Source organism: Cuculus canorus, chromosome 1, assembly GCF_017976375.1.
Source record: "Cuculus canorus isolate bCucCan1 chromosome 1, bCucCan1.pri, whole genome shotgun sequence".
Lineage (NCBI taxonomy): Eukaryota > Metazoa > Chordata > Aves > Cuculiformes > Cuculidae > Cuculus > Cuculus canorus.
Window position 1 is genome coordinate 13,552,030 of NC_071401.1, and position 121,896 is coordinate 13,673,925.

General features: G+C 38.9%; 3 protein-coding genes across 10 annotated transcripts; 1 reads left to right on the forward strand and 2 right to left on the reverse strand.

Moving 5' to 3' along the window:
- Nucleotides 1-20,098: 20,098 nt before the first annotated feature.
- Nucleotides 20,099-41,128, forward strand: CHORDC1 (cysteine and histidine rich domain containing 1). 2 transcript variants are annotated; one of them, XM_054082876.1, is made up of 12 exons: nucleotides 20,099-20,403; nucleotides 26,337-26,386; nucleotides 26,479-26,600; nucleotides 28,397-28,453; nucleotides 28,955-29,115; nucleotides 29,700-29,800; nucleotides 30,719-30,777; nucleotides 31,867-31,937; nucleotides 32,237-32,342; nucleotides 34,031-34,150; nucleotides 34,792-34,854; nucleotides 35,360-41,128. In XM_054082876.1, exons 3-12 carry the CDS (start codon nucleotides 26,586-26,588, stop codon nucleotides 35,501-35,503), a joined length of 897 nt encoding a protein of 298 aa, XP_053938851.1. In that variant the 5' UTR covers nucleotides 20,099-20,403; nucleotides 26,337-26,386; nucleotides 26,479-26,585; the 3' UTR covers nucleotides 35,504-41,128. The 2 variants fall into 2 exon arrangements, with proteins under 2 accessions (XP_053938851.1, XP_053938843.1); XM_054082868.1 differs by lacking the exon at nucleotides 26,479-26,600 and having other exon boundaries at nucleotides 20,100-20,403.
- Nucleotides 41,129-49,250: 8,122 nt separating this feature from the next.
- LOC104064097 (N-acetylated-alpha-linked acidic dipeptidase 2) lies at nucleotides 49,251-93,122 on the reverse strand. Of its 4 annotated transcripts, XM_009566390.2 has the most exons (19): nucleotides 84,303-84,454; nucleotides 82,681-82,792; nucleotides 78,185-78,371; nucleotides 76,774-76,875; nucleotides 75,835-75,960; nucleotides 74,991-75,177; nucleotides 73,793-73,886; nucleotides 73,413-73,511; nucleotides 71,183-71,268; nucleotides 70,507-70,626; nucleotides 70,013-70,095; nucleotides 67,224-67,287; nucleotides 64,596-64,663; nucleotides 59,982-60,073; nucleotides 58,247-58,337; nucleotides 57,350-57,614; nucleotides 52,876-52,957; nucleotides 51,856-51,948; nucleotides 49,251-50,175 (listed from the first exon to the last, which is right to left on the reverse strand). In XM_009566390.2, the coding sequence occupies exons 1-19, from the start codon at nucleotides 84,382-84,384 to the stop codon at nucleotides 49,986-49,988; spliced, it is 2,223 nt and encodes a 740-aa protein (XP_009564685.2). In that variant the 5' UTR covers nucleotides 84,385-84,454; the 3' UTR covers nucleotides 49,251-49,985. The 4 variants fall into 4 exon arrangements, with proteins under 4 accessions (XP_009564685.2, XP_053912935.1, XP_053912926.1 ...); XM_054056960.1 differs by lacking the exons at nucleotides 82,681-82,792; nucleotides 84,303-84,454 and adding an exon at nucleotides 93,005-93,122; XM_054056951.1 differs by lacking the exon at nucleotides 73,413-73,511.
- Nucleotides 93,123-93,161: 39 nt separating this feature from the next.
- LOC104064197 (Putative N-acetylated-alpha-linked acidic dipeptidase) lies at nucleotides 93,162-121,360 on the reverse strand. Of its 4 annotated transcripts, XM_054056921.1 has the most exons (20): nucleotides 121,173-121,299; nucleotides 119,506-119,573; nucleotides 118,668-118,776; nucleotides 115,771-115,957; nucleotides 114,904-115,005; nucleotides 110,738-110,863; nucleotides 108,645-108,831; nucleotides 107,089-107,182; nucleotides 105,152-105,250; nucleotides 104,543-104,628; nucleotides 103,424-103,543; nucleotides 102,182-102,264; nucleotides 101,854-101,917; nucleotides 101,249-101,316; nucleotides 99,161-99,252; nucleotides 98,247-98,337; nucleotides 97,213-97,477; nucleotides 95,950-96,031; nucleotides 94,391-94,483; nucleotides 93,162-93,352 (listed from the first exon to the last, which is right to left on the reverse strand). In XM_054056921.1, exons 2-20 carry the CDS (start codon nucleotides 119,513-119,515, stop codon nucleotides 93,163-93,165), a joined length of 2,148 nt encoding a protein of 715 aa, XP_053912896.1. In that variant the 5' UTR covers nucleotides 119,516-119,573; nucleotides 121,173-121,299; the 3' UTR covers nucleotide 93,162. The 4 variants fall into 4 exon arrangements, 3 of the variants coding, with proteins under 3 accessions (XP_053912896.1, XP_053912891.1, XP_053912906.1); XM_054056916.1 differs by lacking the exon at nucleotides 119,506-119,573 and having other exon boundaries at nucleotides 121,173-121,360; XR_008448278.1 differs by lacking the exons at nucleotides 93,162-93,352; nucleotides 119,506-119,573 and having other exon boundaries at nucleotides 97,367-97,477; nucleotides 121,173-121,360.
- Nucleotides 121,361-121,896: the final 536 nt, after the last annotated feature.

The following is a 121,896-nucleotide window of genomic DNA, read 5'->3' on the forward strand; positions in this document are numbered from 1 at the left end:
CACGCAGGTGAACTCAACAATGGGTTGGGGAGTGGGGGTGGGGGTAGGAGGTGGGTGTGTGGGTGTGAGTTCCTTTCACCAGTGTGTTGGGTCACTAGGAACACTTCCTGAAAAGAAAGCACCAAACGAAAACTAGAAATCATAGAACTATAGAATCATTTTGTTGGAAAAGACCTTTGAGATCATCAAGCCCAACCACATCTGTCCACTACTAAATCATATCCCTAAGCACTTCAACTACCCACCTTTTAAATACTTCCAGGGATGGTGACTCAACCATCCCTCTGGGCAGCCTGTTCCAGTGCCTGATAACCCTTTTGTTGAAGGAATTTTTCCTAATGTCCAATCTGAACCTCCCCTGGCAAAGCTTGAGGCTGTTCCCTCTTGTCCTATCACCTATCACTTGTGAGAAAAGACTAATACACCCACCTCTCTGAAACCTCCTTTCAGAGAGCTGTAGACAGTGATAAGGTCTCCCCTCAGCCTCCTTTTCTCCAGGCTAAACAACCCCAGCTCATGCAGCTGCTCCTCATAAGACTTGTTCTCTAGTCCCTTCACCAGCTTCATTGCCCTTCTCTGGACACACCTCAGAACCTCAGTGTCCTTCATGTAGTGAGGGGCCAAAAACTGAACACAGTACTCAAGGTGCAGCCTCACCAACGCTGAGTAGAGGGACACAATCACTTCTCTGCTCCTTCTGGCCACACCGTTTCTGATACGGGCTAAGATGCCATCGGCCTTCTTGGCCACCTGGGCACATCACTGGCTCATGTTCAGCCGGCTCTCAAACAACACCCCCAAGTCCTTCTCTGCCAGGCAGCTCTCCAGCCACTCTTCCCCAGGCCTGTAGCACTGCACAGGGTTGTTGTGTTTGGACAGACTGGATATGGTTTCCTGTACAATTGGTATTGAGGTGGCTGCAAAAGCCATGTGAAAAACTCTCACATTCATTGTTCAGAACTACAGGAGCATTATTCATGTAGCAGTCTGGGCCTCCATTCTTCCGTTATTCCTGCCTTTAATTTACATATCATTACAATTCTTTAGAAATAAAAATACATGCATTATTCTGAGTACTGTGTTCCCATGTGATACATACCAGGTTTTTTTCTTTACTTGTCAATGATTTTATGGTTCATTCCCTTTCCTTCTATATTAATACAGTAGGAACATACTGGATATTTGGGAAAGTCGTGCCTGTAGGTAATTATTCTACAGATATGTGAGATAGAGGGGAAGGAAGGAAGGAAGGAAGGAAGGAAGGAAGGAAGGAAGGAAGGAAGGAAGGAAGGAAGGAAGGAAGGAAGGAAGGAAGGAAGGAAGGAAGGAAAAGAAAAGAAAAGGAAGGAAAAGAAAAGAAAAGGAAGGAAAAGAAAAGGAAAGAAAGTTGAGAGGGAGAAGGGGAGAAGGAGAAAAGAAGGAAGGGAAACGGGAAGGTACACTGTGGCTAGAGGAATCAACACATCTGCTTGTACTGCAAAATGGAGTTGAATGAATTGTAGATCAAAGCACAAGTCAAGAGTTGGTTTCTTCAGTCAGTTCTCCTCTGTAGAAACTCTTGTGGATAACAAGCATGTATACATCTAAAATTTTTCTCTTTGATAAATCTGTGCCTTACTTCTGCTTATTTAACAATTTTTTTTCAGTGGCTTCATCCTGAATACATCAACACCCTTCACCTCATTCTACCACAGTGTAATATACTTGACCCCTCCTTCTTGATTTAAAGCACATTTAGAATTATCTCACATGAGCCTGTTCTGTGCTGTCTAGTGTCACAATCTTTTCCAACTTCATAAGCCAAGCAGCCTTGGACTAAATTTACGCTTAGATGGATGTTCTTCTGAAAAATACATCTATGCAAAAAAACCAGTAGTTCAGAACATAAGGTTATTCTCTGTGAGGAGGCAATCTCCACCTTTACAGAAAGGTGCTATAGAATTTGCTATAGGATTATAAAATGCTATACAATTTCAAAGCAGACTAGAAGATTCTTTAGTAGGTATTCTATGCCCTGTTATATTTTATGGCTCTGGCCCCTTCACAGTGATAAATCCTGACTGACTCAAACGGTCATATAAAAGGGTATTTGCTTCAGCAACTACATACAAAATATGCTACAGTTCCAAAACCAAGCTCCATTTTCAACCATAAACATCACGAATGCTTATGAACAGATGCAAATTTGGTTCTGCCATCTTGAAAATAAAACCAGCAAAATATTCCACAGTATGTATTATGGGAGCAACTGATTGATCCCAACTGTTAAAGGAATTAAAATCTGTTCTTTCATGAGGTTATACAAACCTACTACAGTAACAACTACGGAAGGAAGCTCAGTAAACACTCAGTTAGTCCTGTTGGCTATTAATGTTTTCCCATACACCACCATTTAAGTCCATAGCCATTCTTTGCATAGGATCATAGGGATATTCAGGTTGGAAGGGATGTCAGGAGGCCATCTAGTCCAAACTTCTGCCCAAAGCAGGGTCAGCTCTGAGGTCGCATCAGGTTCTGCAGGACTTTGTCCAGTCTTGTCTTGGGAACCCTCAGCCACAGAGCCTGCATAACCTCTCTGGGCAGCCTGTGAGATTCTCATTTCCACATATGCTTCTGTTGACTCATCTTCCAGTCACGCATCACTTTCTAAGTTAAGACTTTCTTTTGGTTTGTGTGTTGTCATAGCTACATTTTAATCCCTATATTGGATTTATATTGGTGCACCTTAATGCTTGTAAAAAATACTGGAGCTACTAATAAGATTATGCCCAAGTGCAAAGCTATCCCTACCGGTCCTGTTGCAGGACAGCAGACTTTGCAGACTTTCTCTGATGCAAAGGAAAACAAATATTAAGTTAATAAAAATTATTTCAGACAATTTTAACTTGTCATTTAAATAAACACATTTTTGGTATACCTCACTTGCTGGAATAAAAACAAAAAACCCAGAAAAAATCCTCCATTACATCTATAATTTAACAAAGCTGGGTATGTAAAAAGAACTGGAACAGCAGGTGATTTTTAAAACAGTCCAAGCTGACTCCTGAGGAGCTTTATATGATGCAATAATGATCTACCCAGATTTATATGAAATTTTCTATTACCTTAGCAAAACGCCATATCAGTATGCTGGCTTGTCCCACATATTTAAAAACAGAGATAGGCAAATAAATGAAAGCAAGATTGGAGACTGTGACATAAAAATAGAGAAAACAGGAGTCTAATATATACTGTCAGATAAAAGGAGCCTGAAGGGAGATGATAAAACAGTTTAAATAACCTGAAGGAAGCAATATCAAGGAATGAAGAGAATTATTCACACTATGTAGGAGAGCTAAACCAATGTGTTTTTACCAGGAACTGGAAGTTTTGAAAAGAAAATACTTGGGCAAGACAATATGAACATTTTAAGAGAACAATAACACATAACTGGAACTTCGGAAGGGAGAATGCTACTCTCCTCAAATTTCTCGAGACCTTTGCTCTCTGACTCATCAGCCAGTTGGACTCTGGCCCTTCAGCTTTCCACTTACTCAATGGAAAGGCACATCTGCTACAGTCCTTGGCCACCTATGTTGATCACCTTGGTTGGCTTCAGCTCAGTTCAGCACAGTGCAGTTCTCTCCCCGGCAATGATGGGGCTAATTAGTGTCCACTGAGGTCTTATCTATAACAGAAACATCTGTGAGAGCCAACCTGCTTCAGAGAGGGCTATTCTGAAAGCATAAAGGCTATCACGCATGTCCACAAGAAGACTAGCCCATAGCCTCACCATGGTCAGTGGTGGAACTCCATTGCATACTGCCTGCTAAGTAGTGCCTGCATTAGCAAGTAGCAGTGACCATCAGGAGTGATCATCAGACCAAAACCCCTGTCACCGAGGATGTGATGCTGGCACTATATGCATTACAGGGAGCTTCCTTCAGACTGCTTCTGGTCCAGTCATGCCCCCTGCATGCTCATCGCCAACTAAAATAGGCTAGGTGTGTTCCTGGAGTACCTCTTCCAGCCTGGTTTCACCTGAGATGGTTCCAGTTTAGGTGCTCTGAGACAGCTCTGAACCAAAGCAGAGAAACTAGGGGCAATTCAGAGATTCACTTCAGAAGTGTACATTTGATCCAAATTGAAATGCTAAAGGAGATTAATCCAATTGTCAGAACTCATATTTCAGATTTTGTAGTCAATTGTCTTCTTAGCTCTCTTCAGCTGGGTCAGAAAAATCTGGGCTTCCTTTCCTAATATGAAGAGCCTTGTTTCTGTATTTTTAAATGTGTGTTACTCACCTTTGCACTTCCAGTTTCTACAGAAAGTATTGTTTAGATTAATTATTTTCAATTTGTCCTACTTTGTAGAACCCTAATGTATTTATTTTTTTCACCGGAAAGGATGGTCTATGAATACCATATCTAAACAATAAGCTTGCCTTTCTCTGGTATCTTCTTCAAGGCCAAGGACCCCAGGGAAGTGGCCCAAAGATCTCCAGAAATACAGAGGCTCCAAGAAGGTAACTATTGCTTTACATAACCCACAGAACAAAGGACAGAAACAATAATCAGCCTACAACAGTAACGCAGTACTTACTTACAGTCGATGACCTACTTCTGGAGAGGTAATGATGCCTCTTCAAATGCTCCACTACTACTGTCTCTCTCCTATAGAGTTAGGATTAAATCAGAGTAATCATACAAAGGAAAGAAAATTCCATATATATTACAATTAGATTAAAAAAATGTCTTTTTCAAAGCTCAGCATCACAGATCATCTTTGATTATGAAGACATTTTATTAGTTACAGCGACTCCATGTAGGCTAGAATCCATTGCAATAATATGGAAGATGACAGCATAACCAAAAACCAAAAGAAAATGAAGGTAGGCATTGTCTTCATTATTCCTTTTTGCTGTAATATCTTCTGCAGGGTAAATCAAGTGGATTTTACAAGCTGTGTGTTACAGTACAGATTCATTTTTCATAGCTTTCACACACATTTTTCTGCATTAAGAAAACAACTGCCAAATAAAAGCTAAACTGTGCTTTTGGAGTCAAGCCATCCCTCAAGCAGTTTTGCATGAATCACATTGTGTTTATTGGTAGCCTCAGACAAACAAGCAGTAGCCCTGACTAATGACAACAAACGTAATAAAATAGCTATGTCTCATTGCTTCTGGAAAAGAGGACACAGGAAGCATAACCATATTCCTGCTCATTTTGATGTTACACTGATGTTTCTGTCACTGCCAGACAGGACAGACATCCTTTCCCAAATTACTGGCTAAGGAATGAGCGTCTGACCAACAGCAAGTAAATTAGATATGACCCAGGTTACTGGGACTTAAATCCTTGCCTTGATGAAGACTTCCTCATGACTCAGACAAGTTATTTTTCTGTCTCACTGTTCCCAAGCATTATGTATGGAAATAGTTACTTACTTCAGCGATTATTCAGAAAATGTTCATTTCATATTACCAGAGACTATGGTAAGAGTCAGACAGTCCAAGATCTTTTCCATGTGGGATAAATCTAATTGTTTTAAGAGATGCTATATACAAGCACAATAACATTGTTGTAATAAAAGATCCTGATTCATTATTGTAATTATCTTCCCAGGAATACATGGAAAAGATTATACCTGAGTAATATTTCATAATACTTTTCTTTAGAGCCTGAGAAATGGCTGGGATGTTGAAATACAAATGCAGACATTCCTTTCCTAAACCAAGACTGAATGAGCTGTATTTAGTGCGGCAGCACCATCTGTCGGTAAATTTCTCACCAAGTTATCTAAAGAGCAAACAGAAAATTATCAAAGCAGACCATGAAATAGAATGAAATGCTAGGACATAATCTGAAACTACATCTTCTACTGTATCGCCTTATTGCCAACATCTATATTTGAAACTAGGACCCATATCTAGGGGCACCCATTTTATCACTGCCGCAGAAATATTCTTCCATGCAAACCATTCTTTTATTATAGGCAACATTTTCTCAAGCCAGAATTTCACATATTTACTCTTGGTAATTTTGCAGCAGCAAAGGCTGCCTAATTTGCACAGGAACTCCAGATTAAAATCAGGGTGGTTCTCCAAATTGAGTATATGTAAGGAGAGTGTTCCTGGAAGAGGCAAAGCCATTGTAAATGGCAAACAGTTTATCAAGCTGTCAGCAGTGTCAGTTCTGGCTGTGAAATCTGAAAGAGCAGCAAATGTAAGGTTAACGAGTGATTATTACTTCAGGAAGGGTGGTATTCACACAACTGTGAAAACAGGGAAATCTCACAGCTCTTACTGATGAGATTGTTTTTCCAATGTGGAATAGTAGCTCAAATTACTAGAAGATTGTAAGGAAAATACACATTTCATCACCTTAAGCTCAGAAACAGGCTGCAGCGTGCAGATAAATATTTTGCTTGCTGCTACAGTTTTCTATAAGGATCTTAAACAGAGATTATGGCACACCATAATAAAGGCAAATGACACAGAAAGGACTGTGATCAACTGTAGAGATCTGAGCAACAATTGGGGGAAAAAAAAACCAGACAATTTCACCAAATAAATTCAAAATTAAGAAAATATATTGTCAATCTAATCACACGTAATGTCTTCATCTTTTGCATTGAGTGTGTCAGTCTTTCTAGACCAAGAACACATCCTCAGGCATGTGCTGTTGTGCTCAGACTATACCGCGTAGTTCACGTGCACATTGCTCAGAAGCATATCTACCACGATGTATTATATTAGTGCAGAGCACTGTTCCTGCTTAGGGCTCAGCCTACAGTGCTGAGACTACCCTAAGGCAGATCTGGCCATCATATCACTTGTTCCCCAGCTAAGCATCCACTCAGAAGAGTTCGGTGGTCTTCTACTGCCAGCACAAGTTCAGTATGCAATGCATTGGTACCCATCAGGGTCTATTTTCCAACCACAAGAACCTGAATATAAGGATGTCCAGCTTCTTTCACACAAAAAATACTGATATTTTGGTTTAGACCTCTAGTAACTGACTGCCTGCTCATACATTTATGCAGTAACTCATTGTTTTTATTAGGCTTAAACAGCTAGTCACATGACTATTTGCATCCTTCTTTGGAGAACTGCAAGTTCAGCCAGGCAGCTTAAATTACAGGTATCCTGGTTTTGCCAGTCGTACTTTTAATTACTCATGCCTGACAACACCATCGGCATCAGCAGTTTCAGTGCTCAATTTCTCATACCGGCTACATAGGATCAATTGCACAGCTTTCATCCTTAAAATTTCTCACTGGCTGACACATCCATTTATTTGTGGTTAAATAGACACAGATACAGGTTTCACTTCAGTCAATGCTACAGGATAAAGGGAAATAGGAGCAATGTGGAGGACAAGCAGCAGTTTGGTCTCCTCATTCCTTGCTTGGTCTCTCACTGCCAGCAATGTAAGACCATTTCAAAGGGTTCAGATAGGACACTCTACAGAACATCGTCTTTTCCAGTTTTTAATGCAATAGGGTATTCACTTCAGTTCTAAAAGACTGACTCTACGGAAGGTTTGTGTGCTCTAGCCTTTTAGCAAGAATAGCAGTGTTCATGGCTCTCCAGATGGAAGTATAACCTGCAAATAACTGCATTGACATTTTCTTCTTTGCCCTATTACTCTCCTCCTACAACCACATTAATAAGTCAGTAAGAGCAGGAAATATAGACCAAGATGTTTCAGATAACTAATAGAGTTCAGATACCCCAATTAATTTGGTGTCCAACATAAGGCATCTTAAAAGAACATCAATTTACCAGCAAATAGTCATTCAGCATTATAGGAAGATAAAATAACATTCAATAATCTGAAAGGAGATGCCAAGTACCAATTTAAAGCAAACAAGAACATCTTTGGGTTTCATTAGGACTTTCCACAAAAGCCTCTCTTCTTGGAGAGATATTACATATTATTTCTAAATATTCACTTGTGCCTGTCTAGAAATTATGCTTTTGTACTCTGCACATTTGAAAGTGCAGTCACTGTGCACTTCAGTACCATACCGAACTGAACTCCATATTCGCAAAGCATTTCTTAATAACGTGATCTTTTTTCATCCTATATTGCAAAGAAACAGAAAGACAATGCATGTTTAAAAGACAGGCAGATGACGTGCTCAGGAATGACATCGTTCAGTACTGGGCAAGTGTGGTTGGACTCAATGATTTCAAATGATTTTGGTCTTTTCTGACCAAATGATTCTATGAATTGCTTCCAAGTATCCTTTTGTTGAACTGGCCTGTTGAGCAGTGTCGTTAAGGTGATGTTGTGCCATGCATCTTTTTTTCAAGGTTGACCTCCAGCTGGCCCATTCTGGCTTTCCAGTCATAGAATCATAGAATCATAGAATCATAGAATCACTAGGTTGGAAAGGACCACTAGGATCATTGAGTCCAACCATTCCTATCTGCCACCAAACCATGTCCCTCAGCACCTCATCTACCCGTCTTTTAAATACCTCCAGGGATGGTGACTTGACCACCTCCCTGGTCAGCCTGTTCCAGCGCCCCATGACCTTTTCTGTGAAAATTTTTTTCCTGGTATCCAGACTGAACCTCCCCTGGCAGAGCTTGTGGCCATTCCCCATTGTCCTGTCCCCTGTCGCTTGGGAGAAGAGGCCAGCTCCCTCCTCTCTACAACTTCCTTTCAGGTGGTTGTAGAGACCAATAAGGTCTCCCCTCAGCCTCCTCTTCTCCAAGCTAAACAACCCTAGGTGCCTCAGCCGCTCCTCGTAAGACTTGTTCTCCAGCCCCTTCACCAGCTTCATCGCTCTTCTCTGGACACACTACAGAGCACAGTACTTTTTCCTTTTGATTTACTCAACTCACGATACAAGGATGGACATGGCTCTAAGCAATCATTATTACCATGAATCTGAATCTGCACAGGCTTTCAGAGCTGCCAGAGCCCCTGGGGCAGGCAGCAGGTGAGCCCCAGAGCTGGCTGTGGCCACTGTCCCCTGCTGTCCGGCGACGACACCCCTGCTCTGGCCTCGCCACCAAGGCTGAGGCCACAGGAAACCCACTGGGCAAAGGTGTCACTGCACCTTGTGTCACTGCACCATAATGAAATGATGTCCCGGGACTCAGTATGTGACGTCAGTCCCCGCCGATGATGTTTGCAACAGTACTGACAAAACACCACAGCACTCCACTAATTGCATCTTTTCCTTTGCACCATCCTTCACCAACTGTCTTTGATTTCACGTCATTGTCTTGGTTCCCCAAAACAAACATTTTTCCTCCTTTGAGATGAAACAGTTCAATACAGTCAGAGTACTGGTAAGCATTACAGTAACAATGTCTAAACATAATCTTAGGAAGTTTATTACTTATTGTATAAACATTTGTCTTTTCATTGAATAAGTTCATTTTGGGTTAACCCTCTACTACCTTCTGCCTTAACAGAAAAAACCCCACAGCTGTTGGCAAAACTTGTCTGGAGTTTTTCAAATTCCTAGGTGTTATGATGTGATCCACAGTCAATTTAACCTCTGCCATCTTTGCAACATCTAAATTTTTGCCTAAAAGACACCTTACCTGTGAATATGCTTTCCTTGTATATGTGCAAAGCAAATGTCTGAACTTCGTGATTATCTCAATATCTTGGGGTGCTTTCTATATAGGACACACACATGGGGTCTTTTTAACTACGCTTTCTACATCTGTATTCTAATATCTATATTCCATATCTGTACTGAGATATATATATCTCTGTGTGTGTATATATATATATACACCCCCCCATTGCTGGTATTTCCTGACATCTTTTGCTGTGCTCTAAATCAGCTCATGTAGTATCTTCATCACTGTAATTGTTGTGGCTCCGCTACCAATTCCATACATACTGCCTCAAACAATTTTACATTTGTACTGTGAAAAACAAGAGATGAGAACACATGAAAAAAAAGCTCTGTTGTAGTAATCTTGTGTGAATGTTTTCCTCTGTCAGAACTTCAGCAAGAGCAGGCTATGAAAGCTGCAGTCACTCTAAAGAGCTGCAATTTTGAAAAGACAGCCAGATGCAAAATTTAAGAGTCCCAGGGCTTGCTCTGGGGTTCTTCCTTTCTCTTTGCTTTCCTGTGTAGTTCCAGCAGCTCCAGCCTGCTTGCCTTATAAGACAGGCAGTGAGATTGATGCTCTCTTGAACTGCTGTTTCAGTTTACTGATAAACAGATCAAGCACAGAATGCTTTATTTTTCTAGCTTATTTCATTGTAGCGATTCTTCCTAATATCACATTGAAATTCAGCTCCCTCGATATCCAAACTGTCCACTAAGTTAAAACAAAAAAAGAAAGACACAACTATAGTTACCATAGAAACCATCTCTAAGATACAGAACAATCTCCTAAAGAAGTCTGCAGAGAGTACTGAGTATCATCACAGCCATGACACAATGGTTCAGAGGGGAATGAGGGACCGGCTGTGTGCTCCACAGCCTGAATTTCTCACAAGTTTCTCACAGTGATGAAGAGTATCTTTGCTGAAATGGGAATGGCTATTTGCACAGTGAACTGACTTATCAATGGGTCACAGGAGTATCACAAGTCCATCACAAAATAATAAAACAGAGTAACAAAACTTATCCCTTTGCATGTTCAAGTTGGTAAACTGGTTAATATTATAGTATGACTGAGATGCTGCATCAGCCCCAGCTGACAGAAAACACTCTCTGCATCCATGTTCACATCGACAGAATTCCTCTAGAGGGAAATTGTGTGTTATCTGGTCTCCCCACGGTACTGACATCTTCCAGTCTGGTGATACTATGAGCAAAACAAATCTCGTGTCATTTCAGCCCTTAAATGGCTCCCTTTGGCATTAAGAAGTCTGTAAAAAACATAATTACAATTGCAAAAAAACAGAGACGAACCCCAAGTAACAGATCGCACACGCATTCCCAACACACGACTTCTCAGGCATAAGTGCAGACACTTTTCAACTCAAAAATGCTGCCAAATGAAAAAAATGTCAATGCTATTTGTTCCTGCTCTGTTTTCCAAAATGAATTTTAAAACTCACTTTGTATTGAGAATGCTTGCTGGAACACAATTCAGAGCTGTTACAGGAGAATTCTGCTACCACCTTTTGGCTGACAGGAATACTTAGCACTTATTTAACCAGCGTACACAGAGTTCACTATGTGTTTGCCATTTTTCCAGTCTGCATTCTTTACACATTAGTACCCCATTTTCTTTAATAAAGAAATAGGAAATGCATACAAAGAAGTTACCCCTTCATTTTGCAAATCTTTCTGATAAGAAAAAAACAGAACACAAGTTGCAAAGTCTAAATATTTAATTTGCATTTTTTAAGGATTTGAAAAGAGATAGGTTTGTAATTAAGAAGACCTAAATTTATAACTGAAATTAAACCTCTTGATACAAAATTAAGCATTCTTCCCACTTCTTATCCCTCCCCAAAAGTGTCATAGTTCAATCCAATTTATTTCATTAAGCTATCAAGGAACAGAAAATGCATTGCTTCACCACTATAACAATAATTCACAAAAGTTACACTCTTGTAATGGCTTTTGCACATTTCTACTATTGTACATGTGATTTAGTCCCACTAACTTCACAGTACCAGAAAAAAAGATCAGTATGCTGGATGGCTGCTTTTACTTGAATAAAATCGCTGCAGTAAATTGAATGAAAACAGAGCATAATCCAGTTCACAGTCCTGTTAGCTGGGTTACGACCTTTTCTACCATTGCCACAATTTATTCTTTAAACTTCTGGAGTTAGGTAACAAAATCAGCACTTCTTTCCTTTGCTCTTTTGTTAAGTAACTAGCCAGGCTTCAGCTGAAGAAAAGCCTGAAGGCTTAAGATTAAACTTTCAGAAACATGATGGCAAACAAAAAGAATTTTGTATGCAAACATTTAAATTACCCTTATTTTTAAAACAACGAGGGGCAGTCACATAAGCAAAGAGTACAGGAGTAGAGTAAAGGCCATCATTATTTTCTATAACTAAGACCAGATCACTTCTACTGTTAGTCCTTCCTGTCACTAAAACAGGTGGTCAGAACACCCCCTCACCATGCACAAAACCAGGTTTAGTTATTACTTCCCTCCAGGATAACAAAAAAGGAAAAATAACAAAAAGCTGGAGATGAGGAAAACAGAAGCTCAGACATGTGCTGAAAATATCCACCAAATTAAAGTGAACATGTTACTACGCTGTAACATTTAAGTATCAAATCTATATTTAGTTTATTCTTCCCCCCCTAGTATCCACATAATCCATCAACTTTATTTTCAAATTGCTCCGGGTCATACCATTAGAGCACTATGTACCTACATGAATTATTTGAGTATTTTCACTCATCTGCGGAGCTGAATTTGTTAAAAAAGTCATCATAGCATTTATGTTTAATTATTCACAGATTCTGTTGTATTTCATCGGCTGCAGGAAGGATAAAAAAGATCATTATACTACACACATCAGTGCAAGTTATTACAAAGCATCACTCTACAGAATGGCTGTACAGATTGCATCAAATAGGTTTTACTCTCTGCAGCAAGGTCAAAGGCATAGAAAAATTTAAATGGGGAGGCATCAATGTATATTTGGACTTAACTCATACCCTATTGGACTCAATAACAAAATTTCCAGTCTCCTTAGGAAGACCTGAATGCAGACATCAGAAAACGGATTAAAAATTATGTTTTCTAGTTTTCAAAGGCCCCTTGGGAATCCAGCCATAAGTGACTAAGCATCTCTTAAAATGAAATGCAGGCACCTATGGTACTTAGATGACACCTTTGAAAATTCGGCCTTAAATGAATTCTTCCGATCACACAGCGAGCTTATGCTAAAGCCAAATACCAAAAGGCAGGTGGTGAGCCGTAACGAAGCATCTACTCAAACTCAGGCCTTGTTTTAGCAGCAAGCACTCAGGTGGATTATTAGAATTAATCTCTCTTACCTCCTGGGAAAAAATGGCTTTTGAAAAAACGTTAGCAACAGCAATCACAGGAGGGGAAGGAAAGCGTTCTCTCCTAAAAAGCCAACTATTCTGCCTCTCCATTAGATGTGATGTTTTCAGATAGTCTGTCTATCAAATCTGAGCATATCCAGTTGAACTGGACGGTTTCTTGCAAAGGCTGCAGGCTTTTGACTGTCAGCTTCTCAGGGATTTTGATTTGTATTTTAAACCTCTAGTTAAGCTTCCTAAAGAAAGTACTTGTTTAATTATTTTACATTTTTATATTTTCAGATCTGAAACAGGGCTCCTTGCCTTGACTCTCACTGAGTCCTTGGATTCCCTTTAAATTTCAAAGACTGCCTGTCTTTTCCAAGGAACCTGGGAGATCCCAAAACGTCTTTTGCCACTGAGGAGAAGCCAAAACATAGCAGCCCTAGTCTGGAGCTAGAGTTTTGCCAAACCTCCCCACCCTCAGTCATTTTTATTCAAAACTGGTTTAGTTCGAATTTTGGGTTGCAATCCTAGGATTAGCAATTCTATATGAACAACATCCTGGTTTCCAGACAGCAGGACCCAAGGCTTCTCAACAAACAAACTGGCAAGAAAATCAGCAGCTTCTGTATTTCCAAGTGAATTGAAACATGCTATTGCTTTATGCATTCAGGTTTTGTAGTGAAAACCTGCTGTTTCAAATTCTCGAAAATTTGTGACCATCTCATCTATAAATTCTATTAAGCATGGGTGAGATGAGCTGACTTTCGACTAGTACAAACTCAGGATGTTGCCTATGCAGTGAGAGCCAATAGAGGATAATATTACTACAATTATTAAAACACAACAGATTTGGTATTTTCAAGCTTAGAGCACAAGGAAAAGACATAACTTCTGCCTGCCTAAAGCTGTCTTTGACGAAGAATTGCCCTGCTATATATCTTTTGACAGAATTCAACATCCCATTCTGCTCATTTCAACTACCTGTTTGACCCAAAACAGCAAACAGAGTTAGTGGTAGAGGCTTTTGACTTGCTACATAGTACCTGGAACAGGAAAATTCCATAACAAGTCCTTGGAGTATTGAATCCCTGGTTGGTTTTAGGAACATATGAGTATATGCTAAGAATAACACAATGCACAATATTTTGTGGTAGGCGGGCGTAAAGGATGAGAAAGCTTCACATGACAGTGGTCACCTCCAAGGCATAATAAGCAAACATTTTTCATGGGTTGTAAAGGCCACAGTATGGCAACAGCTCTGCATTCTAAAAGGCAACTCACATTTCTGGTTGTACCAGTGCTACCTGTCCAGCTAACGCTCTGGAGAAAGCAAAGAGGATTTAGAAAGAAGAAAATACTGTCACAATGAATGTATTGCAGTGCCACTTCAATCTTCTGGTCCAGATTACAGCTAATTAACCCCAAATTAAGAGACATTTTCTCTAAGACAAAGAGATTGAACTCCATCATCACAAGAGAAACTAATTGACACTGTCTGATCATCTAATTTGAGCCCCTGAACAACAAGACCTGAGAATTTCCTGGAGCAATTCCTACTTCAAATATATAATCTGTGCTTGAAAGACATTTTGTTTTATACATACATATACATATGTGTGTGTGTGTGCACACATGTATACATCCATAATAAAAGCAATAGACACCATACAAAATTAACCATCCTTTTAAAGCTTCCAGTGATGGAATAATAATAATTTCATCAATCATCACTACTCTTAAGAATGTGCATATGATTTTAGGATTGCAGAGGTGTAGTTTCCCTTTGCAGCCCCTGATTTTTCCCATCCTTTTCTGTCAGCGTCAGTTACCCTGTAGAAAAAATGACGGTATTGCATGAAATTAAACAAACTATGATCAAGTCTCAAACTTCTCTAAAACTACATCAAAATTCACCTCAATCAGAACATTTCTGGCATTTGTTATGATAAACGATCAGCAAAAGCTGTGTTCTTATCATCAGTATGACTGGCACTAACATTACTTCCCACCTACTTCTTCAGTCTACCCAAACGCGTACAAACAAGTAGAGAGCAGCAGTACATTCTCTTGTGTATGCTCACAGTAGAACACGGCAGGATGGTTGGAACTAGATGATCTTTAAGGCCACTTCCAACCCTGACTATTCTATGACCCAAAATCCAGTTACCAACCATTAGACAGTTATTCCATACCGTTCTGAATCTCAGTTAAAAACAGAGGTTTCTAAACAAAGTGCACAGGAATAAGAGACTTAAAAGTCTATTATAATACACACAAGATGATATCTAAATCTTATCTAAACAAGTTATCCCCTAAATTTTCAAAATTGGGTTGAAAAATTTCTCACGCCTTCCCATCAAGCACGGAAACTGGCTTTTTGAAGTGATGCAGACTTCTGCTAGATTATGATTGTGTACTGTGAAACTGTAGTGATTTGTGCTGGCACAAAATATGAGATTTCAAAAGAATCACTTAATTACAAACGACTATTTGCTTTTACACTGTTCTGCAAAACAACAAGCTCATTCTACTTAACGCCATGTACAAAGAAGACAGATACAGCTCAGTAACCTTCACAGAATCAATTATGTGTGTGTGTTAAAATTAACAAGACATTGAGTTTACAGACTAGTAATTCTATATTCTTCCACAGAACTTTGAACTATGAAACAACTACACTCCTGACAGATTTGTTTCTGGAAGATCTAAGGGCATGTCTCCATTTCAGCGAGATAGTAATTAGGTGTGGAATAGCACCATATACTTTTTGAGGACTTAATGGATTTTAAATTTTATTTTTCTGCCCACAAGTTTTCTCTGAATGTGTTTGAACCAAACGCCGTTACTAAGGTCACAGGAATGCTACTATAATATAGTAATATAGTAGTTAATATAGTAAATACCATGCCAGTAAAATAATGATTTTTCAATTTTTATACAAATATTTTCAGAACAGAAATTGATGCTGCCTCTGCAGAAGCATAATTTCCTTGCATTGTACAAAGCCAAAAAATGTTGGCTCCCTCTAAAATGGAAGCATGCTTTCTCACTGTCTATGCAATGCAACCACAGTAACATGAATAGCACAAAACTTATTTTATGGATATAAATCAGACCTTTATTCCTATGTGGTATATTCACTGTCAGCAAATAATGCGAATCTCTAATTATGCAACATTTTGGTCAATCTTCTTATAAAACAAGGTATCCAACAAAAGAAACAACTTAAATGCTTTCTATGAAAGGGGATGCATAAAACCTAACCATAATCTTACTTCTCCCGTTTCTTCCCAAACTGTTATCACCACACATATTTATACACTAAAATGCTCCTTGGCAAATAGCAAAATAATGTTTTTTTCCGATTGAAACTAAGCAGCTTATCCTTCCAGCCTTAGGACAGGCCTCAGTGGAATCTTCAGATCAGAAGCAAGCACTCACTATTTGATGGCTCAAGCAACCAAGTTCCTTGACCAAGAATGTGTGTACCTTTATGTAAGATACACAGATAATAAAGCCACTGGAGTGCATCTTAAACCTAGAGGTTTGCAGAAGTTTAGGGCTACATTGGAAAGAGTCACCTCTTTGTCCTTTCTGCATCCCTAGACTCCTACTAAAGAAGCAGTTGTAGGATTACTTAATCTTCTCATTCTATGCATATGCCTCATGATTTATCATATGCCATATGAACATGTAGTCATTTCTGTTTTAAAAACTGTTCAGTAAATGTTTAATTAGAAGACATAAACTTGTATTTGCCTGCAGAAGTTAAATAACTTTAATTATTATATACAAAACTATCATAGTTCATGAAAGAAGTTGGCACGCTACAGAGGACACATAAACTGGTCAGCTGACAGAAACATTCAGGGAACTTCAGGGAACTGAGAGGACATTAAAAATAAACTTTTTCATAGTAATTTCTGATGTTATCATCTTTGTGTCTCTGCAAATGAGACAATCCTTTAATACATGCACAAAAGTATTTTTCAAAATAAAAATCACATTTACCACAAGCATTTAGGAGGCAAGAAAACACAGTTTTCTAATTAAGGCCTTTTTATACATTTGCGTATTTTTTGAAGTGACTTAGACTACATCCATTCCCTGCAAAAAGGTAAACACTCACCAAAGGCTGGGCATCCCCTCCACCAGTCCAGCTGAGGTGCTCACCGGCTCCTCATGGCTGCAGATCGTGGGAGAGCATGGCCAATCCAAGGTGCTTCCAGCCAGGCAGCCCATGGCCAGGCTCCCTGTGCCCCTACCTGGCCATCTGCCGGATACTAGGAAAAGTTTCTTCTCTCAGAGAGTGGTGGAGCAATGGAACAGACTCCCCAGGAAAGTGGTCATGGCACCAAGCCTAACAATATTCAGGATGCATTTAGTCAATCATAGAATCATAGAATCATAGAATGGTTTGGGTTGGAAGGGACCTGAAAGATCATCTAGTTCCAAGCCCCCTACCATTGGCATGGATACCTTGTACCAGACCAGGCTGCTCGAGGCCTTGAACACTTCCAGGGATGGGGCATTCACAACTTCCCTGGGCAGTTTCTGCCAAATGTCTCACCACCCCCATCGTGAAGAATTTCTTCCTAATGTCTAATGTAAATCTTCCCCCCTACAATTTAAAGATATTCCTCCTTGCCCTATCACTTCATGTCTTTGCAAAGAGTCCTTCCCCAGCTTTCTCGTACCCTCTCAGGTACTGGAAGGTCGCTATAAGGTCTCCTCTGAGCCTTCTCTTCTCCAGGCTGAACAAGCCCAACTCTCTCAGCCTGTCCTAGTATGGGAGGTGCTTCAGCCCTCTGATCATCTTTGTAGCCCTCATCTGGACTCATTCCAACAGCTCCATATCTTTCTTATGTGGAGGATTCCAGAACGGTATTCCAGATGAGGCCTCACAATGGAGGAACAGAAGGGCAGAATCACTTCCCTCGCCCTGCTGGCCACGTTTCTTTGGATGCAGCCCAGGATATGGTTGGCCTCTTCAGCTGCGAGTGCACATTGCCGGTTCATGTCAAGCTTCTCAACGACCAGCACCCCCAAGTCCTCTGCAGGGCTGCTCTCAATCACATCATCCCCCATCCTGTACTGAAATCAGGGATTGCTCTCACCCAAGTGTAGGACCTTTCTCTTGGCCTTGTTGAACCGCATGACATTCTCACAGCCCCACTTCTCCAGCCTGTATAGGTCCTTCTGGATGATATCCCGTCCTTCTGGTGTGGCAACTGCACCACTCAGCTTGGTGTCATCTGCAAATAAGCTGCTAATCTATTATATATTTGAATATTATGTATAGGTTTTGTGATTTTAGAACTAAAATATATGATTAGCTTGCATATTAACTTTAAGCTAGCCTGTGCCTGGATACTTATGCTTAAATAAGGAATTCTAACAAGGCTGCAGTTAGAAAGAACATGAAAGAATGCGACTGTATCTAATTAAGCCAGATAACAAGGACTAGCACAATGATAAGAGAAAGAAGAATCAGCTAGGACCAGAGGCAACCTCGAAGAGGTGCCCAAGGAGTCTAAGAGAATGTGCAAGAAGGAGAGTTGAAAAGTTCAGCTGTGAGGAAGATCTATGGCCTTTATCCCGAGACCCCAAAGAAGATCCCCGGAGGGTAGAGCGTGTGCGCCAAGGTGAAGAAACTTATGTAAATAAATTCCAGGAACTGATTATAATAGACATCCCTGTTGCGGGAAAAGTGATGAATATGTACGCTTTGACTGTATATCGCCTTTGTGAATTGTACTAGAAGTTGCATGCAGATTAGATGGAGCTATCCCCTGGATGCCCAGCATCTCGTTGAAGGATACCTTACTTAATAATCAAATTGGCATTGATTATTGAATCTGGCTTTTCATAGCATCAGTACATTGAAGCTTGACATGACCCAGCCATGCTTGCTCGTAGCCAAGAGGGCAAACAACATCCTGGGCTACATGAAAAGAAGTGTGGCCAGCAGGGCAAGGGAAGGGATTCTGCCCCTCTATTCCTCTCTTGTGAGACCTCATCTAGAACACCGTGTCCAGTTCTGGAATCCTCAACATAAGAAGGATACAGAGCTGTTGGAAAGGGTCCAGAGGAGGGCTACAAAGATGATTGGAGGGCTGGAACACCTGCCATACAAGGACGGGCTGAGAGAGCTGGGCTTGTTCAGCCTGGAGAAGGCTACAAGGAGACCTTACAGAGACCATCCAGTACCTGAAGGGGCTGCAGGAAAGTTGGGGAAGGGCTGTTTACAGAAGCTTGATAGTACTAGGGGCAATGGCTATGAACTGGAGAGGGCGGATTTACACTAGACATAAGGAAGAATGTTAGAGTGGTGAGGCACTGGCACAGGTTGCCCAGGGAAGCTGTGGATACCCCATCCCTAGAGGTGTTCAGGTAGCCCAAGGCAGCCTGATCCAGTGGGAGATGTCCCTGCCCACGGCAGGGGTTTGGAACTGGGTGATCTCTAAGGTCTCTTCCAATTCAAACCATTCTATGATTTCTTCCTTCAGCACTCAGACACACGGTGTAAATTCTGGAGTTATCCTATACAAGGAACAGGAGTTGGACTCGATGTGTCCCTCGTGGCTCCCCTCCAACTCAGTTCATTGTGTGACTCAGTGACCCTACGCCGTAGGCGGACACGCACGCGGCTCTCCCGTGGAAACCCGCGCTCCCTCCCGGCGCGCCACGCCCCCTGCGCTCAAACCACGCCCCCCACTGCTTAAGCCACACCCCTAAGCTCAAACCACGCCTCCACGTAAGCACCGCTCGCGGTGTGCAAGCCACGCCCCCTCGCACGCCACGCCCTCGTAAGTGCCACGCCCTTTAAGGACAAGCCACGCCCCTGTACACACCACGCCCCCACACAGCCACGCCCCCTGCACACACCAGGCCCTCCACGCGCACAACCACGCCCTCCATTGCACACAATAGACGCCCTTATCCTCAAGTCACGCTTCCTGCGCACAAAGCCACGCCCCCTGTAAACACGCCAGCCCCCTATTCACAACTCATGACCCCTGCGTACACACCACGCCCACTACACCCAAGCCACGCTTCTCTGAGCATAAGCTACGCCCTCTGCGCACACGCCCGCCCCTATACACAAACCACGCCCCTCTACACAAGCCACGCCCCTGTGCGCTAGCCACGCCCCCGCTCGCCTCCCGCCCTCAGCGCCACGCGTGTGTGTGCCGCAGCCGCCCGGCGCCTTCCTCTCCTCCTTCTTCCTCCTCCTCCTCTGGCACCGGCCTCGCGCCGCCTGGCGCTTGCGCAGCCTTGGCCGCCCGTTCTCCCCTTTTCCCCCCTCCCGAAGCTTCGTGAAGGTTCCGGCAGGCTCCGGGCGGCTCTTTCCGGCTTCCGGCTGGCCCCTCGCCGAGCGGTGCAGCGCTGGAGGCAGCCATGTCGTTACTTTGCTACAACCGGGGCTGCGGGCAGCGCTTCGACCCCGAAACCAACACGGAGGGTGAGCGCAGCGGGCGGGGGAAGGGGGCGCGGGGCCCTCCTTCGTTCCCTCCTCCCTCAGCTTTCGGTTTAGGGGTGCTGCGAGGGTCCGCAGGGGTACGTGGGGGACGATCTGAGGCGGGGCCGCCACCCTCGGGGCGCGCTGGAGCCGCGGTGCGGGGCTGGCACACAAGGCTCGGGGCTGTGATACCGAAAGTGCCGGCAAATAAACTCCCCAAGACTTGCTTTAGAGTTTTAGAAAGCAAGCATCCTTCGGCAGGGCTGGGTAACGGGAGGGAGTGATCTCCATCAGTCATGTGCAACGAGACAAGAGCCGATTACGGAATATATTCCCTACTTACAGGCATGCGTATAAATTTTCCCAGGAGTCTTATGCCTATTCTGTTGCTTTCCAATGCCTAATTTTGGGTTATTATGAACTTCACAACAGTCAAAACTCATGTTAATTTGGAGCTTTGGAGCCAGCTGTCTGCCTGACTTCTCATTTGAAGTGGGGAAAGACTGCAAACAGAGGTGATTAGAGAAGAAACATCTGTTCAGCACAGATCATACTTCAGACAAGACGTTATCATCTTCAAAGAATGAATAGTGTCTGAAAAATAACTCTGTCAGACAGAAAACATGCTGTCAGAGGGACACTCTGTATAACTTCCAAAAAATGCAGTTTCTTAAATGAAACTTTACTTCAGCTTAAATAAAAAATATTCCATTTATTTTAATAGGAATTACCTGTATCAGCCCGGCACTGCTGAGGGGCAGGGGCGAGTGTGTGTCCAGTACTTCTCACCTCCACTGGTCTGTCTCTGTGAGGTCCCAGGTCATTTCGTTCTGTTCCGGGAGGACTAGTGTTTTTTCCTGTGGTGCTTTCGAGGTGGGGTAAAGCCCTGCTGCAGGGTGCTCCGTGTGGGGCATGGTTACAGCCAGGCAGCGCAGCCTGCCCAGGCAGGAATCTGTCCTTCAAGGTGGAGGTGCAGGGCTGGCAGCAAGCCTGGCCCGAAGGTTCTTCTGTAATAAAACTGTTCACAGCGGGATGAGGGAAAAGGCACTCAGAACCAGTTCTAGATCTTACTGCGATATACTCTAAAAATAGGAGCTGGAGGCCTTGAGCAACAGACGTCTTTCTTTTGCTTTTGCGGGCGTTGCATACATAGCATTTATCTTAACTAGTGGGATTTTCTTGATTATAGTATATAGACCTGTAGCTGGTAATTAAATGTCTCTTATGACACATGTATGTCTATTTTGCCAAGTGGTGAAACATCTTTGAGGCACCATTATCTTAAGTTTTATAGTTTCACAGAGGCTGCAAAAGGGTAATCTGAGTTCTCAGGAGGCTTGCCCTGAACTGGTTTGTAAGGTAACTGTTGGCAGAATTTCTAGAATGCCATCATTGCATTAGCTTCATTTTTAGTGACCCACAAGATTAGAAGTAAGTTAACACGTTCTAGCATGTGCATATTCAATGATTAAGAACCATGGCATAAAATGTGTTTATTTTTCTGAGCTGTTTCCAAAGAGAGGGGCATCATCTGAAGTGAGACTCCCTAATGTTAGTAATAGCAAAAGCAGGCATGGTTGTGGAACGCTTCCACCACCAGAACCTGCAGTTCTTTGTCCCAAAAGACAAAGCAGATAGGGCTTTTTATACTAAAATTCTCACTAGGGTGCATGATTTCCACTCATTATTAAGACAACAGTTCTTCACCTTCCTGTGTTTGTGATCAAGTTGTAGTAGATTCGATCTGGTTGGCATAGGACTGCGCTAACTGTGTGGTGCTTGGATTGGGGAAAACAACGTCTTGAGATGCAGTTTGTTTTAGTGAGCGGAACACTTACTGGAATTACTGTTTTCTAGATTAAGCAGTTCTAACAGTAAATGTAGTCACAAGCCATTTCAGAAAACCATGCTTGGCCATTTTTGCAGAAGTTATTATAATTTTTGGTATCCCTAAACTTCACCAAGGTCGGTGGGATGATGTCTGGTTAGGCATCTAAATCCATATTTACCTGTATATATCTGTCAAGTTCAAATGTTTGTGTTTCAGAGCTGTGTTTGGATTTACCTCTAAAATATTGTGGGGATTAAAGCTAGTTCATTCTTTAAACAAACACTGAAATACTTATCCCTTTAATAAGGTGTTCTGCATTGACATAATCTAATAGTTAAGCTTAGGATAAATATAGTATTAGGTAGTTTTCTTAAATGAAAATAAGGCTTTCTGGCTCCAAAGCAGTTTTTAATCTTTCAGGTTTTTTTACCTGTATTTAGTCTGCAGTATAGATATTCCCATAGTGATGATTGATCTAAGAGGCCATTAATCTTCTCTTTTTGAATCTGATGGCTGAAATAATATATGCATGAATTTTCTGTAGAAACTCTCATTGTTTCCAAAAAATGAGTAAATGGCAAATGACTGACAGGAAAGACTGTATGCCTCTTAAAGAGAGTCGGAAAAAACAGCCTGAGGGAAAGCATCAAAGGTATGTCTACACAGTTGTGGCTCCAGTACATAGTTATGAATTCATCTGTAGCATGTCTGGTTGAGGTACGAACTTCACATGCATTTTGGGTATGTTAACTACTAGTTTATCCATACTGTTAAAGACTTGTACAACATCTGTTACAGAAGGTCGAACTTAACTTCAAAAGCAGTAGAAAGTTTTCATTTTTTTTTTTTTTTAACCTGTGAATAACTGCATAACCATTTCTAATCCATTTCAAGGCCAGGTCAAATTTTGCTGCTAAAAATTTGAAGTAGTGCAAACACACTTTGGTTTAAGTTGGAAAACAGTGCTGTTTAATGACAGTTGCAGTTTGCACAAACAGATGGAACGTGCGTATTTTATATGTGTGTTTTTCAGTTTATTCACTGTACTGCAACAATTTCAGTTTAGGCTATCATTTGAGTCTTTTTTAATGTGGTTTAATTTGGTCCATTGACAGAACAGAAGAACATACCTTTTTATGCTTGTTCATACCCTTTTTCCTTAGATCAAACTTGCTGATGTTGCACCTGCAGGAAAAAGATGATCAGAGACCTGAGGAAAACTTACTTTATGTATCTCTGAGGTGGAGTGGGTGAGAGATGGAGTTGCAAAAAACATAGCCTATCTTCTTGAGTCTGTGCCCAAAGTCACCTTTCTTTAGCCTTCTCTGGTCCCCACGGTTCAAACTTCATTCCTATAAAGTGCACCCTCTGATCCTATTTTCTGTTTCTGTTTTTTTGTTTATTAGGCAAAGCCGCCTTTTCTCTGTGAACTGTTTATAAGCTCTTGCCATGACATGTTTGTCCTGTTTTCTGTGGTTTTTCTACAGCACTGTGAGAAGTAGTTCAGTGGAGTTAGATTTGAAGTTAGCTTTTTTTCAGTGACCACTTGAAGGCATCAGCTTCCCAAAGCTGCTGAATGGAGGTGTGATGATCTTCTATCACTTTGGGTCTGTAAAGCATTATTTGCAAAGCATTGGAATGTTTCCACAGGATAGCAGGTTGGTTTGGAAGTTCTAATATAGACAGATGTCATTCCATCCTCAAGAATTCAACAGGATTTCATTATAAATAACTCATAAGTTTAGATAACCTGCACTATTTTCTACTTTGTCCTTTAACAAAAAGACTAATAAGGTGCTTCAATGAATAAGCATGGATATAGCAGTAAGGTGACAGCAGTGTGTGCATTGTGAGAATGGGATTGTTTTGTCTATGAAATTAGCATTAAAAAAAAAAAGAACTCGCCAAACAACCTGAAATTTTATGGGAGTTGCATCTCCAGAAATGATCCGAGGGTGAGAAAAAGTGCCTTTATTTTGAAAAACCTTGTTTCTCCTGGTGGGAGAGTGGAGAGGTGAGGGTTTTTTTGTGGGTTTTTTTGTAGTGAAAAAGGTAGAATAGCAACTAAAGTCTTGAGTTGAACTCTGACAAATCAGAAGTAGACATGCTTTTAAGTTCTCAAGTGACCATTGACGTGCGCTAAATGACTTGTTTTCCCCACCTAGACTGAGGTGTGATATTTTTATGGATGTGAACTTCAATCAGATAAGAGTTTTTTGCTCAGTATGAGTGAAAATGAGCGATGTCTTACTGTCCTCTGGTACGCAGAATGGTCAGACTGCTTATTGTATAAGTCCCACTGTCTCTTTTTGAGCTACTGCAGAACTCTTTGTCTTAGCATCTTCTGATGTGGAACGTGTATGGCCTTCATGAGGTAGCAGCAGCAGAGTGGGCTGTCATGTGCTTCATGGTGTATCTCTTACAGAGGGATTTGGGAAGCAAAGAAAAAGGATTGAACTTGGCCAGATGGACAAATAGGCACTTGTCTGTTTCCAGGTTGTGAGCTGGAGGATAGGCATCACTGAGTTAATTGATCATAAGATGGTTTTGGTCTCTAAAAATGTTGCACTGACTAACAACACCTCTCTCGTTTAAACCCACATGCTTGTGAGTGATTAGAAATATTAATTTAAGTCTTATGATTCAAAAATAATCTTTGCTGCAGAGCTTAGCTTGTCATCATAAGCATCGTGGTAGTAATACTTTAATAGTTTTGGAAAAGAATAAGCCCTATTTTTATTTGATTTAGCAGTGAAGTCTTGGGCTTTTTATACAAAATAACCACATTTTTTTTATTTTCCTGTGAGGTTTACATTTAAAAAGGCATTAGCTTCTCATCCTGAAGGAATTAGTAGAAGTTCATGGATGTGTATGTAGGTCCAGCTGAAGGACTAACGTCCCAAAACATGTGCCTTTTGAGTTAAGGTAGCAGCTTAAAGCACCACATCTGTCAGACTGTATTAGTGTCTTAGACTTAGGCACTGAATATAAAACTAAAGAAAATTCTACTGAGAAAGATTTCATAAAAATCTACATATTTATAAAAAATGAAAATAAACTAAGTTGTCTATAAGCCTGTTCGGTATCTATAAACAGATTACTAATAGCTTTTGATCAGTTTTTTCTTTAGCATCTTATATGATATTATGTGGATATTTTTCAGTCTTCTGTTTTATGGAGGCTTATAACAGTTGTTACTGTTGTCACTTTTATTTTTAGCTGTTTTGAACAACAACAAAAAATTTACTTTAAAGGCTAAAAGATAGCTAGTGTTTCCCATCACTTTAGAGTCAGGTCATTAAAATATTATCCATGCAGTATATATTAAAGAGAAGTTATATAATCTAAGCAATTCTATTACACTTGAGGAAAAAAAATCTGATTTAGTAAAAGAGGAACAGTTGCTACATAAAAAGCTGTAGTGTTGATAAACATCGGTGAATATAAACAGTTCAGTTAATGGAGGTCATGTTTCAGTTTAGCTTTTGTACAGAACCTATTAATAGTTAATAGTATTGACATGTCTGAATTGTGTATGTGGCAGATTGGCCTTTGGGTTTGAGTCCTTAAGTGACCTACGATTCCACAAACTGAAAAAAAAAAAAAACCAAAACCCAAGCTAATTATCAAGGAACTCAAGATTTGTGTTAAGTGAATTCTTTAACAGAGTGCTTCTAGATAGAAAGCCTTGATCAGGCGTATTTGATGCTGTAAAGGAGTATTTTATGGCTATTGAGTGGTCATAAAGCCACCTTTTTTACTTCTGCTAAATTACCCTTAAGGACTAATTATTTATGAAGGAAAGAGATGTTCCTTAGAAAACTTACTTGCTCCATATGAGCAAAAGTTTGTCTTTGATGCTTGCTTTCCAGTTTGTGTTGTATAGTACAGAAGAAAAAAATTTAATTATTTAGGTTTAATATGTGCACTCAGAAAGCTTGTTCTGTGAAGCTTGCATTTTCCTTCATAATTATGTGCACTTGGGGGAGGTTGGACAGCTGATGACTTACATGAATTGCAAGTGTGAATTTTTTACTGGGTTTATGATCAGATGAATAAGGATTCTTAGTGTTCTTGAATATTAATAATAGTTATTTTCTTCTAGATTCATGCACTTATCATCCAGGTGTGCCAGTCTTCCATGATGCACTCAAAGTAAGTATGCAAGTAGCTTTTTAAGTCTTCTCTTTTTTTCAGTTTATGTAAAACAGTATGCTTATTTTCCTTTCTAATTCCAAATCTTTCAGTTGTAGAAACTGATATGCGGCCTATCATGTTCGAAAAACACCATGAAATTAGAAAAGTGTGCTTACTCAGACCTCAAGAAGTAGAAAACTGTACTCATATGGTCTAAATGTCATGCAAGTCGGTATGGCACTTATTTCCTACTGATTGACTTATGTGTCTCAAGAATTTAATTAGGTCCACCAAGTAAGCCTTTGGAGGCATTGAGAGGTGTCATAGTCTTTCAGTTAATTAACCTGCTTGGAATTCAGACCAGCTGCTTGTGGTTTTATATGGCTAGAGCACTAATGTGTACGTAACATTTGCCTACTGCAAAACAGTTGTATTCTGTTAATCTGAAAGTTGCAACTGTCCAGGATTCTTAGGCTACATCTTCAGTAGTGAATTAAATATACCTGTGAGTGGTCTCCAGTGATCAGGCCAACTGCACAGCCCGTATTTATTATATCAAACTGTTTTCCTGCTTGAGGATCTGCTGGATGCATCCTAAGTGCCTACAGGGCATTATCTGAGACATAGCTGCCAAAACAGTGCTGCGTATCATTTTATCAATTTAATAGTGTATGACCGGAAATCTGATGTCCAGAAATGGAGCCTGGCACTGTTCACTGTATTAAAACAGACGTAGCCTAAATGACCTTTCTTAGGACACCAAACTGCTATTTAACCAAGCTTTGGGACAAGCATTTTTTCTTGGTATTTGGGAAGTGCTTCTACTGTTAGTGCATTTCAACCGTGTCCCACAATGTGGTGTCTTTTGGGCTCATGGAAGCTTGTGCATATGCACTGGGTAGCATATTTTCTGTGAGCTATAGCTCATACTGCAGTACATGAAGCCAGAATCAGCCACAGGATACCACTCACAAATTAGGACAGACTCTGTTAGATCAAATATGAAACAGTTAAAGTATGGCAATTTGTTTTCTGCAAAATTATAGTTGTACTCAAAACAGTACATAAAAGTTCTACCTAATTATAAAGCTGCATTAAAAATTATGCAGTTACTCCAAAAGCTTGTCTTTATTCCTTCTGTATCTTACATATGCACTGTTTTAAAACAAGCATTACTTTCCCCTGTCTCCTTATCCCATCATTTGTCCTGAATGAAAAAAAAAATCATAATTTTGGATGGGCCTTTTCCTTCTTGCTATGAATCCTAGGTAATCTAAGCAGGCAGGGTGAACTTTGTCTCCTTGACTGTGGAAATAGTTAATACTCTGAGGATATTTTAGAACCACCTACCTAAAACCTGTCGTCACATTGCCTAGGCTCTCAAAGTGGTGGTGCATTTATTAGTCGAACTGTTGTCTTTAACAAGGTTCCTTGAGTTCTAAGATACACTCAGAAAGGCAAAAAGGCAAGATAGTTTCTCAAAAATGTGTTTTCTGGTTTATATGATGAAAAGTGCTCTTGATTGTTGTAGTGGATGGGTGGCTATGTGATGCAGATATCCAGCTTTGTGGTGGGAAATAAGCATTTAAAAGACTTGGCTAGTGCTGAAGGGGAAAAAAAATCCTCATTTTAGGAAGACGGGGCCTGTAAGTTCTGCCACAAGTGAGCCTAGCCTAGTCTCAGGTACAGCACTTGTTTCTTTTGCTTATGTGTAACTTTGAGATAAAATAGCATTTCTGTTTTCTGTCACAGAGAGTTAGCACCTAACTTGTTATGGAAATATTGCCTGACATTTGGTGAACTTTCTGATTAAGCCAGCATGAGTGAATTAGAAATAGCAGTTGTGACATGTTTCTCTGGCTTTTAAAAACGCAGATGATAATGTTGTGCAAAGAAGGGAAGAAAATAATCGCTAATCATGATGTGCCTCATCTTGTATAGGAATATAATTAGTCTTTTGGTTTTTTATGAGCTGTTGCCGACTAAGGTAGTCATGCTTGTTTTGTTTTTATTCCAAAATATTTATAGGGTTGGTCATGTTGTAAGAGAAGAACAACAGATTTTTCTGACTTCCTAAGTATTGTGGTATGTACTCATGGATATTTACAGTTTTTATAGTTGTCAAATGACAGTTACAAATATTAAATGGTATGTGTGCTTATGTTTAAATTTACTTACTTTTGTTAAAACTGTCTTAAATGTAGCATGTACTATTTTTCTTGGCGTAATATTGAAGTGGAGTCTCATTTTTCGAGCTTTAGAGGTTGTAATTATTTCAAACAAAACCTATTGACACTTGTTAACAATGAAGGAAGGTCAATATTTTTTGTTACTTTGCTTGATTACAGAAAGTATGTGCTTTTCTTTAACGTTAGCCTAAATGAAGATGTTTTCTACTTTAGTTGTGGGATTTCCTTTGCAGCTGATGTTTAGAGTGAGCTAAAGGAGAAGATTGGTCTGAAGAAATACATAAAGAAAACTTGTTGCAGTGTTTGATAAGTTGTAATTGTGCACAGAGACGGCAGTGTGTGTGTGTGTGTGTGTATATATATATATATATATATGAACATATGCTTTCCACTGTAGGGTTGCACAAAGGGTCGCCATAACAGTGAGAAACCTCCTGAACCCGTTAAACCAGAAGTCAAAACCACCTCTGAACGAAAGGAGTTAGCGGAACTGAAACCCAAATTTCAAGAACACATAATTAAGGCACCAAAACCATTGGAAACAATTCAAAGGCCAAGGTACAGTATATGAAACTGTTTTGCCAAATCTGTGGTCAGTTTGCCAAGTTAAAGCTAGTTTGATTATTCAGTGTTACATATCTCGTGTAGTGTAAAAATTCCCAAGTTAGCTTTAAAAGAGTTTGTGCTTGGTAGCAGTGATAATGTTATCTAAAGCTTCAAAATGAGATAAAAGAGTTCTGGTTAGGACAAGGTAGTGTTGGGTCTCTTTGCACTTAGCTTCATGGGAAACAAAACTGCAGTGTAAAGCTGCATATAGCTTTAAATGCCACTGGCAGTTGTGTTTAGTGTGTTAAACAGTCATAAAAGGTAGTTTTGGGGCACTTGTATTTAGATTCCTTAATCTTTCTTATTTATTTTTATTGTTATATTTAGCATTTCCTGTTGAAAGCCAAGACTGTCTTCTAAATTTCTAGTCTGTTTTTCCATAAATAGCAAGAATTGGCATTTGCAAATCTAGTTTATTTATTTTGTTGTTGGAAAGGAAGAGCCTTATTAGCAAAATTGAAAGTTACTACTTTGTTGTCTTTTGTAAATTGTTTTTCACAAAGCTGACATTAATACATGGATATTTACTTTTTTAGCCCAGATGAGCCAATGACAAATCTGCAGCTGAAAGTGTCGGCTTCCTTGAAGCAAGCACTAGATAAACTGAAACTATCATCAGAAAATGAAGAGAAAAAAGGTAAGGATATAGGTTTAGTAGGTATATGATGGTAATTCTCACAGAGATAAATGAAATGCTATATTTTATTGTTGTTTTCTGAAGTAATTATTTCATGTAATTATGTTCTTGTTCTTAATAATCAGGGAAATACCTTCCAGTCTAGGCAACGATAATCAAAGTTTAAATGTGAACAATGTGGAGACTCGGACCATTATGTTCCTATTTTGTGAGATATCCTGGTTAGAGTGGACTTGATGGGAATATCCGTTTCTGAATATCTGACTGAAAGAGTCTCCCAAATGAACTCTACTGCTATGTTATTGCAAACATGGTGTCATATGAAGCCATTCATAAACAGGAGAAATTCCTCTGAAATCTAGTTAGTTGTCCCTTGTCAGTTTTTCCTCTTTTTTTTTTTTAAATTCCTACAGTTTCTTTGGAATTTAGTTCTTGAACTGCTCTGATCCTTAAAGAAACGCTTTCTGATTTCAGCCTACATTTGTGTCTATTTTATACTCTTCCTGTGCCAAAATTGTCATTTAGCTCTTCTTTCTACTTGGTATACGAATTCTTCCCTTGTGTGTATTTATAGACAGCAGTTGGAGCCTTTCACCTTCTTAGTTTTACAAAACCAAGCATAATGAATAATTGCTCTTTTCCCCCCATGATTGTGATAATCCTGTTCATAAATTTCTTTTTTCCACACTTAAGACAATGTAAAGGTATAGAATAGGTAATACAACTTTTGGAACGTTTGCATCATTTCTGTTTCTGTTGTACCTTTCTGGCAGACTTCAGTACCAGGCAGAAAATAAACAATTTGAGGGTTTTTTTCCTAACATACTCCTTAGCTTGTTTTAATTCTTAATAAAAGCAAAACATTTAGTACATAATACAACTCAATTGCTATTTTCTGTAACACGATTCTGTTTACAGAGGAAGACAGTGATGAAATCAAGATTGGGACTGCATGTAAAAACGCAGGCTGTTCAAAAGTAAGTGGTTCAATTCTACTTTAAAATCTTAAACAAATCTACTTTAAAATCTTAACAGTTAAACTGTTAAGTGTGCAGTTTGGTTTTCCTTTTGTGGGTGTTTGTTCATGTGCAGTGCATCAATTTGGAAGTGGCACAAAGTCCATCACGCTTAATAAACACACATTTGATAACGCACTCTAGTATGGATAAATGTGGGGTGCGTTGTACCGTGAATGCAGTAAGTTTTAAGATTCATTTTGCTTAAGCCTGACTTGAACTTCTAATTAGTAACCTTGCCAAACCCGTGATACTGACATGTTTCTAATTAAAATGTTAAATATGATACTTGTGAGAGGTGACTTACTGAACAGTTGAATTGCTCTTGATAATCTGTATGGATCAGAAGCATCTTCCAGTTTTGTGAGTTAATGCTTACTGCCAGAAGAATCCACAAAGATAATGTTTTAACACTTCTGGCACCAAATTAGTCTTTATATTGGATAGTAACTTAAGCTGAAAGTTTTTTATGCTGACACCCTTGCCCTGGATGGAACAGAATGGTAGATTTTTAAATATGGATTTCACTGGACATGTGAGAGACTTTGCGTTTTCTACTGAAACTCTGATTGGAGGAGAATTTATAGCAGACTGTTGCTTGCGTTGGGAAGAACTGATATGATATTCAGTGGCAGCAATGTATACTGTTTAATTTACTTCCTTTGAATATTCGATGTGTTTTATGAATGATAAATTTATTTTCCATTTGAGTACTTGTTTTCACTGAATATTCAGAGTATTTTAAAATATAGCTCTCTATGAGGACCAAAAGTGACTTACATGAACACAGATGATATCGAAATTGATGAATACCATTGAACTGATCCAAGTTATAGCTTGTTAGCAGGCGTGCCAGGGAACCTTTTATGAATGAAGGTTGAATGGCTATGTGGAAAAGCTAGGGCAAGCCATTAGGTTTACTCAAATTTATTTACTCAAAAGTTTTATAATACTTTGTTCAATGTTTCTTTTGTGGGTTGGATTGTGTTTTGTTTTCTTTTCGTCCACGTCCTGTAACAGTAATACATTTCAAATGCTTTGCTTTACTAGACATACGAAGGACCACATAGCACAGAAGAAGTATGTATATACCATTCTGGCGTACCTATATTCCATGAAGGGTTAGTATTCAGTTAACTTTAATTTGTTTTTTTTTTTAATTAGTCTATTACCTGTTCCTGCTTTCTTTGTAGGTGTTGCCTAGTTTTCATTCTGTATTTTTAACTCAGTTAAAAATAGCAGTACTTGATATATTAAATTAATGGTAACATTGCAGGGCAGTTGGGACTAGATGATCGCTCAGGTCTTTTCCAACCCAAACTACTCTATGATTCTATGACTGCATACAGGAAAGGTCTTGGGTGCTTACAGTAAATAGCATCCTAAATATTGTTTGTTAATTACTTTGCATATTTTAAAGGATGAAGTATTGGAGCTGCTGTAAAAGAAAAACATCTGACTTCAATACATTTTTAGCTCAAGAAGGCTGCACAAGAGGAACACACGTTTGGACTAAAAAGGATGCGGTAAGTAGCATTGACATTGTATTTGGTAGCTGGCCATTCTGAATTTTGAATACTGAAATGTGGTTGGTAGCTTGATTGAAGAGTTACTGTGGTCAGGCTGTTACAGATGACTAACCTTGAAATAATGTGGAGGATGTTGTGTTCAGCATGACAACAGAACAACAGTTTGAAGTTATCTGTGGTAGAAGTAAACTTGTGCAACCTTTCTTTTTAGTGACTTATATAGTATCACTGTTTTATAGTAAAAGTGGCTTTGGGAAATTTTGGGGGAAAAACAGCGGTCTTTCCTGCTTTGTTAGTTAAGAGAGTCTTGGTATTCCATACAGAATATATTCCCTTTGTCTTTAAAATAATGTTAGAAGTCTTTCTTCCCCCCAAAGACCATGAAGAGAGCAACCATACATGTTCTGTAGTAAAATAACTATTTCCAGTTTCACTCAGTAGTTGAATTGGGATGGCAGGACAAATAAGGTTGATGTTGTTCCATGGGTGGGGATGGAAGGGTTTGTTTCTGCCTAATTTGGATTCTGTTTACACTTCTGAATATTTTTCTGGTCTTAATCTAATCGATTATTTTGGTTTAGCTAACAGTATAACAAATACAGAGAGAGTATCTCTTTAGTTTGTAGGTATTTCATTGCAAAGTTGGGAACAAACTGCAAAATTACAAGGTGAAAAATATTTCTATCCAAAGTTTAAAAACATTCTTAGAGAATGTTATAGAATGTAACAATGGAACTGAACACTTACTTCAAAAACCTTAGCTGATCACATGCTGGGCGGAGGTAAACGCAGAGTTCTTGTTATGAATATACTGTCTATGGCTGAGACAAAATTAGTTTGATATTGCAAACATCCATTTCCAGAAGGAAATAAAGGTATGTACTGCAGTTCTGTTATCTCATTCTCTAATAATTTCTTTACAAGTCCTATACTTCTTTCAAGTCAAGGAGTTGCTACTGACTTTGAATAATTATGTTTGTGTTTAAACAGTATTTTCAAATACAGAAAGGAGGGATTAAAAAAATGCTGAAGTTGTGAGCCTAAAGCAGGAGAGAATTCTTGTAAAGAATTTACCCAGATACTAAGAAACTATGTGTATATAAACTGTGTCTATATTGAGATAATGGCCTTGTAGCTAGTGAGGGGCAGGGTAAGAGGGGAGGCGGGGTTGACTTCACTTTTTTGTTGTGTTTTTTGTTTTAACTGTTTTTCCTGGATCAAAAAACAGAGGATAATATGCAATATTTTTTTGCAGTAATACAGAAGTTTCTTAGTCGTGGCTTTCTTTTTCTTTGATCAATTCCCTTCATGTACCTGCTGGATAACTGCAGTCTTGGGAAGGAGGTTATTTCAACAGTTCTTCTGTTCTTTTGGTTGTTTTGGGTTTTTTTAAATTATTATTTTTTCTATCCCAATATTCTATATTCTTACTGTAGTCTCTGTCATAAGCATTGTTTTTCTCATTTCTAATGTTTGTCAGGGACTGGTAGCTGAAATATTTAGTTAAAAAAAAAAATGACGTTAGTGGAGTCTTGCATCTCGTGTGAATATGCAATGTAGTCTTTTATTAGGTCTACTTATTGGCTATGAAAATAGTCCTGGGCTTCTATCCTAATTAATGTTGTGAAAAAACAGATGCCCAAGTGTGCAATTTTAAGTCTTTTTTTTTTTTTCCCCTTTTATAGGGAAAGAAAGTAGTTCCATGCAGGCATGATTGGCACCAAACTGGAGGAGAAGTCACTATTTCTGTATATGCAAAAAACTCTGTTCCTGATCTGAGCTATGTAGAAGCAAATAGCACAATGGTGAGTATCTATATTAAGATGCAATTTTATTTTTTAATTTTTATAGCAGCTTGAAGTTAGGTAAACCTGGTTTCTGCTTTATTTGTGAGGCAGAGGTAGAATAGGATAAAAATCTTTTTTGAGTAACAGCTTGTTCTTGGCATTTGTGTTTGTTCTAATATGTATAGCATTATTTTTCTGTTTTGTTTGGACATCTATACTTTAATGGGCTTTTTTAAAAGATACCATATAATATGCCAAAAAAATCTTAAATTTTATTTCTACACTTAAAACCCAAGCATGAAGGATTTGCATCACCGTATGTGTAAATAATTATAGATTGATAATTTCATTATATTGGATTTAATGAAATTTAATATTGTTCTTCACGGTATGCACTTTCACAGCTACTATTATTAAGCAAGTGTTAAGATACTTCTCCGATTTCTTAATCACGCAGGATATATATATCTCGCCGCTGTTGACTATGATACTGTATCAGGTTGTTAGAACAGGTTTTCACTTCTATGCCTGAGGGACAGTTTGATCCCTTTGCTCATTGCAGGATCCAAGTCCTCATGTGATGTATTATGCTTAAACGTACATGAGGTGTCAAATGTTCTATTAGCCTGACAAAATTTTCTGTTGTTTTTCCACTTAAGTTAAATATCCATATCGTATTTGAAGGAGAAAAGGAATTTCATCGCAGTGTGAAATTATGGGGAGTAAGTATAAGAATAATTTTTCTGTTTTAACAAGGAAACCAAAACACAACAAAATACAAACCTTCTGTTTCCTCTCTTTTGGAAGAGTTTGGTTTTTGTTATTACTCCACTTACTGAGAGAAATTCAGTTGCTTGTCATTCAGTAACTTACATTTAAATATGAATCTAATGACCCAAGATATCAGGTATGACATCATAGTTGATTCTGATTTGAGCAGAATGTTACCTCCAGAGGTCCTTTCTGTCCCAATTTTTGCTAAGATCCCAACACCATGATAATAGTGTTGCAGTCAACCCTTGACTTTATATAATTGCATGCTTATGTATGTATTGTGTATGCACAAGCAAGCGTAGCTTTGGTATAGGAGAGGGTTGACTTTTCTAGACATCAAAGGGGACTCCATCTACTGATATTTAGTGTTAAAGTGCTCTTACGAACTTAATTCCCCAAGTTTTTAGCATTCTGTTTCTTAAACTGAAGTGTGAAATCTGTTTTCTGTTCTAGGTAATCGATGTAAAGAGGAGTTATGTAAACATGACTGCTACAAAGATTGAGCTTACTATGAGAAAAGCAGAGCCCCTGTTATGGGCAAGTCTTGAATTGCCAGTATCTGATGCACAACAAAAAAAAGAGAATTTGGATCAATAATTCCAAGAGACAAGTTATACCCATTATGAAGTGGTGACTTGCTACTGTAATCAAATATTTAACTTTTATATATAGATTTTTTTTTAATGCTTGATCACATGTTCTATCTTACAAAGAAATTTGACACACAGTAAATGGGGATGGTAATAGCTATTTCTACTCTTCGACCCATGGTATATTTATTCTAATTTGAGTGAATTCCATGGGGATTTAGAGTAAAAGAGCTATTGCCCCTTACTTGCAACCTTACCTACCACTCACTGACTTTCCAAATAGACGTGTTCTCAGTCTACTCTGTGTTTTAATTTTTTAAGTGTTCAGTTTAGACTGGATCTGCTAGGTAGCACATGTTAAATTCAGCACGGTTCATTATGCAGCATATAGTAATACAGATAGAAAAATATGAGCTTATGAAGTGAATTTCTACATCTAGAATGAAAAGGTACATGAACGTAAATATGAAAGAACACTTTGTAGACTTGCATTTTTGTCCTGTGAAACTATGGAATAAACAGTATTTTGCTAAGGATATCAGTACTTGATGACTCTTTTGCTGGTTTTCGTTCATAAAAGCAGGAGATCAGATTAAAATGAAACCAAAGTTGGCAAGAGGGTATTTTTTACTCCAATGCCTTTTGGTATTGGAATTTTTAAATATAAAAGTGAATGGACAGTGAAATGCCCAAATAACTTAGCATAGTAGCTGTGAAGAATATACAAGCAGCAGACTGTTGTAAAATTACCAAAGTGCTGTATATATTCAACAGTCTTTAGAACATATATTCTGTCCTATTCTGCAACATTCAAAATTGTGAATCTTTTTTCAAAATAGGTGGATATGTGTAGTAGGAGAGACCAGTACACACTGTAGGTGTCTGAAGAAAATTATTTTCACGTAGATGTGCATAGCTCTTGTTTCTGCAGATGGTAATCTAAGAACCAAATTTATCTACTGGAAAAATCTTGGGAGAAACAAACAACAAGCTTTAAAACGTCTGTCTCAAACCATAATTGTACCTTTGAATTAAAAAAAAAAAAATTTCTTTTGAACACCGGAAGCAAAATACTGTAATTAGAAATTAAGATGTTATTTTTTGTTCAGTTATGCATCAGTAAAGATTTGTGGCTGAAGACGAGACTTTTATCCAATCAGCAACACGTGCAGTAATGTTGCTTTCTTTTTATACTTAAAATAGGTTCTTAATTTGGGATTGCAGTTGAAAGAAAAAGCAATGTTTTTGTACATGAGTCGTGCAAAATGTACACCATAGTTTATTGTGCTGAAACTTATATATGTAAACAAGCAGTCCTGTGGACTATTGAAATATGTGGATGCTCATCTACCTACCTTTGCAGATCTTGAATAATGACAAGAGAAAGACAGAATGTAATAAAGGCATTCTGAAGTTAAATGTGGATTTCTAAGTTTCCCAACTGATATAATTTGATTTGAGTTCAGAGTTCTGTCTCTAGCAGTACTTCAAATCCTACTTCATGCATAAAGTAGTAGGAAATACATTACCAAAGAAACCATTCCGAAACATGGAGAAAGTAACACCAGTGCTATATCTGTGAAATTTGTTCTGGTGCTTTTTTACCTTCTGTTCCAGATCCCAATGCCTCACTGACTTGGATGGTTGCTGCCTCCCTTGGGCCTCTATTAAAAATTTCAGCTCAAAAGATTCTATTAACTTCTAGTAATACCTTTTTTTTAAAAAAAAGAAAAATAATTATTTCAAAATGTTACATACTGTGATGTGATAGGGGTCAAGCGTATAAAAATGTATGCCTGCAGATGGTCCTCTAAAAATTGAACAGGCGTTCCCTGATGTGTTCTGAACCAACAAGTACAGCTCTTGGTATAATTCTGGGAACAAGCACTTCAGTGGACGAGAAATACTATATAGCTGTAGCTACTAGCGTACCATCTGTGGTTTTTGTATGCAGAACTCTGAATTTGGACAGCAAAATGAGCAGTGTTTAAATGGCAGGATAAAGTTTTTAACAAGCGAGTTCAAATGTGTGTCTATTCATATAGATATATAAATACCCTAAATATCTTATTTTTTCACATTTTTGTAACATTTTCAATTTATTTGCATTCTCACATGCTGTAGGTTTATATCATATAAAATCCATTTTAAAGAATTATATAAGGTTAATAGAATTTCCCGGGAAACAGAATTTTTTAAGCAAATCTTATTCTCCCATAGTATTCTAAATGCTAAATGGGGAGAAATGTGGATGAATGTACCTTCTGTGTCTAATGCTGCAGTCTTTGGGTCCCTGTCGCTATTTGTTATATCCTTTAAAACTACATTCTGCTGGTAACTGAGTCAACTTGGCAGTAAGTAGAAGAAAGCTCCTGTAAACATGGTCCTCAGCTTTGCTTTTGCTTCTTTTTCATTTCTCCTACTCTCTTTTATTTATACTTTCAGCGCAAAATTAAAGAGACTTAAGGAATTCCTTAATGACTTTCCCCAGTTGATGGCAATAAAATCAATTTTAAAATTCACCTCTTTAAAAAAAATTTTTTTAAAAAAAAGCTAACTTTGATCAGGCAAGAAAGTATGGGGTTTGCAAATAATTGCCTAGTTTTTTATGGCCTGTGATGTAGTTCAAAATAAAAGGATAAACCTTCAGCTGGTACAGACTGCTGTAAGCATCTTGTTTAACTGCATTAACTCTTTGCATCTTTTTATAACCATATGTCTGCGTCTATCATCAAGCTGCAAAAGCTTTGTAGCTTACTGAATTTGAGTGTTTTGAGCAGTTGCTTAGAACAGGCTTCAAAACACCGATGTTGGATCTCTTAGTATTTGATGAAATTGTCTTTTCGTGGATGGTGGTAGCTGACATCTCCACAGAGTATTTGCTTGGCCTTAACTTCTGTTAGTGAATGTGGAGAGAAGATGAAAGCAAATGTAGTGTACCAACCCAGTCGCAGTACTTTTTCAAAAGCAAGATTTTAAAACTCAGCTGGGTGATTTTTGATTGCGTAAGCTTTCACTTACCGAATAATAGTGAAACTAAATTGCAAACAAGTACATGCTGGAATACTTGCTGTTCAATTTACCCTGGTTTTCATGTTTTCAGAAGTTGTGCTATATTTAACAAGTTGGTAAACTTGCTGCAGTTCAGACATATGTTTATAATGAGTCTCTAGCTGTTGTGTTTCAGTATGGGTTTATGTGCTGCACAGGTAGACAATGTATTGGATGTCTCAGAATTGACTGTCCGGGTGCATATAAAACTTTTGATGTACAAATCCTTTTTAACATGAAATATCTCATGGGTATACAAGTTTGTGACAGAAATCTTTTCTCTCATGTATAAGGTCATTTTCCTACCTACCATTACGTATTGTATCTGTAACAACATTTCTTGGAGGAGTTCGTATTTATTTTTAATGTTAATACATTGTTAAGCACTGGGCTGTTCAGCTGCTCTGGCTCTTATGTTTTACGTGGCACTGATGTTAAGTGGACATTGGATGATCTTCTGGAACGCGTACATTATCAAGTCACCATTTCAGTAGTTTAGGGATTAGTTTTACTAGGAATTTTGCCTTGAAAAAAATCTACTTATTCTGTGTAATGATGCATATTTTGCTTGCGCTCTTCAAACATGGCATGAGTACTGGTTAAATACTGCACCTGATAATCACTGGTCTTTCCCAATTGCTACTAAATTTTTTTTTATCTCCGTTCAGAATCCTTTTTGAAGTAATGAGTTATGTGTCTGGAACACTGTTTTAAGGCAGTAATAATTTTGCTGTTACAAGAGTCTTGGATTACAGCTGAAGGGGGGAGATGTCTTTTTGCATGGCGGTTAGATTCTGCACTTTTGTAAAACTCATTTGCAGAAATTAATCTCACGTCTTCATGCTCCGATTTTTTTTTTAAATGTATTCAATAAAATTGTTATTACTTGCTGGTTGCATTTGGGTTTTTTTGACTTCTTTTGTTGCGGAAAAGAACTTTCTTTTGGATTTGCACCACTGTGGCTGAAATAAAATGTAAATGGGCATTTTCCACAGATCAGCCTACATATGAGGGCAACTGTGGCAAAAGTGTTTCCCCCCATCTTGGTTTTAGAATTGCCTGTGGTTTTCTAACACAACAGCCTTGTCAAGATACATATATTTTGCAACAATTTGAGTAATGTGGCTACTCAGATGGAAGCCTGTCTCATTCACAGAAGCTGTTCTATCCAAGAATTGTGAGCCATGACAAACTTATAACCAGAATAATTGCAGCACAATATTAGAGCTGTTCTAAGAATACTGAAGGTACAGCTCTACTGATTTTTTTTTTTTTCTGTTTTCTTTTTTCTTCAAAGAAGGAGGAAGATACGTGTCAAGACCTCTGGCATTCCCACAATGGAGAGAAAAAAGATTCACAGCTTCAGTCCTGAAATTTTCTCCGTTTACTGTATTTTCTTGAAGTTTGAGTAGGTGTTTTAACCAAAGAGAACCAAGATACTGTCACAGACATAAGCTAATCCACAGTTACTGTGGCAAATGATTGTGAAATTCAGTTTCTCCGAGTTCATCTGCAAAATGAAGGGCAGGTGTTGAGGAGGTACGATGTTAGCAGTAAGGATGATGGGTGGGTAAAGGATGGTGTTTAGGCATCTCCGGAGGCAGCACAGATTTCAACTCATATTCATAAGGCCAATTTTTTCCTATTAGGTGGCCAAACATTTTGTTTTCATAGAATCATGGAATCCGTAGGTTGGAAAAGACCTTTGAGATAATAAAGCCCAACCATACCTGTTCACTACTAAATTATATCCCTAAGCACTTCATCTACCTGTCTTTTAAATTCCCCCAGGGATGGTGACTGAACCACTTCCCTGGGCAGCCTGTTCCAGTGCCTGATAACCCTTTTGTTGAAGGAATCTTTCCTAATGTCCAATCTGAACCTCCCCCGGCACAGCTAGAGGCCATTCCCTCTTATCCTATCACCTATCACTTAGGAGAAGAGACCAACACCCACCTCTACAACATTATTTCTGGAAGTTGTAGACAGTGATAAGGTCTCCCCTCAGCCTCCTTTTCGCTAGGCTAAACAAGCCCAGCTCCCTCAGCCTCTCCTCCTAAGACTTGTTTTCCAGTCCCTTCACCAGCTTTGTTGTTCTTTTTTGGATACACTCCAGCATCTCAATGTCCTTCTTGTAGCGAGGGGCCCAAAACTGAACACAGTACTTGCAGTGCTGTCTCACCAGTGCTGATTATAGGGGCAGAATCACTTCTCAAGTGCTTCTGGCCACGCTGTTTCTGATACAAGCTAAGATGCTGTTGGCTGCCTTGGCCACGTGGGCTCATGTTCAGTCAACTGTCAACCAACACCATCAAGTCCTTCTCCACCAGACAACTTTCTAGCCACTCTTCCACAAGCCTATAGTGCTACATGGGGTTGTTGCGTCCCAAGTGCCACAGTCTGTACTTGGCCTTGTTAAACCTCCCAATGTATCAGTGTGTTTTTCTGTAGCTTAACTGATCAATCTATATAATGACTTGATTCTGGTTCGAGAAAGTGTACAGGGTTTTTTTGAAGCCTGTGTTTCTGTGTAAGAAGGAAGCATCCTCTTGAATAAAGTATTTTTGTTACATACTGATAAGTGTTTGAAAAATTAGTTCTTGGTTAAATATTAACAAAAGCTGCAGTGCAGCAAAAGCCATTGAAAGCTAGCTGGAGGCTGTTACCTTACAACCATCTATGAAATATTGTTAGCTGAAAAACCTTGTTCTCCAAAATGTGTTTCAAATTTATGATAAATATTGATGCTGCAATATTACTGCCGAGTTCAATACTTGGGGAGAAAACAAGCATAATATGCTTTTAGCATAATGTGCTTAATCTAACTTGTTCTTTACCTGAAAATCAGATTCATTCATATGAGGCAGAGTTGATACTGTGCACTTCTGGACCCTAAGGAACTTAAGGGTTTTTTTGTAAGGGAATGCCTTGTAATCAAGATGTGTTATTGTTTACATAAGTGTTAACCCAAATTTTAAATGTTCTGCCTTCGTTTGTGAAAGCAGTTGACATCTGGAATGTCTACTCATGAGCAAAACCTACAACAAAAGCATTCAGTTCAGAATTATTCTTTAATTATAGCTCTGCAAATTGGAAGCCTGTCAGCACTTCTGCTAGAAAAATTTGTACTTCAATGGATGCTTATGCTGTCTGAGAAAGTTAACAGCTGCAAAGAAGGTAAAGCTTGGAAAATTAATGTAGGATATTAAAATGTAGTTGAAAATAAATTTTTGAGAAAGGTTTTCACATATTTGTAGAAAAACAAAACAGTTTGTAGAAAACATGCTAGGACTGAAGGTTCATACAAAACAACAGCTCCAGCTGTGAATGAGCCAAAGCACTGCATCTTTTTAAATCACTGTTATCATTTTTTCCCATGCCTTTATAAAGGTTGACCTTGTTGCTGTGTGAGCACAATGGCATTGTTCAGCATTTCTTCTTTCGCTATTACTCCTCAATAATAATTTACTTCAGAATTAAGACAATGAAGTCTATTGCATTTATAATTGAACCATTATTTTGATCCACACTGCCTGAAGACTGCACAACAAAACATGGCCAAAACCTTCCACGAGATTGAAGCAGCAGTATTAAAATGTTTAGCACAGAATTCTTAAGCTAAAGCATGTATCATTATAAGGAAATTTTGCATTTCACAGTTCAGTTATAAAATGCATATATATATATGTTTTAATTTCAGTAAATGTCACTATTCAAGGATACATTACAATCTGCAGTGTTGTATGTCCTCATTTTCCCTCCGTGCATGCATTGTCAATATTCTTCACTGAAATTGAAAATATAGTTGTCTGCAGAATGACCACTAGCCATGAGACAGCTGATAGATTTTTGCCAGAGCTTCTCCATATTCTGATAATTATGTTTCAGTACAAAATGGAATGTAATATTGCCTGAGAGGCAAGTGCTGAGTCCTGCAGTTACACTCTGGATCCTGTTAGAAATATCTAGTCCTCAGGCGGGTTATCATTTATCAGAATGCAAATTACAAGAATGATTGATCTTTGCAAAACCCAAGTCCAGTCAGGCTGGATTGTGTGAACTGGGATGGTTTGAAAATAAAGAAAAGCTAGTTCCATTTCAGCCATTTCTCAGATTTTCCAGAACTAGATACTAAGTATATATATGACTGTATATGATTAGTTGTTCCTAACCATTGTGCTCTCAAAAACTTGGCATCTCCCCCAAGTAACCCGAGTGCCTATCTCTGCTGACAGCTCAATAAACACAGTACTGTCATGGCTTATAGCTTAAAGCAGGGCACAAGCTTTGTTCCATCTCTACACGGTCTCAGGACTTGCCAGGTTTGCATTGTGTGAACATCTCTTCGCCTGCCTGGAGCTTTGTTTTAGCTTGTTTGGCTGTTACAAGTTTTCTCATGACCAGGTGGCTATTGTCTTATTAGGTTTACCTTTGTTTCTCCTTTTATAGTTGTATGGTATAACCATACTTATAATACAGACACTAGGAACAAGCAGTTATTTGTGTAAAACATATGATTCTAGTATCATGTTGCAGAGGAATATAAGCCTGATATCATAGCAGGGACCTTGAAAGCTGGGGCACAAGATGTGATGTAGAGGACCATGGGCATGGGATGATACTGAAGACCCCAGGAAAATAGACAGCTCATAACCATTTTAACTGCTTTGTTATTGACAAGTTTGTCTGTAATAGCATTTTTTTTTTTCCTGTAATAAATAGGTCGAGACTAAAAATTCATTGTTCAGACTGCTAAGATTTCAAGTATACTGACAATGAATTTGTCTTCGTTTATAAAGTATGTTTGTTCCTGCCCACAATAAGACAGAAAGATTCCTTGTGTTTCATTCCTCTGCTGTGGCAATAGGTGACCCTACACGGGTGCCTACACTTCAGCCAGGCTAGTTGCCAAGGTAATTCCATTTGAGCTGTGAGCTGAAGATGGTGTTTGGGCAGAGGCAGGAGGTGCCAGGGCATGCAGACTCTGATGGAAAGAGTGTGGAAACATGGCTTGGGAGACACAGAGAGCTGAGGAAGCAAAAGCAGTGCTTCAAGAGGAAGGGGTGTTGGTTCCAGGAAAATCAGAAGGGATGACTGATCTCAGAGGGAGCTAAATCTTTTAGCACTCGGTGTTTGGCAGCTGGCTGTGCTACTCCAGCCTGACGTCCTGCTGCTTATGGGTTACATAAGGGGGTGTTGTCACAACAATCACTGTGTCCAGCAACTGTGGCTTGAGTTTCCTTCTAAAAATACAGCCAAGTTTGGAGGTAATGTGGATGGTAGTGTCAGGAATGTGTCAGCAGTTTACTGTCAGCAAGCTAGCAAAGCACATCTGGGGAAGGTGCCATGTAGACATAGCAAGTCTATTCTTATCTGATACTGTCCTGTGAAATGCTTTTCCCATTATTGCTTCTCAATTTTTTTTACCATTGTGGAAGGTTATAACATGTTTGCAGTTTGCTTGAACAAAGTACAGTCCCTTCTGCGTGAGGTGCCCAACAAACCAGCTCTCCTTCTCCTCCACCACCATTCTTTGAGCTTCCCAAGCTCGTCCAGAGAATGTCTGTGCCTTACAGATTGGGTTGCAGAATAGCTTGTAGATTTTCTTGGATAAGGAAGAAAATGTTTAAAGGCGTAGGATCCATCAGGAAAAAGCCACTGCTGATGCTGACAGGAGCTGCCTCGACTTCATGGATTATAACTGGCACAAGCAAGTAGAGTAATTCATGAGACAGACAGCTCCTGAACCATTTAGGCTTTCCAAGTTCCTCCTACTGAAAATGATCAACAGAAGTAACTGCTGAACTTGACTTAGAGCTCAACTCTAATACACCATAGACTTGCAAGCAAGCTACAGGGTTAAATGGCAGCATCTTTTGCTTGTCTGGAGTTGCTTTCAGTCCCAGTGGTGGAATGGAAACGGTCTTTTCCTTTAAAAAGGACTATTCACTAAATTCAACTCCTACCCTAAGCTACAGGGTTAAATGGCAGCATCTTTTGCTTGACTGGAGTTGCTTTCAGTCCCAGTGGTGGAATGGAAACAGTCTTTTGCTTTAAAAAGGGCTGTTTACTGAATTCAACTCCTACTGGTTTCTCCAGGGGCAATTTCTGTGTACAGGTGCTGCTTAGTGAGGAACACAGCGCTTTGGTTCAGCCAGGGAAAGGACAGCATAACACAAGCAAAAATTTCTGTATTTCATTCAGCTAGTGTTGTATTTTCTTCTTGGCTGTAGATAAGTCCATGATGTTCACCATCATTCAGCTCTCTTAATGGCACATTTAACTGTATGCTAAAATCCTATGAATGAAAATAGAGGAATTTAGAGTAGGAGAGAGAAAAAATGGGCCATGCTGAATTAATCCTGTTCCTATCAGCTGCAGAGAAGGTCCCCAGTGGCTTTTGATGCTGTGTCACATGGAGATTCCAGCTCTGCCTCCTTGAGGGTCTTTACAGCGTTTCCTGGCATGTGCAGAAAGTCCTCAGTGACTTGCAGACCTGCTCAGCATCTTCCTACTCATATTTTCCTTAGGAATATGTGTGGTCACTGCAGTAGCTCTTCTCTAAGAGACAGCACAGCGCCTCTTATTTTCGAATGACACCACTGGAGGATAAACTATTTCTGCTTTCCAATAGTTTTATGGGTTATTTTAAAAATACCTCATTGACAATATTGATCATTATCTTAGTTTAAAGAGAAGAACAAGCAACCCTTTAAAGATACATTTACTAGTTTTCATGGGTCTCAATCAAACGTACACAAACAGAAAACTGCCAGCAGCACTTAAGGGGTTGTCTGTTCAGTGGAAAGCACTACAACAGAGTGCAGAGTACCCTCTTTCCTTGTAATCTCTCCATGACAAAAGCTTAAAGCAAAGAATAAAGCAGGTGTGGTTTAATCCCTTCATACATACATATGCTTTAATTCCTCAGTGCTTTAGGGCCTTCTGAATGAAAGGTTACATCTGGATCATTAGGCATGAGCTCCCCTCGCATGCGTCTGATCATTTTTTAATACATTTCATCTTTCACTGTTTCCTGTAGCAATGAGTCTCACCATATAATCACATGTAGTGTGAGTAATCCTTTCTTTTAAACCTGCTGCCTGGTGTTTGATCGGACAGGAACAGCAATAGTTCCTCCACACAAGAGAAGGGTTTCAGGCCACTGAGGGCTGCTGCCCAGGTGTCCAGGTCCTCAGTTCTGGGCCCCTCACCACAAGAAGAATGTTGAGGCTCTGGTGCGTGTCCAGAGAAGAGCAACGAAGCTGGTGAGGGGGCTGGAGAACAAATCTTATGAGGAGCGTCTGAGAGAGCTGGGGGTGTTTAGCCTGGAGAAGAGGCTGAGGGGAGACCTTATTGCTCCCTACAATTACCTGAAAGGAGACTGTGGAGAGGAGGGAATGGGACTCTTCTCCCAAGTGACTGAGGACAGGACAATGGGGAATGGCCTGAAGCTCCGCCAGGGGAGGTTCAGACTGGACATCAGAAAAAAATTCTTCACAGAAAGAGTCATTGGGCACTGGCAGAGGCTGCCCAGGGAGGTTGTTGAGTCACCTTCCATGGAGGTGTTTAAGGGACGGGTGGATGAAGCGCTTAGGGACATGGTTTAAGGGAGTGTTAGGAATGATTGGACTCGATGATCCAGTGGGTCCTTTCCAACCTGGTGATTCTATGATTCTAAGAATTAAAGCATTATGCGGACTGTAGAGTTCACATTCTCTTGACCCTTATGACTGTGCAGGAGTGATTTTATAGGTTATCAACAGAAGAAAGCCAGAATAATAAAAATCATGTCTGAGGAAAAGTCAGCACACAGCACTAGTACCAATTGCGATCATCTGCTTAATGGGCTGATTGACTGCTTTAGGACTTTCCTTTTGCAATGTCTTTTCCTTAATACACAGAGTTACACAATGTGCTTTATTTTTATCACTGTTGTAAAATAATGCAATTTTAGATCAGCTGAAGCAATTTAGAAGTTTGACATGGACTTGACAAATTGCTTCGTCTGAACCAAAAGAACAGACAAATCCAAATGTCTTGTTCTAGCACCTGAACCGTACAGCTGCTGAGAACATTTATGAAACTTCTTCAGCTGGTGTGCTTGTACTTCAGACATCAGGACACTGGGATAGGGACATTTTCATTTCGTTGCTCCAGAATGACAGTCTCTTGATGCACGAGTTATCTTCGGTAAAGGTTGCTAACTTACAGGGTATTTAGAGAAGCACTAGCATCACTTAATCCCAAACACTTAATCTTTAAAGGTTTTGAATTAGGCTTGAGATTTATTAAGTTTAGGATCTGCAGAGCTTTTTTTTTTAGGTGGTTCTATTTCTACTTATCGATTGGTTGAAAAACACAGCAGGCTATTTTAAATTACTACCGTTTTTTGGTGCAAATGAATGTTTTAACTGGATAGTGTTTGTCAGCTCGTGAAGAACAGAACATGTAGATTATACCCACTTTCCAGCCATCACTAAGTTCACCTCGTGTTATGGCTTCTTTTCTAAAGGCAAATCAAAGGTATTTCAACCATAAAAGAATCTGAAATAAACTTTCTGGCACTGTCCTTTTGAAACTGATTTTCTAAACAGATGATTATCAAGCCAAATATCCAAGCAATGTGCAGCCCCAGTCCAGGCTGAAGGGTCTGTCTCTCCCAGCTGTATGATTCACATAATGCTTCAGGCAGGTTGAGTGAATGAAGCGTGCAAAAGGAATTAGGGCAAGACAGAGTAAGCGATCTAGTATTATCCGTTTGCAAGGAAAGCTTGAAAAATCCCCCCACTCTTTGAAATTATGGGCAGGCAGAGCTACAAAGATACAGCAGCCTTTGGGCTGGGAGACAGCAGCTGTTGCTTGGTTGCCTATGTACAGAAAAGGAGATATTACTGACTGAAGCAAGGAAGGAAATCTTAGCTCTGAGTAACTGATCCTTTCAGTACCAAGAATATGGGACTTCACGGAAATCAATTGGTATAAGCCATTTATAAATGGTTTGATTTCCTCATTTATAAGGGTTTGGATATTCCTCAGCAGAACTTTATAGAGAGGAATGGAAATAGATTTAAGTTATTTTGTATACTTGTCAGGATGCACTGGGTCATGGTGAATCATACATTCAGGCAGAGTTATCAATTAAGTTGAGAAGAGGAACAAAGTAATCAATGCCAGCTGTTCACACAGCCTGACATGAGCTGTAATTCATTCTTACAGCTTCAAACTGCACACAGAAACAAGAAGAGATGATGCGTTCTTTTATACCAGCAGCGTAATGGCACAGAATTCAAGGGCAAGCTACCACTGAGAAATTATGTTTACTGGTGAAAAAATTGCTCACTGTTTTATACCATTAAAGAGATTTTTGTAAATGAAGAAGAAAGCATGCTTTGTCAGATATACTCCTTTTATGTGGAAATCCCCTTTTTTGCCTTATCCTCTGATAATCCTACAGCAGTGACCACTGACAGTTCCAAAGCCGGCTGCTGTTCACAAGGAAGAGGCACTAGTGGCTTTTTTCCACCATCCAGATATCCTAACCCTTCCTTGGGGGCATATTCAGTTATTGCCCATTACAGTTCACATAAAGCTAGGATGGAGCAGGACGAATGGGCAATTCAGGAAAAGGGAAGAAAAAAGAGTACTGTTATGTGCCAGTCACCATTCACAGGGTGTCACATCCTTCAGCAACACCTTAAGCTAAAGATGTGAACAGCAGAACTTAAAAATTGTAAATGGCCCCAGTTAGGTAGGAGTAAGGAGAACAACAAAAATGTTCTCACTATTCTGGTGTCTTCAGCATTGTCTACTAATGTCTCTTATGTGCGTGCTGACAAGGTCAGTTAAACGCTACTTCTTCCAAAAGAACAGGTAAGGCGTGGACTGTGGAAGTGTAATTTCCATGCCTAAGGCTTGATTTGTGAAAAAACATTTTGCAGTCAGTTATGAGCACAATATCCATAGGTACACAGTCCTTTGCCTTTCAGAAAGGCTTAGCATAAGTGATGTTAACGAAAACATCTCTTCTGGGAGGCATGAGCCACCAAGACAACTTCCTAAAGGACTGAACTATAGTAATCGCTATTTCCCTTGTTTGAATTCAAAGCATTTGAGATGAGAACAACTCATTCTGTAGCTGAGTAATTGTCCTTCTTCTCCAATTCTGTCTTTTTTAGTACCACATCTGTTTTATTCCCAATAAAACAAAAAAGGATTTTATTCCCACAACCTGGTGCAATTTATGGTTGTGAGAAAAACTGTAGTATATTTTACATAAGAGAAGAAATTGGTTATTATCAGCTCCCACAAACTGGAACGTGATTTAATAAGATTCTAGCAATTTTATTAGTTGTAAAGCAAGTAGATGAGAAGTACATTTAAAGGGCAAATGAAGCAAGAATAATTTTTTTTTTTACAAATTAAACAGTTTTGTACAATTACTCTTCTCATACATTTCATTTTCTCTTTGAATGCGAAAGCAGCTCCTGATGGGAGGCTTTCTTCAGGTCTTATTTGAAGACAGAATAACCTCAAGCCCCATGCCAACAGTGACAAAGTCTTCCAGCTCCCTCAGCTGGAAGAACACATCAGCAATAAAGAGATCTCCTGGGAAAAAATAGGAACAAAAGCTACTGTGGGTTTGGGACTAGTGAAAGAGTCAAAAGGAGCAGGGAGGTCAGCTTTGCTTATCCCCCACAATCTGCATATTCCAAAGTGCAAGAAATGGAGGGAGGTGCACACTGTCTTTCAGAGGAAGAGACACACACTCCCTGAGAAAATGCTTTTGGATTTCTGCATATAAGGAGCTGTTTTCTCTAATTATCAAGAATGGCTAGTTCTGCTTTGGTAATCGGCAGGAGGGCCAGTATCTTATTTTTCCAGGAAAAGAAAGCAAATCATTATAACAAGTACTCACCAGTCTTGCGGAATAGATCCTAAAATACAGAGTAGCCTTTGGTATCATATATTATAGAAGTAATTATCAGAACAAGACAAATGCATGTGCTGTGGAGTGTTGTATTTTTGTTCTTGAAATGCGTGCTGTTGATCACGGCTACAGACAAGATTTACAGGCAGCTTGGCAAATAACTAGTTTTGCAATTGCACATCCAAAATAACGGGTCCTCAAAATTGGCAGATCTTTCAGAAAACTCTAGTTGGGAACTGATTCTTCTTTTTTCGCACTGGCAAATTTGCTTACATCTAGGGTTGTTCTTAAAGCTACAGTTTTGTCAGTATCAGAGAAGCAGTAATTTCTAGCTCGGAAGTTCTTTGATACATGGAATTCCTGCTAACCCTACCGATATACTTGCATGCATTTAGAAGTCTGGAAACTCAGATAGATAGGCAGTCAGCAGAGACTGGGTCATTGTAGAAGCCTGACTACACTACAATTCAGTATTTGCTATTTGACTGAGCTTTTCAGAGCCGTCATTCTATGCTACTTCTCTTAGCGTCCCTGCGGCAGCCTGCACAGTGAAGGCTGCAATGGAAATCTGCCTCTTTACTTCTTCCCAGGCTCCATGTTGATCAGCTTTGCTTTCAATATCAAACATGGCATCATAGATTCCTGGGAAAGATTCTCCTGCGTACTTGTTGTGACTGCTTGGAGCGAAGATGACATGTCTGTGGGGAAAGAAGAGAAAAATGTAAGTATACTAAATATGAAAAGAGTGAGTATAAGAGTGCGTGTGAGTGTGTTTTCATGTGGGCAACTAAATGTGTACTACGTAAAACAGATACAAAACCTGTGAAGATCAGAACTTACTAAATACACAGGAAATCTACCTGTATCTGTCTTTTAAAAGGACAAGAGGAAGCAGCTGCAAGGGCAAAATCTATGGGAAAGGGCACAAATTTAGGACAGGTAAACTTCTCCTTGGGAGGAGGTGACGTATTTGTCTAATTAGGAATGAAACAATGTCATTTATTGTTTTTTAAATGGGAGTTAAACAAAGGCATTGAACTAATGTGGCAGTCTGGAAAAGGAAATAAAACTAGCTATGGGTGTAGGATGAGAAGTGGAACAGAAACTTCAGAAATAACTAAGCAACTGAATGATGGTCAGCAGATCTGGGGAAGGAATGTAAAAAGGGAAAAGAAAATCTACAGGACAGTTCTTGAGAAGAGCATGAATTCCTCAAAGAAGTAGTGATCATATTGGAACAGAACTGTGCTAAGTATCAGTTTTAATTTTTGGTGGTTTTTTTTTTTTTTTTATAACGAATATGTGCAGATCTGCTTTTAAATTGATTTTGTACATACGAAGTATCAAACTATATTTGTAGCATGTGAAAGAGTCCTTCCAAATCAAAATAAACACTAAAACTACATTAATAAATGCAAGCAAGTAAAAGAAAAAAAATATCCCGACAGCTCTAAATGATACCTAACACCCAACAAGAAGAACTGTAGAAAGCAACCATTTAATTCTTCCAAAAGCGTGAACAACAGTTTATCCTAGGAGCATGGAAGTGTGATTCTCAATTCTACCTGCCTGAGGGGCTTCTGGCTTGGTGTGAAAGCCATCAGTCATGGAATCAGCTACATCCAGTCATTAGGAAATGTAGGATACTGAGAGTAAAGTAAGGTAGTATGACACCTGACACTGGGATTTAGCTTCTTGTCAAGTGTTACTAATAAATATTCTGGCTTTCTATAAGGCATACTATAGTGCACTAAATACCGTTGTTCACTGGGGCCATGTGCTTGTAAAGAGGACATTGACAGAATAACTAGTTAATGATTTAAGCTAATAAGAACATCCATAGGAGCAGTCAAATCTGGGACAGATGGATCTCTGCAGCACAGCTCATGGACCTTTGTCTATCCTGTGCTTGAAGATCACTCTCTCCAAGTTCTTCCTTTTTGACTTCCCAGTTCACCTGATCCTCACTGCACATCTATTCTCCTCTTCTCCTTTTTATTCTACCATTTTTTCTCCTTTCTGTTCATACAGTTGGTTTTCCACTGAATCCTCACTTTGGACAGGTTTAAAAAAGCAACTTGTACCAGAAGTAGTACTACACACCTGCAAATAAAAGTCACAGAGTATGGTGACTAATAGAAGCAGAGTGCCAGATCCAATAGGAGGAATTAGGCACCACAAGACTGGTGCTGCCATGGACTTCTCTTTGGGGGTTATAAACAAAGCCCACTACTCATTGTATTGTACCTAAAACAGAATCTGTTGAGCTGTAATTCCTATATAAGGTCTATACAGCAGTTTAACTGACCAGTCAGTTAAGGTGGGATTCACCTGCAAAACCAGAGTGCCTTAGCTGATCAAGAAACTTGTTGCCTCACCTGTAAAAATTCCTTCCTGGTAAGCCAAGAGGATCAATAAAAGCTCTCTCTATAAGCATCAGCTGATCATTCATGATTCGCACTGCAAGTGGACTGCAGAAAATTGAGAAAAAGGCATTTCACACAATGAGGAGACATGAACTCCCAGTTTCAGTTAAATACTTTCCTCTTCTTTCGACCAAATATAAAAAAATTACAAAGATGGTCTACAGTCTACAAAAAGATGAGGTTTTGCAAACAGGGATATTCAATACATGTTATATTAATGCATTAGGATTTCTGTGTTAGCAAACTCAACTACAAGATTTCACTCTATGCAAAATAAAATGGGAGACTTTCTGAGAGTGTCAGATGCTTGCTTACTATTAAATGACACTAGAAACATCCCACTTAACAGAGAGGAGAAGGCAGCTGAGATTTAGGCCAAGATTAAACACCTAGATTTTGGTGTCCACCCATAAGCCAAGTGTCCAAACTCCTGCTCTCATCTCATACAGTAACACAGGAAGAATTGGATTGGGGTGTCTAAACACAATTATCTGGTACCATACAAAGCGCTAGGAGCCTCCAGCCACTGCACTCACAAGGCACAGAAGTGCCATAGGGCCCTTAGGTTTGCAAGTATCGCATAGATATCTTAGATGCTTTGAAGCATCATTCTGTCTCCCTGAGGTGTGTTGAAAACACAAATTTTGGCACCACCTACAATTTAGGTGTCTAAACACAGAGCTCCATCCAACTTCACCTTTCACTGCTACCTGCCCTTCCATGTTTAACAGCAATTTAAATGACAAGCTGATACTAGTAATAAGCCTTACATCTGATACTACCCATCACAGGAAGCAGAATTCTTCTTAACTGATAATGCCTGTCTCAGAGTTCAAGGGCTCTATTCCACATTAATAAGAGACTCCTTGTGTGTCACTGGAAAGAAAGAACTGCCACCCTGTGTGCCTAAGGCAGATATACATACATACATACATACATACATACATAAACAATACTCTTTCTCAGACTTACTCTTTCTTGTCAACTTGCTCAAGTCTCCTGTGAAAGGCAATAGCAGCCTTTGAGAAATTCACCACAGCAGAAAACAGAGGATCTAGAAAAGGAAGGACTTTGTGAGCAACTTCAGAGTATGTGCTGAGCCCTATACACCTTTCAGTTGTTCAGTGAAAAACTACATTTGTTTTGCTACTATAATTGCATTAATTTTGTTGTATTTCCAGAATCCATCCGTTTTTCTAGTGCAGACTTAAAAGAGCTGAACTACTAACAGTAAGAGACAAACACCTTGTACAACGAGGCCAACAATAAAGCAGAATGTTTGATAAAGCTTTCACGAGTATACATTTTCCCTTCATCTGACAATGCAAACAGAGCACTCTGCAGTTTCCTTTCTAACAAAGGGACGCACTGCAGTGTTTAGGTATAAAAAGCTTGACTTCAAAAATACCAGTTCTTCCAGCAGGCTGTGGAAGCAAAGGAGGAGTTCCCACTTGGAACTTTATATCCTATTCATATCGTAACAGAAGAGGGTGATATGTATATGGAACGCTATTAGATGAGACACAAAAGACAAAACCGTCATGGAAATCAGGGACAGACGAGGCAGATTGAAGCAGCCGGGTCCCATGCCCGCTCCACATGGAGTTAGAGCATCCGAGGTGTCTCTGCCCAGACCCTGATGCCACCCCACAGTGCTGCTCCTCAAACCCCAGGATTTTGCCTATTATGCCTGACTACGTGCAGGAGGGCTAGCAGGGAAGTCAGCTGCTTTTCCTTGCTCTGTCCCTGGCAGTGTGTCCAAGCCATGTGGAACAACTTAGCCAAAGAAACAGCAGGCCTCTCTTTTAATGACAATATCAGCTGCAATGGATTTCCCATGGAAAGGTCTATTTAACACAGACATGAGAACATTAGGAATTTATACAACTAATTTTTGTAGAATAAGTAAAAGGTGACAAGGAGAAGAATTTCTGGCCTGTTTCCAAATTCAATTCAATTACAAAGAAGGAAGATTTACAACTCGTACATTTTACCCACAAGTTTCTGAAAACTTTAGATAAATCAGAATAACTTCTCTTTAATCCTACAGGAATACAAAGCATAAGATTAGGTCATCTCCCAAATCCAGTCCTCTCTTGGCAATTATGGCCCTTCACTGTTTACAAATTTATCACACTATTTAGTGCGATAGACTTTCTGTTCCCAGGACTCCTATCGAAAGCTGTTCCACTGTCTGATTTGCTCTTCTATTTCTAGCAAACTTATTTATTCATCACTAGCCTACACTTGCTTGTTCTTGGATTAATATTTTTGTGTAGTTTACAGCGTTAGAGGCACAGATTTTATATATGCATCCAGTTTACGGATTGCAGTATAAGCAGACCTATGTCACCTTATGAGTGCGAGAATTTACATTTGTCCAGAACCGTGGCAATAGTTATAGTTTTGCCAGATGGCAGAGTTCTGTCCTACTGACACCATGGTTATATCATTACAACAGATTATATTTCAGAAGCGGTAGGATGGGATTTAATAGGAAAAAAGAATGGTCACCTGAAAATATGTAAGATAATTTGTCCTCGTGTTCACTACCTATTCAGTGATGTCAGTGTTCATTTTTTTCTAGGAAATACAACATTCACCTTTTTTTTCCCGCTGCAAACAATGCTGATAGCATACGACTACAAGTACATGTTTAATGAAAAAAGGTTTCCAGCCTTCATTGTTGCAGAGGAGCAGCTGAAATGTGAATCCAAAGGCAAATAAAATCATTAATCTACTACTTTGAAAGCCAATTACGTGATTTATTTAGGCTTGATCAACAATTTTCTGACATTCACTGTTGCCAAGTCAATCCTATAAAAACTGTGAGTGAAATGAACTTTCATTTTCAAAGTACTGTAAAAACTACCTAAACATTTTAACGCACTCTGGTGTAATAGTTTTTTTTAATATATATACACATATATATTTAAATATATATATTTATATTTAGCTTTATTCAAGAAATAATTTAAAACTGATCATGCATCAGAGAAGAGTCTTTTGAGACTAAAAAAATATGCTTTGTGAAAAACTGATCAAAGTGACGTATGTATAAAGTTATAAAGGAGAAGGTTAAGTGATGCTTGGGGGAAAAAGCTAAAAACAAGATTGTTTGTAGAATCCAGAAACAAAAATACAAATATAGATGCCTTGGTCACAAGGTAGTTTGGGTAGCTTCTAATCTGAAATGAGAAAGAAACCCACTGAAAATCATTTAACAGAAATTTTGCTAAATGTTTTACTATTGCAAAAAATAATGTCCAGACCTGGTGTTTCCTTACAAGATATGTTACAGTAAACACAAGAACAAATGGAAATAAATCATGTTTTGCAAAAATTCAGACCAGATGATCCATCATTCAAGGCATATCTTAAGTGATCTATTTACAAAAAAGAGTGACTTTTCAAAATCATAGAATCTTAGAATCATAGAATAGTTAGGGTTGGAAGGGACCTTAAAGATCATCTAGTTCCAACACCCCTGCTGTGGGCAGGGACATCCCACTAAATCAGGCTGCCCAAGGCCCCAACCCTGGGCAACCTCTTCCATTGTCTCACCACTCTCATAGTGAAGAAATTCTTCCTAATGTTTTGCCTAAATCTGCTCCTGTCCAGTTTATACCCATTACCCCTGGTCCTACTCCCACAAGCCTTTATGAATAGCCCCTCCCCAGCTTTCCTGTAGCCCCGTCAGGTACTGGAAGGTCGCTATAAGATCTCCTCAGAGGCTTCTCTTCTCCAGGCTGAACAAGTCCAACTTTCTCAGCCTGTCCTCATATAGGAGGTGCTCCAGCCCTCCGATCATCTTTGTAGCCCTCCTCTGGACCCATTCCAACAGTTCCATATCCTTCTTGCATTGAGGATTCCAGAACTGGACACAGTATTCCAGATGAGGTCTCGCAAGAGAGGAATAGAGGGGCAGAATCCCCACCCTTGACTTGCTGGCCACGCTTCTTTTGATGCAGCCCAGGATACTGTTGGCCTTCTGGGCTGTGAGCGCACATTGCCGGCTCATGTTGAGCTTCTCATCGACCAGCACCCTCAAGTCCTTCTCTGCAGGGCTGCTTTCAAGCACATCATCCCCCATCCTGCACTGAAAACAGGGATTGCCCTGACGCAGGTGCAGGACCTTACACTTGGCCTTGTTGAATGTCATGAGGTTTTCAGAGGCCCACTTCTCCAGTCTGTCCAGGTCCCTCTGGATGACATCCCATCCTTCCGGTGTGGCAACTACACCACTCAGCTTGGTGTCATCCACAAACTTGCTGAAGGTGCACTCCATCTCGCTGTCAATATCATTGATAAAGATATTGAACAGCACCGGTCCCAGTACGGACCTCTGAGGGACATCACTTGTCACAGATCTCCATCTGGACTTTTAACCATTGACCACTACTCTCTGAATGCAATCATCCAACCAGTTTCTTATCCACCTTACTGTCCACCCATCAAATCCTTATCTCTCCAATTTAGAGAGAAGTATGTTGTGGGGGACTGTGTCAAAGAGCTTTACAGAAATCCAGATTGATCACATCCGTCAGTTTTCCTGTGTCCACTGCTGCGGTTACCCCATCATAGAAAGTCACCAAGTTGGTCAGGCAAGAATTTCTCACCTAATCCATTACATGAAGTTTTAAACATCATATTTATTTTTTCCCAAATGAGGATTCCATTTCAGCTACTTCTAATGTTTCACATAGACCAGAAGAGTACTGCATCTCAGAAATCTAGTTTGCATCTCTAAATCATTGGTCCCTTAGACAGCAAGTGAATTAGGACTGACTGAAAATCCTCGGTACAGAAACATAAGGTGTGAATGAGGCAAGAAGAATGAAGAGAGAGGGAGAGTAAAAAAATTACTGTGGAAGCTATCCTAACCTGGGATCCAGAGCACTCTCTTCTGCTTCCAACCTGTTTTATTTGTTTCATTGCAATGTGTTCAGGTTCAGCAAATGGATATATTTATGCAGAAGAGCTAAATACATGCTTCTATTGCCTAAAACTGGTAACCAGGAGCTGAGATAGATGGTAAGAAAGTTTGCCAGGAGTCAGATGAAGTCTTTGGACGAGGAAGAATAGGCACCTGTGTCTCTCAAGTTCCAGGCAGTTGTCATAAACATTTAAATCTTCCTTTTTAAGTTAGAAAGTGAGAAGCAGGCTGATATATCTTTTTGTTCTGCATTTGATTGTGGCCCATGACTGTTTACGAGAACTGTAAAATGCCCATAATTAATAATACACATGAAAATTGTTGTAGGCTTCTTATCTAGACAACAGTGTGTTGAACTTGTGTCACATTTAGAAAAAAAATAATTTATTATGATGGCAGAATTGAAACAAGCAAGCAAGGAATTCAGTATCAGAGCTATAACAGATATAATACGTCCTTGCAGAATTCTAACTAATGCATTTGAGAAATAGTCTTGTGGCTATTACTCACCGAATGATACTTTGTAAGTTTTCAGCTGTTCTTCATGTTTCTCGGCCAATTTATAAATTCTATTGCTATATCTTTTTAAGGCTTCTCCATAATCTCTACAGTCGAATGGAATGACCTGGGAATCTGCCAGTTCATAAACCAGTTTGCCTCGTAACTGGGCAATTGTTAGCTGTTTCTTGAAGGTGGGATCATAAAACTTTTCCACTAACTCAAAGGTGTCATACACAGTGTGATACACAGGATAATTGCTGAATTTGTCTGCTTTCTGAAAAAGAGAAAGCAAATTTGTCAATGCCCTGTATTCTAACTGCAGTTAAGGGATGTATTGATCACTTAACAATAGTTCCCAAATGAAAAAAGCTATTTGCTAAAAAGCACATTTTTTTTGTGTTCATTTTAAGAAACAAAACCAACCTGAATCCAGAGTCTGTTGCACAAGATTAAGTGAGCAAGCTTCCTTCTCCTTACGTATACACACCTGCCTTCAGTTCTATCGTATAGAGACTGCCTTCACTATAACTGGAGAACACTTTGGGGGTTTGGATAGCAGAAGTCTTCAATCATGGCCCTTTTCTATCTTGTGTAGTTATTTCTGAACACAATCAACAGAAATGTGTATACTAAGAAGCCTACTGATAGTATAGCGGAATGAAATATACACCTCCAATCAGATTCTGTAAATAACTTTCTGTGAACTTGACAGCTTATAGAATATAGACATCACTGTAATATGTTTTATTCTCCAAGCATTTAGTTTTCTTGCTAAATTAAGAAATGGCACTGATATACTAACCAGTCAAAGATTCTTTGAAGCTTTTTTATTAATCATGAATAAATGCTTTTAAAAGATGACTGCTCAGCACTATCAAACTTCTTCAAGCAATCTGGAAGACTTACTTTATTCTTGGTATAACGGACTCTGCCTGATGCGATTCCCAGTCGCTGAAAGTAAGCTTCAAAATCACTGCCCGATCCCAGTTTGTTTATTCTATGTGTAGGAAAGACAATATCTTAGTAAGAGCAATTACTTTACAGTATGGTAGTAATTTATGCAAAATGCAGATTTTTCAAAGAAATTGAGGTCATTTCTTCCAGAGGGCACATCAGGGACACAAGTAAGGTCAGAGATGAGATGAGTGGCAAGCTTAATTACTCCAACTGAATTCATTCTAGCACACTAATTCACAATCCAGTATTAATAGGAAGATCTTTTAAAGCAACAATCCTGCTTATGAAACTGACCACGTTTTAAATAAAAGTATAGACTATGCACAATTGCCATAAAATTATCAGATACCTCTGCAGTCTTAAAATATTTACCATCTATCTCCAAGCTAATATGAATTGGGCAGCAATACATGTGATGACTGATGTGTTTATACACTTGGCATATTCCATAGCAGAATCAAGACTGATAAACAATTTCTGCTGCGGAAGAGACAATTAGGTGTTACTTACAAGTAAATATTGCCATCTGCTGGGTAGGTGCGGCAAGACAGAGGAAAAGAAAATAATGATACTAAAGATGTAATACGGTAAAAATTTTCAAATATTTTTTAAAAAATTTTATTCAGCTTTAGACTTATATTCTAGTGAATAGACATATATGTCTGGTGACACATTGTATGTCTGGTGAATAACTGGTGTTCCTCAGAGTAAAAAGAAAAATAACTCGGCTAAAGTTCTTTTAATATAAATTTCTCCAAGGAATTATTCGTATCAACTGAGAAAGTTCAGATATAGTACCTTTTTCCAAAGAAAGAATTATCAGTGAGAGGAATTGAAAAGCAGAACCTTTTGTTCAAATCACACAAAGGGGCAGCTCTAGACTAAACATACGGAAGAATTTCTTCACCATGAGGGTGGTGAGACACTGGCACAGGTTGCCCAGGGAAGTTGTGGATTCCCCATCCTTGGAGGTGTTCAAGGCCAGGTTGAATGAAGCCTTGGGCAGCCTGATCCAGTGGGATGTGTTGCTGCCCATGGCAGGGGGTTGGAATTGGATGGGCTTTAAGGTCCCTTCCAACCCAAACTACTCAATGATTCTATGTTTCTACTTATCTTATGTAATTATTGCCAGATTGCAAAGATTTAGCTCTACAAGTCACAGGCTCAAAGAGAGGTTTGGAGGTTTAATACTTTCAAATGTGAAGGTTTAATACCTTCAGATACAGTTTTGCAATGTATTATATTTACATCCATTGAATGAACAAAGAATAAGCATCATGAGAGCTTTTTAATTACTGCTCTAGGCAGCTTTCTTTCAGCTGAGGATTTGCTTATCTTAACAATTTTGATATTATCCTGTCTAGTAGGGTGACTTAACTATATTTTGAACTTTTTCCCTGCCCTGCTCTTTTTTTGATTGCTTTCTAAATTGCTTTTCTACTAATAAAAGGCCTTTAAAAAGCGTGAGGTTTTATTTTACAGCAGACATAGATACCACCATCATTAGAAAAAAGTAATAAAGTATTATTTTATTTTACTTTAAAAGATATTGCTAGAGAGTCACCTTGTACTAAAAGGTTTTCTATTGCTGTCATCTGTAGCCTATCTTGAAAAATTCTGGAGAGTAGCCATGCTATGATAAGATGAAAACATCGGGAAAGAAGAGAACAGTTTAACAGCTTACCTGGGATAGCTATTATTTTCAGTTGCCGGATCTTTCTCAAGCCAACTCTCATAAAGAGACTTATTTTCATAACCCTCATCAGGGCTTACAATCTGGAGAGGGAAATATTATAATCGCATTTTAAGTACCTCTAACTCAATTCATTATCAAAGAAGACCCTTACAGCTATCTGCATCGTTCTAAATCAACAGCATTGCTGCACACAGGGGAGTACACATGCACTATCTATATTTTTATATAGATTTATGGATCCCAAACATGAAAAGCATCTCAAAGGAACTTGGAACCATCCACAGACAGTGGGGAAGAACAGGTTAAAAGCTCAGGGACACTAGCTGGACCTCATCTGCCTCTGCAAGAAGCGGGATTTCTAGGACTTTTTACCATCTTATTATAGAACTGTGTATAAACACACACAACAGCATATATTACACCATGGAAATGCTCCAGCATCTAGGATGTCCCATCATCTTTCCTGTCAGCAGGCAAGGGTAGATGACAGCCCTAACCCTGTAGAGATTTGCTCCGCAAAGCAGCAATATTCTCTCAGCAGGCTGAGCTTGAAATTCATCTGCTTTTCCTATATGAAGAGTAGAAAAGAATTATGCTAGAAGGGTCAGACCCAGTCATAAACTATATTACAGCAGTGTCAAGGGGACTCAATCAAGACTGGAGCATCACTGTGCAAGACAAATCCAGGTCCCACGCTTATCTTAAAAAATCGACAAGCTATATAACCAGGATGGGAAAGGTAAGTATTAGTACAACCATCATACAGCCGGGATAACAATGAAAAAGCAGAAGATTAGTTGACCAAAGGTCTTAGAAAATCTGTGGCAGAGGTAAAAACAAATCAAGACTTGGGCCCCAGTTTCCATCTACACTTAAGCAATATTTAACAGACATGGCCCTTTAAATATTTATGGTGTGCAGAAGATTGGGATTTAATTATTTTTCCCCAAAATAAAATGTATATATGTTCATGGCTAGGTACACAGTCCCACAGTATTGCAGAGACTTAAATTCTGCATTGAAAAATACGCAGACTCCAAATTGAAAATCGAAAGAGTTCTGACCTCCGAGATTATGTCAGCAGCTAGCAGAAAAATAACAACCTAGTAAAGTAACTGTGTGGCTGCTGTCATTTTCAGGGCACTTTGATCAAGTTCTAGGGCTAAATTGAAAATGGCACATTAATAAGAGCAAGCTGAACTCTGACATACAGGAGCAAACATACTCCATGCTCTGTCAGAGATGTTATTCTGACAGTTCTAGTCATGTAAAAAACATTGGCTAGCTTTTTCATACAACACTGAGAGTCTTGTAAAGCATAGTATTTGTTCTGATTTAGATCCAAATCTAGAACGAGCATGAGCTTACTGCAACCTCAAGGGAAAATGCAGAGTTCTTTAAATATAAGTGAGAAGTGATGATCAGAACAGGGGAACTGGAGTTGGACTATTGCAGATACTAGTTGGTGGTGACCAACTGTCTAAAGCCCAGCAGCAGAGCAGGGCCAAAAAATACTTTCAACATCTAAATGACCCGTACGTATCCTGAGGACCACACTCAAATGCAGAACTCTGTGAAAGATGACCCTTCCTTGGTACACTACATTTCTTTGGTGAGAAGTGGCTCACTAAAAAACATGAAAAGCAAAGAGATCTTGGGATGTTGGACTCTTTAATATGAACAGAAATAACTTTCTTTTGGGCACGCATAATCACCCACATCTGCACTAATATTCTTTCACATAGTGGGCTTTCTGAATAGAATTCAAGCCCACACAAAAGCCTAATGCAATGCATAAGGAACATTTTGGTCTCATTTATGCTGTTTCCAAGAATTAATTAGGACTCCCGAGGTGCACAGGACTTCTCATTACTCCTGTTCAGGAAACTAAAAACCAGGATATGCAAAAACTTAATGGGCTGAGGCTTTGATGTGTACATCACAAAACTAGAAATATAATCTTTCTGCCTTAGACCTTCTATCCCTCATAGAAATCAGGTTTTTTTCTAATATTATTGGTAAAGACACAAGCAATTAGCAAAGGTATATATTGTAGTCTTTGGTTATCTTTACAAGAAGCTAACTAAATGTAAGTGAAGAAAAAAGCAGAGAAAATTAAGCATTGCCTTCTGCTAAGCAGAGTTTCCCTGTTCTAGTTGTTGCTGTTGTTTTTCTCTCCCTTGTGATAATCCAATTCACTGGAATTTGTAGAGATCTGGAAAATACAGGTACTTGAACCCTTAAAGGAATTTTATTCTGTGATGTTAGAAGCAGTGAGCCATGTAAAATACGTGCCTTTCTACAGGGTCTATTAGTCATTTGTATACACGTTTCTATGCTGACAAATAAAGTGTCCTAGCTAGAAGTGGTCCTTCAGCAAACATGCTTTGGTATTCCTGATTTCTCTCCAAGAGTCCATCAAAGCATCTTTTCACTTGGGAAAATTCCAACAATCTCTTATGAATGATCTTACAGAAATGTTCAAAAGAGTTTAAGTGTTCTGGAGAAAGGTTTCACAAGCTGAGATTCATGGATCACAGGAGGTCACTGGTGGCGTATCGACACTGGGAAATGAAAGACGGTGTGAAAATGCAAACTACAATGTGAATCACTGTAAAAATTTAACCATTTTTTGAAAAACATTGAACTAATTTTTTTCAAAAAGATAAGAGACGATCCCAGGTTTAGCAGGAAAAAAAAAAAAAGGAAAACTGCTCTAGAAAAATGTGACAAGGGTTGCCTCAAATTTAGGATTGTAGATGACATTCTTTAGACAGAGACAATATGATAAAACTGTGAAAGTGCTCCTTGACTGCATACAGAAAGCAGAGAACAGCAGAGAATGAGAATGTTGTTGCAGAATCCTGCTCTGCGGAACAATAAAGAAGAAAAAGTACTTGCAGGTTTTGTCTATAACAAGCTAACAAGAAAAAAAACTTATGATGTTCCAACAGTGGCTTTAAGGAGTTCAAGAAATAAGACGACCTTGCTGACAGCTCTCAAATGCAGGATAATCATCCTCTTTACAAATGTAGCTATGAAGGATATGGATGAATATAACATACTTCTAGGAGCTATTTAGCAGGGAAACAGCGTGGAATTATGGAATGGCTGTCAGGTTTTCAAATGTTTACATTATGCCTCTACTGTTAAAAGCTTAAATAGCACTGAATAGGAACATTCTCAGAAAAAAAGCCAGCCTCAAGTACTTGTGTGCTACTTCAATGGAATTTTTCTACTCAAACCAAGCAATAGTTGAATAGTTGACTAAAGATCAAGAGTGAGGTACTACTTTTAGCCCAGAGCATTATTTTTTTTTTTTACTTTTTTTTTTATCTTCTGCAGAAAAATGTGTCCTGGGATAACTGGCTTGCTGCAGATAGAAAGTAAATTATCTTATGCAGGGCCCTGCAGCACTAAGGACATAGAAATTTTTATAGGTGAACTAGAATGCCCTTCAGTGCACAAAGTATCACAGCTAACGTTTGAACAGGCACAGCTTCTTCCTCAGCAAGGAAGAAAGAGCAAGATAGAAAGAGATGATAATAAACAGTAGAAAATAAAAGGAATATATGGGAATAGTACATATAAACTGCCTCAGACAAAAAAACATGGCGTTTCCAGTATTAAAAGAAGGTGCATTGCATTTGAAAATAACTCAAGATGAATACATCTAATAGGATGGGAGACTAGTAGCTGGAGTCATGTTACCTATTGTCTTTACAGTGAGGATTTTTACACTGGACCAAGTCACTTGATTTCCCTTAATATCAGGAGAAAAAATATTTTGAGAGTTCTGTATGCACAAGAGTAGACAATCACATTTGGTCACATGAATCTCATCCAAAAGGCACCTATTTCTACCCATTGCCTTTAAAGACAGCCTCCAGTGCTGAAGTCAGACAGAGAAGCCTTCTGTTAATTGAGATGAATCCAGATTTGAGGACAGTGACAACAGCTCACGCTGGATTCCTAATCTGTTTACCTCCTCAGATGGCCAATGAAGTTTCATGCTTTAATGGATGACAATCTTTTAGCCTTAAAATAATTCACCATGAGAGATGAAAGCAAAGGAGACATGATTAGACCCCTTGCAATAATGCAAATGCATAGGTCTGACCTGCTCAATCCTTTATCACAGTATGTCAGGGGCTAAGTGAGATATGAAGGACATTCAGTGGGAACAGAGAAAAATGGTAGCTAGCAAATGCGAAAATGAACAGATTCTCTTTTGTACATGAAATGGAAATTTAAAATGCAATTTATTTCCTTGAATGCTTATAATTTTAGAGAATCGATTGTGCTTAATTGTTCTATTATCCTGTTATATTGTTATTACTTTTCCTACACATTACAAATAATATTCCACTTCAGTCAGTGACATATTTCAACCTTTCTAAGAACACTGAGGAACTGTGAGCCTGAACTGCGCATCAGAGATGGGATGTTTTGCTGTTGGTTTTGATGGGATCAAAATTCTTCCAGCACAGTGATAGGATAAATCCAATATTATTCAATAATTCAATTTTGTCCAATAAACTAATAAACTTGCAATTTTACATTCTTAGGAACTCACAAATAATAAACAGTCTGATTTTGTACCTCTTTTGTCAGATTATACACCAGTTTGTAGAGAAGAGGTGTGCAGTCAACTCTCAATGTGTAGTTACCTGAAAATGAAACAAAGACAGAAATTTGCCCTTCATATACCAGTGGCATTATCTTCTTAGTGAATTAAACCCTGCAGTCCCATCTTAGATAAACCTTTTGACTCCAAGGTAAGAATTTATCTTGCCTCAGAACATATACCAAAATAGACTACTTGGACACACTGTATAAGTGACTGTTAGTATGTGACAATGCATTGGTACATACATAGTAATGTAATTAAGCCTTCCCATAGTTCTAAAATACACCCAACTATACCTCATTAGCTACAAGCCCTTGTCACTCCAATGCTCCTCAAAGCTTGTGATAAACAGAAGGAAACAGTAACATCCTACCACTTGTAGGATGTTAAAACTAAAGTTAGTGCATTCAGGAACTGCGCAGGAGGAATGACATATTCCCTAGAAAATGTTTCAAGAAGTATTTCAGTGCAGCTGCTTCTTCTCTGAGCATAAAAATGGAGATTTTCTGTTTTTCTCTACTTCTCTCCCCTTTCACCACCATGCTGTGGCTTCTACGCTTTACACCCTTGAGGCTTCCACACTGCCTGTGGGGTATGTTGAGCTAGGTAAGTATCTCATACTGAAGTTGTCAGTTACAGCAGCAAGAGTCTCATCAAAAATAAATTATCTCCTCTTCAGAGACAGGCAGGAGTCTAAAGCAGCCTTCTCTATAGAAGCAGTGTTCCCTGTATAGCCACTGGACTGGAACTGGGCAAACACCTCCACTCCCAAATACAGCCAACAAAAAAGAGAATAAGATGGGTGAGAAGGCTTAGACATAATAAAATATAAGCTCTCTGATAACACTGTTATTAGATTTTGATATGGCTTTAGACCTTTGGGTCATCTTTGCACAGTGTGTACTTAGAAGAGGATCAGCCTGACAATTACAGAAAACCTCAAGGTGATGAAAAACTACTAGATTATGTTAATTATGTTTCCAAGGAGAGTCCATATTTGAGAACTGGAAATTAAAGTCACAAAAACACTCGTAAAGATGACCCACTATTCTTCTTTTCATTGCTAAAGAAGAATGACTAGAAATAATTTGCTGTCCAAACCATGACATAAGAAGTGCTGTGGAGAATGCTATGATGATAAACAAAATAATCACCAGAGTACAGGGGTGCTACGGTTCTACAGGGGCATTTAATGCTCTGCCATGTGAAAGATGTCCAAGATAGTTCAAACAGTATGTGGGATATGGTATTCTTTTCATTATTACATATTTCTTTTCCAGTGGTTTGATTTTTCACATTTTCTTTAATGCGTAAAGCATGAGACATGTTTGAATAATCAAGATTTGGAAGAAAATTGTTAAGGCAGCGGCATGTTGGCTGCAAACCAACTAAGAAATATGTGTTAAAATCCATGCTGAGAATATGAAGAAGTTGTAAAGCTATTATCTCATTCGTGAGATTTTCTAGGCGTGAAATTCTGCTCTACTTTTTACACAGCATGTAGGCTGCATAATTGAAGGAACAGCTCTAACCCTCCCTACACCCCAACTCCAACTGAGCATTTAGAAACTGGGTTTGGCTTTTCATTCCTTCCAATCCTTTTGTGACAGACAAAATTTTCAGCTGACAGGAATAAAAAGAGTTCTTAAATATGCCTGTTGACATCCACTGATTCACACACAGTAAGCTCAAAAAGTTGGGTTTAACATGGGAAGAGCAATGCCTTAAGTAACTGAGGTTATGATGAAGGAAAGCTTCAAAGGATTCTTCTGACTTATTTCAACACAGACACTAGCAAATGAAGCCCTTTTGTAATAAAGCTCAGTATAATTTCAGAAGAATTTTGTGATTTAGGTCACAGTCTTGGGCTCAAAATTCAAAGTCCAGTTTCTAAGCAACATTCCTATATGTCAGATTCTTCTCAGAATCTGAAGGGCATAGTAAATTGGATAACGGTGTATCAGCTTTTTGCAAAACATTCTTCAATGCTTATTTCTCTAGGAGAGCCCTGCCATAATACATGTTACTCCCTGCATGTCGTCCCCGTTCACAGCAATAAGCAAAGGTAACCAGTGGCCCGCACTACCAAAATCACTTTGCCTTCCCACAGAATCTTAGCCTAAGGTCTTGACAAAAATTGCCTTTGGATTGCAATAAATTACAGTGTTCCAAAACAGTATAATTCTACAGGAAAAGGAGCTGGAGCTGCAAACAGAACAAGGAACAGTCCACCATACATTTACTGTAATTGTAAATGAAAGCTAATGCAGTTTAAAGTTAAATGAAAGCTAATGCAGTTTAAAATGAAAAAATGCAGTTTAACATTCAGGACTACCAGTTCATTAGCACAGAATACTTCCAGGACATTCTGGACACCAGACGTGGCCTCCAGCTCATAGATGGTGTTATTTACAACAAGAAAGCAACATGAGCAATTAAATTATTCTCATTCTCCACTTAATTCTGTATTTGCTACAATTATTCTGAACATCACACTACCTATCTTCTGTTTACCAGCTCTGGATACAATAAATAATATGCAGTGAACTATTAAAGCTGACATCTGTGAAGTAAGGTGACCTTAAAATTAAAATACACACCTTCTATAGACGAATCTGTGTTGATGTAAGCAACTGCCCGTTCCTGGAGGACTCTGGCATTTTCCTGGGGTTGTAGAAGTGTAGTTATTACTCTTAACTAGTGACATTTAATCAAGAGCATGTTAAACACACTGTTTTTACAGTATTACCTTTAAGAACCCAGTCAGGACAAGCAGTACTATGTACCTTATTAATTGTATTAATATTTGAGGATGGATCAATTATCTGGACTTATGAAATTCAGTCCTGCTTTCTGGGATTTCATTTGGAACACATTCACAAAAGGGAGGTGCTGTCTGCTGCATTACAGAGGAACAAGATGGAACAGGAAAATTACCCAACAGCATTGTAACAGGATAAATTAAGGTTATACATATGCTTTAAGTCTGCACTTGCAGTACTTTCGAGCATGCAACATGTGACTCAGAATTCCTCCACGCTTTTAATCTCTCGTTATTTATGTGAGCTCTCAGCAGCGAGCTCCATTTTAACACTGATAAAACAGTTATTGCTGTCATTTCTACACTCCTTGGTTGCAAAATGGGATGAGTCAAAGCACTGACATTTCCTTTGGAAATGAATTTGACTGACTGTTTTAAGTCAACTAAGCATTGCTTTCATGCTAAATATATATGCACATGTTAAATTTTTTTGCAAACTGGTAATTATGTTTGAAATTTAAATTCTAATCAGTGAGCGGTATTTTACTAAGTCTTGGCTTTGTGATAGATACTCTAATTACGTTAGTAATTGTTGCTTGATTCATTCAATTTATAAGTCAACTAATAATTAAGATACGTGAACTAAAACTCGGATTGGTAATTGATAACTTCATAAATAAACAGATATCTTTAAAACAAACAGCAGAAGAGATTCTTCAAAAGAATACGAAGGGAGGGAGCATGCATACATGAGGCCTTGCATATATGCAAAAGCATACTTGTAGCATAAACTCCTTCATTTATGAGAAATGGAGAATATTTACATAACCAAAGGCTACTGCCACTGTTGCAGGGTCTCTTCGTTACACAGCAGACAGTGAATATAATGGGTTAATTTTCATCAAGAGTTAGTAGAAGACAGATCCAGCAGCTGCAGAAAACATGAATATAAGCTGTGAGGAATGTCTCCAGAGAAACCGAATCTAATTTCGGTGTCAAAGAGGAGAAATTCACACTACCAAGATAAAGCAAGGAAAAAAAATATAAAAACATTGACATTCAAATATGAATTGTGCTCATGGCTTTCTAATGTAGTACAGCTGCTGTTTCATGAAATAATGGATGATAGATTACTAGATATTAAATTATTGAACAAAAAACACTGCAGAACAGCAGTAGCAATATGTGAACAAATCAAATACAAACAGAACTCCTAATTTATTCATGACTTCCTCAAGAGAAATTGATTTTTTGAAGTATCATTGTTTTGCATTCCTCATAGTTAAAACAATTGACTGTTTTTTCTTGACAGCATCTAAATATGTGCACAAATACATAGACAAAGTAATCACAAATAAAGCTTTATATACAGAACACTTTTGTTAACAGTGGAGCTCAAGCAGGGTGAAACTTTAATGCCAGACCCTTAAATTCTCTCTATTTAAATAATTTATATTTAAAGACAATTTAAATTATTTTTGCTTCATCTAACATCCCTTAAACCTGCAATAAGATGCAGAGTCTACTGCAGCTGGAAGCCAAACAGTTTATGGGAGAAAAAATTAATGCAAATCTGAAGGAACAGAAATCTTGGGTTTACTAGCAAAAAAATGATGGAATCCCTTTGATGTTTGGAAGCATCTTGCTGGTTTTGTTCCCTCCTCTGAGACGTGTCATTTTGCTATGTAATTTTGTGGTTTACTAAACTACATGCTAATAAACTAAACAAAAGAATAAGATTAAGTATTCTACAGATTTTGAAAACTCTATCCACGTATCTAAATATAACCTTGTAATCTAACACAAGAACAAGACAACACATTTTTGTTAAAACAGTATTAACAAATTGACATAGTTCAGCAGAAATGTTTCATCAGACAATTTTCTGCATTCTCTATTTCTAATTTGGTTTTACAGCAAAGCAATGAAAACTCTCGTAAGACCTATATTTCTTACTGGGATTGAACAAATCCACTTACAGGGTTAAAAACTGAGCATACCCAACAGGGAAAGGAAGATAAAACATTCAGAGCCTTGCTTCTCAATTTCCTAATATCCTTCTATCTGTCAGGAATATAGTCAGGGATCCCACTATAGAATTAATTGATTGCCCTGCCCCCGAGACTCTATAATAAAGGAAGTTTCACAGGAATTTAGAACTATTCACTCATAAATTACCTATCTTAGCCATTGCCCAGAAGGATTAATTTCCAAACAAAAGGCTTGGTGGCTTGTGGATCACAGATACATGATCTGGACTTCAGTTTCTATAAACTAAAGAATTTCTCAAACAGAAAGTTAGAAAATAAAATATATTTAGGTCATATAAAATGCTATCATTATGTTAAATGAGGGGCTAGGTTTCCACATAGAGAACTTCGAGGGACATCAGCTTGAATCACAGTAGATTTTTAAATTGCAGAACAGTTAGCACACTTACATTGAAAGAAGTTAGGTTAGTAATTTGTGTAAATATATAAGGCCTCGCAGTACCTTAAAGAGTCCATTGTGCTCCAATTTTACCTTGAAGCTATTGATTGCAGTCTAGGGATAGATACCACCAGGTACTGCCGATGCCTGCAAAACACTTTCAAGTTTCACTTTCTTAAAGGTTTTTTTTTTATTTACCTCAGCCCATTCTGTGGAACCCAACAATCCAAATTCTTCTGCATCCCAGCTGGCAAAAATAATAGTTCTCTTAGGTCTCCAACCTGCAATCACATTGTTAAACTTGAAAATTTAACTTAAAGTTAGAAAGTCTAATGAAAGTAGTTACTTGAACTATTTTTTTTAAATAGCACTTCAAAAACGTCCTCTTTAAACTCCTTGAAGGAACACGTTATTGCAGAGATATTTCATCTTAATGGAATATTTTCATTCCACAAAACCAAAAGGGTACTATGACATTGATGAAATAAATGAGAGAATAAATCCAGCCAACTAAGATGTAATGCTACGTATGCATCTTTCCAATGAATCTGCATATTTCATAATTAGAAATACAACTTTCTGTAGAGGTGAAAAGTCGAATCAACACAACTGCTTATGAGAATATTCAACACAATTCCTCAAAGCTGCTGTTTTCCATACACACTATTTTATGTCTGTAATAAGTGAGTTACCTTCTGTCTTCATTTTACCAAAACTCCGTACAACCTCTTGCAGAACAGCTGTACCCGTAGTTGGATCGATACCACCAAATACCCAAGAGTCTCTATGACCTCCTAAAATAATATATCTGTCTGGAAACAAACATAAAATATCATTCTTTAATTAAAAATGCATTTAGGTTACCTGTACTTCCTTTGATTGCATCCTTACTTGTGCGAGTTGAACTTTAATACCAGTGCTTACTTTCCTGAAGAATATATATGAAGCCAAGATATATTTTATAAAGATATATAAATATATTTCAAAAGCCTTTCATGTATAAGGCCTGCTACTAAGTATCAACAACAGTGTGTTGAGGTTCCAGATCATCACCAGTTTTCCATACTTTGCATTGTGTTAATTTTTGCAAGGTAAAATGTATGAATGATGTTAGAGGAAACCTACTGTAAAATGATAGGCATTATAAAAAGTTCTTTACCGTGTATTGTTCTAGCATTACCATTCAAACAGATTCTTGGGAACACCAATGAAATATAGTGTGATGAGAGAGACAGGACAATTATTAAGAGTTTTTCAGATTCCATGTTATCTGGCTATCTAAAGCTTCAAGTTTCTTGCAACACAAGAACAATTTCAGCAAACACAAAATACAGAAGGAATTAAAATCCTCAAGCACCCGATGCCTACCTGGTTCCACAGCTCCTCTGAGGATGCCAATGACATTGTAAATTCGTGTTATTTTATTGTTCGTATGAACATGCATTCTGACTTTTCTGAAATGAAAAGCAATATAGAGTAATCACTTCTGTCTAAGATGGCAATAAAAAACCCCAACATAATAGCACGTAAGCCAGGGAGTTTGTACTTCTGTTCTGCTTTGTGTACTCAGCACTGATATATCTGTTCTGCTGTATCAGTGTCCCATTTTTTATTTCAGGTTAATCTGCTGACACAAAGATGCCTTAGAAAAAAACCTATGAAGTGGGACAACCTATGAACTCTAAAACATTCACAGAATTTATTGAATAGTGACGCATGGGAGTCAACTGGATAATTACGTATTAGAGGAGTAAACTGAAAAGCATACATAGTAATTGAAAATTGTAATTGTGGATTTATATGTATTTTTATGAAGAATACACTTGGGTTTTCTAGCACAATTGCGTGTAATGAATAAAACTTGGAGAGATTGTCATTAGAAATATTTACCCAGGAGTAAATTGAAAACTCTGAAATCTGACAGCAGATCTATGTGATCAAGATTAGTCAATCCTCTACCCTTCTCCACTAATAAAACTCACTTGTGAAATTTTATGAAAAGAAAGAAAATTGGAGTATTGGGAGAGCTAAAAATAATGTGATATTCAGCCCCTCTTGACCTGTAGAAGAAACAAAGCACCAAACAACACATTTTTGTGTCTGGCAAAACCCAAGAGTTTTACATTTGAAGTTATCTCTTCAGCAGAAAATCTGCATAACTGTCAAAATCAAAAACTACTTCAGGACAGCTACTGGATCTTTGCCCAGAAAATAACTGACACCAATGCCTTGAGCATGCATATACTTACACACTTTCCAAGTGTAAGTGACTTTCTACCTAGACTCAAAAGGTTCACTTTGATATGGAGTTACTGTGAGAAAGAAGTATATGTAGGATTAGCCAATATTTACAAAACCTGTTACCCGATCAAGTAAGTTGATGTTAAAAAGTGCATTCAAAAGTATTTCCCATGTGTATGCTTTGTGGATGAATCATATTGCTTTTTTTCTCACTGTTGCTCTCAAGACATTCCAAACAGCACCTTAGCAATGTCAAATACTATTTTTTAATTTATTTCTTTCTACTTTATTCATGTTTCAGCTAGTGTTAAAGCAGAGCAGAAAAGAATAATGAACAATGAAATTATATATTCAGATATACTCATGTTTTGCAGGAGGTGGAACAGTGATAACAATTCACCATTTTCACAGGCTGTTCATTGTGGTCCGCTACCAGTCCTCACAGAATAATGTCTCAGGTAAACTGGAAGTATTTTAATGTGAAAAAGTGATGGAGAAGTGCTCTTCAGCTTTATCTTCTGCAGCTTATCAGTTACAAATAAGGTAGACTACTATGACAGTCCCTGACAGCCAGTCAAATTCCTGACCACCAAATGCAATTGCTATGTGTCTTGATCTGCTAGAGAGTGATTCTATTAGTTCTGGAGACTTGGACAATTTCATTTCTCTATTAGAAATGAAAAAAAATGCAAACTGCAAACATACTATTGCTAATTCAATTGGTCAGAGGCCAGTTCTTCTCAAAATTAGTAAGATACATGTGGTTTGGGTTCTTCCATTCTATTCTGTTCAGGGCTTTTCAACCACAGGGCCTACCAGCTTCAGGGAACAGTTGATGGACTCCGAAATCACCACCACACTTCACAGCCCTACGGTCACAGAAACCCCAAGAGCTTCCAGTGGACAAGGGAAACATATGTAGAACTACTGAATTGTCAGTCCTTCCCCCTTTGACTGTCTTATTGTTCCCTTGGTCATCAGAAACAGAAAAGAAAGACCAAATCTGAAGTGCGGAGGAGGTTTAGGGTTAATTCAACAATACTAAAAAATGTCTTCTTATTGGTATATAGCTATTTGTAAAATGACCAGTGAAACAATGTGCGAACCTCAAAGTAGAGATTAAAATCGGAACAACAAAGCTGGACCTGTAGCATCTAAATCTGTCCATGCGTTAGTGTTGGGGACACTAGAAAAATCGTAGCATTTTCATATTCTAATAACTACCACCAAGGGTTGCCCACTCAGAAGGAACTAAATTTCTGCAGAATATCTACAGATTTATTGTTTCACAGTGTTTTCCTTCTTGAGATTTATTCTTTTAGCAGTATTTTATAAATAGGCAAGTGTTAAGACAGACCTTGTGGATGAGTTGTCTACAAATCCTGGTCCTATATTATAAGACACATTGAGACTTCCCTTCCAGCTGCTGTCTGGAGCTGCGCGTCCTCCCATTGCACTGTTTAGTGAGAACCAAGACAAATATAGTTTTACAGTAGGCTAAAACCTTAAATTGGCTTAATGATTACTGCACCAAAGACAAGGTGCGCTTACAAAATTCTTAAAAACATTATGCCAGAAGCTGATTTCTTTAAATATCCCATATTTTATGAAATACACACTAATACAAAAGAGCAATAAATACAAGTAACAGCATAAATTTTACCACCTTGGAATAAAAAATTTTGCTGTACTTCTGTGAATGCTGACTTCTGGTGAGGAGGACTGATATATACTCACCGTAATAATACTTCTGCATCATGATATCCAATGGGATGAACTGGGATTTTGGGAATCCCTACACCTTCATTAACTTTATACCTGAAAGTGTACTCTGAGAAACCAGAACAAAATGTCAAGTTTATAGTGTTCTTCACAACTTTCACCAAACTGGAAATACTTTTGAACATCGCAGCCAGACAGTAGCCATGAGCATGCATCAACTTTTTAATTCTTATGTATTTTATTAGATTTTACTTCTAGGAACCCAAAATGTAATGATAGAACCACAAACCAAATAGTGCATCTGCGCAACTGTGGAGGAGAAGACTCCACATTTGTTGCAAGGTTGTATTTGCTGTCCATCCATATTATTACCTCTCCTCAAAGCTAACTGTGGGATAACCAGGCTGGTGTGTAAGGTGAAAACAGCCCCTATGCAGCCTGTTGACGAGCTACAGAAGACATCCAGAGATGCATTTTGCTATGTTGAAAACAGTCAACGTCTCTCTGAATCTGCTGGGCCAGGTACACACAATCTATCTTGTTTTTTGCAGTATGATGTTGTCTTGTGCCCCTAAAAATGGTCACACAAGCCAGTGAGCTTTCCAGAAGCATCTCTGTGTTCCCATCTCATGGCAGACAGGTCTGGTAGGCACCTTAGTTCAGAATGAGTTTAGGATGCCTACAAGGACAAGGCAAGCATATGGTGCCAAGTTTCAAAAAACTCCAGGCTATCATTATTTTTAATACAGAAATTTTACTCCCCATATAGAGTACTTTGAATTGATTTTCTACTTGGAGCAAAGAAACATCCTTCCAAGCAAACTTATTGCTCCTCCTTGATGGCAGACTATAATCTAGTTTAAACTGGTCCTCTTGAGGAACAGAGGTATTTAAAAATGGCTATAAATTCTCAGTAATCTTCTATTCCCTCACAGTCTGTAAGCCTACACATCCTGCTTTTCTGAGAGTTACAAAGCTGGGATCATACAAACAGATTCTCCTCAAAACTTACTCTCCCTGCCCAACTCAGTAGCAACTAGTTGAAACAACATAGTTAGAATTTAGTCTGCAACAGGAAAACTAACTACTGCTAAATATAATTTTAACCCACCCTTCCTTTGTACTGAAAATAAATTAATTTCTAGTGCCACAATAAGTTACAGAGCCAGCTTATCAGGTACTTGATGGCCCAGGGTACAGATCCCTCACTCACCTTTTGCAGGATAACCTGGTGTTAGAGGGTCCCCAGCTCCATTCAGGTTTAACACATTTCCACGCTGTGCTCCTCTGCTTGGAAGGTTCCAGCCATCTGGATAAACATCTACTCCTGGTGCACAGTAGTCAGCAGGGTCTGAATAAAGTATGATCCCCTGGGCTCCTGCTAACATGGCATTTCTCACCTGTGAAATTATTTAATATAAAGACATACTTTTTTTTTTTTTTCCCCCCAATGCAGTAATAAGTCTGAATGTTGCAATTTACTTCCATGGGGACATTGCTTTTGAAGTTCTACACAGCAAAGACTGAAAGTAACCACAGACTCAGCAGAACAAACCACAGTGAAACAGGGTATGTTATTTTCTGTCACACCTTTAGTGATAGCTCAAGGCTATGAAGTAAAGCACAAGACATAAAAGTGAGGCACAAAAACTGACCACTTGCCCACTATGACCAATTCTGTCCAAGTTGCCTAAAGACAAAAGAGTTAATTATTCAATCTCTGTGCATCAGACTCCTTGTCAAATATTTACTTCTTCACAGTACTGCAGTTCTATGGATGAAAGCATTAAAAGCCTTGGCTCAACAAAATTCTCAGTTCCCTAAAGTAATCCCTTGCAAGAACTGCCTAAGGATTTGCAGTCATCTCACTCTCAGGAGATTAATGCATTCATCTGTTTTCATTGTTTTGGAAGTTATTCTTAGAATGCAGTCACAATGGATACACTGCAGGTTTCCTTCTGCACACATGTTCCAACTTAACAGCCCTCGTAACTCCCACTAGCTCCACCATGAGCAGTGTCTGACCCGCAGAGGAAGTAATAAAACACAACCCTTACTTTGTTTCCTCTGAAGATCTTTCCATATCTGGCAATGACAACCTTTCCTGTACAGTTAATTTCCATTTCACGCTCCAGCTTAAAAAAATCTTCAGTGCGACCATAATTCACATATACCAGATCTGCCTGCACAGAAAAGAAAAGCAATTTCATGGCAACTGGTCATTCAACAAACAAAATACCCATTTTCAGAAATACACAATTTCATTCATTATGTAATATACAGTTATTTTTTGCATTTCTATAAATTAGAACCGGTGCCCATAAAACCACAAGCTTTCCAGAATGTTCTATAGAAGGCCTTGGCTCAAACTGCTGGCCTTTCTATATTATCCTGCATTTAAATGAAGTCCATAAACTGAAGTTGAAAAAAAAAACCAAAAACAATGCACTTTGCTAAATTGGCAAACTTCTATGGTGATGAGAAAAAAAAGTGGTATTCCTCATATACACAACATTCACTATTAACACTCACTTAATTCATGTGCAATGCAGTGTTGTCCCTGACGTGTTCCTTCATAATGAATTACCACAATAAGTGAGGGACTACTTTAGCCTTTGAAGACATCCACTTAATCCAAAATATCTTCCAAATTGATTTATGTATTGCTGTTTCACCTTGAGACATCAGCAAGTCCTCTCTATATGATTGAGTAATGTGGAGTAACCTGAGATGGATCCAAAATTTTCCATACAGGTAAAAGCTTTGCATTTATTATGTGATTCAGATTTCCAGCACTTTGGTAAAGCTTTTTTTCCTAATACACACTTCTAACCTTCAAATGATACATGGCCCAGCTGTCCTTGTGTTCTCTTATACTAATGGCTAATTAAAACTACTGTAAGAAATATTTTGAGAAGTTAAAGCAACCTCCTCCACCAAATGTATTGCAAAATATAACTTCAGATAATAATGCTCTTACAAAATTTTTTTCTTACCTCTGGCACTCCTTGTGCAGAAAAAGCATTATATGGTGGCAGTATATTAGTAACATTTTCATACCCCTGTGGGGGTGGTTCAAACAATGATGTATTGAAAATCTAGAAATAAATAACAGACATCGTTGGTCAAACACTCCACCTCCAGACACAAGTCCGTACATTTGGATATTGCAAATGATATGCTAGTTTTCACAAATTGTTAGCAAAAAAATACAATCCCAGCTAGCATGTATAAATTCAAACAAAAAAACAGCTAGGGATATATATCTAGATTTTTATAACAGAGTGCAGATACGAATACAGATAGATCACTTTTCAGAAGATGCTCATCAGTTACTTGCCAGGACCTAAGCGAAGAAGTAGCTGAAAAATGCCAAGAGGTGGTGACAATAAATGACACCTAGTTCAATGTGATTACTGCCACCTGTATTTTGTACTTTGTGATTAATCCCACTTGCATTGTGACTGTCTCTTCACCTCGTTGCTAGTGACGCTTCAGTTAAACACGCTGCTTTTCAGCATTATCTGTTGTAATACTCATGTTGCCTCAGGGTTTATATCCACTCTGTCATCTTATGAGGTTATAGCTGAGAGACTGCTATGGGATTTGTGGAAGAATTGCTCCATTCTTTCACCACTAAGCTCGTCTCATCCATGAGCACACAGTCCTTAGTTTCCACCAGGGCTCTTCATCCCTGTCTATGTACTACGATGCTCCTCTAGCCATCCCAACTCCTCTCCTCCCTTAGGCTCCCTGTCAGATTTTGCATCTCTTTCTTTATTCTCCTGTGTGCACAAAATGGAGATTGTTCATTATTACTTCCAACAGGAACCTAAGAGATGCCACAGAAAGGCAGTAGGATCAGGTTCAGAGTAAACAAAGGAAGGTAGTACTTCATACAACGGATACTCTCTGTGTGGTATTCCTTACCTCAGTGTATTGTGGAATCAAAAATTGTACAGATATTCTAGCAGAGATTGGATATGTACTTGGAAGACAGATTTCACGAGGGTCACTAACTTGATAAATACTTAGAAAAGAGGGCTAATGAGGATGCCTAAAGAGACCAATTGCACCATGCTCAGAAAACCCTTCAGCTGAGAACAGCCAGACACTGGAAGAATATTTCTTTGTTCTTAAACTTCCCTGTGTGTCCACTTAAGGCTATTTATGGAAACATTGTCCTAGATATATCCTTAATCTGAACTAGTATGGCCATTCTTACATCAACTCCGCTGTTCTGCTGCACAGTCTGGAAAATCATTTCTAAATATGAGTTCCCTTTGCATTAGATTTTTTATCATATTATAAAGCACATGCTAGGATGAATGGGTGGGAAAACAGAGGAAGACACTGTTTCTTTAAAGAAGTCTTATATAAATACAGTTTATTTGTTAAAAAGACCACCTCATTCCCTTGATCATCAATTAGTGAGATGTAGTTTGGCTGCTTTTCATCTGGGTATGAAAGAAGCACATCATAATGAACAAGTTCTGCTGAATCCAGTCCAAATTCCTTCCACTGGCCCTGAATCCGTTTGGCAAGAAGAAGATTCTGTTCAGTTCCTGCGAGGTGAGGCAATTTGGTAAACGTGCTGGAATAAAACAGAAAATAGCTAGTAAGCAGTAAATGCAGAGAGGTACAATAATGAACTCGGAGCAGCATGTATAATGCTTATATTCAAGACACATGCATGGAAAGTAAGGTTTTACAGTTAAATTCTGACCTGTATAACATGATTATTTATCCGTCTGTATCAACATAAGCACAAAATGTTGTCAGAGCAGAGGATCTTCCCTTAAGCCTTAAGACAAATCTTCTTGAACCTTTCTTTTTACATAACAGAAATAGCCACAACAACACAGAAGCAATGAAAATCAGTGTCAAAGACATTCAGCAAAAGAATAGGAATGGTATGCAAGGAGCACAGATCCAGAAAAGCTACACATTCAGAAAGGAGCCCTCTGAATAATTTTGGTATTGGATGATGGCTTTGGCATAACATGTAGTAATAAGGTTAAATTGAAAATAATTATGTGAAAATATCTGCAAAGATTTCTTCTTTGTTTCTTAATCAAAAGACTGAATAATGAGGCCCTTCTTAACATATATATCCAGATCAGTTATGACATACAGTGATGACACATCCAGCCCCTCTGGGCTACCATACACAAGTCTGTCTAGAATTTTTTGGCCCACTGAACAAATGAGTTATGGCAAATGCTGATGAGTCAGACAGGTACTAAGCATCAACTTTCAAATTCCAACAGCCTACCTGTTAATGGCAGCCCCAGGGATGTCAGATACCACTAATTACCATGAATTAGTGGTACTAAATACCATTATTAGTACCAGTTCAACCTGTCAGTTTAGCCTATTTTCAACCCCTGTAAGAGCTTGCTTTTCAGTGTGCGCTTCCTTAGCTTCCAAATGAGAATGCTGCAAGACATGATGTCCAACGTCTTGTTAAAGTTAAGGATATTATAACCACTGTAACATCTCCAGTGATACACATAGCCAGTAATTTCTATAGAGAAGACAAACACCCTGATCAGTAGTGTTGGGGGTTTTATTATTATTTACAAATACTAAAAAAATACGTTGACTATTTCTAACTACCTTTGTGTCCTTCATGTGTTTGGAAACACATTCCAGAAGGATGTTTGGTCACCTTTTCAGAGGTGAAGTGAAGCTGACCAGCTCACAGTGCCCCCAAGTTTTCCTTCTTGCCTTACTTAAAAATGGTCACAACATCAGCCTTATTCAGCAACCAGGGACCTCCTTCAATCACCAGAACTTCTCATAGACAGCAGTCTTGCAATTGTAACATCCAGGTAGTCCATGGGAAACTCATCTGGCCCCCTGGATTTGAATGCATCTAGATTCCCTACGCAGACCACAACCTTCTGCTCTCTGCTTTTGTCTTGCTTCTCTTTAGACTGTGCAGGTATGCACCAAGACCCAGAAACAACCTTTGCCAAAGCTTGTTGCCTGTTTTCTTCTTGTACTTTAATTCTCTAATTTTAAGTACCTTTTGATTCCTGAAGTACTCTATTTTAAATACTATACATACTTTCAGGAAATATACACTGAACACAATGTCTTTTTTTCAATTTTTTTCACTTTTAAACAGTTATGTGCTTTCCAGAGCTATGACTCAATGCTATGGTCATGGTGTCTGCATTTTCTGAAACACATGGTTTGTTTTCTCCACTTGATAAAAGCAGACTTAGTAGTTTAAAAAACTAGGAATATGGACCAAAAATCTCAAGTTCATATATCTTATGCTTTTAACAAACTTTTTGGATCGTGTATTAATATATTTTTTCTGCAGCTCTTGCTTTTTATTTGAATTTAGAAGGGGAAAAAATAGTACAAAGCATTTTGTCCATTATCAAAGCAAGCAGACAAACTATACAATATTAATACCCTATGGCCATGAAACTTCAGCATAATTGCAGAGCTGTTTCATTCTGTTATCAATCTCAATGTTGTCTAGACTTTCACTCAAACATAACCTTCAGGAACTCTCCAGTCTACTGAGAACATTAAATACAAACCAAGATAGGCCTATAACCCTAAAAAGCTAATTGATGTTAGAAATGAAAACTTTCTGTTTTACAATAAATGTACAGAAATCAAATTTGTCAACAATCCTTCGATTGTTATGCAGCTGATGACTTACATGCTGAATACCAAGATGTTACTCACCAGAGGTTTTATTTGTTTACTTTCTGTATTAATATATTTGTTCCTCTGTAGAAGATATAAATATGCACAAGAATGTTTGGGGTTTTTTTTCAATTTCTGGTGGAATACATAACAAAACAAGAAGGTAATTCTACAGTCCTAAAATTTAGGTGTTTTGAAAAAAAACACATGGATGCACCAGGATGCAAAAAAGTATATTTAATAATAATTACAACATGTAAGATTTAACCACTCATACACACACAGAGTGCATGGGCAGGGCCCTTCATCTTCAGAAAGAGAAGACAGGATATAATGGTATCTCAAGTTCACAGCACAATATCCAACATGTCTGTAAAGTCTTTGTCATCGTCACCCACATCATCCTTCGCTCTAAATTGGAGAGATATGGATTTGATGGGTGGATGATAAGGTGGATAAGAAACTGGTTGGATGGTCGTATTCAAAGAGTAGTGGTCAATGGGTCAAAGTCCAGATGGAGATCCATGACAAGTGGTGTCCCTCAGGGGTCCGTACTGGGACCGGTGCTGTTCAATATCTTTATCAATGATATTGACAGCAAGATGGAGTGCACCTTCAGCAGGTTTGTGGATGACACCAAACTGAGTGGTGTAGTTGCCACACCAGAAGGATGTGATGTCATCCAGAGGGACCTGGAGAAGTGGGTCTCTGAGAACCTCATGACGTTCAACAAGGCCAAATGTAAGGTCCCGCACCTGCGTCAGGGCAATCCCCGTTTTCAGTACATGATGGGGGATGATGTGCTTGAGATCAGCCCTGCAGAGAAGGACTTGAGGGTGCTGGCCGATGAGAAGCTCGACGTGAGCCGGCAATGTGCACTCGCAGCCCAGAATGCCAACAGTATCCTGGGCTGCATCAAAAGAAGCGTGGCCAGCAGGGTGAGGGAGGTGATTCTGCCCCTTTATTCCTCTCCTGTGAGACCTCATCTGGAGTACTGCGTTCAGTTCTGGAATGCTCAACATAAGAATGATATGGAGCTGTTGGAACGTGTCCGGAGGAGGGCTACAAAGATGATCAGAGGGCTGGAGCACCTCCCATATGAGGACCGGCTGAGAGAGTTGGGCTTGCTCAGCCTGGAGAAGAGAAGGCTCAGAGATCATATAACGACCTTCCAGTACCTGAAGGGGCTACAGGAAAGCTGGAGAGGAGCTATTCATAAAGGTTTGTGGTGACAGGATGAGGGGGATCGGGTATAAACTGGAGAGGGGCAGATTTAGGCCAGACATTAGGAAGAATTTCTTCACTATGAGGGTGGTGATGCACTGGCACAGGTTGCCCAGGGAAGCTGTGGCTGCCCCATCCCTGGAGGTGTTCAAGGCCAGGCTGGATGGGGCCTTGGGCAGCCTGATCCAGTGGGATGTCCCTGCCCATGGCAGGGGGGTTGGAAGTGCATGAGCCTTAAAGTCCCTTCCAACCCAAACTATTCTATGATTCTATGATTCTATATTCCTAGCATTTTAGGTGTTTCGAAAAAAAACACATTGATGCACTAGGAAACAAAAAAAGTATATTTAATTTATATACAACATGTAAGATTTAAGCACCCATACGCAAACATTGTACATGGGCAGGGCCCGTCATCTTCCGAAAGGGAAGACAAGGTTAAGTGGGATCTCAAGTTAATAGCACGTTATACAACATGTCCACACTAAATGCCAGTTGTAACATTACATGCAACTCAGTGTCATGCAACATTTGTAGGATTTTTTCATATATTAGTTTTCTACTTAGACTAGCTGCTCAAACTGAAAGTTTAGGGATGCACTAGACAGATTGTCAATCAAATGTAATTAATAACAACCACTGTATCCTCAATCCAGTAAAATCATCTCAGTCTGAGATAAAGCAAAATTATCTGATGTTAGAGCTTCAGACACTTGAGGAAAAAACACCTACACTGCATTAGATCAAGACTACAGAAAACTGTAATAAAAAAGCATGATAAGCACTGGCAGCAAGGCAGCTTGAGGGAAGAACACTAAACAGTAAAAACACTTCAAAAAGATAACTTCGAAAATAGAGGGGATGGGGGAACAGAAGGGTTGTGAGTCAAATACTTCCAAAGCATCTTAACAGCTCTGCTTTCAGAGACTGTTACTTGGAGCTGATCTTATCACTTTTTGGCTTTTGTGACTGATAAATTTATTCAAAAACCAAGACGCAGTGCTTACCGAAGGAATTGCTTGATGTTTTCTGCTTTCATTTCAGCCACAAGTTTCTCTCTCAGATTTTGATAGGCATTTGAAGAGTTAGGCTTTTTTTCGGTCGGTTTTGTAAACCATCCTGAAAGACATTTGAAAAGCTTCCTACTTAGCACGAATCCCAGTCCTCGCATATTTGAGCCCATGTGCAACCTAAAGCACTGAACAGTCTCATTAAAACCACGAGGATGAACAGGACTTAGAGCGCCCTCTGTCAGAGACTGAGGGCTCAAACACAGAAGCAAAACACAACCAAAACACTTCATGGACTGAACTGCCAAAAGAAGTGCATAATTAAAAGGGCACACCCTAAATCTCTGGTAAATACAATCCCCCTTTTAAGGCAGATTTATCTCTCGTTGATTTTCAACTATACTTTAAATTCTCAGTTAACTGTTTGCAGTGAGAGGATTGAAATCCTGATACTCATCATGAATTTTCCTTATTTAATTTTTATATATATGTTTAAAAATATGTGCATAAGCGTATTTAAAGCGAAGGTCTATGACTCAACAGCCACCCTGCCAGCATTATAATAGTTACAGTTTGGGGAAGGTTGGAGTTGGTCTATTTAATTATTAAAAGAATGAAGGTAATTGTGAAGGTAATTTAACTTTAAAAAGTTAAAGATTTTTCAGCTGCCATAAACCTGAAAGGTGAGTCTATATCGACTATATGAATTTGCCTTTATGAAAACCCAAATCCTTTTGCTTTTATAGCTACAAAATCCCAAACTGGTAAAATTATCATAATAAAGCCAAGCGCATATGCTGCCACATGCACAACATATGTAATCTGCTAAGACTTAAATGCAATTGTAGTAACCTTCTGAGCATTAACAGTGGTACTGGATCAGATCAAAGGTCCCTCTTGTCCAGTATCCTGGTTTGGCGTACGACCAACAAGATTATGTCCAGGGAAATGTGTAAAATGAGCATAAACACCAGAGACTTGTAGCTCTGGGATCTCCTAAATCAAGCCGGGTTTTTTTTATATTTAATAACCCTCATGGATTTTTCTTTTCATGCTTTAGCATTAAATGCGTGCTACAACACAAGTTTCAAAAGGACAAATGTAATTTTAGACTTAAAATCAAACGTTGCAAATAACTGCAGAAAATAGTCTTCTGGGAACTTCATTGCACGGGATGGAAAACTCAGCAACTCCACTCCTGGCTGTCAAACCTCCTCCTGCTCTATGTACTGCCTTAATTTCTAAACCAGCAACTGAATAGGAACATTTAATAGATCTTCATTAAAAATCAGGAAATAAAAATAATTAAAAAATATATTGCTATTTGTGCAGCCACAGAAGTCTCAAACTCTCCTATTAATCCCTCCTCTTTGAATGTCTGCCTGCCTGCTATGGCAAGTGGTTAATTCACCAGAGCTTGTTTGGGGCTGAAGCACACAGCCATGCTAATTCCAACTCCTTAAAGACCAAAATTGCTAGAAAGAACAACCTCTTAGAAAAACCGTAGGATGAGTATTTTTTAACGTCCCTAAAAGCCTCCTGAGAGGGGCTTCGTCACAAGAGGAGCTGCATAGAAGGATGCTCAGCTGCAGGCTGAGCCCAGGTGGCTCTGTACTCACCTGCAAGAAAGCCCAATAAGAACGCAGCCAGCAGCCCTGTGCAGCCCAGCCATGCGCGGAGGGTGGGCTTGCTCCTGGCCATACAGGCACTGCTGCCCGGCAGCTTTGCAGCCTGCGAGGAGGGCAGGCAGGGAGCCGCCTTCCTCCTCCTCCTCTTCCTCCCTCTCCCTCTCCTCCCTCTCCTCCCTCTCCTCCTCCCACCCTCAGCCCCAGGGCTACCCCCAGCTTCTGTGATTCTCAGCTCTCCTCCTGCCTAAACAGCCTTAATCCCTGGCTGATGCTATTTTCTGAGCGCAATAAAACACTTCTTTTTCTTAGTCTCACCCCGCAAGACAGTTTGCGTGTAGCTGTATGTGCATCTCTTAACAAATTTGCATCCAGACTGTGCACTAAGTACTATTTTAAAGGCTACTTTCTATGAATTGTCAGGACGGCTTGGTTTTTAAAGTGGCTCTTTTGGGCTCAATCACTATTAGTATTTATTTGTTCCAGTGGAAGTGGCTATGGAAATAGAGGAAGGGAAGACTTGTTTTCTCTTTACCAAGAAAGGACTGAATTGGTCCCTTTGTAATCTGTGGTTGCATTAATCCTTGGCAAGTGATGAATACTCAGAGCAGCTCAGAACACATTTTAGATTAGCCAACAGGGACACTAGCAGACGTCACCCAATTTGCAACTGGGAAAAGTGGCAAAATTATTTCCTATATTCTCTAGCTTTTTTACATTTTGGATGACAAAGTTCTTAGGATCAAGTTTTCCTAGTCTAATTCAGCAAAATTCGTCAGTGCCTCATGGGAAAGCACACAACTTCAGCCCAGGGAAGAGTCAAGATATTTTTATAGAATCATCATATTTTGTACAAATTTAGCCTGGCCCTGCGAACCACTCCCAGTTGGTGAGTTCCTACATGGCTACATGGAAGCCAAGACTTATCTTTATGGAAGTGAGGACTTGCCCATCTGAGGCCAGTTATCTGGCTGAAGACAGGAAAGCTTTCTGGAGAGCCTGGACATGCTCCGATTTCTTACCACTTACTGCCAAAAGAGTCCAAAGCAGGTATCCTGCATCTTGTGAAAGAAACAGCAGTTCTCCAAGTATCAAAACTTTCTCAAATAGACTAGATTGAGCTGAAAATATTCAGAAACAGCTGAAAACACTGGTTAATGTCCTAATTATTTCACTAAGGCTTTTCATAGATTAGAGGAGAATTACATCACTTCGGTATTCTGGACCAGCCACAGCCACTATCTTAAGCATACACCTGGATGTCTTAGTTCAGACGATAAGCATGTCCAGTTTTGTGATCTTCTTTTCTGTCATTTCCAAACTTAACCCATCACCAATTCCGAATAGCAAGGACTTTTCAAATCAACATCTCACTTGACATATACGAACCAGATGGAATTCCACCTACAGAACTTATAAAGAATGGGCATATTGATGTATTATTAGCATTTATATAGCACCACATGTGTAGGACTGGAACATAATAGACAGTAAAGTGTCTTCCTAAATTAGGCCTCATGTGATGATAACATCAGTGAAGAAAGAAGGTAAGAATAGCAGCAGCGAGAAAGTATGACATTTATTGCTACACCTACCTCTTCTTAAACCAATAAGAGCATCAGCAATGCTGAGGTTGAACAGTAGCAGCAACCAAGTAGCTTCTACCACTTAACATCATAGAATCATAGAATGGTTTGTGTTGTAAGGGATCTTGAAGACCACCCAGTTCCAAATCCCCTGCCATGGGCAGGGACGCCACTCACCACACCAGGCTGCTCAAAGCCCCATCCAACTTGGTCTTGAACACTTCCAGGGTGGGGGCATCCACAACCTTCCTGGACAACCTGTGCCAGTGCCTCACCACCCTTGTTGTGAAGCATTTCTTCCTAATGTCTAATCTAAATTGTCCCCCTTCCAATTTAAAGCCATTCTCCTATGTCCTATCATTACATGCCCTTGTAAAAAGTCCCTCTCCAGCTTTCTTGTACAATCCCTTCAGGTACTGGAAGGCCTCTGGTGCCTTCTTTTCTCCAGGCTGAACAACTCCAATTCCTTCAGCCTGTTCTCATAGCAAAGGTGCTCCAGCCCTCTGATCATCTTTGTAGCCCTTCTCTGGACCCGTTCCAACAGCTCCATGTCCTTCTTACGTTGAGGATTCCAGAACTGGACAGAATACTCCAGGTGACGTCTCACAAGAGAGGAATAGAAGGGCAGAATTACCTCCCTCAACCCTAGGATACCTGAAGTACACTAGTCAGCTCACTTTAAGCACTTCAGTTATTTTATGGAGCGTTCCGTTCCTAAGAGAAAAGTACCCAGTGTCATTTGGCAGCTTATGGAGTGTTCCACACTGCTATACAGAACAAACCAGTACAGGGCAGCATTTATATGAGGGCTGCCTTCTTCTGGTGCAGCAGCCACATGACGGATAAGACTTCCCACAGCACCTAAGCTGATACTGCAGAGCCTATTTTCAGACAACTGAAGATTGCCCCATGCAGCCAGATGTGAGCTAACTGTCCATAGATGGAGCCAGTGGAGTTACAGGAACTACAACTGGAATTAAAATAAGCATTTGGTGCAATTTCAGATGCCTCAGTGTACCCATCTGTGTATGCAGTTCTCTCAGGTTTTGTATTCCACCAATTTGGAGGTCCCTTCCAACCTAACTCTTCTGTTCTATTTTATGAATCAGCTTGGTATGTGGTGCAGGACAGTGTAAGGAGTGACATTGCTACACAAGAATTTTTGTTGTCCCTCTTGGATCATATCTGGTTTATACATAGATATTTGAAATTGCTTGCTGATACGTTGCAAAAGTATCCCTGAGCTATCTTCTACACAGTTCCTGGGAAGATGAGAAAAACAGCATATAAAGGCTAAATAAATACCATTCATGCAGTTCAAAACATAATTTTGGGCTTGAAAACAGAGTTTATAGATGCTGGAGTCTTTCCTTTTGGAAGGTGGAACAGGGTGCAGCAATCCAGATTTTCTTAAAGAATGTAGTGAGAGAGCAGCTAAGTTTTCTGAAAGGAAGGAGAGTGAACAAAGCTACCTCCTCCTATACCAGTTTCCATTTTCCTCGGTGTCTGGGCAGAAGAAGAGGTTGTCTTTAGCATTGCTTTGCTACTCCTTTGTTGTTCCCTTCTTTTTGTTTCTGTATTTCTTTTACTTTCTCCTCTTTGCTGGTATTATCAGTTCCAAGATATGCAGCATAAGGAATGCAGTATCTATCCTGCATATTCACTGTTTCCTGAGTCCTGGGACATGGCCTAAATAACCAACTATGCACATTACTTAATCACAAAGCCAAAGTCATAGTGTCATGTCTTAAAAACGCTCCTCAGAATAACTCGAGCCAGAAAAAAATAAGCCTGACATGGTGAGATCTAAAGTACAGCATGCTTGGAACGCAGTATTATATCTGTGAGGAGGTGGAAGAAGCTACTCCAAACCAAGTCTCATCTCACTCTTAGTTGTTACAGAACATCTCACTCAGCAGCCAAGAGGAGAACTCAAAGCTATTAAGATAATCAGTATCCCATAAGAACCATGTCTCTTTGAGGCATTTCCTGACCAAAATAAAAACACATCCATCAGCCACCCTGTTTTGCCTGGAGCTTTTCCTGCTGGAACTAAGATATTATGAATGCAAAATACTGCCAAGACTCCTTCTCCAATAACAGTTGGGTATTTATTCAGTGGTGAAAATACCCACCTTAGCCTAAGTTTAATCAAAGTTAAGACTTGAGTCTGATGGGAGATAAAACTGATCCTAAGTAGTCACAAAAAATATTCAAGACAAGTAATGTGAAAAGTTTACTAAGAAAAGGGATTTCTTTTCTCAGACCAGGTGACAAAACTGCAAAAAAAAAGGTCCAAATCACAAACTAACTCCTGAAAACACAGTACTTTAAACATCGCTTCTAAATTTAGCAAGGAAGCTATCACTATTTCATAGGCCTCATACTGAGCTCTGGAGTAGCAAGAACTGCTCCTGTTGAGAGTAAAAAAAAAGAGAGAGGTTCAGGTGAAGCTAGCAAAACCAGCAGGCAGGTACATATATTCTACTTTGTTTTAAAAAACCCACAAACCCAATCATCCCTGGTAAACTAGAAAAGCTCAAAAATGTCAAGGATACACATGCCAAATGCAAAACTAGCATGTATTTTTGCATTGAGTGCATAATTATGCTATGCAGTCAGTTAGCAAAATGAGCAACGGTACAGAAAAATACATAATAGAATGAAAGCCAGAGATTGTAAATTGTAGGTTGTAGCTGTTCAGCAACTAGGCTGCAAAGGTTAATATCTGCAGCAAGAAAGATATGCTACCGTTGTGCTGCTTGTCCTGTTGTTTGACTAAAGGCTGAACTTGTGTCTTCAGAGATCAAAGGGCCCTACTTTGTGGGAAAGGCAGGTCTTGCAGGAAAAATGACAACAGGGAAATGCTCAATTGCAGTTCCAAATCAGTAGTTTCCTTCTGACTCTTCCAGTTCCACAGTCTCCAGCACTCTCTCATGGCCTCTGCAATCTATAGGACTACTCGATTAAAAGGGTAGTAGATTTTGATGCAGTGAGTCAGCATCTCTATTATCTTGAACTTCAGGAATCCGTTATCAGATTCCAGCTAAAATAAAGTTTACATTGTTGGCAGCTGACAAGTTCAGTTTGCAAACTTTGACCCTTTCTTCTGCAAGAGGAATGTGCCCAGCGAGGCAGAAAGAGTAAAGAACTGCAGTGAACATAAACCAAATGAAACCCAGCGTGTACAGGAATTTTCCCAAGAAGACAGAGCCAGCCTCTTCAGTGGTGCATGGCATGAGGATGAGAAACAACAGTTGTAAAGTGAAACAACAAAAGGTTCTAACTGGACATGAAAAGCTTTTCCATCAAGAGGGCAGTGAAATACTGAAATGTGTTCGACAGGGAGGTTATGTGCTCTCTATCCTTGGAAATTTTCAAGACTGGACTCAATAAAACTTGGAGCCTGGTCTGACCTTGAAGCTTATCCCGTCTTGTGGACTTTGGACTAGATATCTTGTGTGTTCCCTTCCAACCCTATGATCCTATGTTTGTGTATATTCTTCCATTTGTTACAAGCCCCTGCCCAGGACAGCTGCTATCCATCAAGTGAAAGAATACAATTTACTATGACTCCAGCTGTGAGACTTGGCTGTTCTGTTTCCCTGTGTTATTGTCTGTAGTTCAGCAGCACATTTCAAGCTGCCTCTAAACACAGAGTCGAGCACAGGTCCCGTCTCAAAGATCTTGACTACCAGCAATTGCTCTGCCTCAGTGAAACCAACCCTTAAAAGTAAGATCTGTGTCAACAGCATCTTAATTTAGAAATTATGCTGTCAGGTCACAAGACTTCCCAGTCAAAGTAACATTGACATTTCTGTTTTCATGAAAGGAAGAATTAATTTTAATACAAGTCTAGTTTCTAGCATCTCCATACATAGGCATGCTTTCATTTCATTCGATTCAGACTCTTAGTGCATAAGATGGTCATTGTGTGGAGTTCTTTGGAAAATTTTGACAGCATCCAACTTGTGATCATATGGAAGGATGTACTTTCTGCAAAAAATACTGTTTCTTTTTCATTTAATCTCTAGATTCTTTATTGCAATTGCTCAGATTGGAAAGGATGCTCTCAACAATGCCACAGTGCCAGCTAGATTCCTCCCTCTGCTTACTAAATACTGCTAAAGCTCTTGTAATTAAGTCATCTGCTGCTGTATATAAATCAGTGTCTCTGTGAGTTTGTCTGCAGTAACTGTAAAAGCCAAATGAATGTTTGCAAAGAGCTGCCTGGACTTAGGGTGTTAGTTCTTCCAAGTATTAATTTCAACATATTTAGAAAATAAAGTAAATGAAAGTCGATTATAGTAAGCAACTCTGCTAATGGCCATCTCTAGCTAAAACCATCTGTAGTTACATGAATTATTCTTCTTTACTTAATGCAACAGTCTTTGTTGGCCAATTACTACGGAATAGTATAAAAGCTTGAGAGCCAAAACAGCTAATCTGGTCAACAGCACTTGGCAGCTTTAAGGGTGAATTTCAACTCACTGTTCAAGTCTAGAATACAAAAGACTTTTTTATGTTACTTGTAGTTCTACTTCACTGAAGGAGAATTAGCATAGAAACCTTTTCTTGACTTCTTGCGCAGGAAAGGATTTCACACTCAGGCCTTGAGTTAGCTGGTAACTATGCCCCTAAGATACCCTGACAGATCTAACAAAACCCACAGATGCTTAAAAACTATTTATTCCTGTGCAAGGCTTCTCATTGTTTGCCTCTCCCTACTAGACTGCTTCATAGCATACATCTCTTTGCTTCTATCTGGTTCAGGCATTTTTTGAGCTCTAAGACTCAATGGACTGGAATAATTTCTCAGTGCAGTTAGAAAACTTGCAAGAACATATTAACAGGTTCTAATGCATATTACTTCTTTAACCATTGTTCTCCACCTGACTGGTAGGAAATGGGTGTCTTCATTCACTGACATAAGTCAATTGACCTGACTTTGTTCAAAAATGTCAAATGTGATCCTTGCTTCTTTGTGTCATCCTAGTAAATGAGTCATGCAAAATATTTCTCAGTGCACACACAACTATTCTTTCATGTTTGCTTTTTGTATAGAACTCACTCTAGTGACGCATATGGGAAATGGACAGTTGCATATGCATCCATGCAAATATTTTGCCATATGGCTTGGACAGCTGACTACAAATCACATAGCTTCAGTAATTAGCTTCATAGACTGGGCCCTTTTCTGTCCAGTAATGATACAAGCCACATCTGTCTGGAATAGTCTTTGAGGAACTGAAGGCTAGAGCGGCTATATCTAGACTCTGTAGAAGACTGACAATAAGAAACTATTTAGGGTGAAAAACGTTCTTCTCACAATTTCCATAGAAGTTCCTGAAAACTAAAAAGCATTTTTATTTTAAATTTAAAAACCGATGAAGAACTTCAGAATGGGCCATAACGTGTCCAAACGCTAGATGCTGTCACATATAACTTGCTGAACTAAACACCCGTGCTTCATTGCTCACAGAATGAAGCCACCTGCTTTCTGTCTTTCCCTCTCTCAAGGTCAACGGAAGAGAGAGAGAACTTCTGTGCTTATATCATATTCCCTGCAGTAGTTAGGGGACAGCCCATAGATTTATTTTTTTTTAAATAGATATAGAGTAGAACAATCTTGGCATTTTGTGAGATCCTGGCTCCTGACATTATATATTACCTGCTAGCTGATGTCAAAAAGGGGCTTAGTTAAACCTAAATGAAATAATGCTATGGTTATGTCGAAAATTGTAAAATTATGTTGCCTGGGCTGGGAGAAATGTAGGTCATTTAGGGAAAGATTCCACAGTTTTGGAGTCTGCTCTTTCAGTTCATTCTCTTCAGTAACAGGAAAATACTCTTTTTTTATCCATCTGGTCAAGAGAAGCTGGGTATCACCACCCACCTCTGCATGGTGGATTTGTGTTATTATTCCCTTAGTGGCTGCAAACAAAATCCTCTTAGTTAACCTAACTGATGATCTAAACTAACCTGGCTAATTTTGCTAAAGGTGGATTATAGAATGTCATAATGAATTATCTATTAGCAAAATGAGCAGTGGAGCAGCCAGCAATAACAAAAGTTAGAGACAGCAATGTCTCCCATCACCACAACTAGATTTGGGAGAAGATGTCACCATGGTTTTATAATTTTATTTATCACTTCCACAAAAAAAGTGAAAATAACTGAACGATAGTTAACTGAGTACAAGAGCATTTCCTACTATCTGGTAAATGGGATTATTTTATGAGAAAGACCAACAGTTAAGTAAAATAATGACTTAATTATAGTAACTTGCCTGAAGGCAAGTTAAACCTTGTCCCTTAAACCATGTCCCTAAGCACTTCATCCAGCTGGGGTTGTTTAGCCTGGAGAAGAGGAGGCTCAGGGGGAGACCTTATTGCTCTCTACAACTACCTGAAGGGAAGTGGTGGAGAGGAGGGAGCTGGCCTCTTCTCCCAAGTGACAGGGGACAGGACAAGGGGGAATGGCCTCACGCTCCGCCAGGGGAGGTTCAGGCTGGACATCAGGAAAAATTTTTTCACGGAAAGGGTCATTGGACTGGAACAGGCTGTCCAGGGAGGTGGTTGTGTCACCTTCCCTGGAGGTGTTTAAGGGATGGGTGGATGAGGTGCTGAGGGGCATGGTTTAGGGAGTGTTAGGAGTGGTTGGACTCGATGATCCAGTGGGTCCTTTCCAACCTAGTGATTCTATGATTCAGTATGTGAAAAGAAGAACACCATGGATCAGCATTCTGGGATGCTTCCCAAAACTTGTTTTAATCATTATACATCACTCACACAGTATATAACAGTTTTCTTGCATACATGATTCGTTGTGTAAAAGAAGAGCTGAAAGGTCTATCTTGGAGTAAAATTTTTCAACTCCACGGTAACAAAAATTCAACACCAAAATTAGAAACTGATAGAAACATGAAATTACTTCTGGTTTCCTAATGCACTTTGAGTAGTGCTATAATAATGAAGCTAGCAAAATTCAAAGCTCTGAAAATAAATCCAGTGGTTAGCAATACTTAAAATGTTAAGTGGATAGAAAACATGAAACTTTTTAACTTCAGAATTTATCTAAAGCCTGAGCTCTCCAAACTCTGTACCTTACCTTGTTAACATTGTTAAATGCATTCCACTTGGGTATATTATTTGCAAAGGACAAGATTTGAAATTTTTTTTTTTAATATTTGTTTTTAGTTGCTCTGTTTTTAAGGCTTCTTCTTCAAACAGTCATGTTGCCTTCATTGATGATTATGTTTTTTATATTTATGCTACTTCTTTCAGTGTTTCTGCTGCTGCCTGTACAGTGAAGGCTGCAATGGAAATCTGCCTTTTTACTTCTTCCCAGGCTTCATGTTTATCAGCTTTGTTTTTAATATCAAACAAGGCATCATAGATCCCTGGGAATGATTCTCCTGCATACTTGTTATGGCTGCTTGGAGCAAAGATAACATGTCTGTAGGGAAATTAAGGGGAAAAAAACAACAATATTCTGCATTAGTAAAATAAAACATGATATTTTCTGCATAAAACTAATCTGGTTTTGTATCATGTGTTAAATTCTTGACAGTGAAGATGTAAATAAGATTATTGCAGCAATAGTAACTGTAATCTATGAAGCAAGAAAATTACATAGGCTACATTACTCCATGTGAGTTCCAGAAATCGTAGCTAAGAAGATTTGAGATAAAGTTGATGGAAGTATTTTCCTTTCCCTCACTTTAGATGAAATGGAAAGACAAGAAAAAAAAGCCAGCTTCTTTTCTCACAGATATACACAATCTCCAACAGATCGAGGTATGCTTTGAGGTAGCAGAGCTGATGCTTTAACAATAGACTGTTCTCAATAGATTCTTAATCAGAAGCTATGAGAGGTACAATTGTAAGTCTTAAGTTCTCTTTCTACAGTTACTTGTAGTGGAACTTTTTAGTGGAAAGATTACTGTTCTGAATTGTGCAGACTGGTAGAGTAGCAAAAAGCTAGACTTGACTTTACTATTCTGCCTCTCAAACAAGATTTACTTCTTGAACTGGATGTGAGAACTACTGAATTCACTTCACTGCTTTTGAAGTAGTGCTCTCTGTACTGTATTTGCTAGCACAACTGTTCTGCTATAATCAATGAAATTGTAGATACTTCAATTATACCCTATTTCACTTTCAAATCATAATGACTTCCTAAAGATCCTTTACCACCGAAATTACCTGAACCAGATCCAGGGCCAAAATTTTACATCTGTTTAGAAGCCCACAAAAATCAATGGAAACGAGTATACTGATCTTACTAGGATTCCAACAAGACTCTTCCTCATTCTGTATAGTGTATCTCATTTAACACTTCCCTAATGTTGTTTTCCCTTTTCAATATATTTGTCCTGCTTAATCTACTTTTATCATGTTTAATAAAATCATTACAATTCCATTCAGAGACCAAAGGAATTCTCACAGGGATGAGCACAGTCATGGCATAAAGTGAAAAATAAGCCTTTCTTACCTATAGAATGGCCTGCCAGGTAATCCAAGAGGATCGATGAAGGCCCTTTCTAGAAACATGAGCTGATCGTTCAGTGTTCTGACAGCAATTAGGCTAAAAAGAGAAGAGGAATATGTTAGCTCCCATCTCATACCCCAATGTGCACAACTCTGGATTTAAGGACAGTAGACCCAAGATGTTGAAATTAAAGTTCACAAGACAGCCCATGTCAGCTAACCTGCACAACAGAATTATGCTGATCTGTACTGTGAGATAGTCTGGCTAATAATCTGAAAGTCTCTTAAAGCTGTTTTTAAAGGCCAAGGAACAGTCTCAAAGAAGACAGAAACTTTTCTCTCATGTTGCATCTTACTCTATCTCCATTTCATTGGGATGGTTAGGCAGACCGTTCTCTTCTTTTGTACAGCAGTTTTCTAAAGACCCTGTTTTCCACAAGCTCAGCCAGCTGCAAATAACTTCAATAATATCATATTTATTTTTATGCAGAACCACAACATCTGAGAAACAGGAACCTTGTGATGTTGGAATCATCTTTTGAATCATCCAAGAATTGGTTTTTTTCTGACAGCAGATTGTAAATTCCCTAGAGCAGAGACCATCTGTGTATATGCGCTTTGAATAGCTCTGAGTATACTACTGATGCTTAACAAATAAAAGAACTGTGAAGAAGATAATACTGAATATATGTGGGTTTGGAAGTCTACATCTGAAGTAACTGATTGTAGAGCTTCAAAAGGTACTCACCAACAAAAAAGGGTAAGATTTATAGCACAGTAAGCCTGGAGTAACTCTACTACTATCAGTGAAACTGTTTAAAGTTTACATTAGTATAAATGGAAAACAAAATTGGCTTGTTAATACTTAGGTTTAAGCCATATCTCAATGAAATAGTTTTGAAATTGACACATACATGTCATATGTCAGAAATGTCATATTTTACATAAGAAATTACTGTTAACACATTTATCTTGAAAGTGGCTGCCATTAAAAAGCTGTCTTTTCTTCTCATTTAATCTTCCATAAGGGTAAGCATCTGGCTTAATGAAATTCTTCCCAAGAAATGGAACATACATGTATGTATATATAAAGGGAAGTTTGGTTTCTCATTCTGGGCATGGCCTACAATGAATAAATTAAGAATTAAGTCATGTGCAAATTAGTCCTCTTGGCGCAGGTCGTGCACAGAATTTTTTAAAGCTCATCGAAAAGCTTGCTGCAAGTACAGTCATAGTACAGCTATTTATTTAGCTATTTTTATTTCAGCTATTATAGACTAATTAGCTTGGACATTTTTTGAAGTTAACATGGCTAGATTCCTAGGCTCTGCAGTGTCTCTGATGTCCACTAATTCACCATTTCTATGCTTGGTTTGCTAGAGTAACCAGATCCTTAAAGGCAAGACTTCATAAGGACTTATAATAAAACAAATGACTGGCAGTCATTTCTCACCAAAGTTATTCAGGGGACTAAATGCAAGTGAGGACTCTGCCACCTGAGCCCATAGTACTTTATGGAGTATTTGACTGTAAGGGAAAAAAAAAAAAAAGAGTTAAACTTACTTATTGATATCTATTTGTTCCAATCTTTCATGAAAACTCGCAGCAACTTCTGTAAAATTCTTCACAGCTGAAAAGAGAGCATCTGGAGGGAAAGGAAGGAAGTATTTAACTTCAGATTCTTAAAGAATCATTTAACAAATTAAATTGTTCAATTTATAGCTTCATCTTTCTCTGTGATCATGATCTGTCAGTTCTCACTGAATGAAAATCTAATGCCCCCACACTACTACATTAAAAACTATATAATTCTGCATGAACACTTGCCTTGGAAACAATAGAAATCAGTATTTTTGTGAATGTCATTTATCATTTGCTACTTAAAGCCTGTACAGAAATACCAAAAACTATAGCACAGGTTGCCAGAACCAGGCTGTTCAGATAGAAGATTGAGATTTTACAAATCTCAATTGACCTGTCCTTTACTGGTATGCTACTCCACACAAAGTTTTGAGAAAGACATCCTGTGTATATGTGTGTGTGTGTGTGCGTGCGCGCGCGCGTGCACACACACCCACCCCTGATATTGGTCAGCAGCAGCCAAGTCCTAACTATTCATCTGTATAATGTGGCCAAAAAAATATAGGCTTCTGAGGTAGGAGGCATATTTTGAATCCCTATAACATGCCAGGACAAGATCCCTATTGCGGCTCAGGGAAGAACCATTCCTGCCTGACCAAGCCCCAAGGCAAAATTCTCCTAATGCTTGCACTTGCCATCATGTGCCCATAATCTGAAATAAAAGAAGTTCTGACTGGATGTAAGGAGTATCTTTTAACCCTAAGGATAGTCAAGAACTGGAGTCCAGAGAAGTTCTGTGGTCTCTGTCCTTGGGAGTTTTCAAGACCAGATGGAATAAAGCTCTGAGCGACCTGAGATTTGACCCTGCCTTGGGGAGGTTGACACAGAGAAGTCCTCGGGTTCCTTCTAACCTGAATTAGCCTATATTCCTATGATCAGTGTCGAACAGAGAATTGGGCAACGAGCTGCAAAGCAGTGCGATTTTTTTTAGGGACCAAGACAAAGATATCTTATGTTGCCAACATCAGTGAACCATGCACAGGTCGAAGAATATGTAACCGTGTTAGCTCTACTTGGAAGCGGCATAGTCTCTACATAGGCATACTAAGTGACAAAATATTCAAATTCCAAATTTTTGGCAGGTGTGGCTCTTATTTTGTTGACTTAGTCATGACTAAGACATACACTAAGATAAGGCACTGCTAGCACTAACAGAGTAGGAGTGTGATGAAAGACTGTACGTACCAAAGGACACGCTGTATGTTGCCAGTTCTTCTTCATGATTCCTTGACAAATTATAGATGATGTGAGCGTAGTTGCTCACAGCTGATGCATAATCTCTACAGTCGAAAGGAAGAACAACGGAGCTGGCCAGTTCAAACACCAGCCCTCCCCGAACCTGAGCTACTGTCAGATGATTCTTGAAAGTGGGATCATAAAATCTCTCCACAATTTCATAGGTTTCATAGACACTGTGGTACACTGGATAGCTGCTGTATTTTTCTACATTCTGAAACAAACAAACCCAAACAAAACCCTTATTCAGCTCTGGATACTTCAGCTTTGCTTGAAAGCCTTGCTGTGCAATTCAAGGCACTGTAAAGTTAAGCGTTCACTAATCCTACGTAGCCACTCCAGTCAGTCAAATCAGAACTGCTCAATGATGGCTCTCTTAGACATTGACCTATGATGTGACAAACAGTCATTTGGAGATGTCTCTCTCCATTGACCACACACAGACCCTAAAGAAAGTAGTTCAGAACAGGCAACTTTTAGTTGGCTAAATTAGGGTGAAATTTCCCTTCCTCTCTTTGCTTGGATCCCAGCAGTAATTTCTGTTTGTGTCTTTGCATATGCCTATTCAGAAGCAAAGACCACATTGAACAGATTACTCCTTGAACATTTCTCAGTTAGTCTCATCTCATAGTATGCTCTAGAGTCAAACCTGCATTTTCCATTTCGAATTCAAAGCTTCATAAGTTATTACTTCATTCAAAAGTCATCATAAGCCATTCATAAGCCTTAATCAACCACAGATAATTCTGAGCCCACCTACCCTAAGTAGAGGTCCTCCTGTCTAACTGACACCAAGCTGACCATTCATATTTGCTAAATATTTGTGTTGTAGCAGCACACAGAGTCCTAGTAATGAACTGGGACTCAACTCTTGACACACTAAACTGAACTACTGCAAAAAGCTGGCAGTCTAAATAGCTCAATTAGAGGTGATATTATCCAGCAGTTACAGAGAAGACAAAATTACAAAGACACAAACTTACCCAATTTTTACTGTAACGTGCTCTGCCTGAAGCAATGCCAAGACGTTGGAAAAAGACTTCAAAGTCATTGCCAGAACCCAGTTTATTTATTCTTTTAACAAGAAAGAGGAAAATGCCTTGGGTGACAATACTTAAAATATAATTTTAGTTTGCTTCCGAGTACTGTGACAATTATTTACTCTGCAGTCACAATCACTAGACAGTCTTTCCCTAGTATGCCACTTGCGTTAATACACCATGAATTGCCTGTGACCCCTACATCACATGCACCTCATCAACTGTATTCTCAGAGGAGCAGAGTCATCATTCTCAGGATAAGAGAAATCAAACTTGCAAGAGCAGAATTTAATTCATTGTCTTGAATCATTGAGAACACCCAATTACCATCCCCTTGCTGAACTTCCACTTATCCTAAGCTCTCAACTTGGAGAAATCACAACAGTACCAGTATGTCTCCATGAATAAAATCAGTCTTCGAGATTATATAAATAAAGAAACCCTGGTAAATTTGAAGGATGGTGTCAAAATCCCACCTAGTGCACTCCCCAGTCACCCAAACTCAGAGGCCTTCCAGGAGACTTGGAAGCAGGTGCAAGGGAAGGCTGCTGTGTTAGCATCTTGTGTGCCTGACGCTGGCTTGTGTGTACCATTATTTTGTCTAAATCCCTATAAACTATATGAAAAATTCGTTTTGCATATATAAAGCCTCCTATTCATACTAAAAAGAGAAGTTGACAAAACCATTGTACAATAGTGCATCAGCTGTAATCAATAAAACTCTGAAATTTATCCCAGCTGAGAATCCTAACATTTCTTTTAGATGATCAGTTTTACAAGTGGATATTTCTCTAAAAGCCACACTCTTCAAATTATAATAACTTCTGGTATATTGTTCATTTTCTTTCGTCACTGACCTGGGGACCTCTTTATGTTCTCTTGATGGATTTTTTTTATACCAACTCTCATAAAGAGATTTTCCTTCAAAGCCCTCATCAGGACTTGGTATCTAGAAAAAGTATATTGTATAAAAAGACAAAGGGTACAATTTTAAATGTTACCAAGCAATAAATCTACAACCTGTCATCACATAAAGTCTATGGCTTAGGGCAATGAATAAACCACAGTCTTAAGTTCCTCAGCCTTTCTGCATTTCCATTTTAACATTTCAAAAGCACAGCATTTTCTAGAGAACAGTTTCTTTGCTAAAAATAGGCAATTTTAGATGGAAGAAGACATAGGGAAAGCAAAACATTTAAAGTCAATATTTACATTCTGATATTTCTTTATGAGATTTTCAGCCATTTAATTTAAACATTCAACACAAAAATCCTTCACAAAGCCAAAACTTTTAATTTCATTTTGGCAGGAAATTTAAATTTTGTCCTGTTTTAATTCAGAACTGTTTCAAACTTGGTTTAGTTATTTTCATGAATGCAGCAGTAACCTTAGAAAGGCAAAGTGTACAGTATTTGGTAATCACAGTGGCTACAAAGGTATACAAATCAAATAATGATCATCCTAAAGTTCATATCTATTAGTCTCACTACTTTCTAGATAACTGATCAGGTTTAACACTGTGAGTATCCTTTCATCTTTTCTTTTTATCAGTGGGCTGCTCAGTTTTATTACCTTTAATCTATTAAAGACTATTAATATCTATTCTATTATTAGGATCTGTATCTACTATCTAGGAATTACTCCATAATAGGAATCAAAATAAAATTAATATATATGAACTTTTGGTCACAAAGCTAATTGTTCATAGAACAGTATTAGCAGTATTAACACTTTTTGCCACAGATTAGTTTTGGAAGGAATCACATGCGGACCTGCTTCCTGATCAGCATTCTCTTCATCAGCTGCCAACGAGCTGTGGTTACATACATTCATCAGCCTTTGTTTCTGCTCCCCAGCAGAGGCAGAGTTACACAACCATGTTTACTGGTATTTAGCTCAATAGTGTAACGATGCCTCTTGATGTCCACACTGAGGCTCCATTGACCTGATTTTCTGACTGTTCTGAGCACCTGCACTTAACACAGGTTACCATGGGAATTGCAGGTGATCAGCTCTTCCACAGTTCAGGACAGAAATATCTTTATCTGGGCACCTAATTTCACAATAGTTAAATTTTATTTGTTGTCTTTCAGTTGCCCCAAAATGACTACACTGAACTACATTTGCTTTGGTTTTGTACCAGGCCATTGCGAGCTTCCAAGAGATCACAAATTATTGACCCTGACAGAAACAGATGAAACTACATACATATAGCAGATGAAGACAGTGTAGTAGATCCACCGTGCATATATGGTAGTTGAATCTACATTATATATATGTACATAAAATGCAGACACAGAAGATTAATTAAATGTTCATGCTTTAATACAGATGTACAGAAAAAGAAATAAAAAGTCCATAGTGCCAGCCTCTAAGACTCACTCTCAAAGCAAGGAACATCTTACATTCAAGATGCTGAGACTATTTTGTGAAAAAGGTCCTTACATTTTAATTTTGTGTGCCACACAAGTATATGTGAGAGCATCATGGTCAGAGCGAATGAATATTTAACAATATATGCTGAAGCTGAGCACATTGGTCAAACCTGCCATATCATCTGGAGACAACACTGAAGCAAGCTTATTTTATTTCCCTGCCTAAAGGGAGTCAAGGTCTTCCACTACCATGGGCACCTTAGTAGTTGGACCGGTTTGTGCTTGTTTCTGTCCTCTGGCTCATGGCATGTTTTTATTCTTTTGATGTTAGAAGGAACACTTTCACAGGAATTGAAAAATCCCCTAACCATGAACAGCTAATAATTTGAAGTTATAAACTTGAAATCCCTTTTCTACTTCTGGGAAGAAGTTCCAGTTACTTAGCTATTAACTGAAAAGCTGTACTGCAGTTAGAAAAGAAAGAAACATCTGACACCATGTTTTATGCACAGAATCCCACCCAATAAGGAAGCACTGAATATGCTGGCTAAAAATTTTGGGTTGTATTACCTCTTTAGTTAGACTGTACACAAGCCCATACATCAGTGGTGTGCAATCCACTCGTAGTGTGTAGTTTCCTGAAAAAACAGGAAAAAGCAAGTTCTACTCAGGAGAACCCTCATGCCATTATTTGTCAATAAGAAAAAGACTAGAGAGCTACACTGTCTACAACGAACAAGTTGATTCTTCTTGTACAAGAGTTCTTTGATCTTTTCAGCACATTTTTGTATTGGTTAGGAAGAATTACAGCCCATCTTTTGAAGCAACAATTAAGAGCTTTTCTTATGTCCCTATGTTTATTACACACATGATAAGAGGAGAAGCTGACTCTAAAGAGTTGCTGTAGAACTGCTGACAGGGACACAACACTCCTTGCCCCTTCCCATGACTTCTGAAATAGTGTAGTTACTGTTATGGACTCCTTCCCTGAAGTAACAAGAATATTTGAAGGTTATTTTAAGATTCTGAGTTATGGTTTCCCCTCACATCTACTCCTGAACTAATGAAACAACATTATCACATTGAAGCTCTTATGGATCTCCAAGTGAAAATGCCTCCCAGTGAGTTGAACATACCATTACTATTCCTGTAAAACACAATCCAAAACTACGTACCTTCAACGGAGGAATCTGCATTGATATATGCCACTCCTCGTGCTTGTAATACTTTGGCATTTTCCTATGAGAACGAAAAGAGGATCCTGAGAACTATTTCCCCGTCGACAGAAGTAACAGCTGCTTCAGGGAAAGACATCATATACTGCAAGAAGCCATATATTCTTGGTAGCTCAAAAGGAAACTTAAGAGAGAGAGTGTGTGTGTGTGTGTGTATGTGAGTAAGGAAGAGAGAGGGAAGCAGAGAAAGAACAAGTGTTGCTTTCTAGTACAAATATCTCAAAGTATCTGCATTGTGAATGTTTCTCTTTGAACACTACTGGTTTACCTCAGCCCATTCTGTCGATCCCAACAAGCCAAACTCCTCTGCATCCCAGCTTGCAAATATCACTGTTCTCCTTGGCCTCCATCCTGCCATAAAAGACTACAAAAAATGTATTACAGAAATAAAGACTGCTTATTACATGGTAACTAATGTGAAAACAAATGTCATTTGACATGGGGAGGGCTCATCTTTCATCCTGATCTGTGGAAAAAGCAAGCTTTTTGACTATTTTTTGCTGTGTTCAATTCAGTTCACATTGTATACTAGTGTCTACTTTGACAGAAAAGTGTTTGGCATGTTTTCATATCTATTGCTGAACTTCTCTGATCTGTCTCACAAATGTCAGATTTCAAAATCTAAGGAATTCCCTATAACCTTGACAGACCACCTTCTAAACAAAGGTCTTTCACTTGAAGGTCTGCATTCAATTTAAAACCAGGCCAAATGGAATAGGCTTTACTGCCTATTGCCCTGTCTCTGTATCTTTCTCAAAGTTTTCTTTGAGGCTACTGGAACCTTTTCTTCTTTTGTTCCTCGGGGGTTTTTTTTTTTTTTTTTTTTTCTTTCTTTTTGGAAACGGAATAAAACTAAATGGAATGGAAAGAAAACTAAATGTCAATAGGTTTAAAGTAGGCAAAGCAAGCTCCTCCAGCACTGTATTTGACTTAGTCAGAGCTTCTTTCCATGGGATGTCAGATAGGGAGATAGGATTTGCACTGACATCAGCAGAAACTTGGTACAGTTGACATTTGTTCCTATTCTAATGTAACTGAATATTATTAACCATTACCTCCTACTACATTTGCACAGCTCATTCTTTGCATCACACAGACATGCTTTATTTAGATTTGTATCTGTCCCCAAATTATAGTCAAGTGCTGAGAAGGTTCTCAATGTTGCCGTCATGAAGCCTTGATCAGTCCGGCACAGCAGCTATTTTATAGGACAATTGAAACATCCAGTCTGACCAGCCTCAAATACACAGTAATCAATCGCACCTAAACATCTTAGTTATTTCAGTATTCCTCACTTTGTATTTTGTTTTCCTTTAAGTGTACTTTCACTTGAGCAGAAGCACTCACATATACTAAGGCTGTAACTGGAAATAATTAACAGCTGCAGAGCAGCATGCTTATTCGAGATATACATGTGTTTAATCCTAACCATATACTTAAATTGCAGAGAAATCAATGGGTACTGCGGAGACCAGTGAATTTGGTGTGCTTTATTCTTTCATTACATTACCTTTCCTTTTCAGTTTTCCAAAGCTCCTCACAATCTCGTGAACCACAGCTGCCCCACTTTGAGGGTCAATGCCACCAAATACCCATGAATCACGGTGACCTCCCAGGATGACATACCTGTCTAGAGAAATTAATTATGGGAGTTTACTTAGAGAAGATTTTTCCTGCCATAGAGATGTTAATTGGAAGTAATTTCTAATTTTCCATGTACGAATCAGGCAACAAAACTTAACAGTTTATAATATACATGATAGAAAGGCAAAGGACATTTTACATCTCCAAAGACATTTTTTCTGCATTTTCAGCCAGTGCTAAAGAATTTGTCAAACACAATAACTTGACCACATAAGACTTAAAACCTTTTAAATTTCATGCCGCTGCTATTATTAGAAATAGTGCAGCTTTCCTCTAAAAACAGAAGCATCTTTCCATATTTTACAATAGCGTGTTTCACAGTAAAGCTGATCCACTAATTATATTTGTACAGCATGTCAACTCACAACAATAAGGTGTGTTGATTGAAGTATTTCTCTGGATATATATATAGTCAATCACAAAAACAGTTGTCCAAATCATGACAGGTAAGTGATTAATAAGATCTAAGTCAGACTAGATTTCTGTGCTTCTATAATATGATTAGCAGTTGTGTTTCAAGCAACAGGGAAGTGCTGTAGTTACAAATTAAATGAAGTTATTATCATCCTATGGATGTCTATGTATCTGTTTATTAAGAGTTTAAAATAACACTGGTTACAGCAGTCAAAGACAGACAAAAAGTCAGTAATGGTGGATATGATGACTTCAGATGGAATGTAAAATCCATTCTCATGTTAACAGAGAAGAATATCCACTTAAGAATATTCGTTCAATTGCAAAGTTACTTGCCTGAAGACAAATATTCCTGTCTGGTTATGACTCCCTCTTGAAAATCAGTATTTACAGTGAAAGCACTGACATACCCTGAACCATACAAAAGCTGGTACAATAAATATTTCAACACCAATGATCACATAGTGCAATATTTCAGAGAAAACTGTATTCCTTGTTTCCCCCTTGTAACTATGAAGTGCATGTAGAGGTTACTGCATGATCACATTACATTGAAGACAAATTAGTTTACCTGGTTCCAGTTTGCCTCTGATGGTACCGATCACATTGTAAATCCTTCTTACTTCATTGTTGCTATGAATGTGCATTTTCACCTTTCTAGTGTATTGGGAAGAAAATCAAAGGAAAAATCCACTAGATTAGATAATAAAACATCCTGACATCTTTCAACAGGATACAATATAAACTGCAAGGAAAGCATTTGGGCCAAATTAATCCTCCATTAAACCAAAGTAAATCTCAAAAGATTTCAGCATAGTTTTTTCCTGGATTTATACCTGTTCAATTTAGCCCTTCAAAGCTATGTACTGTTACTGATGTCATGAAGATTTATATGGATAACAGGCTCAGAACTCCAAATTCAAAGATTTTTTGTCAAAGGCTGATGCTTTTCAAATGAAACTGGTTCAAGACTAGCTGGAAACTAAAACAATTCAGTCATACCCACCCAATCAAGATGTATATCTACTGAAGTTTTGCACTGAGCACATTTCAGCCCAGAAAATGGTCATAATCAAAACAATGATATATAACCCAAACTACTCTACCTTTGGTGAAATTCTGTTCCTCCACCTGTTTTCCTCTAAGCCCAAACAAGCTTTCCTTATGAAACAAAACTGACCTTGTAGAATAATTTGAAGTAAAGCCCGGACCAATGTTGTAAGAGACATTCAAACTTCCTTTCCAGCTACTATGCGGTGGTGCATCTCCTCCCATATTACTATTATGAAAAAAGAAATCCTTATTACATACAGACATCTTGCCAAACACCAAACACAAATAAGGAACCAGGAACGCTTTGTTAGGTCCCAGACACACACAGATCACAGTGATGGTCTTAGATAATTTATACTACAGGCTTCCACAGGAGAATAATCTGTCTTTATAGCTATATTAATACTAGTAAATTAACATAGTGGGATAGTTATGAGTATTAAGATCAGCTTGGAATGACCTACTGCTATCCTAGAAAACAGTGTTGGCCTCCCAAGGTTTTGCCTAAGAACAGCATCTTGTCGATGGTTCTTGGAGCTTTCCACTGCCTTGAACTGCATTTACCTTTGAATTAGCAGTGAGTAACTTCAATCATTCTAACAGTTTAACGTCATGGTCTTTCAGTGCCTGTCCCTGGACACTGTTTAATCTAGTACACTCCAGTCAGGATTTATTCCACAGAACTCTTCAGCGTGTCTTCCCTGGTATATTTATTACATGAAAATACAGTGGCAGGAATAACTAGAAGTTATGACTTCTCAAGACAAGAGTGAAAAGAAGGACCTGATATTTTTGAGGGATTTAGATTACATTCATAATTATTAAAACCAAGTTCTAGAATTATTTAGAACTTATTAAAGAGAAATATACAGCTACATTATATTTATAAATATTAATCTGCTCTACTGCTACTAGTTAGCAGTAAAAAAAGAGTTTTTTAAAACTATATCTTTACCATTATGAGCAATTACCCTCACAACAGTGATGATCATAAAGTTTTAAAGAAAATACAGTTTGGATATAGGTTATCCCATACAAGTGTGGGAGAAAACAGGAAAAACACTATAACAGTGTTAATGAACATCAGGTATGCGAAACCACAAAAGGCAGTAAAATTGTGCCTCATATAAAAATAAATAGCTTCAGTACTTCAAAGAAAACCTGCATGGAGAACCAAGTTAGATATTTATTTTTTTTTAATTCAATACTCAAACAGAAGAATCAGAGCAGAAAGACTGCTCATGTAATTTAGATGTAAAACTCCTATACAAATACACATCCAAGATTATATTCACTCACCCTAAACACTCATCTATGGTACTGTTGCCAGCCTTGGCGTTTCCTGCTCGGTATCTCTGCTGTTGATGCAGATGATTGCTGCTACATTTCTAAGGGAATGATACACTTGCCATCTCAATCATATCCTAGTTTTTCCAGGGAACATATTTGGTTTGTTAAGATAATTATGAATTTTAACGCTCTCCTCTGGCAGGCTGGTAGCCTCTCTTTATGTCACTTCCATGTTTAGTAAGCACACTTACTTACATGTAGATGCCTATTAAATCCCTTATAAGACTTCAGGGTTTCCTCAATGTCCTTATGGTAGTTTGCTAGCATCACTTAATATTTACTCAACATAATACATGCGATGAGAGAAAGAACCATTTAACAGAGGACAGTACATATACTGTCCCATCAAACACACATGGCAAGTATACCCCTAGACAAATTAATGACTTCGTCTTTTTTCACAAGACAGGTATCATATCACCCTCAAAACTTTTTGCCTTTAATCATGCTGAGAAATACTTTTATAACTTCAGTACACTTGATTGCTCATGATATATTACAAATTATCCTTTCAAGATCACGCTGCACATATCTGGTATGCAGTAATGGGTAATGTGTTTAACTCTTACAGAGAACCTAATGACAGACAAACATATACTGTTTCAACAGCAACGGTAGAAGCACAGTGCAAAAGTCTTCTCCCTTTCTTTTCAAATACTCTCATAACTTTCAAAAAACAGTCAGCTTAAAATTCCATGTCTCCAATACACTTACCGCAGTAATACCTCGGCATCATGATAGCCAATGGGATGAACCGGAATTTTTGGGAGACCTACACCACTGGCTTTGTCTAATCGGTAGGTGTATTCTGAAAGCAGAAGGCAGATATTTGCACATTTACAACTCTCAGAAGGAATTGTACAGTTCATAGCACAGTCCTAACACTGGAGTCAGGGATAATCATTTCACTTGCCTCAAAGTTGGGCTCTCATTTCTTCAGTGATTTCATTCTTTGTGCTTTATCACCGTTGTCAGAGAGAAAGACAGATTCTCTCTTAGTATCTGCAGTCTTGCATTTAGAAAGGATTGGAAATTTTAAAATTGTTTACTTTTTTTTGCACTGAAATAGATTTAGGTAGAACTATTTCTCTTGATGGGAAGGAACTCAGACTAAGCCACAGAGAAAGAACAAGAGCAAACAGGGATTCCGTAGCCTGATGCTTGCAACATTTAGCTCAGAACTAAAAAAGTGTTGCCAGTTGATAAGAGATGCAGACAAAATCTTACACACTGGGCTAATGAATATTCTGTTCTGTTTCGCTGGTTTTGTGAACAAAATGGAGTCTGTTTTGTTCTTACAGAGCTCAAATACAAATAAAGTGTTTGGATGTGTTTTTTTTTTTTTTACAAATGCGAATCTTCATTCTCACAATGTGGACAAAATTTCAAAATTTGATGTTTGCAAGCCAGCAGGTATGGAGAAGAATAGTTCTCTCCTTAATGGAACATTCACATGGACCCTTCTTGAGGGAATCAGACAGGTATTCACCTATGGGACCACTGACTCTAGCATGAGAAACCAGAAATCTTCCTCATGCTCCTGCCATGCTGCTGTTGTGAACGTGTGTCCTCTTCCAGCTCAAGTTGTGTTGGCTACAGGTAACTTTCTCTGTCACAGAGAGTGCTCTTCTTGAGGGGACTACCTAGCCCAGACATCCTAGCTCAAGTGCTTGCCTTAATGCATTTCAGCCACAATTATCTGAGTTATGTGCTAAATGAAACAGCTTAGGCAGAGCTCAAATAAGCAGCCAAGGAAGCATGAGGAAGGTGATAAACCATTGGGGAATGGTCATCTTCTCAGGAGCCTCAGCTGCAGTCAGGCGACATGACTCCCAGTATGAAAGTTTTCAGAATTACCAGTAAAGGCTCTTGTTGAAGAAAACCAGCTCAAATCCAGCAGAAAGGAAAACTACAAAAGCAAAGAAAACTGTGAGCTATGCAGGCCAGCTCCTTGCTGACTTACTGATGAGAAGCAGAAAGAAAAGACTAGGGTTTCAGCTACCAAATACTTGTGTCATGACCTCTGGGCTAACTTAGGTATGTCTGTGAAGTTAAGCACTGCACTGAGTGGCTTCCTTAACATCCTCTCATTTTCTCTCATGCACCATTTGCAGAAGTGCCCTACTTACACAAAGCCCAAAGCAGCTTCTTTGAGTAACAAAAAGACCAAGAAAAAAATGTGTTTTGTTCCAAGGGAAAGAACATCCCCATTATCTTCCCCACCTTTCCTGAACCCAGACCCTCAGAGTGCAACTTCTCATGTTACTTACCTTTTGCAGGATAGCCTGGTGTCAGAGGATCTCCTGCCCCATTCAAGTTTAATACATTTCCACGCTGGGCTCCTCCACCTGGAAGGTTCCAGCCATTTGGATAGGGATCTACTCCTGAGGTGCAGTAGTCAGCAGGGTCAGAGTACAGAATAACTCCCTTGGCACCTGCCAATTCAGCATTCTTCACCTGCAAAGCACATCTCCAGTCCCTGTCCCTTTACAGTTTGATACGAGTTCAAGGGGCAAAAGGAAGTATTATAAACTACAGCGATTATTCCTCAGGGCCTTTTACAGTGCTTGAGCTAAGTAAAGGGCCCGTAAGTGTCTCATATTGTAACATTTCCTGAAAATACATATGCAGATATCGGGTTCTATATGAAAATAAGAGGTTTGCTGCTGCTTTGAAATTTAGTTAGGAGATAACTGCAGTAACAGCTAAAATACCCTTCACAGTATTACTGCATAATCTGAGTTTCTCTTCTGTCATCCAGATCAATACTGACTATTGACATGTCTGCATCATGGATGGAAAAATTTGTAACACATTGATGCAACCTTATCTTTCAGTTAGTCGTGTATTTATCTTATTCACCCTAAATGATCTCCTAACGTATCTTAGGGTTTAGACTACACAGAAGGAGTGTTATTGGAGTCTTTGGGTGTGAGCAAGCCTAACTCCAAAGAGGTCTGTTCATTAGGCTTAGGCTTATTACAGCAGAAGGGCTGACCTGCATGCTGTTTTGATTTTAAAAAAGTTCTCTCATGAGACTTTATTATTGTACAATCCTGGCTGGTGGACAGTGTGAGAGAGAAAATACATGTCAATCTGACATCCCAATCTGTTTTGCCACCAGGTAAGAGAGTGATTCATAGTGACTGAGTGACAGCTAATCCTCAACAGTTTTACATTTGGATATTTTAGTTCAGAAATATCATGGCCTTTTTTTTTAGGAAACATACTACTTGTCTTCATACTCTATCCTATACTTGCTTACCATTAAAAAGCTGGAAAATCACAGTACAGTTCTCAAGATTTTACACAGGCTACCGAATTCTTCAGTATATAAACAATCAACAGAAATACTACCATAAGAATGAAATCATTCCTTTTTGTCAATAAGGGCATATAACTTCCAAATCACAGTAGAACTGCCCCTCTAGATATCAGTAACTCTGAGGTGTTTGTACTTAGTTTTAATAAAAGATTCATAGACAGCAATACCTTCTTCAGTTTTTAAGTCTTTTCCATTCAGACAGTGTCTTTAAGAGTGGTAAACAATATAGTAAAAATATCATCTGTCCCAGAATATGAGTTACATGTCTCTTTTCACTAATGAAAAAGTTATGTATATAAACCAGTTAGTTATTTATTTAAAAGGTCACAAAAGATTAATCGACAGCATGTATTAGCACGCATTCCAGTGAGGAGATTCAATGTTTGACACCCTCTGGTAACTGAGAAATACAAATTATAGTCCTGCCCAAATTAGGGTCAAACTAGTTTTTGTACAAGAAGTAAACACCCGTAAAATAGAGTGTCTTCATATTCAGGAAATAACTTGAGTATATGCATGAAGTACACACATGATTATGCACTTTCCTGTCAGGCCATGTAAATGTGCAGAAATCTGTAGTTTAAAAATATTTATATGATACAGACATTGAATAAACAAATACAGAATTTAAAATATCCTGCATGTAGCTATAGTCTCTGCCTGACGTACAGAAATCATTATAAAAAAAAACCAATGCAGGCCTCTTAAAGCACAGCTGTACCAAAAGGGAAGACATTCTAGTGCAGAGCTAAGCGAGTACTACCCAATAATGTCAGAAATATTTTGGAACAATTTATAGCATGCAAATGTATATAAAAAATATGTAACATTTTCCAACTTATTTAATTATATCCTATAGATGTATTATATACATATCAAATATATATTTTATACGCCCCACTAAAGAATCACCTTTAAACACTTGTCTATGAAAAATTCAGTTATGCGAAAATCTCCAGAACACTTCAGGCAAGTGTTTCAGTCTCTCGAAATCAACTGAAGGATGGCACAAGTAACATTTTTATATAGAGGCATTACCTTATTCCCTCTGAAGATCTTCCCATACCTGGCGATAACAATCTTTCCTGTACAGTTAATTCCCATGTCACGTTCTAGCTTAAAGAAGTCCTCGGTGCGGCCATAATTTACATACACTAACTCACCCTGATAGAAAGGGGTAGAATTTGAAACAAGAATGTCAATGAGCATGTCAAAAGGAGGATGTGATCTACTAAAAGAATAAGCTGAGAACAATGAGCTCCAGGACTCGCTTTGGCATGAGTTCAAGCTTTGATAAATTTAGACCCCTAACACCCAAAACTGCCAGATTTTGTCCTCAATGGAGAAGGTTAAGATATGACTTGCAAATCAGAAAGTTAAAGTAAGTGCTCAGTCTATGCCATTTACTTTCACTTCATAGTCTGTTTAAGCTATAGTTGGTCTTGGACAGCTGGATGTATTTTGGACCCAGACACAACAGTAAATATCAATTCTACTTTGCACAATAAGAGTAATCTGAATTATGCTGACATTCAAAGAAACTCTCAAGACTTGATTTCCATTGAATACAGCAGAAGCTACAGCTGGGTGACTGTCACAATAAATAAATACACCTTGCACACAAGTATTCTTTGTGACTGAGTTTCAACCACATTATTCAGTATTTGTTGTGTGCCTCATCATCCTTAGCGTCAGTAACCTTAAGGTTGTGTGTATTGCCTAAGAAGGTCCAACAGTACACACTGCAGCCAGGGAAAAGCTGGGAAGTTCTTTGAGAACTCACCCTTTCCAGGAGAATTCACCCCAAACCTGTTTTGAAAGCCTATTTTAGGAAGGGATAAATTCCCCTCTCTATATACCTTACCTTGATTATACCTCAAAGACTGTTTAAGAGTAATTGCCTATAAAAAAAGCCTCAAAGACTGCTTTAGGGAAGATGCCTAGCAATTCAGGTTGTTTCCTATAACTTGAAACAGCATGTCCTGATGAGACTGTAGTATAGGCATTTTGATTGTACTGGTTTCATTGGTAATTCCTTTCTTTTTCCTTCTTAAATTTCTAATTCCTTCTTAAATTAAGCAAAATCAACTCAGGATAAATTCATTAAATAAAAGGGACTATAAAAATAAATTTTAAGGCAGTTTCGTATCTAGTAAGATTCTAATTCTCTCTGTTCAGAGAATAGTTAATAAAGGTATGAATTATTCTTGGGGTAGCTTTTCTGAATTTAGAGAGCAGTTTTACCTTTCTGCAAAATCAAGTGCAACAACTGAAGTCAAGGCAGTTCTTGCAATCTATTTAGATTAATCAGAAGGGGAATTTGTTCCTCCATTTTAACCTAATTTCTTTAGAGTACCTTGTACAGAACACCTACATTTGTAGGTTACTGGGCTTTTTTATGAAAAATAAAAAAAAAAAAAAAAAGGATTTAAGTAGTCTGGCTTAAATAGTTGCAGAAAGAGTTGCAATTATAACAATTAATAGCAATCTGTTGGATTCTTATATTCAGGGCCCATGTTCTATGTTAACGTGACAATAACATTTTATGGGAAAAACCTGTTCACACTTTACAGGGCTTTTTAAATGTCTTTCATTAAGTAGATACCATCATTTAAAGAAAAGAACAGTCCTGATCTTTAGAAGGAGCTCTCGTAACTGTGTCTTATATAAAGTACATAATCTGTATTCATAGCAATTTTCCAAATGTTACAGAATAATTCATATTTATTCAACCTCTAGATCTCTGAAACTACATTAAAAGCTATTTATTTGAAGATTATGTCAATATGCAATATATTGCATAGTAAATCAGGCTTCCTTAATTAATTTCAGAAAGATGACGGAATTAATGACAGAAAGAGTCATCGGGGACTGGAACAGGCTGCCTAGGGAGGTGGTCGAGTCATCTTCCCTGGAGGTGTTTAAGGAATGGGTGGATGAAGTGCTGACGGGCATGGTTTAGGGAGTGTTAGGAATGGTTGGACTCGACGATGCGGTGGGTCCTTTCCAACCTGGTGATTCTATGATTCTATGATTCTTTTAGCATCTCTGAAAATTCTTCATCTTTAACTTTCATTAACAGGAATAAGAAATACATCAATGCAATAAATTTCTCATTAGACCATTATAACAATTATGCATCATCATTTCCTAGTGATGTGATTAAATCCCTCAAGTACACAGAACTATTACAAAATACAAGCTTTGGGAATGTAATGTAGACTCATAAAATGTCTTGTCTGGGCTCTTTTAGCAAAGTTGGAGATCTCAAGCACACCTCTTACCTGTGACCATCATTAACTAGATGGGAGTACTTTTGCAGTCACTTAAAAAGGAGGTGAAGAGCAGAATTTTATCATAATTTATGATGCTAATGTTCTGAACTACTATTACTACTACAGTCTAACAGAAGGTGACTTCACTACTTTACTCTCCGTTAAATATTTCTGTTAAAAGAAGTTCCTGCTCAAAACTTCACTATTTTTCATCCAGTTGTTTATTGGGATTTAGTTAGAATACACCACAGAGAAGAAACAAACATTCCTAATAATATGTATAAGATCAGGATATATTCCATCTTCCACCTACTGAGAAGCTGAAATGAGTGGAATCTACTTGAAAATCTCTGCAGGGTCTCACTCAAGCAGACAAGTCTCTACTATCCCACTCTGACAGAATTTAACCTTCAAAACACAGTCACTGCCACTTATTTTTAAAAAGAAGCTGCAGGAAAAAGTAACAGAGCTAGCAGCACCAAACTATATTTCCACAACTCCCTCATTAAAGCACCCAGAAAATATAAGCGCTGCATTCTTGGACTCTCTCACTATGAAGAACTTTGATCCATTTCTTCTGATTTTCAAGAAGGTGGCCTATTCATGAGACTACAGTTAGCCTGGGATGCAAATACTTTACAGCATTCTGCCTTCACTGACTCAGAGCTTTATGCAGGAATCATTCACAAAATTAGTAAGCAGAAAGATATTTGGCAAGTTCCAAATATCTCTCTCCCCAGCTTAGTTCTGGTTTGTAATAGAATGGCTTTTAACACAAAATGCATAAACAGGCGTGGGAGAACTCTGAAGAGCTCTCAACCCACTGAGTATTTCCACTGCTGAGCTATATACATGTTCCCTATTTGCAGTACAGGTGCAGAGAACTGCTCACTGGAGAATGTTATTGCTAACAGCGCTAGTTAGGTACTTGGAGCTTTTGCCAAAGTATTATGCAATAAGGTGAACATAAACCTCATATTTGAAAAGACAATCTGTTTTATTTATTGGGTTTTTCAGAAAAAAATCCTCTTACATTTATTTAAAATAAAATCTTTTTCTAAAGAAGGAAGCTGCAACTTTTAAAACTTTCTTCAGAGATTGGACCAGATGACCTCCAGCGGGCCCTGCCAACCTACGGTATTCTGTGTATAGACACGAAAGAGAAAGAACAACAACAAAAAATTCTAATCTTACAAAATACTAATGGAAACCACTAATGGATCATAGGATAGAAAACTCCCGTTACACAGGCCAGCTTTATAAAAGGAAGCCCATCAGCTGGTACCATCTGTACAAGAAGATGGAAAGGATTAGTGCTAAGCTTAGATGACAGCAACACTTTTACCACTAGCTAGAAATGCTAGCAAAAGCCATTTCCAGGCATACTGCACATGGCGCAGTTATATCTGTCAGTATCAGACTTTGGCAAGCAGCATTTTGAAAATTAGGTTGTTCATTTGGCTATGTAAATATAACAGTTTTATTTGTTCACCAAGATGGGAAACAAGGGTGCATAGTCACAGAATAAGCTTACAGCAGCCAACATGCAAGACTTATTACCATTTTTTTAGGAAAATATAAAAGTAAAATCTAGTTCTGACTCAAACTAGAGAAAAAAGCTAAACATATATGTATGACTGTTCAATTTGAACTTTACTGCATTGTAAAACTCCCAAGAACATCAGAGCTAGGGCAACTTTCCTACTGGTGACATATCAGGTTTTGAACTAAAGCCTAAGACACAGGAATTTCACATGATTCTACAACAGTCTGTACCATTCTGTGCCATGCTATGCTACAGTATGCAATAGTATTCCATCTCTTCTGTGTCTATTATTTCTATTTCTGTCTTTATTTCTATTATTTCTGTTCCTACCTCTATTTCTGTTTCCATTTCTATTTTTATTTCTTTTACTATTCTAATGTTACCTCAGGCATTCCTTGGGCTGAAAAAGCACTGTAAGGTGGCACCACATCTCTAACAGCTTCATATCCTGGAGGAGGAGGCTCAGATAATGATGTGTTGAAAATCTAGTAGGACAGGGAAAAAAAAAGTAAAACCAGGCAATATGAAAAAGAAGCATTGCCCATCGAGTCACATTTCACATGCACTTGCAGTTTAAAGGACTCTAGTTTTAGAACCCTAGACTGGCCAAAACTTTAGAAAGCACTGTGAATCCCTTTCAGTATGCAGATTCAACGCATGATCTTCTCCCATCTCCACACTTCACAGAGAATCTCACTTAAATGAACATAAAGTCCCTTACACAAGTCTCAGTATAGCAGATAAAAGCAGGTTATATCATAACAGTGAAAAATGCCTGCATTCTCCTCATCCCTGGAGCTTCTACGAACACTTGAGCTGCTCCATAATGAACTGATGTTACTTGTGATGATACATCTTGAGGTCTAAGTTTTAATCTTCAAGAAACTGAATTTAGTACTGTCACTTATATTATACGATGAAACAACACAAATAGCAATGCTGTCATAGATGCTTTCCTCTTTCTGAATAAAAGAACAATTTCAAAACAATTACATAAAGTAATTATCATACACAATTCTCTTTTAATCTATATGTTAGTATGCTATACAAATCAGGGTAATTAATAGTATTCCTAACACATATGTTAAGAAACAGCTATATGAAAGAGTGAAGTGGAACCCCTGATTTCCATGAGTTTTGGATCAGGTCCAATATCATTAACAAATCCAAGTATAGCTTTCCCTCCCAGACTTCCCAAGTGTATGAAGGTAATTTTGTTCCCTGTTTGCAAAAACTGGTATTTTCTGTACCTCATTTCCATGCTCATCAATTATTGAGATGTAGTTGGGCTTAGTGGCATCAGGGTAAGAGAGCAGAACATCATAATGAACCAGTTGAACATGATCCAAACCAAACTCCTTCCACTCAGCTTGGATTTGCTGTGCCAGATGCAGATTCTCCTTTGTTCCTGCTAGGTGAGGAAGCCGCGTGAAATTGCTGGAGAAAAAGAAGGAATGACTCAGGATCAGGCATTGCAGTTCATAATCAAAACTCCTCTTAGAAATGAACCAGATGTACCTGGGCTAAATAAGGACCCAGACTCTACATCTATTCTTTTGCCTGTCTTATACAAGTATAAGTTGAGGTAAATGGTTTCAGTCTGTCCTGATTATCACAGGTGTTTGCATCTTCCTCAAATTGTGGTTTAGTAAGAATGGCACGATCATATCAGCTGTGGGGTCTTGTCTTCCCTTTACTCCTTGTCTTCTGGGTGACCTTAAGGAAATCAATCCTATGCATAATGAGACCAAACTTGTTTGTGAAGTACTAAAAAAATTGAGTGTAATTATCTCTGTGTATTCAGTTTAGAAATGTGCATCATTACTCTGATCCATATACTTAATTAACTGGATATTCTTCTTGTATCTCACTTCAATGAATTTTGGCACAAAAGTTCACTTTGAGCCTGTCTTGTCAGCAAATAAGAGTGAGTTCACCGTGGCTTACAAACTTAAAAGTCATTCAGAGTGAATAACAAACAATGAAAGATAGCATAAATAGGGAGCAACTCACTGCCTGAAAAAAAAATTAATTATCTAGACCATTGAGAGAGCCCAGTGGTGAAGTGAGCTGAAGAAACTCCCAGCTGCATGAGGTTATCATCATGATGTCCCTATCCTGTCACAGGACCATGCCATCAACATGCCACAGAAGAATGTGCTTCACCAGCTTTTGTTACAGGAGGAAACTGGATCTTCAATAAGGAGAGGGTAATAAGATTAGGAAAATTTTTAATTCTTGAGTTCCAGTAAGAACAAAGCCATCAAACAAAGCACTCTGAAAGAATTATACATTTCGGCTTTGTATCAAATACTGCTAGATAAAACCATGGTCCTCTGAAAGTCAATATCCAGTACCAACACTGTGTTAGAGATCCTTGTTACAGTGACAGTACTGTTTTCTGCATGACATACTGAACTAAGAGCAGAGTTATTTGTTAGAGCCAATTGCTGTTTTCTGTAAGAGTTAGGAATGTTTTCCTTAAAATTTGACTTATGCTATAACATTCTCCTGTACTATATTCCCATTTAACTGCATATTGTTTTCCTTCATTTCCTCTCTTGACTGCCTGTACTTGTACTGAGTAGTAACTAAGAGTCTGCCCTATTTCACTGCAGAACTGGCTGCATGACAGTAAAGGAAGTACAATGTTTCCTGCTGGCATAGACACAGGGAGTTTAGATGGCAGAGAGCAGTCCTCTTACAGAGCCATTTAACAACAGTTGATGTTGTAGGAGCCAAAACACAGGTTAAGACTGTAAAAAATCGTCTTAGTTTTCAATGTTGATATAATCCAGGACATGGCTGTTCTGTAGTAAAGAGAATATACTTTCCAGGTAATTTATAGGCAATAGGTTGTTGCAAGTGTACTTAAAATGAAAGGAGTGGGATTGCCACAATCTTATAAACTGAAAATGTATTTTTAGTCATTTAGTTTTGTAGCAAGATACAACTTCAGGCTATTTAATCAGTCTGGGAATTTAAGGCAAACCTGAATATGTTGATCACTTCTAAAATAATTGATATTCTAACACTTCTTTTTTTTTTAACAGAAAGTAAATTTCTATCAATAAACTTTGACTTTTGGTCTAGGATTGACTGAAATAAATACAGCTTTTAACAAACACTACTCCTAAGAGAAAAATGATCTGCTTACAAGATCTCTAAAATAAACAAATAATAGTGCATTAGCTTTCTTGTCGTTAAAGCTTCTAAGTTACAGAAATTAAGAAATTAATTACAGTAATTAAACTATAACAGAATAAAAAAGCCCCCTGTATTATCATCTTCCATTGTTTGAATTTTCAGGAACAAGCTTTGCTTTTAGGATTTAATAAAAGAAATGAGTACATTTAACATAACTAATTAAAGCAGTAAAAGTTAGACGAGATGAAAAAATTATTGGGTAAAAAAAACACGGTGTTGAAAAAGACTCTAAAGCTTTAAGACTATTAGATATATTGTGAGCAGAGGAATGCACCACTGGCTGACTAGCTGGTATCTAGTATGTCTGTTGTAGCTATTCACTGTGCAGAAGAGAGAGCTTGGAAACATATCTTCCCTCATCAAAATCAGTATAAGGTCAGAATGGTGACAGATGAACACATATTTGGTCACAGCATGACAAAGTGTGAAGGGAAGAGTAGCAATATGATATTAAAGCTTAAGCTGTAGGAAGAACTAAAGGCTTGAACACTGGTATGATTTTTTTCTCTTTTACACCGATACTACATTTAATCTCTCCTGATTTAAGTTCATTCATACAGTCTAATTTTAAGTGAATGATTTTTCCATAAAAAACAATGTAAAATAAACAGTATAGTAGACTAAAAATGAACACAGAAGAGAAAGGGTGAACCTTCACACTATACAAGCACTCACCAAAGGCTGAGCAAGAGCTTGGTCAATTTTTAGTTATGTTAAGTACTGAGATTACTGAGATCTCAACTGTTTCTAACACAAACATGAATGAGAGAAGCTGAGATGGACTGTTTTGTCAATCACAGCTCACTGGGACACATTAGATAAAACCTATGGCTGAGAACCTGCACACCATCCTCTGTTTGGTAGCATTCTTAGGCTGCTTTCTGCTTGAATTTTCTTTTCTTTTTTTTTTTTTTTGACTATTAGTCTATTTATTGCTTACTGAAGAAACTGCTTGATGTTTTCAGCTTTCATTTCAGCCATAAACGCCGCCTTCACATTCTCGTGAGGACTTACAGACGTCTTCTTTTCTGTAGGTTTTGCAAACCAGCCTGTACAACACAGCAAAACACAACAGTAAAACCAACAGAGTAATATCCCCTAACACACACTATTTCTCTCTGGTATCACCACAAGATTTTCACTGCGTATTTTGCAATCATTTTTATCTCAAAACAGACAAGCACCCACAAACTAATACAGGCTGCACAGTGATGGCAGCAGCAGTCAACCACACAGTGAGAGAACTTCTTTACTTAGGTGGATATCAAAGGGAATGAAATAATATATTTATTCGGCATAGTAGATGGTAAGGAGACTTATCTATTTTCCTTTAGCACCAGAACACCACGCTGTCTGTCATTTCAATCATATCAGTCGCCTCAGTAATAAGGCAGCAGCTTTACAAAAAATGCACAGAAACACAGACACCCTTTGTAAGGAACAGATGTCTCCCAACTACTTTCTCACTCTCTGGTCTGTCTGGCTCTTATTCTGGAATCCTTCCCTTACTGTGCAGGCATTACCAGAGTAAGTGATGAGAGGAACACCTGGCTACAAATACAGTGTTTCTGACATCTTTTTTTTATTTTTAAGTCAGAGACTGGACATGTTCAGTGCAAACACAGCAGCAGCTACATGGGTAGGGCAAATGAGGATCAGAGAGTGGGTAACAAGCTGGCACTGGTGTGGCCCTGGCTGGTGGCCCAGTGAAAGGTTCTTTCCACATGAAAGAGTAATTCAGTCAGGGTGTCCCAATGGCATGAACCCTAAGTACATACCAAAAGGCATTTCAAAATACAAGTGGCTCTTTTGCTTTTCTTCCTCCTTCAAATTGATCCTGATCCATCTGTGAAACAAAGGGAAGGGAGGGGAGGGAAACTTCTTGTGGCAGTAGCCCACAGGCCTCCCTGCTTGGGCCAAGGAGGAGGTAGAACACTAAATTCATAGAATCAAAGAATCATAGAATGGTTTGGGTTGGAAGGGACCTTAAAGATCACCCAGTTCCAACCCCCCTGCCATGAGAAGGAAAACCTCACCAGACACGGCTGCTCAAGGCCCATCCTACCTGGCCTGGAACACTTCCAGGGAGAGGGCATCCACAACTTTCCTGGGCAACCTGTGCCAGTGCCTCACCACCCTCATAGTAAAGAATTTCTTTCTAATGTCTAGCCTAAATCTTCCCTCCTCCAATTTACAGATATTCCCTTTCATCCTATCACTTCACGCCCTTGTAAAAAGTCCCTCCCCAGCTTTCCTGTAGCTCCTTCAGGTACTGGAAGGTTGCTAAAAGGTCTCCTTGGAGCCTTCTCTTCTCCAGGCTGAACAATCCCAACTCTCTCAGCCTATCCTCATAGCAGAGGTGCTCCAGTCCTCCGATCATCTTTGTAGTCCTCCTCTGAACCCATTCCAACTGCTCCATATCTTTTTTATGTTGGGGATTCCAGAACTAGACATAATACTCCAGGTGGGGTCTCATAAGAGTGGAGTAGAGTGGCAGAATCCCCTCCCTCGACCTGCTGGCCACACTTCTTTTGCTGCAGCCCATACCCCTGCTGCCATCAGCGGTCCTCAGCTCTGCATTTACATTTCAGCCTTTCTGCTTTGGGCCGGCGCAGCTCTGGGGCAGCAGAGCCAGGAGTCTTGTCTCAGTCCCCTCCTCACAAACGCTGCGCCTCTTCTCTTGCCCGTGGCAGAACAACTTGATTGAACAGGAAATTGAAAAAAAATGCATTCTACTTGCATGTCCAAACTGACAGTTAGACTTGTTGATGTCAGAGGTCTTTTCCAACTTTTTCTATGATTCTGTTCTATAAAACAAGCCCAAAAGCCAGCGGCAGACCCCTTCTGCGGAGAGGCCAGAAATCCTAAGAGGAGTCAGAAATGCCAGGAAGGGCCAAAAAATTCAGGAGGTGTCAGAAATCCCAGGAGGGGCCAGAAATGCCAGGAGGGGCCAGAAATGCCTGGAGGGACTAGAAATTTCAGAGCGATCAGAAATCCCAGGAGGGGCAGAAATCCCAGGAGGGGCCAGAAATGCCAGGAGGGGCCAGAAATGCCAGGAGGAGCCAGAAATCCTAGGGGTGGTCAGAAATCCCAGGTGGGGCCAGAAATGCCAGAAGGTGTCAGAAATGCCAGGAGGGGGTAGAAATCCCAGGAGGAGCCAGAAATCCCAGGAGAGATCAGAAATGCTCGGAGAGGTCAGAAATCCCAGGGGAGGGGTCAGAAATGCCCGGAGAGATCAGAAATCCCAGGAGGGGTCAGAAATGCCAGGAAGGGTCAGAAATCCCAGGTGGGGCCAGAAATGCCAGGAGGGGTCGGTGGCCGCGGGTAGGAGGGACTCGCCTCTCCCCGTTCCGGGCAGCCCCCCCGTGCCTCCCCCGTCCCCGCGGCTGGCAGGGGCCCCGCGGCGCTCCCCGGTCCCCATGGGTACTGTCCCCTTGCACTGTACCGAGCAGGAACCCGAGGAGGAGCAGCCCCGCCGCCGCTCCCAGCACGGCTGCCCAGCAGCGGCCGCTGTTCGCCCGTGGCCCCGAGGGCTCCGTCAGGGCTCCGAGCGGCGCCCACATCGCCGCCGGCCCCGGGACAGAGGAGGAAGGGGCGGGTCTGTCCCAGCGCCCTGGGGCGCCTCCCGCTAGGCGGGACAGGTCGTAGAATCATGGAATGGTTTGGGGTGAAAAGGAACTTAAAGCTCATCCAGCTCCACCCCCTGCCGTGGGCGGTGACACTTCCCACCGGAGCGGGCTGATGGAGGTCCCACCAAGCTGGGCTTGGACACCTCCAGGGATGGGGCATCCACGGCTTCCCTGGGCAACCTGTGCCAGTGTCTCACCGCCCTCATAGTGAGGAATTCTCCATTTCTTCCCAATGCCCAACCTAAATCTTCCCTCCTCCAATTTAAAGCCATTCCCTGTCGTTTATCACTCCATGCCCCTGTAAACAGCCCCTCCCCAGCTTTCCTGTAGCCCCCTCACGTACTGGAGGTTGATATAAGTCTCTCCAGAGCCTTCTCTTCTCCAGGCTGAACAATCTTGTCTCTCTCAGACTGTCCTCAGAGCAGAGGTGCTCCAGCCCTCTGGTCATCTTTGTAGCCCTCCTGTGGACCCATTACAACAGTTCTATATCTTTTTTAGGTTGGGGATTCCAGAACTGGACACAGTAGTCCAGGTGGAATC

Excerpts from the sequence above, each read along its gene's own strand:
- CHORDC1 (XM_054082868.1), top strand. The coding sequence starts at position 20,340 with ATGTCGTTACTTTGCTACAACCGGGGCTGCGGGCAGCGCTTCGACCCC. Across the intron at positions 29,801-30,718 it reads AGAAAATGAAGAGAAAAAAG|AGGAAGACAGTGATGAAATC; the intron begins GTAAGGATATAG and ends TTCTGTTTACAG. Across the intron at positions 34,151-34,791 it reads TAGAAGCAAATAGCACAATG|TTAAATATCCATATCGTATT; the intron begins GTGAGTATCTAT and ends TTTCCACTTAAG.
- LOC104064197 (XM_054056916.1), bottom strand. The coding sequence starts at position 121,290 with ATGTGGGCGCCGCTCGGAGCCCTGACGGAGCCCTCGGGGCCACGGGCG. Across the intron at positions 105,251-107,088 it reads GATGCCGAGGTATTACTGCG|TAATATGGGAGGAGATGCAC; the intron begins GTAAGTGTATTG and ends TTTTCATAATAG. Across the intron at positions 94,484-95,949 it reads GAACAAATAGATATCAATAA|CCTAATTGCTGTCAGAACAC; the intron begins GTAAGTTTAACT and ends TTCTCTTTTTAG.
- LOC104064097 (XM_009566390.2), bottom strand. The coding sequence starts at position 84,384 with ATGGCCAGGAGCAAGCCCACCCTCCGCGCATGGCTGGGCTGCACAGGG. Across the intron at positions 73,887-74,990 it reads ACCAGGTTATCCTGCAAAAG|AGTACACTTTCAGGTATAAA; the intron begins GTGAGTGAGGGA and ends CTGGTTTCTCAG. Across the intron at positions 67,288-70,012 it reads GTTCCACAGAATGGGCTGAG|GAAAATGCCAGAGTCCTCCA; the intron begins GTAAATAAAAAA and ends CTACAACCCCAG.